Source organism: Gossypium raimondii, chromosome 10 (assembly GCF_025698545.1).
Source record: "Gossypium raimondii isolate GPD5lz chromosome 10, ASM2569854v1, whole genome shotgun sequence".
Classification (NCBI taxonomy): Eukaryota; Viridiplantae; Streptophyta; class Magnoliopsida; order Malvales; family Malvaceae; genus Gossypium; species Gossypium raimondii.
The window spans coordinates 1,003,147-1,141,847 of NC_068574.1; the positions used below are offsets into that span (position 1 = coordinate 1,003,147).

The 138,701-nt window shown below is 32.7% G+C and overlaps 22 protein-coding genes and 1 non-coding gene across 43 annotated transcripts in view; 7 read left to right on the plus strand and 16 right to left on the minus strand.

The window, feature by feature from the left end:
* Positions 1-5,206: 5,206 nt before the first annotated feature.
* LOC105775800 (uncharacterized) lies at positions 5,207-5,822 on the plus strand. The gene has a single exon (XM_012598308.2). The coding sequence runs from the start codon at positions 5,280-5,282 to the stop codon at positions 5,622-5,624; it is 345 nt and encodes a 114-aa protein (XP_012453762.1). The 5' UTR covers positions 5,207-5,279; the 3' UTR covers positions 5,625-5,822.
* Positions 5,823-7,279: 1,457 nt separating this feature from the next.
* On the plus strand, positions 7,280-12,176 carry LOC105776551 (uncharacterized GPI-anchored protein At1g61900). Its single transcript, XM_012599267.2, has 8 exons — positions 7,280-7,551; positions 8,988-9,167; positions 9,619-10,224; positions 10,672-10,917; positions 11,062-11,073; positions 11,426-11,569; positions 11,667-11,711; positions 11,799-12,176. Exons 1-8 carry the CDS (start codon positions 7,482-7,484, stop codon positions 11,867-11,869), a joined length of 1,374 nt encoding a protein of 457 aa, XP_012454721.1. The 5' UTR covers positions 7,280-7,481; the 3' UTR covers positions 11,870-12,176.
* Positions 12,177-14,997: 2,821 nt separating this feature from the next.
* On the plus strand, positions 14,998-21,006 carry LOC105776550 (protein DETOXIFICATION 40). The gene is made up of 7 exons (XM_012599265.2): positions 14,998-15,406; positions 15,696-16,327; positions 18,603-18,659; positions 18,831-19,069; positions 19,216-19,334; positions 20,102-20,188; positions 20,664-21,006. The coding sequence occupies exons 1-7, from the start codon at positions 15,038-15,040 to the stop codon at positions 20,727-20,729; spliced, it is 1,569 nt and encodes a 522-aa protein (XP_012454719.1). The 5' UTR covers positions 14,998-15,037; the 3' UTR covers positions 20,730-21,006.
* LOC105776549 (heat shock 70 kDa protein 16) lies at positions 20,686-26,552 on the minus strand. 3 transcript variants are annotated; one of them, XR_008189989.1, is made up of 12 exons: positions 26,305-26,552; positions 24,725-26,057; positions 23,798-24,010; positions 23,542-23,634; positions 23,289-23,441; positions 22,734-22,934; positions 22,039-22,185; positions 21,830-21,958; positions 21,614-21,744; positions 21,301-21,529; positions 20,887-20,962; positions 20,686-20,756 (listed from the first exon to the last, which is right to left on the minus strand). XR_008189989.1 is itself a non-coding variant. In XM_012599264.2 (10 exons), exons 2-10 carry the CDS (start codon positions 25,892-25,894, stop codon positions 21,442-21,444), a joined length of 2,325 nt encoding a protein of 774 aa, XP_012454718.1. In that variant the 5' UTR covers positions 25,895-25,903; positions 26,305-26,552; the 3' UTR covers positions 21,046-21,441. The 3 variants fall into 3 exon arrangements, 2 of the variants coding, with proteins under 2 accessions (XP_012454718.1, XP_012454717.1); XM_012599264.2 differs by lacking the exons at positions 20,686-20,756; positions 20,887-20,962 and having other exon boundaries at positions 21,046-21,529; positions 24,725-25,903; XM_012599263.2 differs by lacking the exons at positions 20,686-20,756; positions 20,887-20,962 and having other exon boundaries at positions 21,046-21,529.
* Positions 26,553-30,679: 4,127 nt separating this feature from the next.
* LOC105775116 (hypothetical protein) lies at positions 30,680-31,024 on the minus strand. The gene has a single exon (XM_012597647.1). It carries the CDS (start codon positions 31,022-31,024, stop codon positions 30,680-30,682), a length of 345 nt encoding a protein of 114 aa, XP_012453101.1.
* Positions 31,025-41,478: 10,454 nt separating this feature from the next.
* LOC105776419 (polyadenylate-binding protein RBP45B) lies at positions 41,479-44,927 on the minus strand. Of its 7 annotated transcripts, XM_012599052.2 has the most exons (6): positions 44,476-44,924; positions 43,572-44,043; positions 42,315-42,361; positions 42,107-42,237; positions 41,917-42,013; positions 41,479-41,826 (listed from the first exon to the last, which is right to left on the minus strand). In XM_012599052.2, the coding sequence occupies exons 1-6, from the start codon at positions 44,818-44,820 to the stop codon at positions 41,659-41,661; spliced, it is 1,260 nt and encodes a 419-aa protein (XP_012454506.1). In that variant the 5' UTR covers positions 44,821-44,924; the 3' UTR covers positions 41,479-41,658. The 7 variants fall into 7 exon arrangements, 5 of the variants coding, with proteins under 5 accessions (XP_012454506.1, XP_012454507.1, XP_012454508.1 ...); XR_001127980.2 differs by lacking the exons at positions 41,479-41,826; positions 41,917-42,013 and adding an exon at positions 43,077-43,164 and having other exon boundaries at positions 42,135-42,237; positions 44,476-44,926; XM_012599054.2 differs by lacking the exons at positions 41,479-41,826; positions 41,917-42,013 and adding an exon at positions 43,077-43,159 and having other exon boundaries at positions 42,135-42,237; positions 44,476-44,927.
* An 845-nt stretch (positions 44,928-45,772) lies between these two features.
* On the minus strand, positions 45,773-53,943 carry LOC105776417 (uncharacterized). Its single transcript, XM_012599050.2, is given in 17 exon segments — positions 45,773-46,126; positions 46,129-46,181; positions 46,753-46,908; positions 47,003-47,228; positions 47,522-47,711; positions 49,846-50,087; positions 50,202-50,370; positions 50,550-50,780; positions 50,864-50,980; positions 51,147-51,203; positions 51,419-51,484; positions 51,586-51,611; positions 51,614-51,764; positions 51,874-51,987; positions 52,166-52,251; positions 52,358-52,829; positions 53,180-53,943. Coding segments are annotated over 17 exon segments (3,033 nt in total). The 5' UTR covers positions 53,786-53,943; the 3' UTR covers positions 45,773-46,055.
* A 1,397-nt stretch (positions 53,944-55,340) lies between these two features.
* LOC105775876 (cytochrome P450 716B1) lies at positions 55,341-58,484 on the minus strand. Its single transcript, XM_012598373.2, has 4 exons — positions 57,951-58,484; positions 56,920-57,361; positions 56,116-56,300; positions 55,341-55,776 (listed from the first exon to the last, which is right to left on the minus strand). Exons 1-4 carry the CDS (start codon positions 58,443-58,445, stop codon positions 55,474-55,476), a joined length of 1,425 nt encoding a protein of 474 aa, XP_012453827.1. The 5' UTR covers positions 58,446-58,484; the 3' UTR covers positions 55,341-55,473.
* A 1,877-nt stretch (positions 58,485-60,361) lies between these two features.
* LOC105778165 (tobamovirus multiplication protein 1) lies at positions 60,362-63,941 on the minus strand. The gene is made up of 11 exons (XM_012601796.2): positions 63,528-63,941; positions 63,155-63,245; positions 63,008-63,060; positions 62,732-62,824; positions 62,525-62,596; positions 62,362-62,434; positions 62,202-62,247; positions 62,045-62,108; positions 61,901-61,954; positions 61,264-61,341; positions 60,362-60,892 (listed from the first exon to the last, which is right to left on the minus strand). The coding sequence occupies exons 1-11, from the start codon at positions 63,684-63,686 to the stop codon at positions 60,800-60,802; spliced, it is 876 nt and encodes a 291-aa protein (XP_012457250.1). The 5' UTR covers positions 63,687-63,941; the 3' UTR covers positions 60,362-60,799.
* Positions 63,942-65,251: 1,310 nt separating this feature from the next.
* On the plus strand, positions 65,252-65,323 carry TRNAW-CCA (transfer RNA tryptophan (anticodon CCA)). Its single transcript has one exon. It is a non-coding gene; the product is annotated as a tRNA-Trp (tRNA).
* A 56-nt stretch (positions 65,324-65,379) lies between these two features.
* Positions 65,380-66,949, plus strand: LOC105777161 (pentatricopeptide repeat-containing protein At1g61870, mitochondrial). Its single transcript, XM_012600258.2, has one exon. It carries the CDS (start codon positions 65,454-65,456, stop codon positions 66,642-66,644), a length of 1,191 nt encoding a protein of 396 aa, XP_012455712.1. The 5' UTR covers positions 65,380-65,453; the 3' UTR covers positions 66,645-66,949.
* A 1,858-nt stretch (positions 66,950-68,807) lies between these two features.
* Positions 68,808-71,695, plus strand: LOC105777162 (probable serine/threonine-protein kinase PBL23). Its single transcript, XM_012600259.2, has 5 exons — positions 68,808-69,157; positions 69,978-70,156; positions 70,271-70,460; positions 70,541-70,932; positions 71,025-71,695. The coding sequence occupies exons 1-5, from the start codon at positions 69,037-69,039 to the stop codon at positions 71,307-71,309; spliced, it is 1,167 nt and encodes a 388-aa protein (XP_012455713.1). The 5' UTR covers positions 68,808-69,036; the 3' UTR covers positions 71,310-71,695.
* A 1,059-nt stretch (positions 71,696-72,754) lies between these two features.
* LOC105777160 (phospholipase A I) lies at positions 72,755-79,064 on the minus strand. The gene is made up of 18 exons (XM_012600256.2): positions 78,499-79,064; positions 78,205-78,352; positions 77,999-78,077; positions 77,755-77,908; positions 77,445-77,657; positions 77,101-77,346; positions 76,875-77,037; positions 76,526-76,786; positions 76,327-76,445; positions 75,896-76,057; positions 75,555-75,732; positions 75,328-75,464; positions 74,936-75,074; positions 74,560-74,766; positions 73,994-74,471; positions 73,694-73,910; positions 73,523-73,612; positions 72,755-73,371 (listed from the first exon to the last, which is right to left on the minus strand). The coding sequence occupies exons 1-18, from the start codon at positions 79,021-79,023 to the stop codon at positions 72,898-72,900; spliced, it is 3,990 nt and encodes a 1,329-aa protein (XP_012455710.1). The 5' UTR covers positions 79,024-79,064; the 3' UTR covers positions 72,755-72,897.
* A 5,704-nt stretch (positions 79,065-84,768) lies between these two features.
* Positions 84,769-86,570, minus strand: LOC105778321 (cytochrome P450 77A4). The gene has a single exon (XM_012602008.2). It carries the CDS (start codon positions 86,526-86,528, stop codon positions 85,002-85,004), a length of 1,527 nt encoding a protein of 508 aa, XP_012457462.1. The 5' UTR covers positions 86,529-86,570; the 3' UTR covers positions 84,769-85,001.
* Positions 86,571-88,839: 2,269 nt separating this feature from the next.
* On the minus strand, positions 88,840-104,428 carry LOC105777659 (beta-glucosidase 46-like). Of its 10 annotated transcripts, none has more exons than XM_052622229.1 (13): positions 98,899-99,108; positions 98,633-98,719; positions 98,481-98,547; positions 98,252-98,306; positions 98,080-98,155; positions 97,919-97,993; positions 97,754-97,841; positions 97,411-97,663; positions 97,225-97,340; positions 96,875-97,130; positions 96,691-96,793; positions 96,509-96,617; positions 96,057-96,421 (listed from the first exon to the last, which is right to left on the minus strand). In XM_052622229.1, exons 5-13 carry the CDS (start codon positions 98,138-98,140, stop codon positions 96,223-96,225), a joined length of 1,260 nt encoding a protein of 419 aa, XP_052478189.1. In that variant the 5' UTR covers positions 98,141-98,155; positions 98,252-98,306; positions 98,481-98,547; positions 98,633-98,719; positions 98,899-99,108; the 3' UTR covers positions 96,057-96,222. The 10 variants fall into 10 exon arrangements, with proteins under 10 accessions (XP_052478183.1, XP_052478184.1, XP_052478182.1 ...); XM_052622228.1 differs by having other exon boundaries at positions 98,245-98,306; XM_052622223.1 differs by lacking the exons at positions 96,057-96,421; positions 96,509-96,617; positions 96,691-96,793; ... (8 more) ...; positions 98,633-98,719; positions 98,899-99,108 and adding exons at positions 88,840-89,355; positions 89,431-89,539; positions 89,615-89,717; ... (7 more) ...; positions 104,112-104,178; positions 104,294-104,428.
* A 2,331-nt stretch (positions 104,429-106,759) lies between these two features.
* LOC105778024 (homeobox-leucine zipper protein PROTODERMAL FACTOR 2) lies at positions 106,760-111,242 on the minus strand. Of its 3 annotated transcripts, XM_012601575.2 has the most exons (12): positions 110,906-111,242; positions 110,658-110,802; positions 110,242-110,532; positions 110,031-110,148; positions 109,772-109,960; positions 109,208-109,651; positions 109,007-109,108; positions 108,287-108,487; positions 108,017-108,191; positions 107,654-107,919; positions 107,479-107,574; positions 106,760-107,402 (listed from the first exon to the last, which is right to left on the minus strand). In XM_012601575.2, the coding sequence occupies exons 3-12, from the start codon at positions 110,484-110,486 to the stop codon at positions 107,034-107,036; spliced, it is 2,205 nt and encodes a 734-aa protein (XP_012457029.1). In that variant the 5' UTR covers positions 110,487-110,532; positions 110,658-110,802; positions 110,906-111,242; the 3' UTR covers positions 106,760-107,033. The 3 variants fall into 3 exon arrangements, with proteins under 3 accessions (XP_012457029.1, XP_012457027.1, XP_012457028.1); XM_012601573.2 differs by having other exon boundaries at positions 110,658-111,242; XM_012601574.2 differs by having other exon boundaries at positions 110,242-110,537; positions 110,658-111,242.
* Positions 111,243-114,736: 3,494 nt separating this feature from the next.
* LOC105776392 (CRIB domain-containing protein RIC10) lies at positions 114,737-117,022 on the minus strand. The gene is made up of 5 exons (XM_012599017.2): positions 116,664-117,022; positions 116,362-116,492; positions 116,139-116,242; positions 115,955-116,000; positions 114,737-115,104 (listed from the first exon to the last, which is right to left on the minus strand). Exons 2-5 carry the CDS (start codon positions 116,423-116,425, stop codon positions 114,929-114,931), a joined length of 390 nt encoding a protein of 129 aa, XP_012454471.1. The 5' UTR covers positions 116,426-116,492; positions 116,664-117,022; the 3' UTR covers positions 114,737-114,928.
* Positions 117,023-119,164: 2,142 nt separating this feature from the next.
* Positions 119,165-120,586, minus strand: LOC105776393 (nuclear transport factor 2B). The gene is made up of 2 exons (XM_012599019.2): positions 120,124-120,586; positions 119,165-119,322 (listed from the first exon to the last, which is right to left on the minus strand). Exons 1-2 carry the CDS (start codon positions 120,424-120,426, stop codon positions 119,251-119,253), a joined length of 375 nt encoding a protein of 124 aa, XP_012454473.1. The 5' UTR covers positions 120,427-120,586; the 3' UTR covers positions 119,165-119,250.
* Positions 120,587-123,071: 2,485 nt separating this feature from the next.
* Positions 123,072-125,237, plus strand: LOC105776394 (probable xyloglucan endotransglucosylase/hydrolase protein 8). Its single transcript, XM_012599021.2, has 4 exons — positions 123,072-123,338; positions 123,417-123,517; positions 123,600-123,802; positions 124,706-125,237. The coding sequence occupies exons 1-4, from the start codon at positions 123,143-123,145 to the stop codon at positions 125,106-125,108; spliced, it is 903 nt and encodes a 300-aa protein (XP_012454475.1). The 5' UTR covers positions 123,072-123,142; the 3' UTR covers positions 125,109-125,237.
* A 2,182-nt stretch (positions 125,238-127,419) lies between these two features.
* LOC105776395 (polyubiquitin) lies at positions 127,420-128,559 on the minus strand. The gene has a single exon (XM_012599022.2). It carries the CDS (start codon positions 128,480-128,482, stop codon positions 127,565-127,567), a length of 918 nt encoding a protein of 305 aa, XP_012454476.1. The 5' UTR covers positions 128,483-128,559; the 3' UTR covers positions 127,420-127,564.
* A 1,657-nt stretch (positions 128,560-130,216) lies between these two features.
* Positions 130,217-131,026, minus strand: LOC105775949 (ubiquitin domain-containing protein 7SL RNA1). 2 transcript variants are annotated; one of them, XM_052621660.1, is made up of 2 exons: positions 130,685-131,026; positions 130,217-130,474 (listed from the first exon to the last, which is right to left on the minus strand). In XM_052621660.1, exons 1-2 carry the CDS (start codon positions 131,024-131,026, stop codon positions 130,217-130,219), a joined length of 600 nt encoding a protein of 199 aa, XP_052477620.1. The 2 variants fall into 2 exon arrangements, with proteins under 2 accessions (XP_052477620.1, XP_012453886.1); XM_012598432.2 differs by having other exon boundaries at positions 130,217-131,026.
* Positions 131,027-131,817: 791 nt separating this feature from the next.
* Positions 131,818-135,806, minus strand: LOC105777908 (tyrosyl-DNA phosphodiesterase 1). Its single transcript, XM_012601419.2, has 16 exons — positions 135,666-135,806; positions 135,395-135,574; positions 135,050-135,310; positions 134,812-134,973; positions 134,668-134,728; positions 134,490-134,566; positions 134,149-134,406; positions 133,929-134,018; positions 133,692-133,826; positions 133,370-133,519; positions 133,054-133,157; positions 132,909-132,962; positions 132,648-132,738; positions 132,457-132,543; positions 132,231-132,375; positions 131,818-132,138 (listed from the first exon to the last, which is right to left on the minus strand). Exons 1-16 carry the CDS (start codon positions 135,678-135,680, stop codon positions 132,071-132,073), a joined length of 1,938 nt encoding a protein of 645 aa, XP_012456873.1. The 5' UTR covers positions 135,681-135,806; the 3' UTR covers positions 131,818-132,070.
* A 1,318-nt stretch (positions 135,807-137,124) lies between these two features.
* Positions 137,125-138,701, minus strand: part of LOC105778057 (chaperone protein dnaJ 50) — a 2,672-nt gene continuing 1,095 nt past the window's right edge. Inside the window, exons 7-10 of the mRNA XM_012601637.2 lie at positions 138,408-138,520; positions 138,135-138,252; positions 137,826-137,952; positions 137,125-137,569 (exon numbers count right to left, since the gene is read on the minus strand). Of these exons, the coding sequence (XP_012457091.1) occupies positions 137,466-137,569; positions 137,826-137,952; positions 138,135-138,252; positions 138,408-138,520 (462 nt within the window). The 3' untranslated portion in view covers positions 137,125-137,465. The remainder of the gene's footprint in view (positions 137,570-137,825; positions 137,953-138,134; positions 138,253-138,407; positions 138,521-138,701) is intronic.

Genomic DNA, 138,701 nt, shown 5'->3' on the forward strand with positions numbered 1-138,701 from the left:
TATGTGATGCAGACATAAATGTTTCAATGCACCTTAGCTACGAAAAATTGCATTGATTTAGTTCCCAACTGTGTGCTTTTAGGGTTTTGTAACTTCGATTTGATTTGCCACCAAAATGTTAAAACACTTAATTTGATGCACAGAACCACGTACGCAGACATAATTATTTCCATGTTTTATGGAGCACAATTGACCACGCAACACAATCAATGTTTTAGCGACCAAATTTTCATGGTTTTAGTTTTGGAGCAGTTGCTCACTTTTATTGTTTTTTTTTTTTCCAAAAATGCTATTCATTGTTATTTTTGTTATAAATAGAGTTGTTATAACGTTAAAAATACACGAAACGAAATGTGGAGATTTTGTAATGAAGATGATTCACATTTTAGGGAGTGTAAAAAATCGTTATAACAAAAGTAGCTTATATCAAATGAAGTGCGTAGAATCACTGAACCTTAGAAGTCTAAGGGTCAGTTATTCATTGCTTAAAAAAAACGCTTCTAACTCCAAAAGTATTTTTGAAAGAAAAGCTGCAGAAAACAAGTTGTTTTTTGCTGAAATTTTTAACTTTTCAAAAATACTTTTCAAAAGCACTCCTGAAAAGGAGAAGCTAAAAATTTTAGTTTTTTCTCTCCTAAAAATATTTTTGGTGCTTAATTATTTTTTTACCCCTCCAATAACATAGTATTTTTCTTTTTTTTCTTGGTGTTTAATTACAATTGTGTTAAAATCATTAATTAAACATAAAAATATTTTTAAAATACTAATTACAAATATTTAAATATTTAGAATATAGTTTATATATTCTAATTAATTTTATAAATAATTAATATTTATTGCTTAAAAATATGTACAATTTATATTTTATATATTAAAATATTAACAACAAGTTATAATATTTTTTTATATTATTACTAAAATATAATAATATTAACTAATTTAAATATTATTTAAATGCATATTTGTTACTTGATAATAACATGTCTAAAATAGATATTTTATTTCTCAAAAGTACTTTTTGATAGAAATGCTAAACACTCAAATTTTAAACCAAACTTTTCAAAAGCACTTCTCAAAAATAACGAAGAACTGGCCCTAAATGCGCGTGGGATGGATTATTGAGAAAAGACTATGTCTCATTCTTTCTTCTATTTACCCCAATGTTGAGGGTTATCTATAAGTGTGGAGGCAAGGCTTAGGTCTAAGTTATTAACTTTTGCTCTTTCAGAGTACAATAATAGAGCAACATATGCCAACTCCAGACATTGATGGAGCTAACTCGAAAAGATTAAATGAATATTTTGTCAAATGCTATGAATGGATAGATGATGCCCCAAACCTCAATATATATCTTATAAATTGTTGTTGGGCTCGCTAAACATGATATTTAAGCAAGACTATAAAATTGAGCTTTTTTAAGAAAGTTGCGGCAAAGTTGTGCGTCATCGGGTCTTTATAGTGGCCAACTATTTTAACCAACATAATGCGCCTAAATTTACTCATAGCCTATCACAACTCATAAATAAGAGGATAATGCACTTTAATGCACTCGAACTCATATCTTCCTGCATTAGTCCATACCAATCGAGCTAAAAATTTTTGAAACATTAAAAACAAGTAAATTAATTAATTTTTTATTAAATGATCAAATGCCGTGAGAATGGCCCATTGCACTAGAGGTGCTCATGGGCCGGGCGGCCCATCCGAAATATGGGAGGATTTGGGTAAAAATATAGGCCCGAAATATGGGCTTGGGCAAAAAAATAAACAGGTCGGGCCTCGAGAACTACTTTTTGGCCCGGGCCCAGCCCGGCCCGGCTCGAATATAATAAATATATATTTTTATTTTTTAAATTTTAAAATATTTTTAAAATACTTTTTTTAATTTTTTTTTATTTTTAAAATAAATTTTTAGTGTTTTATTTAAAAATAGACCGGGTCGGGCCAGACTCGGGCTTAAGAATTTTTTCCCTGGCCGGCCTGGACAAAATCTTAGGCCCATATTTCAGGCCGGGCCTGGGCCTAGGATGCGGGCTGGAATTTTTTCTGGGCCCTGCCCGGCCCATGAGCACCTCTACATTGCACAAACAAAATATTAGACCCATGAAAATAAGAACAAACATGGGCTAGTCTTCCATGCTCTAGCTTCGGCCTATTCCATCCCATTTTTAATTTTATAATTTTTTTATGAAATGAATAAATATTAATATTGTAGATCAATTTTGATTTACAATATATATACATTTTATTTTATGTAATTTTATATATTAAATTTTGATTTGATTCAAATTTCAAAATGATTAATAATAGTATCAAATTAGAACAATTTTACGTTGATATATTACATCTCAAAACTATTATCTTAATCCAATGTGTATTATTGAATTAAAATCAAAATTTCATGTATGCATATGAACCGCAATTTAAGTTTCATTTATATAAACCACAATTTAAGTTTCATGTGTATAATCGTACCAAATCAAAGTTCATGTATAATTTTTTTATATTCAACCCTATTTTTATAAGTTATGTAATGTATATAATATTTAATATAAATATTAAAATTATTTATGTTTAAAAATTCAATAACAATATAAAATTAGTAAATAATTAAAGGATATATATTCTTTTATGAAACATGTATAAAAATATATAAACAAATATTGTAGATTAATTATTACAAATATAAGTGAATTGAATAAAATTTAAAGCTTATATTTTAAATTTAACTGAGTTTAAACAACTATTTATAATGTTGAATATGAATCGACTCAAATCCGATTTAATCCAATTCAGTCAAGTATATATTTTTCCAGACATTGATTTCTTTTATCAATATAGACATTTTGTCTACCTTGATCTATGCTATTATTTTTTCATATTTAATTGGTTCAATTTTATTTAGGTTTAATATAACATTTGGTATTTAAACTTAACATTTTTTCTAATTTGGTACCTAAAATCTTTCTGGGTCCAATTTGGTACTCAAATTTGACACTTTTTCTTAAGTTGGTACTTAATCTTTTTTGGATTCAATTTGTTACCTGAACTTAATTATTTTTCCTAATTCGGTACCTAATCCTTTTTTTTTGTTTGATTTGGTACTTGAACTTGTCAAACGCTTTACAAAATACTCCAATATACTAATAATGTTATTTTTTACGAGGTAATAAAATAATCAATGTATAACCGACATGTGATGAGATGATATGATGTTTTTTTGTATTTTATATTTTCAAATTCTTTTAGTTTTATTTAGTTAATTATTTTATTAATTGAAAATAATGAATTTCTTTTAATTTGGGTTTTAAAACTTTATTTTCCTTATTTAATCTTAATTCATTAAGTATAGCTCAATACCTATTTTTTAACATGAATTTTCTCTAATATTGACAATATTTTTATAGCATAACAAAAAAAAATTAAAATTTGTATAACATTTAATAAATATAGGTACTAAATTGAACCTAAAAAGAAGCTTAGGTACCAAATTAGAAAAAATATGTCAAGTTCAGGTACCAAATTGGGCACAAAAAAAGTTTAGGTATCAAATTAGAAAAATGTGTCAAGTTCAAGTACCAAATTGAGCCAAAAAAAAGTTTAGGTACCAAATTAGAAAAAAATGTCAAATTTAAGTATCAAATATTATATTAAACCTTTTATTTACTAATATTTAAAGGTGGTTAATATGAATAGAATATTAGCCCTTCTTTTCCAGTTTCTTTCATTATACTTTTGTCACACTTTTTTTCTTTTAAATTTTTTTTAAGTCTAAAGATGCGTCTCTCAATCCATTTCACACTCCGAAATATTACTTAAATCCAACATTAGTTTTGGTTTCCCAACACAACACTGTTTGACTTTGTTTCTTGCTTCCTACCTTTGCTTGTTTATCAACCGATGCTTAAACCATAAGTTGAGCCGTCCTTAGCGTCTTTCTTGGGCCCACCTTCACCGCCCAACCTGGCTCGAACCTGTTTCGGTTGGTTCGTTGAGATCCACCGTGTTATATGGGTCCCTTTTTCACAGCCTGTTAATTTTAGGTTAAATTGTGGTTTTAATCCCTCTATTTTTCTCAAATTTGGAATTTAATCTTTATATTTTAATTTGATATCATTCGATTTTCCTGCTTTTATAATTTTGATAATAAGTCTAATTAGCTAACATTGTTAGCTATTCTTGTTGAGGAGAGGTTGGACTTCCTCTAGAAAAAGTCTTCAAAGTGTTGCCTAGGAAGCTAAAGGACCCCTTAATGGTGGAAGTATTACGTTTGGAGTGTCTATACTCGATTTTATTCTCGAGTTTTGTTTTTCACTTTGCAGAGAGCTCCAACAAGTCCAGTGGTGGAGATATTGTTGAGGAAATATAAGCATTTAGAAAATATAATTCAATAAAATGGATCAAGCCAAAATGATCTGAATTGAAAATTATAAACTCAAACCCGACCCGAAATGGACAAGGTTAATTAAGTCACGAGTACCTCTAGTCAGCCTATATTTGTCCTCATTTTTCCTATGCAAAGGGGGATCCTTACGGGAGCTTGGCCTCAATTTTGATTCTGATTTTTCCCTTGAAATATTTAAAAAATTTTAACTAGGCCCTCAATTTTTAGAAATTTTCATTTCTCTCTTGAAATTTTTAGAAATTTTAGTTAGCCACCCTCAAATTCTTGAAAAATTCTCATTATACATTTTTTTCTTTGAAAATTTTAATTAAGCTCTCCTAAAATTTTTGAAAATTCTCATTAATCTTACAAAATTTTAATTAGACCCCAATTTTTTTTAAAAAATCATTAAACTCTTAAGATTTTGAAAATTTTACTTGGACCCCAAAAACTTAGTCTCAGAATCTGCCATTGTTATTATGCCTTACTTCCAACACAAAATAACACAAAAATATGTAAGCATGATGGTTTGATAATGATGTTTTAAGACATAATTTCTATTAGCATTTTACTTATAATAGTTAACTATTTGGACTAACTAATAACATTACTTGGACTAACTAATAACATCATAAAATAGGATGAAATTATGTCAAATTAAAATATAAGGATTAAATCCCGAATTTAAACACAATAGAGACATCAAAACCACAAATTTACCTTAATTTTGATATTAGGCTTGTAGTTGACCTCTCGTATGTTTTCTCTATAAATTCTTCGTTCCTTACAGCTTAAAATCTCTTCTCTTTTATACTACGCACGTAAAAATACATTAGAAAATTTCTTCTTCCCTTAAAAATCCATATTAAGAAACACCTGCAAAAAAACCCAGAAAATGGGGAATTGTTTTACACACGAAAACTCATATTGGGCTGATGAAGATTGGGGTTCTTTGGTGTCAACCCATAGCTGGCATAGATATGATGACGAGATTAACAATACGGAGGAGAAGGTGAAGTTGCTTGGTCATGGTGAAAAGATAGCTGGAAACACCAGTGAGGTGAAGCTAACCATTTCAAAGAAGGAGCTGGAGCAATTGGTACATATGATGGAGGTGCAAGGTTCAACCCTAGAACAAGCCTTGGCCAGGATGTTGGTCGATGGTGGCGGAGATGTCTATGAGGTGGAGCAGCGTCGGCCTTGGAAGCCGGTGCTGCAAAGTATTCCGGAGGTGAACTAGTTCTATGAGTCTCACAGATGGTGCTGGATATTGATAAAATTACTGTGGAGACTACTCTAATAAGATTCGGATTACAAATTCATGGTAGCTGTTAATATGTGTATTGTGGTAAAGAATTAGGTGATTATATATTTGTTGATGATGTATATATATGATCAATATATTCTGATATATGAAAATGAAACATTTTCTGCTTGATTTTTTTTTTTTGTTCTTTATTGAGAGTAAGGCCACAAGATTATGTCACTGCCCATGGCTACAGAGTCCCCACTCTAGGTTTGGATTGTAGTCACTAATGTGAAAGCCTCTTCATATGTGGGCCACCAATGGCCCAAAGAGGCCCATTCATAACTTGGAGTTTTTACCAGAATTTGAATTTTTTTAATAATTAAGGTATTTTATTACGTCAATTTTACGGCTTATAAAGATAATTTTTTTTTGTGAAGTTCATAATTATTCGTCCCAATAACATTATTTTTAAGGTTTGAATTTACATTCTTTCATTAAGTGCAAAGTATTTTATAATTGCACCAAATACTTATTGCTAGATTTTTTGAACGGACGTTATTTTTAATGTTTGAACTTTCAACCTGAGTTCTTCGTAGAAAGACACGAATTTTAATAATATTAATAGTTGAACTTGAATCTTAAAATATAAAAAGTAGAATGATTGAATTTCTGAAAGTAAAAGTAGATTGACTAAATTACAATTTTACGAATAGTATAAGAACTTATGACATATTTTAACCTCAATGTATTTTCCATATTCGTTTTACTGTTTATGAAGATCAATCCCTTTGGAGTTTGTGGTTGCTCCTCCTAATAACATTGTTTCTAAGGTTTGAATATGTATTCTTCCATTGGAAGTGAAATATATCTTATCACTGTATCCAACATTGGTTGGTAAGTTCGTATCTCCCCCAATCTAGGTGTTACTTTTCATGAATTGTACACGACTCTCCGTGAAGGCCAATGACAAAATCACGACACAGGGACAATATCTTTCATTGAAGAGTCCATCGACTCTCAAACAAATGACACTTCAAAGACTTTTCCTAAAAGAAAATCTGATTTCTCCTCAACAAAACTCTTTTAATATAAACTTATTAAATTTAAATCTCAAAATTTACAATTTTATATCAGCAGAATTCAAATGGATTATATCTAAATTATCCAAATTTAAAATAAACTTGAAATTTTAAAATTAAAATTGATTATAAATTTAAATTAATTATTTAATTAAAATATTCTACAATCCCTATATTTTTAAAATTAAAATTTAATCCTTATACTTATATTTTAAGGAATTTAGTCTCTTTACTTTTCAGATTTTAAAATTCAGCTCCAACTGTTAACAGATAGATTTAGATTTTGAAATATGAAAAGTAGATGAACTAAATTCCTAGAAATTCCAAGTATATGGACTAAATTCCTAACTTTTGAAAAGTACAAGGACTGTAAGCATATTTTAACCTAATTAGTTCTATCTATAATTAGGAAAGGTCACACATGTGAAAGATGACTTGTAAACTAAGTGTAAAAAAAAAAAAAACATTGATGGCCTTAAATGTTTGATGCAGTGGGTGTGTGTTTATATATGAGCATTTAATTCGATGGTAGGGTCTACTAAAGATGACAGCTATTTTCATTACTCTTCTTCAGTGCTTTCTTTTCTTATTATTTTCATCTCTCTTTTGAAGCACATTCATGGCTTCTCTGTGCTCTCTTCTCTCTCTTTCTCTAATGTCTTCCAACTTATCCCCTTCCTTAATCACATTCTCTCACTTTTAATCCCTTAACTCTTAAACATCTATTTTCTAGTTACAACTGTTTATCTTCATTAGAGGAAAGAAAGAGATGAATGCTGGCGTGTCTCTTGAGCACAATTTCAGCATGTTGCTGCTTAAGCTGTTTGTGGTTCTTGCCTGTGAGTGATTTTTAAACATCATGTTTCTCATTTCTCATTTCTGGGTTTTGCTTATATTGGTATCATCTATTTGTTTTAACTGTTGGGTCATTATTAAAATTGCGGGAAATGTTAGCCTGGAATTCTTAATTTTTTTTTCTTGTAAATTTGAGCTTAAAGAAATAGATTATTCTTGAATTTCACTAAATAAGTCTGGTAAAGTTTTTACTTTATGTGTAGGAAGATTCTTAATTGAAAATAGTATTCAATTTTCAGTGATTTGGTGCATTAACTTATTGAACTTGTACTTTCTTGCATTATTTGCGCTGATACATTTTAGGTTCTTTGTGTTTGCCAGCTTGAACTTTTCTTTATTATATTAGCTTTGTAATTTATGTTAAATACAATGTGATGGGTAGAAGTATCATGCAGGCCCTGTATCTCTGGTTAAATTTAGTTGTTGCAGAGTAAACTGGTCTTTTTTTTTGTTAAAAGCTTATCTATTTCTACTGTTTAAAAGTTAATGTGGCTGGCAAAATTACCTGACAGTTACAAGTGATTACAAGTGATGTGCCATCTGTACCTCATTCTAACCTAGACGGATCAGTTTTTAGTAGTAGAATTGATGAAATTTTTAACAGAATGAACAGTTTGCTCTTTGATCTAATTTACATGGACTAATTTGTGTACTTTTTTTGAGTAGAGGTGGCAAAATGCAATTCGGCTCTTAGTACAAGGGTGTCCATGGTACTTTTACCCAATGTGATGATATTAGCTTTGGACCTCTCTTATGTCCATTAGCTTGAAAAAATTATTAGAAAAGAAGTTAATGTAATTGGAATGTTTGATTCTTGTGAATAGTTGATATTAATTTTAGTTTGCTTGTGTTTTATTGTAGTTTTAGAAATCTGTCTGCTAACAAATACTTGAAATTTTAGTCTTTATAACTATTTATCTCAAATAGGTCTTATAATTGTTTACTTATATATGTACTTTTTAATCTGTTTAAGCTTTTCGAGTGACCGTGAGGATCATAAAAATACCATGGAGAATTAGTTTAGGTATTTTCTGTGCTTAAAAATGTATGATCTTGATTTTGGAACATTTACAAAGAGGTTGATTTTGACAATGGCTTATCCTGCCTGGGACAGTGCCTGTTAGACCACGATAAATGTGGTTGAAACTTGATGTACGAGGAACAAACATAAGCTATGTTGGTTTGACTTTTCATTTCTCTTGTAATCCTTGTGTTCAATGCATGTCTTATCAATAACATTGTCATTTTGAACCATGCTAAGCAACACTTTAATGTTTAAGCACTAGATGAGTATAAGATTTTTGCGGTTTTATTATCAGTTGCCTTTGTGTAGCATAAGTGGAAAATTTTAAATTTCACATCTTACTTAATTGGTTATGTGTGATATTTTCAATCTTTGTGATTCATCCCTTCATTTCAGGCTTCCATGAATGCTTATCCGATCTTCAAGTTCATCATAAAGGTTATATGTTAACCGGTAGAGCAACTGGTGATTTTGTACCTAAAATTACTCCAACGGCATCTCCTCAACCATTTCTTCCTCTACTTGCACCTTCTCCTCTATCAACCTTCACAAATAGCACTTCTCCTAAATTATCAGGTATGTTTTACATAAGGGATAAATATCAAGTTTATACATGAACTTCGTTTCAATTTGAAAAATGAACTTTGATTTGGTGCAATTATACGAATGAAACTTAAATTGTGGTTCATATGTATACATGAAACTTTGATTTTGATTCAATTGTACACATTTAAAGAAATGAATATACATTTATTTTCATATTGGATTTGTATAATAGTCTGTGTATGCAATATATCAACATAAAATGATGCTAATTTGATAATATTGTTAGTGATTTCTGAAAATTGAATCAGTCAATTTCATTTATAAAATCGCACAAAGTTAAAGGTCATGTATAGCATTGCACATTGGATCAAAGTTCATGTACAATTTTGATATTTATCGCTTTACATAATAGTTTAAAAGCTTAATCTATTTGGATTTTAGTGTATAATTACATTTTTGTGTTGTCTTTGGTCTTCTGTAGGACTCTGTATGTTAAATTTCACTGCTGCTCAAAGCTTGATAAGCATTACGTCAATTGATTGTTGGGCTGCATTTGCTCCACTATTGGCAAATGTAATATGTTGTCCACAACTACATGCTACTCTTGTGATTCTTGTTGGTCAATTGAGTAAAGAAACTGGTGTGCTCGCTCTAAACAGAACCCTTGCCAAGCCTTGTTTATCAGATATTGAGCAAGTCTTGGCTGGCCAGGGTGCTGGTGACGGTCTCAATCAAGTTTGTTCGATTCATTCATCAAACCTTACTGAAGCATCTTGTCCCGTAAAAGATGTTGATGAATTTGAGAACATGGTAAACTCTTCTGAGCTTCTTGCTTCATGTGAAAAGATTGATCCTGTTAAAGAATGTTGTGACCAAGTTTGTCAAGGTGCAATATCTGATGCTGCAACAAGACTTGCATTGAAAGCTTCTGATCCTCTAAGCATGGATGGACCTCATGTTTTACCTCAGCACACAACAAGGATAAATGATTGTAAAACCGTTGTGCTTCGATGGTTGGCAAGTAAACTTGACCCTTATCATGCAAAGGAAGTTCTTAGAGGATTAACCAATTGCAATGTTAACAAAGGTATCAATGCCCCCTCTATCTTATCGTCTTAGGTATTATCATTCTGGTTACATCTTTGGCTTTGTTGTGGGGAGGTCGCTCTCTGGGCTGGTCTTGGACCCTCAACGGTGGACGTATTGTGCCTGGGATGTCTATGGCTCTATGCTTGGCTAGTCTAGCTAAGTGGTAGTGTTCTTACCCACCAATGCCATATAAAGGCATGGGTTTGAACCCCACCAAGGCCAAATGATAAAACATTTCCTTGGTGGTGAAGTGCTCCCCAAGCTCCGTGAACCCGTTTGGGCTCTCCTTGGAGTCGGGGGACAAAATGTAGGGCTAAAACTGAGTATAGACACCCCGGGAACAATACCTCCACCATTTAGGGTCTGAGACCGGCCCAGTCGACCTCCCTTCAACAGGCTTCATATTTAAACTATTTTCTTTGTTTTTGGTTTTCTTCGATTTCAGTTTGCCCTCTCGTTTTTCCCAACATGAAGCATGTGGCAAATAGCTGTGGAAACGGAATAAGTGACCAAACAGCTTGTTGTGATGCTATGAATAGCTATGTCTCTCACTTACAAAAGCAGACCCTAATCACCAACTTACAAGCTTTGGACTGTGCTACCTCGTTAGGGTTGAAGCTCCAAAAATACAATATCACCAAAGATGTTTATAGCCTATGTCACATAAGCCTTAAGGATTTCTCTCTTCAAGGTTGGTTTCCTTGCTTGATGCCACTGCGATGAGCAACCTGAATTGATCCTTACATAAAAATAATGAATTAGTACTAACACTTTATTCTTTTTTCTCTGTCATGATCGGATTTGATACTAATTATCAACAACTTCTATGCATCAGTCGGAAGTCAAGGTAAGATTCTTCTCCACTCAAAAATGGCAACATAAATTTGCTTTTACATATTGGGAATTTGTTCCTATGTGCATCTGTATCTTATACTAATTCTTTAGTTGGTACTTGAATCATGTTGAAAGCATTCTTCTCCCGTCTTTTTGTTGCTTTCTTCTCCCGTCTTTTTGTTTTTTACCCGTCATAGTTTAGGAAAGACGAGGTGGGAGTTGTTACAATTGAAAGAGTCATGCCTGTTTCGAAACTAGCAAATTCTTTAAGTACTTGTACCCTTCATTTGCGAGATTAGCATATTCAATTATCTATTTACATTATTAACATGTCCAACTTGTTTGTTTCTTTTCACTTTTGTTAGAATCTGGATGTCTCTTACCAAGCTTACCTTCTGATGCAACATTGGACAAGTTTTCCGGGATCAGTTTCATTTGCGATCTAAATGATAATATTCCAGCTCAATGGCCGTCTCTGTCACTACTGCCAGCTTCATCATGCAATAAGAGTATGTACTCTCATTGGTGGTTCACATTGATTTTAAATTACTTTAATGCTATTTCCCTCATCATTTCCTTATTTTCACTTGTATTCATGTCATACAGCTATCAGAATTCCTGCACTACCTGCCGCCACAAATGCTCAAAGTGGTAGGAAATCGCCCTGTTTACTCAAGCGATTGTAATCTCTTGGAAACCCTCGAAACTTTAATGAAAGTCTCACCCTCTCTTTTGCAGGTCTTAACACAGAATATATCGTAGTTTATCTCCTCGTTGCATATTCAACGGCCATAATGATGCTCTTATAGGTCTAGTTTGAGGCTAATTCAAGAATCCTGTCATTAATTGAAGCTGAAGATAACTAGAAGAAGGTTATACGCAATCATATAAGCATAACTCCTGGTTCAAAGGCTCGTGTTAAAAGCTTGATTCAAGTTCATCTATATGATCATATTAATTCAATATTCTTGCAGGTTTTATATAATAATATTTTGTAAAGTAAATAACATGGGAGAAAGACAAATATATGTTGTATTGTATCTATACAAGTATCTTGAGTACAAAATGTAAATTTTGATTGGTAGGTTGAAAGGTTTTACCTTATTTTATTGAAAATTTGTTTCTATTTTGTGTAATATTTTCACCTAAGGTTGCTTGTGAATGAATGAAACATTTGATCCTATGTAACAAAATTGGTTTGTTTTTTTAATAATCTCATTATAGGTTCGATCATATTTTTTTTTGATACAATGCGTAGAACTAGTCATAGTCTCTTTTCAATTCATTTTAATCAATTGAATTGATTGCAAATAAAATATGTAATTTATTTATATTTATGAATAAGTTTATATATGAATTATTATTTAAAGTTGATTTTAATTTTATTTATTTATTTGGTATAATTTCAAATTTTGCTGTTTTATTTTTTTAGCTATATTGTCAAATTTGATGATCTTTTAAAAAGAATTGAGAGAATCAAATGATGTTTTTCTAACGAGAATACTAATTTAAATTTTTAAATATTTGTACTCCATGTTAATTTAATTAAAATTAAAATTATGAACTTTTATTTTTAAATTTTTATAAATTGTGAATTATTTGATGATATGACATATAATGCAAATGATATATTAAGTTAACATGATGCGTATATAGATTGCCATTTGAGTTACCATGTCAACAACATTAAAAATTAATGTTTTAGTCATCATTTCACTTAAAAAAAATATTAAGAGCTAAATTTATCATTATGTCTTCTTTTTTACAACAATGATTTGATCTAAAGTTATTTCGAAAAAAATCATCGACCAATAAATCATAATTTAGGTTGTTTTAATTTCGCTTTATTGATGTATCAAAATCTTATTATAGCGTGTTCCAATCACTCTAAAGGATTAAGACGTGTTATTATTTTGTTACTTAAAGTAAGGTTTTGAATTAGATTAGTAGTTAAATCAATCAGTTCATCGATTTATCGGTTTAATAGACTGATTAATCTGTATCGAATTTTGAATTAATCAGTTCAATATCCTTTGAATTGATACCCAATCAATTCCTAATCCAATCAATTTAACCACCCAATTTAATCCAATTTAACCTTGGTAATAAGCAATCAACGTAGTAGAGTGTTCTAACCACACTAGGGAATTTATTTTTCACAGGAGGGTGAAGATTCTCTGGACCTTGGTTTTTTTTTTTTTTTATTTAAAAAATAACAGTTTTTAAATTTTTAAATAATTAATAATTTTATTATATGATAAATTAATTAAAAGTATAGTTTTTTATTATACTTAATATGATTAATTAAATTAAGTAATCACATAAATAATAAATAATATAAAATAATATTTTATTAATTCATAATTTTATATAAATATAAGTTTAATTATATATTATCTAAATTTTAATATAAATATTAATATGATAAAATGATTTTAATGTACATTTTCGCTCTAATTTCATCACCATCATTGTTTCTAATCTCACCGCTCATCTAAATGGAATCTAAAAGTGATATTTATATATCACTTACCAAATCAGTACTTAATCGACTCAACCAACCCATGCTAGCATCATATAAAAATAGGTAAACTACACCTAAAGTCACAAAACAATTAGGAAGTTTACTTTTGGTCACTCAACTTTAAAAAATTATAAAATGATCACTGAATTATTCAAAAGTTTTCATTTTCAAATACAAGTACCACATTAAATATTTTGTGAAAATACATATACCAAATGTGATATTATCCTCAAAATATCTTCTAGATTCGATTCCATTTGAATCTAAATTTAATTGACACCCAATTTAGATACTTTATAAAAGGGAAAAAAATAGGTGCTAAAATAATGGCTATCCCCTTATAAGATAAAAGGCATAATGATTTATTTGGCCCTCTAACTTTATAAAAAAATTATTTTAGCTCTACATTTAATTTTGTCTCTTTTAGCCATTGAACTTACATTATTTGTCAAATCACCCCAAAATGAATAGAAAAATTAACATTTGTTAACTTTACTAACATGACATCCATGTGTATTAGACCTGCCCATGGGCCGGGCGGCCCGGCCCGGCGGCCCAGCCCAAAATATGGGAGGGTTCGGGTAAAAATATAGGCCCAAAATATGGGCTTGGGCAAAAAAACGAGGCCCGTTTAAAAAATGGGCCGGGCTCGGGCTCAACTTTTTTGGCCCGGGCCCGGCCCGGCCCGAATATAATAAATATATATTTTTTATTTTTTAATTTTAAAATACTTTAAAAATATTTTTATTTTTATTTTTAAAATATTTTTTTGTGTTTATTAAAAATCGGGCCGGGTCGGGCTCGAGCTTACTATTTTTTTCCTGGGCCAAACCTGGGCAAAATTTCAGGCCCATATTTCGGGCCGAGCCAGGCCCGGGCCTAAGAGTTGGGCCGAAAATTTTTTCTGGGCCGGGCCTATGGACAGGTCTAATGTGTATGTCACATTGGCAATTAGTTAATTTTTAAAATTTAAAATATTAAAAAATATTTTAAATATATTTTATGCTTTTTTAATAACTTAAAAAAATTAATTAATCGTTGACGTGACATCCACATGAGCAAAGGTAATAAATGTTAACTAGTTCATCCATTTTAGGATGATTTGACAAATATTACAAGTTTAAGAACTAAAAAACGAAAAATTAAATAGAAAATTAAAATGATTTTTGCAAAGTTAGAGGGCTAAAAAATGATTATACTAAATTTAATTGAGACCAAATTTAGATACTTCATAAAAAAGGGGAAAAAAAAAAGAAAGAATAGGTGCTAAAATAATGTCTATGCTCCTTGTCCTTACAAGTTGAAAGGTAAAAAGCACAAAGAATCACTTTATGTAATTTACAAAAAGATCCCTGAAAGAATATAAAGGCTGCTATTTTCCCTTACTAGGCTGGCTAGCTTAATTAGTATCAACCATCTGAAACCATACTTACTGAAAAAAATAAAACACACCATGGATTCTCAACAGGAGCAGCTGCACCAGCCATTACAAAACTCCATGCATGGCCACCGGCAGCCACCGCAGACACCCGAGCTGTCTTCTTCAGAATCCAGTGATGCTGGCAGTGTCTATGATGTGGACTCTAAGCTTGAAAAAGTCTTGTTAGACAACGAGCTCCCATATTTCAAGCGTCTCCGACTGGCTTCATGGATCGAGCTCCGGCTGCTCTTCCACCTTGCCGGACCGGCGGTTTTCGTTTACTTGATCAACAATTTCATGTCTTTATCCACTCGTATCTATTGTGGTCACTTAGGCAACCTTGAGCTTGCGGCAGCTTCTCTTGGTAACAGTGGCATACAGCTCCTCGCTTATGGCCTCATGGTATATTATATATAATGTAAAATTATCATGGATGCTCTTGCACATCAATACACTAAGAATCAGATTACATTTTTTTCATTTACAAAAAAAATATCAAATTAGTCCTTATACGTTATTTCATGTATGTTAGATTAAAGAACATACTAATCTTTTCTGTTAAAAGTTTTATCCATTTTTATTGTTAAAAACTGACGTGATCAACAAAATAACAAGAAAGTTAGAATTTTACTTATATTCTTCTCTTGTTTATTTTACTAGGGTTTTTATAATTTTAATCAACTTTTTGCAGCTAGGTATGGGGAGTGCTGTAGAGACACTATGTGGGCAAGCATACGGTGCTCACAGGTACTCCATGTTAGGGGTTTATCTTCAAAGATCAACCATTGTACTTACCCTAACGGGGATCCCATTAGTGTTAGTCTATGTGTTTTCAAAACCAATCATGATCGTACTAGGCGAATCCACGGCGGTGGCATCGGGGACAGCGGTTTTCGTTTACGGTTTAATCCCACAAATATTTGCTTATGCCTTCAACTTTCCCATACAAAAATTCCTTCAATCTCAAAGCATAGTGAACCCAAGTGCTTATATCTCAGCTACTACACTCGTGGTGCACCTTGTTTTGAGTTGGTTAGCTGTGTATAAGCTCGGTTTGGGGTTAATAGGTGCATCAATGGTGTTAAGCTTATCATGGTGGATCATTGTGGTGGCTCAAATAGTGTATATATTGAGAAGTGAAAAGTGTAAGCTAACATGGGATGGTTTGAGCTTACAAGCCTTTTATGGGTTATGGGATTTTTTCAAATTTTCAGTTGGTTCAGCTGTGATGTTGTGTTTGGAGATTTGGTACTTGCAGATATTGGTTTTGGTTGCTGGTTTGTTGGAGAACCCTGAGGTTACATTGGATTCTCTTTCTGTATGGTAAGTAAGTTTATTTTTTCCATAAAATTCCTCCCCTAAAACTAAGATCGAGAAATTATATTAGGATTCAGATTATATTTTGTTTCCTTTACTTGGAAAATAAGTAAATTAATCTTTGTATGTTAGATCAAAAAATAAATTGATTCTTTCCATTAAAAAAAATTCATTAAGTTCTACTAGTAAAAACTGACATTGCTAAGAAAAAAAATCAGATAATTACATATGATGTGCCACGTATACATCATGTTAACATATAGGAACTAATTTTTAACAATAAAAATGGACGAAATTTTAAATAAAAGGGCCAGTTTGCTTTTTGATCATATAGTGATTATTTTACCCATTTTTTGAGTAGTGGAGACAAAATACAATCCTACTTCTAGTTTAAGAGCCTCAATTATACTTTTACCAATTCGTACTACTACTCATAATCTCACTAAAATCCTTGAATCAAAAGATAATATGTGCTTAAATAGTTTAATCTCACGTTCTATTGCATATTATGACAACAACGATATTAACCAAGTTAAAACTCAATTGAAAAATAGTATCTATATCAAAATTTACCTAATTTTTTTAGGGGCAAGTTTCTACTTTCATTTTTATGCTTTTCACTTAAGCGGAATAATATATCTCATACATTATATAGATTATAATATTTGGTATCGAGTCGGCTTTGGATAGTTGATACTAGTAATATATCATTTAATATGGTGGACTCTCGTTCAAATAAAAAAAATTATCATGGTTATAGAAAAGAGTCATAAATCTCAACTCGGTTACTGAGAAAAAAAATCTCATTAGTTATGTACTTAAGTTGTTTTGAGATATAGTTAGGGATGACAAAAAAAAAAAACCTCAAACCCGACTTAATTCGATAGGGGCAATTTTAAAAAATTGACTTTTGAGATGGGTCTAATTTTTCAATAGGTTGATCGGGTTTAGGAAAAACTTACCTAGAGATATTACCAAAATACCCCTTATATGTAATATTAGTTTAAATATATATAATAATGAAATTTATATTAAGATTTGTTCTAACATAAAAATACTTACGGATTTAGAATTTTTTTTTTCTTGAAAAAGCTTTGGAATAGTTGTATGCCTCGTATTTCAATATTGGTCCATGCAATTCATGCAAATTTTAGATTAATTTATTATTATTACTACTACCATGTGGTCTTAATTAATTAATATTAGGGTTAGAAGCATAAAGTAGATGAAATGTAGTGTATCAACATCCCAAGGGAAAAAGGTGAAATATTAAAGGGAATAAATGCTTGCAAAGTGCATGTAGTTGGGGGTCATTCGTGAAACACGCCATAATCCTTTTTGCTTAGTTATTCTTCTTAATTTTAGCTTTTGCTTTTACTTTTTTTTAATGCTTCCTCTAATTAAATCTAATTTATTTTATTTTAATTTTAAGGGTAAACTATTAAAATAGTCACTTATGTTTGAAATATTATGTTTTAGTCACTTACATTGATGTGTTATAACATTTTAGTCATTGAGCCGTTTAATTGCCGTTAACGGTGTAACGGTAAGCTGACGTGGCACGTTAAATCATCATTTCAAACAAAAATTTTAGGTTAAATTATACAATTGGTCTCTATATATTTTTTTGTTTTGAGCAAAAAACAAATTCTTTTATGTTCTTTTAACTTTCCCTTTTCTTTTTCTTTTTTCTTTTTTTTTCATTCTCTTCTGCTTCTCCCTCTCCTCTATTTTTCTCCTTTCTTTATCTCTTTTAACGTAAAAGAAAAAATTAAATTGCTCAAAACAAAAAAATATATATATATAGGGACCAATTGTATAATTTAACCTAAAATTTTTATTTGAAATGATTATTTAATGTTCCACATCAGCTTATCGTTACACCGTTAATGACAATTACCACTCAGTGACTAAAATGTTAAAATACGATAACGTAAGTGACTAAAATGTAACCTGAGAGAAACAAAAGTGACTATTTTGATAGTTTACCCTAACTTTAACTCAAACTTAAAGTTGATTGTAACGAATAAATGATTTAATTCTTAAAATAATTCACATTCGAATTTATCCTAATACTCAGAGTTTCAAACATAGAATAATTATAAACCCAAAATAACTCAAAAATTTTAAAACAAAAATTAATATCCGATGCAAAACTAGCCCATTCCACCATAACATCCTGATTAAATTCTACTTATTTTCTCGAAAGATGCCCTTTTTTTGTACTTTCTAGCAAATATATATTACCATGAATTTATTGATGTTGGTTGAAATGGTGCAGCATGGGTATATCCAGCTTGTTGATGATGGTTTCGATTGGGTTCAATGCAGCTGCAAGGTTCGTCACTTTCACTAGTTTTACTCCGGTTAAATTGCAGTTTTGGTCCTTCTACTATATTCAAATTTAGAATTTAACCTTTATAATATCATTAGTGATCGAAATAATTAAGATTATTATCCATTCGAGTTAAAATGCTAATTTGAATTTTTATGTTTTTCCCTAAATCAGTGTTAGGGTGAGCAATGAGCTTGGAGCTGGGAACCCCAAATCGGCAGCATTTACAGTTAAAATTGTCACTTTGGTTTCGTTAACCATTGCTGTAGCGGAAGCTGTCGTTGTTTTAGCTTTACGCCATGTAATAAGCTATGTATTTACGGAAGGTGAGACTGTGGCTGAGGCAGTGTCGGAACTATGCCCATTCTTGGCCGTCACTCTTATTCTTAATGGGGTTCAACCTGTCTTGTCTGGTAAGCAACTTTTTTTTGGGTAAAGTAGCGCTGTTAATTACTCTAATTTGGCTTAAGTAGCGCTGTTATTTGTTGCAATTAAAGTAATGGTATGAAGTTTTTTAAAGCCAAATTATGTTTATGATTTGATTGAATTGCATTTACAGGGGTGGCTGTTGGGTGTGGATGGCAAACATTTGTAGCGTATGTAAATGTGGGATGCTACTACGTTGTAGGGATCCCACTGGGCTGTCTTTTAGGCTTTATATACCACCTTGGTGCAAAGGTAAAAATCGCGTTAACATCTAAATTGGCCCCTAAATTTTACCCTTTCTCTTATGTTGGCACATCTTTTCAGAAATAGTACATAAACTATCGATATTGTCTTATTTTGCCTCAAAGGTGTCTAGCATCCAAGAAGAACATGCCACGTTCTTATTGGTTGACATTGGCTGGGACAAAATTGATAGCTTAATTACCACTTCTGACCAATATCGAGAAAAAGTTTAAGTTTAGGGACCATTTTATTAATTATAAAAAGATTAACCACAAAACTAATATTAATTTGTGGATTAAATCACTTTTTAGGATTTGAACTTCACAACTATTCCCACATTGGAGCCTGAACTTTTTTTTTGTCCAAGTTCGCCTTTGAACTTGACAATTGTTCCCACGTGATGGCTTGAACTTTTATTTGTCCAAGTTAATCCCTGTATTTAATAATTGTTCTCATATTGGGATCTGAAATTTTTTTTCCAAGTTAGTCTCTCATATTTTCTTCAAAACCCTAAAATTCAAACCCTAGTATGAGAACAATTCTCAAGTTCAATGACTAGCTTGGACAAAAAAAAATTCAAGCCCCATTGTGAAAACAATTGCCTAATTCAAGCCCTATTATGGGAACAATTACCTAGTTTGGGGACTACCTTGGACAAAAAAAATTCAAGCCCCAATGTAGAAATTGTTACCAAGTTCAAACCCCAAATAGTGATTTAACCCATAATTTGTGAAAAGGACTTGCCCTAAACCTAAGGTATTTGACTCCTCGAGCAGGGAATATGGTCTGGGATGATTGGAGGAACATTAATGCAAACCCTCATTCTATTGTGGGTGACATTTAGAACAGATTGGAACAAAGAGGTAAGTAGTCCCTTTCAAACCTTTGTTCAATTTTTGCAGCTAAATTATAATTATTCATCCCTCAACTATATTCAAATTTGAAATTTAGTCATTTAATTATATAATCAAAATAAATAACACCTCTAACTATTCTGGTTAAAATGTAAATGTCAATTTTTCTTACAAACATTCTTTCCAACAAAAACTTATAGACGTCAGTTAGCATGACAAGTTGAAATGACAGTTTTCAAGGAGAAAAAATCAACATCAGTATTTTAACCGGAATACTGAACTTAGTTAACTATTTAGACCAACTAAATCTCAAATTTAAGCATAGTGGAGGAACCAAAATCATAATTTGACATAATTTTTGCAACCTAGAGGGCATTCAATGAAGTTTTCATCTATATTAAGTTCGTAATTAACACCCTATATGGGGCATTAATTCTCAAAGCGGAAAAGATGGAAGCATTGATGAGCTTACTGAAATTTTCAGGTGGAGACAGCAAAGAAGCGGTTAGACAAATGGGAAGACAAGAGGGAGACTCTTCTCAAGAACTAATTATTGAAGGGATTATTAAGCTTTTGCCTGCATATGCATCAAAACAATGAAGAAATTAAGGAATCGATTGACCCACCACAATAAGCTAAAATGCTAATGCAATTGCATTTTGCTGCATTAGCATTTTTCTCATACTACTATCAAATGGTTTGCTTACTCGTAAGATGTTCAAATGGCTACATAAGCCTTGAAATATGGTTGTCGCTTGAACTCACAGCTGAGAGTGTAGAACCCTAGAGTTTGATTGATTACATAAAGTATAAAATAAGCTTCCCAATGTGCTCTAATTGTGCTTATTGCTCAAGAAAACAATATATAAAGTAATGCTAATCCAAGTTGAAGCTCATACTACTAAGTTAAAATTGTGTCTGAGAGAAAGCGGAGAGACATTAAGATTTCTGTTCACTATAGTAGTTAGCTCCTTTAAATGACGAAAACAACCGAAAGGTTTAGAACTAAGAGGGGATAATGTGAAATGTAAGGTACGGCTAGTAACGAAAATCATAAGTGTTAATCAAACAAACATCAAGTATTAAAATGAAAAAAAAAAAAAGAAACAATCTGTGCTCACCTTGAGCAATGATGATCTAAAAGCCCAAACAATTTTGTATCAGTCAGTATAAATCTTCATATTTCGAACGACAGTTGATTTGGTTGATTTTGAGTTTGTTGGTATTTGGTGTGATAAATTATATGCGTATCAGCATCGATCTTACTGCATGCCATCTGATTTGTCTCCTTGATCTGTTACATTCATATCATCCCGAGAAGGATTGGATCTTATCATATATTTGCATGTCCTGAACATAAATGACTCAAAATCATCAGATATTTAAAAAGATGCTACAAGAAAAAGAAAAATATTAGTAGCATTAGATTATTACGCTTCAAGAGCCTCCGCTTTTCTCTTGATCTCACATGACCAAACCATTGGATCAACATCTTTGGGCAAGGAGTCTTGTTGTTGGGATTTCTCTTGTAACCACCTCTCTGCTTTATTACACTCATCAGTAACCTGCAAAAGGAGAAGACACAAGTGTTTAACCAATGGACTAGCAATATCAATGAATTGAGCCAATTGAACATCAACAATCATATACCGCATCTTTCTTAATGGATGAAAGTGATGCTGCAGCCTTCCGATAATCTTCAATACACTTTAGCAGATCCTTTGCTGCTTGTACTCGAGCTTCTTCATCTTTATAACGATTTTCGATAGGGTCAACAAGCTTTAAAATTCAAATCAATTAGTTGGTTTTATTACAGAGCTGAACTGGGGTAAATAGATAATTAGTCAAGTTATAGCTACCTTTTTTAAATCCTCAAGCTTCTCTACATAAACATTTTCAGTTTCATCCATCCCGTCCTCATAAAGCCAATCTTCTGTCTCCTGAAGTTTTCTAGATATCTCTTCCCTATCTGACTCATTTGCAAAGCTTCGATATGCATTTAAAATCTATGCACACAATTGTGTTACTCTAATATGTAGCAGAACTTAAGAAACGGAAAATGAACATAATCCACTACACCTCAGAATATGTCAGAAATTAAGATTATTTTATAAGAATATGCAGATTAAGATTAGATGGCAATCACCAAAAGGTTCTTGCTAGGCCTATTAGATGACATGAATATATCATATTCTGCAATTACTATTCATGATAAATCATCCAATCATATGATGTTGCAATTCCCAATGCATTGAAAATCATCAAATTAACTACCAAATACTGCATTTAATATAAAAGCATTACCATCTATAGTAACTTAACTAATCTTAAAAGGCAGGAGGGCGCATCAATCTTTTAACAAAAAGCAAACTTATTCTTAAGACTGACTTAAAAGTTAAAAGCACAGGCTGCGCTTATACTTCTAGACACTGGGTTTGAATTACAGAGACATTAAATTTCCCTCTTATAAAATCATTATGAGAAAGGAACCATGTGAAGTTCTTTACTTGTAAGTGGAAAATAAAGCTATTATCATTTTAAGCCAAAGCAATACCTTATCGCGCATCTCATAAACGTAAGACTCGAGGGCATTTTTCTTATCTTTGGTTTGCTCCATCTTCAAGTCCTGTTGCATCAACCAACGTTCTTTCTCTTCAGCTTTAGCAATCTCGTCCCTTTTCATTCCATCACAGACACTCTCACTAATAGGGATTTCCAACCTTTTTACAGCTTTTCCTCTTCTTGCTACACCAGCCTGCACAAGAATACTGAATTTAACATCAACGCTCTTCAAAGTGATATATTTGAATTTTCGTCCAAATATCCTCAATGACATTGTCAAGAGTCAAGACACAATAGATATAGGCATTGGCAGAACATCTTACTAAGGCACTCCACAAGAGGATAACTGCAAACAAATTAGTCTAAGGTTTCCTAACCATTTGTTATTTATTTCAATTCTGAATTGAAAGCAAACAGTAAAAGCAAGGATTTCACTGCTCTCCTCGTTCTTCTGGTTTATATCTATTTTTCCTGAAATGTGATAACAACAACTAAAATGCAGATGGAGGAAGAAGTCAAAGTGGGCAGTACTTCAACTGAAACTTACACCAGGACAAGATGGAGGTTCTGATTGTGAATTATCACTGACTTGAGCAATATTTTCTACAGAAGATATCCGATCAGATTTGTCCTCTACCTCTTCTGAAGTCAAATGAGGATCATTGATTGTCACAGAGTTATCCAGTTGATCCTCTATTAGCTGATGCAATAAAATTTGGAGTTCACCACAGTTAATTTACTTGGGAAATGACTAAAGGCCAATATGATACAACATTAATAGAAAAAAAAATCATATTTACCACAGCTGAATCCAATTTGACAATCCCATGAAGATTTAGCTGAACTCTGACCTTCACTTTAGCCATATTTATGTGGCATTGGATAGGTCCAATCTACAGAAACATTAAATCATAATTCCAAGAGTGTTTTAACAATGAAAAGAAAACCAAATATTCATAACACTAAATCAAAAGTTAAAATAGAAAAACCGTTAACAAAAAAATTACAAATTGCGACATGTCTAAAAGAAGAAGCATGCAAATATAGTTATCATACCGTGAAAGTATTAATTTGAGGAGATAATTTGGAAGGTAACTCATTTGAATTGACATAGCATGCTTCCATATTGAACATATTAGTTCTATGCAAAGTAAGAATCTTAACACTTGGAAATGGGTGCCCTTTTGGGAAAAGCACACCATTCGAAAGAGTGCAAACTGGACCTTTGTCAGATGAGAATCCAATAGATAAAGGAAGAGAATCTTGAACCTACAAGAGAAAACATATGACAAATGTTATAGCTTCGTACAGGAAATAACCCAATTAAGCACCAGCATGCATACAGATGCAAGCATCTAAATGGAACTCCTCCTTTTTGTTCATTGGTACCCACAAAACACTGGACAAGGAAAAACCTCAGTGATAACTGAACTTACTATTCCTTTTCTTTCTAATACTGAGGCTAAGAGGTTAGAGATGACCTCCTATAGATATTCAATTAGTAAAGTAGCTCATCTTTCAAAAACAAAATAGTGAAGTTACCCCTAGAAAGCTCCAACCTCCTGGACAGGCTTGAAGAGCAGGGAAATGGAACCAATAGTAATCACTCCTATAACAGTACAGCCAGAAGAAATCCAGCACAATGGAAAATAGTGCAAAGCAAACAGAAATTGAGGTTTGCATAAACATTAATAGAAATAAATGGTATTCATCTACATAACACATTTCATTCTCACCCACATCAAAGAATTTCACCCAAAAGATGAAAAAGGAAGAAATTTAAGCATGAAGACATAATTGCTTAAATAAGAAAAATGAGTGCGCTTAAATAAGAAAAATGTGACAGAACTTGGAAAAGGATTTTTCTTTCCCAGATCAAGAGAAAACCAGTTTATTTTATAATACAAAATAAATGGATTTGATTCAGAAGTAATAGCTCAATCTAACAGTGTGTCAAAAGCAACAATGTGTGGAAACACAAACCTCATACTCTCTGACACGGAATATTGGACTGAGCATTGCACACTGAAGAGCACAACCATGAGCCACACACTCACTAGCGTTTATTGTCCGGCTGGGCTCCCGGTTAAATATAGAAGCTAAAATCCGTGTAATAGCCGGAATTCGAGACCCTGATCCAACAAGCTCAACTGAATTGATTTTATCCAGAGTCAAACCAGAATCAGCCAAAACCTTGCGACAAGGAACAGTAATCCTTTCCAACAAATCAGAAGACAACTTCTCAAACTCCTCCCTCTTGATTAAACCCCTAACATCTTTCTCATCCATCAAGCACTCTATATTAAGTGGTGCTTCCGCATTAGCACTCAAGACCTTCTTCAGCTTCTCACATGATGCCCTCAACCTAACAGATGCCTTTATATTTGTAAAAACATCAATGTTATACCGCTCCTTAAATTGGGATGCAAAGTGATTGAAAAGAACTTCATCAAAGTCTCTTCCTCCCAAGCTACAATCAAAAGCATGAGAAATGATTTTCATTTGTCCAGTCTCAAATAATGCAATACAGATCTGTGTGTCACAGTGACCAATATCCACAAAGACAGTATAAACTGGATTAGAGTTAGAGATATCAGTCTTGTAAATTCCGTATCCAAGGGCAGTGGCAGTACAATCATGCAACAATCTCAACGGTTTCAACCCAGCAATCGCCGCAGCATCCAAATAAGCACGCCTCTGTAAATCAGTGAAGTAGGATGGAATTCCAATTACACATTCCGAAACAGGCATTTCCAAATTTTTCTCAGCTATCTGCTTTAAATGTGAAAACAACATCCCCAAAATCTGTACAGGTGTAAATTCATGAACCTCTCCCATAAACTGTAACCGGATCAAAATTCCGCCATCAGGGCTTTCAAATGTTTCAAAAGGGAACAACTTAAGTTCTTTCTCCAAACCAGGTTCATTAAACTTCCTACCAATCAATCTCTTAACCTGCAAAATAGTGGACCTAGGATTCATTGTTGCAGAAGCAGCTCCAGCTGAGCCAATGAACCTTTGTTTCTCACCAAACGAAACAGCAGCAGGTGTCTCACGCTTCGATTCATCATTCAACAACACATCAATGCCACGTTGCTTAGCAACTGCAATAATGCAGTTCTCGTTCCCGATATCTAATCCCACCACACTCATTCTTTCCTACTAAATTCAAACAATAAGACAAAATTTTCCAGCAATTATACCCGCATTTATCAAAATTTTCAAAATTTCTTATCCCTAAACAACTACTTCAACTTTTCTCTAGCTCAAAAAGTAACCAAAAAAGCTTCAAGTCTCCAGAACCAAATCAAAACACCTAAAAATAATTAAAATTAAGTCAATCAACCTAATATTCGAATCAACTCTTATCATAGCTAAATGCACTTAACTTTTAAAAAATGAAACTAAAATACCAATTTTTGTTAGTAAAGTATAAACGTGAGCTTAAATGAGGTTAAGCTTCTATACTTATATAAATTCAAAGCTCCATTATTATTATTTCTTTCTTTCTTCCTGCATTTGTGTTGAGAATCAAATGGATAATAGAAGAAATCGAGAGATACCTGCTGAAAATTGAAATGTAAGGAAGCAAACGAAGATTGGGGGGACTGTTTGGCCTTTGGGAATCGAAAGTTTGCGATGATCGATCTCTTTTCTCTGTTTTATGAACAAAGTAAATGAAATTTTAAGAACATATTTACAAGTAAAAGCTTTTCCGATTGAACGGGAAAATGTTTGGCTGTTTGAATTGAAAAAACGTGTGTTTTTCTTTTTCTCCCTAATGTGGTTGCAAATAAGGGCGTGACGAACAGTACTAATAAGAAGTAAGCATTCACCCAAACTCTTGATTTGATTTATAAAAATTTAATAGCCTAAATTTGTTTTATTTAAGTATAGATTAATTAAAAAAAATTTCTTTTAGCGAAATCTTAAATTTTTTTGTTTTTTTTCTCGGTACTCCGCTCTGAGTAGTATTACCGTTGTTATCTTCACAAATTATGATGGAGATATGTCGATGCCTATTATTTCTGAAACACCTCTGATCACCATCAGTTTCTTTAAACTAGGTTGCTCTTCGTTGGCATCTTCATCTGTCATGTTGTTTTATTTTTCTATTATTTAATAAGCTTTCACTTTTAAAAATTTTTGTCTACTCTTTTAGTATATTTTTTAATTTTTCTTTTGCGAATGATTTTAGGGCTAGTTTTATCATCGTCCTCTCTAGTTTGGTGAACAATTTATAGCCACCTTTTTGGACCATTCGGGGTTAATTTCTTTATTATGTTAAGTGCTTGCAATTATTTCAGATATGTTGTGCTTGAGTTATGACCCTCGAGTTATATGGTCTCATTCATTTAATGAATTAATAAAATTTCCTTTCAACTTTTTAATTCAAAATTATAATTAAAATAATCTAAATTTGAAATAATTATAATTCAACATCGATGCAAAACTTTAAATTCTAAATTTGAATAATTTAAACTCAAAATAATTTAAATCCAAAACTATTCTAATAGAAAATTAACTTTAAAGTTTAAACTCGAATTGACTTGATTTATATGGTTCTTATATTATTAAAAGAATCAAATGAGGACTAATTTGATCCCTTCCTATAATAAAGAGAACTCTCAAGTACATTCATCAATTTTCTAACCCTAAAGTTGAAAATTATTAAGTCCACTTTAGTACACAAACTAAGTAACTATACATAACCCTCGTAACCTTTATTATTATTATTATTATTTGGTAAAGAAAATAATAAACTAACGGATTACAAAATAAACTTAAGCATAAAAATTACTTGTCTGCCTATCCCTATCAATAAAGGAACTAGTAATTTCGGGTGGAACATCAAACACCTGCAGGTTAGGTTTTTCCATCAAAGCTTGCCTAGCTAAGCAATCCGCAACCTGATTATACTCCCTTGGAATATATCTCAGAATCTAATGATTTTCTTGAGACAAAATATTACAGATTTGCCTAATCAAAGCTGAGTTGGATTCAGTAAAAGAGCTGCCGAGGATGCTTTTAACAACTTCCAAGCTATCAGTTTGAATAGTGACATGAATATGTCCTCTGCATTGGATAATTTTAAGACCGTCGAGAATGCCCCAGAGCTCCGCATCAAAAACTGAACATTTGTCCAAGAAGCGATGATGTCCAACGATCCAAATTCCTTCCTTATCACGAACAACTCCCCCTGCAGCAACAAGACCATATCCCAATTGCAATGCTCCATCGGTCCGAAACATATTTAAATGCATTCAAATTCACGAACTCCTACTTTGACAATAATTTTGATGCTAATTGAGCAAATACTCAATTGACATTTTAATATTCAACTTAAATATTACAAAACTTTAATAAAATGACACTTAAAAATTATGTGTCGAAGTAAATGTAGTAACACGACACACTCTCGATCGTATTAACTTAAAACAAATTTCATCTAATTTGTTGATTGAAAACATTTCTTCTTTTTTTTCTTTCTTAATTATAATTAAAAAGTCCATATCATCAACCAGAGAGTAGACCCAGCAGTGAAGCCATGCTCACCTTCGGCTCAAAAACAAAGCCTTCAGAATTTTGGGCAATAGCCTATTGCCCATAACCTAGAATTAGCCCAACCATCTTGAAATTTATATCAGAATTCTGGGCTTATTGTTGCCCACTAATATATATACCTTTCAAATTTATGGAAAAAATACGGTTAAGATTAAAAATTAAAAATTTTATTACTGTGTAAAAATTATATATTTAAAATATATAAATTAATTTAAAATAATATATAATAAATAATAAAATTTATGATTTAAAACTAATAATAATACTTGAAATATATATATGATGTTAAAATAAAAAATAAATTGTGAGTAAAATAAAATTTAAACACACAAATACATCATATTAAAAATGCAGTTATTAATATATATAATTGATGTAAATAATAATGTGTGCATTATAAAATTAAAATATATTAAAATATTAAAATATTAAAATAAAATTTTGATTAAGTGATAAATTTAAAACATTACTAATACATTTGACATATTTCAAATACTATTAAATGTTTTTTTAATTAAAAAGACTAAAATACTTTTAAAGTTAATTTATTTTAAATAAGAAAGGATATGAAAAGTAATTTTCCTAATCAAATTAATATTCAAATAATAATAATATAAATAGATGAACATAGACTCGCTACTAAAGTTGAAAAATAGAAGCTATTTTGCTTATTTTATAGACTTCTTTTAGAACTAACACAATGGACTTGACCAAATTGCCCACACTTGGAGATTAACCATTTATTAGAGTGAGGTTGGTACCGGAATGAATTTTAATTTTTTATATTTTATATATTTATAATTTTTAAAAAAATTTAGAGGGTTAAAGTGTAATTTTACCTTTATTAATTTAAAATTTTAAAAAATTAAGAGCCTAAATAGTAATTCTTTTATTTTAGGGAGGCCGAGGGAGGCCCTGCCAGCCCCTTAAATTCGCCTCTAGTTGGTACTCAATTAAATTTAAAATTATCTCAATAGTATTTTTTTTAATTATAAAATTTGAATGCTTATTTTTTTTTATTGTGAGGTTATGGATAATAATTTAAATTGCAGATTTGAATATTCGATCCATATATATATTTACGGATTCAAATATATATTATTGTTTTAGATATTATGAATTTTGATTTTAAAATTATTATTCGTTATGGATTTACAGCAGACCCGAATAAATATTCAAATCTTATTATCTAAACGGATGTGGACTTCGATTTAGATATCTAAACCTATTACTTGCATAATGCTTGTATATATATATATATATACAAAATTGGGAAATATCATACGTGAACACTTATATTAATGATGATTATGCCTAACGTGGTCCCACTCCCAAGTCCCAGCCAAGTTCCTGATAGGTGTGGGGTGCATGAATATGACGATAGAGTAAGTGATAATTTTATTGCTACTTTGAATTTATAAACCATAGAATTAGACTATCTAATGATCTTTTCCATAACCTATTCTGATTTAATATTATTTTTATTATAAAAGTAATTCCGATTTTAAATATAAAGTTATTATCACTTAAAAAAATTCAAACCCGTAATTATTTGAGTCTCAAACCTAAATAATTCGAACTCAAAATAATTTCAACTCAAATGACTTGAAATTTATTTACTTTGTGAGACAAATGTCGACATACTAATTGATATTCGAGTTTGGTTTTAATGTTTAATTTAGAATTTAAATTTTTAAGTATCTCAAGTTTTTCAATTTGATACTTGAGTTTGTTTGGTCTCAATGAAGTACCTATAGAGCGCACGCAAAATATTCATTGAATCGCATAATATTGTTTGATTTATATACTAAATTAAACAGTAAAACTAAATTCAAGGATTAAATTAAGATAACAAAAATTAGTTGAACATTAAAACCAAATTCAGGTATCAAATGATATATTAGCGTTGTTATAAAAATCTTTCTACCATTATTATTATTAACAAGTGATTGGGTGTAATGGTAAGACACGGTACACTCTTAAAGGAAAAACATAAATTTGAATATTGAGACAATATTATTTGGAGGAATAGACGTCAAACTCGAATATTTAAAAATGAATTCACTCTCTTTAGACATCCCATTAGTCCAGGCTTCAAGGCTGTTAAATCTTTTGTTCAATTTTAAACATAATACAAAGCTATACCTGCTGGAAAATTGCACAAATGAAAAAAAAAAAAAAAGAAGAAGAAGAAGAAGAAGAAAAGAAAAAGCTTATTATTCCAAAATCACAACAAGTACAGCATCACTTTCCTTTTTTTTTTCTTTTTCTTTTAGCAGAACTCTCCTATTTTTAACCAAAACAAAATCATAAAATCTTATATATGCATATACATATATAAGTATATGCATGTATATACATACATATAATGTTTTAAGTGAGCAAAGGACGATGAATGGCGGCAGCAATGGTTCCATGATCATTACCACCACGGTTAAACAATCGTCTCCAAGTTTTCAACTGATTAAAAACCTGTCTGTAAACATCAACTCTTAAACCAGAAATACTGACCATCGCAGTTTTCTTCAATTTCTTCAATTTTCTACCAATCTTCAGCTTCAGCCTACATAATTTGATTCGAAAGAACGATGGTTTTCTTCTAGAATCAGCTTGTTCTAGCACTTTGTAAATCAAGAACTGAGCTCGTCTATGGATTATCTCATCTGGGTCTTCTTTATTCACCTTTGAATAACTATATGATCTGTTCAAAACAGACATGTTCTGTTTGTATCTGGGGAAAATTTTATGGCTGGGAAAAAGTTTTGAGAGAAAACGTTGAAGGTGGAAGCAATATTTATAGGAGAAAAGATAATAGGGTGATGGAGTTGTGTATGTGAACTAACATTGATTTGGAAGGGGAATAATAATAAGGGTAAACTGTACAAATGGTCACCCTACTATGTCCAAGTTTCTGCTTTGGTCACTCATTTTTATTTTATTTTTTAAAATTTAAGCACTAACGTTTGAATTCATTGCTGTTTTGGTCACTCGCCCTTGAATTGATGACGAGAAGCTTTTTCTAATCGATATAATAACACATTTAACCCTTAATATTTGCTTAATCTATTAATTTGATCCTAATTCTAAATAATTAAATAAATTTAACCTTCACATTTACAAATTCTATCAATTTAATCCTCAAACTTCCTAACAAATGCTTTCCGCTTTTAAAACAGGGGCATTCTACATCTATTAATTGTTTTATATATGGTTGAAATTATCTAATTTGACACATAACCCTTTTATTTATATTTTTAAGAAGTGTTAAAAATTAACTAAATACCATTAAAAATAATATAAACTACAATAAATAATATATAATATATAATAAAATTATATAAATAATATTTTTTTAGAAGGAATATAAATAAGTTAGTATTCTTAAAAATAAATTTTCACTTTGACTAGCATAATTTTAGCTTTTAATTAATTTGGTAAATAATTTGACACTAAATCAGATTATTAGTGATACATACCGCTTATTATGGATTTAAAATTAAAATAAATAGAACACATAATAATCTCTTAATCAAATTATAAAAATTAAAAAATCATTATCAATGTAACAAAAGGAAATTCAATTAATTCTTTCACTTTTTTTTCTTATGAAAATTTTAATGTTCATAATTTTTCTTATATAATTATTGATTGAACAATTGGATTTTTCAAAGTCATACTTTTTAACTCGGATTTAATTTCCAATTTCAAGGACCAACTTCAAGACTATTTCTATGTTCTTTGAAGAAAATATCATATTGTTAATAAGAGTAAATCTAAAGTGCTTTTCTTAAGGTTTTTCTAATTTCTTTAGCCAGAATTTTATCAGCCAAATGATTATAAAATATCATATTTAGAAAAAACTACTGAAAGAAAGTTTCAAGATGAACTCATTGATATCGTGAATTGACTCGGAAAATGACTCATTAATCAAGAGAATTTTTTCTATTTTATGTTTTACAAATTTATAGATGTAGAAAACCTCTGTATTAAAAGCTAAAAGCTTTGATTAAGAAGTTTGAGGTCAAATTGATAGAATTTTTAAATAAGAAGGGTTAAATTTATTAAACTATTTAGAATTAAGATGAAATTGATAGAATATGTAAGTGTTGAAGATTAAATATGTTATTATAGCAGTTAGAAAAAGGCTTTTAATTATCAATTTAACTGTTGGATGACCAAAACAAAAACGAATTCAAATGTTAGTGTCTAAATGTGACCAAAACAAGAATAATGGTATAATTGGAGGACCATTTGTATAGTTTATCCTAATAATAATAATAATAATAATATAAAAAGAGAAAAGAAAGAAAATAGCTGGCCTGGCCTTTCATCAGCTTGAAAACTGACCTGCTTTGTTTAAAAACAGCACGCTTATACACAACCACTGAATTTTCCTTCATATTAATATTTATTCAGGTTTTTATCAAATTAAATTTGTCCTTTTTAATGAATAAATAAAATGAATGCAGCAGGCTAGCATGAAGTAGGTCGAAGGTACTGACGTAACCCATACATGCTTATATATATATATATATTATGTCAAAGTCAGCAATCAATTAAACACCATCTCATTGACAAATATATATTTATTTTATATTATTTTAAAGGTCTATTTTATTATTTATATTTTTATATAAAGAATATATACACAAAATAATAATTCAACTTAAATCTGTAGTTTTAAATATTTATATTTTTCTATTTTAATTAAAGCCTAATTTCTCACTTATATCTATTTTTATAAATCTATTTGTTTTTCACTTACATCGTGGTTGTGTTTTAATTTAGTTTTTTTTAAATTTTAAAATTCAGATCTAATTATTAGTACTATTAAATTTATTAGTCTGACATTATAACTACAAAAAAATTATAACGAATCTGAATTTAACAAAATAGTTTAAATGATGCTAATAGTTAGACCTGAATTTTAAAATATAAAAGTAAATAGATCAGGTATTGTGTTTATTGGTTGTCACCTGATTATCATCAAGTATCGATACTGAATTTTGATAATTATCTATTACTTCATCGTTCCATTCTATTTATAAAAAGTTTCGTTGTTCTTGACAAAGCGTTCTCATCTCACTAGACTCATCATTTCAAGTATTCAAACTCTTATTAGAATTGAGATCGAAAATGATACCGACTCGTTGAAAGTTTATAAGTTTTCGATAAACGATACTTCAAAGATTTTTAATGACAAAGTCGGCCTCTCTCGTTGTGGTTGAATTGAGCATACGTCACTGCATATGATCCAACAAATTGTGAGGTATGAGAATGAGAGCAGAGCATGGAAGTAAAAAGCAGAGCATCGGAGTGTAAGAAAGACAGCATTAATTAAAAGGGAGCCAAAGACACAATGAGGTTAGCTATTAAAGTCAATGGGGCAGCTATTTATAAGATACGTAGAGGGACCAAATTTCCACCGGCATGCGGCATAGTTGAAAAGGAAACATATTACTAATTTAAGCAGGATATGTTTGGCCGGGACAGGGGAGGCTGGGAGTCTCAGGCGAAAAATTTTTCATTTGAGTATTTTATAATTTATAAAATTTTTAATTAATGATATTTTAATTCCAAAAATGATAAAAAAAATTTAAATTTTAAAATATAAAATATAAAGATATAAATTATTAAAATTATAAAATTATGTTTTTACGATATTTAATTCCGCTACTTTCGACATTGAAAATAGTGGAGGCCATTGCCTAACTGCCAAACCGCCATATACTGGAGCGGTTAAACAATTGCTTTCTTAATAAAAAAAAGAAGCCTATCAATGATGGAATGTATTGTGGAATAGGTTTTGAAAATTTTCAAAATTCTAAATTTTACGCTAAATAAATATATAGATTTTGATTGTAGAATTGCATTAAATGAAACGTAAATATTAAATTATTAGAAGAAGAAAAGAAAATTCTTCCTATGGTTTTTGAGAAACTGTAAGTGACAAGAATGGGAAAGAAAAAAAATTGGTGGTTTTTTTTGAATTTTAACCAGAATTTAATACGATTTAAATTTGAAATTACTTGAAAATATAATTTAAACTTGAGTTGATTGGAATCTAAAATAATTGAACTTAAATTGATTTGAACTTGAAAATAATTAAACAATCAAAATTCAAAATAACTTGATTAAGTAACCAAAATAATATGAACCTATAATGGTCCAAACTCGAAGTGATTAGAAACCTAAATTGGACTGAACAGAACCCGAAATAACCCCAACCTTTAACAACCAGAATACAAAATAACTTGAATAAGCAACTTAAAATGGTCTAAGACTGAAGTGATTAAAACCAGAAATAATCTGAATTTGTAATTGTCGGAACCCGAAGCAGCCAAAACTTAAAATCATTTGAACTTCAACTTAAAACTAATCTAAACCCAAAACAAAAAACAAGTGAATCCAAAATATTCAAACTTAAAAGAATCAAAACTCAAAAAAAAACTTAAAACAAATAATCCAAAATAATTTAAATACGAAATAATTAAAACCTGAAAAATCCAAATGGATAACTTAAACAAAATATAAAAAATAAATTTGATTATTTTTCATTATTTGAAATTTTCTTTTTCTTGGCTAGAGGTTGTCACGTGGGTAACACGTGCACTTATCGGCCCATATGGCCCAATGTCTTACGCCCAATTAATAAGCAGCCCATATAATTTACACTGTTTCCTGGTTTCCTCGCGTTTCGGTTAATTACACTGTCCCGCGAACAACACAGCAACTTCAAAAAATAAAACAATTAATAAACCAAAAACTAAAAATAATAAATAAATAATCAGATAGAAAAAAAAGGGAAAAATAATATAATTATGACTAATTAAATCTGGAAATTTTGGATTTGTTTATTGATTATCTCACCCCCACCCCCATTTTTTTTTTCACTCAGGTGATTTTGGAATCTCTCCTACAAGACGAAGACAGGTATGTAATTGTTTAAAAAAATTAAAACTGTAGTTTATGTACTTTTTATGTTATCATCACGTTAATATTTTTCTTTGTTTAATGGAAAACCTGAAAATAAACAAGAACTGATTAGTAAGTTATATATATATATATATATATATATATATTATTTTGGATAAAGGAATCAGTAAGAGATTTTGTTTGGGATTGTGGGTAGTTCAAAAAGGTGGTAACTTTAAAAAAAAAGGAAAAAGAAATTGTACCCATTGTGACTTTTTCCACTTTTAAATCTATGAAATATTTTGAAAATGTGTTAAAAAGGGTGTTTATGGTTTAATCTTTGGTTGAATTGGGGTTATAATTAAAAAGGGTTAAATTTTGTTTATATTTTTAGGGTGTAATTTTGATCCAATATCAATTTAGTCCCACATTGTTTTCATTGAATGGTGTTTTCAGGGTTTTTTTTTTATGTTTGTTGGTGTACGTGTATTTGAACTGTCTCTTTCATCTTCTGTTGCTGTTTGTAATTTTCCCCCCATAATTTTTTTTGTCTCTGAAATGTTTTTTTTTTTTACCTTTATTTAGTTGATAATGTGAGATTTGGGGCGAAAATATCAAGGTTTGAAATGGGGATTTACTTATCATTTCAATGGCAGATAGGCTAAGCCAGTACATTGCTGTATATTGTCACTTTATTCATTGAAACATAGCAACATACTGTTATGAATGTATATTGTTTGCATAGGTTCCGAAATTTCGGGAATTATGAATGTAAAGACATCACAATGGCTTGTTCTTGAATCTGGTTATTACATACATAACCATCTAGGCATGCATTTCGTAGTTTCATCATTGATAGCTCCTTCATTCATTAGGTGATATTAGCTGTTCAAAATTTGAGTACTTATCTATATCTTTATGGCTTTGAGCACTTATCGATATCAAAGTTCAAGACCAGAGCTATAGGCAATCTTATGGTAATAATCATCCAGAGGATTTCCTTATGTTATATAGTCTAGTATACTCCTATCGGTGAAAGTAGTATTAGTGTGTCATTGAATGAATACGGTTTTGTACCGCTTTTCTAATTCACTCGGTTCCAAAATTTCAGGAAGTATGAATGCAAAGACATCACAATGGCTTGTTCTTGAGTCTGATTATTACTTACATAACCATCTTGGCATGTATTCCATAGCTCATCATCGATAGCTCTTTCATTCATTAGGTGATATTAGCTGTTCAAAATTTGAGCACTTATCGATATCAAAATTTGAAACCAGAATCTGAGCCTACTCATCCAGCGGATTTCCCGATGTTATATAGTTTGGTATACTCCGTTGTGAAATATGGTTTACTAGCATGGTGAAAGTAGTATTAGTATATTGTTGATTGAATACAGTTTTGTACCACATTTCTAATTCGCCTGGTTATTTTATGGTCATATTAATGACAAAAGTTTTAATTGCTTACCGATTGCAGGTAAACTTGGGAAAACTATTGCAAAAACAAGTTGTAAAAAGATAGTAGGAAGGTGGTTGTGCATCTATTTCGTGCAGGATGAGCAGCCAGAACCAAGGGGTTAGTTTATCTTCACCGGCAGACCCTCCTATGAGGCGGAAACGTGGGCGTCCACGGAAGGACGAGACTGTTCAAGGGGACAACTCGCCTGTGACACCTGTTTGTGACAATCTGAATAAAAACAAGCAGAGTGTGGACATGAGTGACCCTGCATCTGAAGACATGGTAGGTCAGATGGTGTCTGGTGTTATCGAAGGTTCATTTGATGCTGGATATCTTCTTAACGTTAAAGTAGGTGATACCAACACGCATCTTAGAGGTGTTGTATTTCTACCGGGCCGATTCACTCCGATTACTGCTGCAAATGATGTGGCTCCAAATGCTAAGATGTACAAAAGAAAAGAGATTCCTTTCCCGTTTGTTAGCCCTCAGGGTCATCTTGATGCTACGAGTCCATCGGGGAAAAGTGAGAAGCCCATTGAGCATAAAAACGACACACCTAAAGTTCTAGACCAAGGTCTACATATAGGGATTCAGTCTGGTGCTACGCCTGTTAGTGAGAGCCAATCTGCCTCTATTCTAATTCCTCCGGCTAGTAACTTGCCGATGAATGACACTGGTCTTCCCCTGGGACAAAAGGTCCTACAAGACCTAATTGCAGATATCGGATTGCAGAACAATAAAGCTGTTGGTGTTGGACAAGATCAGTCATTGCAGGGATTTGAAGCGTTCAAACTGATGAAAGGACCGAATATTAACGCAGAGGCACCTAAAGCATCTGCACCAATGTCGGCAACATTTACCGGTACGTTGCCAGTTTCCGAGACTGTAAATTTGAAGCCTCAAGTTGAACACCAGGCTGTGAGTTTTGATCTTAAGCCACAAGAATTGTTCGGTGATGGTAAGAGCCTTGACCTTGTTAACAACCAAACACCTAAATTTCCCGAACCTGAACCCCGAGCTATATCTTGTGAACCCACTGCAATTGACGTTTTTGGTAAACAGGCTTCTAAATTTCCCGAGCCTGAACCTCAAGTGATGCCTTGTGAACCTGGTGGAATCAACATGTTTGGTAAGCGGCCTTCTAAATTTCCTGAACCTGAAACTCAACCGATGACTTGTGAACCTACTGGAATCAACATGTTTGGGAAACAGGCTTCTAAATTTGCTGAACCTGAACCTCAAGGCATGCCTTGTGAACCTGCTGAAATCCACATGTTCGGGAAGCAGGCTTCTAAATTTGCTGAACCTGAACCACAAGGCATGCCTTGTGAACCTGCTGAAATCCACATGTTCGGGAAGCAGGCTTCTAAATTTGCTGAACCTGAACCTCGAGCCATACCTTGTGAACCCATTGGAATCGATGTGTTTGGAAAACAGGCTTCTAAATTTCCCGAACCTGAACCTCTAGCCATGCACTGTGAACCTGCTGGAATCAACATGTTTGGAAAGCATGCTTCTAAATTTCCTGAACCTGAAACTCAACCCATGCACTGTGAACCAACTGGAATCAACATGTTTGGAAAGCAGGCTTCTAAATTTCCTGAACCTGAAACTCAACCCATGCACTGTGAACCAACTGGAATCAACATTTTCGGGAAACAGGCTACTAAATTTCCTGAACCCGAACCTCAAGCTATGCCTTGTGGACCAACAGGAATCAACATGTTCGGAAAGCAGCCATCTAAATTTCCTGACCCTCAAGCCATGCCTTGTGAATCCACTGGAATCAACAATTTCGGGAAGCAGGCTTCTAAATTTCCCGAACCTGAACTTCGAACCATGTCTTGTGAACCTACCAGAATCAACATTTTCGGGAAACAAGCTTCTAAATTTCCTGAACCTGAACCTCAAACTATACCTTGTGAACCCACTGGACTCAACATGTTCGGGAAACAAGCTTCTAAGTTTCTTGAACCAGAACACCAAGCCATACCATGTGAACCTACTGGACTCAACATTTTCGGTAAACAGGCTTCATCTAGGCAAGATATAGATATTTCTGAAGATACTCAATTGGAGCTTGCTAGGAAGATTATGACCGGAACCAACACGGCTCACATGGATGGACTTTTTGTAAGTGATGCTACTACAACTACTACTGTGACACCTCCATGTTCTGTATCAATGACCAGCCTACCAATAATGATATTCGGGGCCGAAACTATCCCGTCTGCCCACAAGCCCGCCGCCGAAGAATCTGTTCTTCCAAGAATGGTAGTTCCTGAAGTTGGTAGTTCTTCAATGGCCATTAACACCAACAGCGTGGAATCTAATGCTAAAGATGCCATTCCACCAGCACAGTCTTAGTTTTCTAGTTTCGCCAGAATAGAAACGAGTCTTACAAGTCGAGGCTTGAACGAAGGTAAATGCTTAAGATAGGTAATTTGTCTCCAATTTGAATTGTTTGTAATGGGTACTCTTTGAAGTGTACCTTTACATTCTGACTTCATTTCAAGTGCATCCCCATGCTTTTGCATTATGCTGAAGATTTATTGCAGTCTCTTTTACAGCATTATGTGCCTGTTTTCAAGCATTTCATTGAAATTTGTATGGATCTATGTCAATGGATTATTATGGTCATACATTTAGGGTTTACATATACCATTGTCATTGCATGATATAATAGAAAAGTGTAGAGATCTTTATGAAATTTTTATGAAATTTTACATTTTGATCCACACAACTTCAGTGAGTTACACGGCCTGAACACGCAATCGTGTGATTCTTGTTTTACGTGATTATCTTCAACTTTTAAAAATGTTACAATTTAATCCTTGTTTGTTCTTGGGTCAACTCTCATATAAGACTTTGAGAAAAATTTTAAATTATATTTTTATAATTAAATTGATTAAAGAAATTAATTGTTTATAACTATTCTATTTTATACCGTAACATCTCGGGTACGAGTGTCACATAGACAATAGTAAATAGGGGTGAGCAAAACTCGATTCGACTCGAAAAAATCGAAAAAAAATTCGAATTTCGAGTTAAACGAATCGAGTTATTCGAGTTAATCGAGTTATTCGAATCAACTCGAATTTTTTTTTTCGAATTTCGAGTTCGAATCGAGTTGAGTTTTCGAATTCGAATAACTCGAATAATTCGAATAATTCGAATATCAAACTATAATATTTGACAGTTTTACCCTAAACTCCCAAACCTTTTTACTTTTCCCTCAAAACTTTTACTCCTTCCCACTTTCCCCCCAAAACTTTTACTCCCCTCCCCTCCCAACCCCCCAATCTACCCAAAATCCATTTTCTACCAAAATTTTACTCTCCCATTTACTTTTTCTCAAAATTTTACTCCCAAAAACCCTCAAAACCTTTTATTTTCTCTCAAAATTTTTACTCCTTCCCACTTTTCCACTAAAACTTTTATTCTCTTTCCATCCCACCTCCCATCTACCCCAAACCTTCCCCCCTCAAATTTTTTTTTTAATATTTTCCCTCCAAAAATTTACTCTCCCCTATTTACTTTCCCTCAAACTTTTATTCTCCAAAACTTTTTATTTTCCCCCTAAACTTTTACTTCTCACCCTTTACTTTCAAATAAAAATCAAAATTATCCAAAAAAAATCACTAAACATAAATAGTAATAATTTTATTTATATTTACTATTTATATTATTAAATTAAATTTCACATTTTATATTATTTATATTATTGAATTGATTAGTTATATTGAATATTTATATTAAAATTGAATTATTAATTATGCCATAAAATATTCGTGTTAAAATTTTATATTGCTATCAATTTCACATTTTATTTTTAAAATAAATTTTATTAAAAAATCATATTTTTATATTTAATATATTTTTAATTCCAAAATACATAGTGACAAGAATCAAGATAATTGAAACAACTAAGCAAGTAAAGAAGCTAACCAGTATATAAAAAATTAATAAATAAATTATGAGGTGATGAAAGTTAATAAAAAATTTGATTAAGGTAGACAAATTTTATTACGATGGGTGACAACGGTTACAAGGACCCAAAATTATTTTTTAAAATTTAACTCGAACAAATATATTCGATTCGATTCGATTCGAATTCCATCTCACTCAACTCAATTCAAGAAAACTTCAAATAAAGTTAGGATGATAAAATGAGATTCGAAAACTCAATTAACTCGAAAATTTTTGATTCGATTCGATCGAATGCTCACTTAGTAAAAACGTCAACATGAGAATTACACTCTAATATAAGGGGCCTATTGTCAGAAGGCAAACACAAAAGAAAACGAAAACGGCCAAGAGACTAACGTGATAATGGAATAAAAACAAAACAAGTGACAGGTTGTGTTTGTTTTCAAAAGTAGTTACATATTTTACCCTCTAGCTGATAACTAAATTATGTTTTGGACTTAATCGAAAAATATTAAACAATTTCAAAAAAGTACCATCTTTTCAATTTTAGTAAATATCAAATTAATAATTATACCTAAAAAATATTATTATGGATACACATTTTATTTTTATACTAAATCACCAATTGTTAAAACAAAACACAAAAGAGAGCTATGGTGCAGATAAAATGAAAGAAAAACCAAAGGTCCAAAATCCCTTGACTTGGATCCGACTCCTTCGACAATTGGCCCGGCCCGAACCATCCAGGATTGCTATTGGATTACAAGGTCCAAGTTTTTACACCTGAGTCTATAGGCGCATTATGATTTCATCATTTGCATGCATCACAAAAAGCAAACCATATGATAAAATCTGAACACCAAGAATAGTACAAAATTTTTGTAATAAAAGGAGGTTTATACAGTGCATATGCTATTTAACAAGTGAATAACACAGCCTTAAGTTTATATCCCCCTATAGCGAAACAAAGGAGAAATCAAGTAGCACAAGTTCATAATACTAGTAAAGAGAGAACAGCAGCCACGAAAGACAGTTAATATCAGCACTTAGCTATATCCGACTTGTTGCTGTTGCTGCGGCTGTTGATAATTTCCGTACCCAGGATACCCTCCATAGTACATGTTGGGGTCTTGTGGGGCAGCGCCATAGCCGTAACCATATCCTTGGCTGTATCCATAATATCCAGCGTTCCACTGGTTTGGATCTGCTTGGGCCTGAAATGCAAAACATGCCAAAGGCTTTCAGAGTCTATATGTTGAATACCAAGAAAAAGCAACCTGTTTGTCATCGAAATCCTAACTAACCTGCTTGTTTGATGTGCTACGACCCCATGAAAGCCGAATACTTTGTCCACCCAACTGAGTCCCGTTCAATATTCGGAGAGCTTCTTCGGCACAACTCCTGATGCATTGCACAAGCACAACAGAAAAATTAACATGAAATATATCCCTCTTAAATAGATCTATTCAGAAATACTGAGCAATGTATCTTTACCTATCAGCAAATTGAACAAATCCACAACGCTTGTTTTGTGGAATCTTCACATGCACCAACTGACCATATGGGCTGAATACCTCTCTCAAATGGTCTTCAGTCACGTTAGAATCCAAATTACCAACAAATATCTGCATGGAAATATGTGAATCAAAAACAAATAACAAGAAACCACCATGTTTCTCAGTTAAAGTGACAAAGTACCCACAGTTGTATTATTTGGATCATTCTCGTTCTGAGTCCCTTGAGATGAAGCTGCATACAAAAAATAAATGTGTAACAAAAGGAAAATAAAAAGGAAATAGCATTTCCATAAAGAAACAATGAGAAAACATGGACAATGCATAGACAAGATTCTTTCCATGGAACTTTTACTTCACACCTCCAGGGGCTGTCACTTGAAAGTTAAGAAATATATAGCCTGGAAAAAGTGTGATCTGTTCGAATAATATGTAAAAGACCAACGTCCCTCGATTCACAGAAATATGATTGGAGAAGCACATAAAGCACAAAACCAATGTAAGATCAACAACTCCCATGGGGTAAAAGGAAACACAACAAGAAAAAAAAGATACAAAGTGCCGAGCAAGCACAAACGGAAGTAAAATAAATATTGATATTCATGCTTTTGACGGAGATACAGCACGCACTCTGAGCTCTCACTTGACTGGAATCTTGAAGAACCATGACCTAAAACTCTAGGGAAAGTGACCAGAAATAGACATCAGGAGCAGCAGGACTAAGCAATAACATCAAGATGAAAAGTAAAAGGCAAAAGGAAAAAGCACATAACAAATCACCAATGTCATTATGTAAAACTGAAATGAAGGCTCTAATGGTAAACTGAAATATAACCCGACTGAAAGCGCTTACTAACCAGAGAAGAGTAAGTTGACTGACAGCTCAATCAATAGAACTGAAATGAACTTCGTAAATGTAGTAAGCTGACCGACATAAACACAAAACTGACCTAAGCGAGGGCACGGACTAAGGGGGTAACCATTTCAGCTGAAATCAGTTCCAGGCCCCAAGATGATAGAGCCTCCTGGCGCCCTGCTCTGATACAACAGGAGTTCATAAGTTTTTGCAAGTTTCAAGATTTGATTAGAATTACGGTGCCCAAATGTTAAAGGAAAGTACAGGCAGGAAATGACTAGTGGAAACTGCTGCTCAACTTCTAGAATTAACTGAAAGAAACGGAACTTTAAAATGATATTAAGCACTTCACAGCAAGTAATAATTGGAAACTTGCCTAACCTGCCTTACCCTTCAAAAAGGGAAATAAAAAATATAACTATCAATTTTGAAGGACACCAACATTCACATTACGTGCACTGAAAGAAATGAAAAACAGACATCAAAGAGCACCAGAAGATACAATGTAGTCAAATTCAAATATGCAGCTAAGATGAATCAAAGTATCCCAAAGGACTTGGGTAAAACAAACAACCACCAGCAAGCATACCTGCTGGATATTGCTGTGCAGCACCAGTCTTCTTGTTAGTAGCCGGCCCTATGCGCATAGGCCTAGTTGAACAAAAAGCACCATTCATCTCAGTCATGGCACGATTATATTCAGTTTCATCGCCAAACCTGACAAACCCATAACCTTTTGTGCGCCCAGTGATCCTATCAATCACAACCTTTGCACCCTTCACCGAAGGAAAGTGTGCCCTGAAGGTCTCTTGAAGCATGTAATCTGTAACATCAGCAGCCAAGTCTCCAACAAAGATTGTGAACTCAGGGGTCTCATCTCGCCTATCGCCTGAACTAAAGGATGCCCAGTTCAACCTATAGTTGCTCTCACCATTTGGCATAGGTGTACCATTGTATGTTTGTAAAACTCTCTCAGCAGCAGCTCTTGAAACAAACTCAATAAACCCATAGCCCTCCACTTGACCGGTTTGCTTGTTGCGGATAACTTTTACAGAAGCAACCTGTAAGATAACCAACAATTGAATCACTCACACATACATCAAAAAGAGATGAAATTTACACATCCTCTAACATAAACAAATTAAAAGCTTTAGTAACAATGACACATCTCAAATCACAATGCTTGATAGTCTTAGCACAGAACAGTACTCTAATTAGGCCCTTATACGCAATAAAAAACAGAACTTGACATCTTAGACCCAGAACATGTCACATCTACATCAAAACACTTGTAAAAATAATAATATAAAACCTTGTAAGAAAAGCAAATCCACTACCAATATCTTATTTTTTATGCATACAATATATCAATCTGAAAAAACAAAACAAAAAAGCAATCAGAGATTAAATCATTACATCAAAATAAACCCCGCCAAATAAAACATCGCATAAAAAAAATCTCAAAATAATATCAAATTAAAACCGTTGAATACCTCTCCAGTTTGTGCAAAACAGCTCAAGAGATAATTCTCATCCATATAATACTGCAAATCTCCGATCCACAAAGTCCGAACCTCATCTGCGTTAGCCGGTTGACCCGCTGGCTGTTGTTGAGCCGGTACCCCAGCCGAACCTTGTTGTGGGGGCCACATAGGTGGAGGATGACTCTGAGGCGGCTGCATCATGTTCATCATCATGTAAGGTTGTTGTGTCTGAGGAACCGGAGCCGGAGGTGGTTGCTGATATTGGTACTGTTGTTGGGTCTGTGGAGCACCCGCCATAGAAGGTGGTGGAGCCATTGGTGGTGGTACCATAGCTTGTGCTGGTTGTTGCATCATCTTCAATTTGAGGATATTTTTGGTATTGAGAGAGAAACTCAGAATGAGCAAAACCCTAACCCTAGATAAGGTAAGGTTTGGGAAATATGAAAGAGGGGAAGCAATTGTTGGGAAAAGGAAAAGCTCTTAAAGCAATGGGCTTGAAAGCTGGTTTGTTGAAATGACTAAAATGGGCCTCGCTCTTAGCTGTTTGAACAAGTAAAGGTAAGGGATATTTTGATGATTTTGTCGAGCTAAAAAAAGAGTTAATTCGGTTTTGGACAAAACGAGTTTCAAAATTTCATGGAAAAAAACAAATATATTTTATAAAATGTTAAATTATGGTTTTGGTCTCTTTATTATGTTAATATTTAGATTTAGTCCCTCACTTTTGTGGCAAAAAATCCCCATATTTGGTATAATTTGATTTATGGTTAAAAAAATTATATTTAACAAATATATTTATCATATAAAATAAATGAAACTTTGGTTTAAATGATACAATTAAAATATTAAATTATATTACTTTAAATCCAATTTCTATCACGACTATATATATTTTTATATTTTATATAAAAACAACAAGTTAATAACATACATATAATAATATTTATTACTTTATAAAAGATAATTTTTTAATAATTTCCTAATTGAATTGAGATCCAATTGTTAAGTAATACCAACCCATCCTAACACTTATAATACTAACATGATTTTTTTTTTTGTATTAGGAGTATTTTATAAAAAAATTACATTGACATTTTAACCTAAATAATTAAAAATATTAACTATTTAAATTTAATAATAATAGTATTCACTCTTTAGCAATAACCTGAGTTTGAATCATCATTGTATCAAAAACTTATCTCAAATTAAAATATAAAACCTAAATTTCAAAATTGAACTAAAATAAAGGGACTAAAACCATAACTTGACCTTTACAAAATAGAGTAATATTTTTAACCGAGTCAAATTAGTTTTAACCTTCTATCTTTTAAGTTGGGGATAGTTAAATGATTTCTGTTTCTAATATTCAACTACAGATTGACACTACATTTTCATCTCTACAGTTGCTTAAACTAAAAAGATCAAACTGGCAAAATGACAGGCAACAAAATTGCCTATGTTAAAACATGCACAATTGAGCACGGATCATGCACCACCAATTTAAACGCATCAATGGCAGTCTGGCACACTATATATGGAAAATCTAGGGAGTTAGTTAGATCCTTACTAAAGCGTAAATAAAACTTCTTTCACATCGCAAAAGCGATTGGCAATTTGCTGGATTTATAACCATTTGTTATTAGTTTAAGAAGTTCCACGGCTCCTTCAGTCTTCTTCTATCTGTGTTGTCTCTTACAGCAACAGCACGGGGATTCCTGAAAGGCAACATAATTTGTGGGGTAACAAAATTACGATGATGAGAGTGAGTAAAAGTCAATTAAAATTGATTTAACAGTTGATTTTTGGTTCAGTCAAATCAGTTGTGAGTGATTAGAGCGGTTTTGTAAGGATTAAAATTAGGTTATCTTCTTTATTTATCGGTTATGAATTTTCATAATTAAATTTATTAAGTTAATTAACTTTTAATATTTGTATTTTTTTCTGTGAAGTTCATTTTAATCCTTGAACTTGATTTACATGATGTGACATTCTGAAATTGTATCACGTCATCAAACTTTTACATTTGTCTAATTCAAGGACCAAAATAAACCTAATTATCAAATTCAATACTAAAATAAACTAAAATATATATAGATAACAAAATAGACCTAATTGCCAGCTTGAAGACTAAATTAATTAAATTATATTGATTAAGGCCTACCTTAACCTATTAGTTGATTAAATTATGAAATTGGTCAGTTAAATCAATTTTTTTAAAATATTTTTTAATTGCACCAACCGAACCGACCGATTGGTCTCCCCAAGATTTAGTAACCGAAGCCTAACCTTTTTTCATTGTATGCTTTCCTTGTGAGTTCTTCAACAAGATTGTATAGTCTCTTCAAAAGAGCAGGAAACTTGTGTACAGTTATCACACCATTCTCATTTGAACATATCTTCTTCAGGATTTGTGAAGCAATAAAATATCCTTCTTCCTTGTTCCTGGAATGAGTTATTGACAAAATATGAAACAAGTAAGAAATAACATATGATGTGCCATTTATCTTGACTGTAATACAGTAGAAAATGTTAAAACCTGTGCAACTCCCATAAGATTGTCTCTACAGATGCAGGACTGTCGATTAACACTTGTGTCAAATGCGGATAACGTGCGAGGTTTCGAAGTGTTGAGAGTGCATGCTTTAGAACCTGTTGGTCGGGTATGCTACGACTGGCGGCACGAATCAGCTTTAGTAGAATGGTGATTGCACCGGCAGCCACAAGTTCTTCGCAGCATTTCAGAGAATGAGCTGTAGCCATATCTGCAATCGAAGTGTTTTTTACAAGCTTGTAATGTAGATTCATTGTCATTTTAGCTCATCAAATTAGACTATGCTCAGTACTTAGGTTTCCTTTTTATGGGGACCATATTATGCCAATGCACTATTCCCTAACACAAGTAAGGTTACCCAAACATTTTAATTTCATTAACTAAATAGACAGACAAAAGAAAATCAGAAAATATAAGATTAGTAATAAATAAAGCAAGGGTCAATTTTTCTGAGGCATGAGAATACGAAGAAAGTATGACTGATGTAGAACATAGCATGCTCACCTAAGGTCTCACAGTTGTGAAGAATGCCACGGATGCTTTTCATGCTCAGTAGTTCCGAAAGTGCTGACAAAAGGCGGTTAATAAGACGTCTGCTATCATCAACATTCATAGCAGACTTTTGCATTCTCAAGCGCAAATTCAATAGCTGCTCTCTTGATTCTTTCCGAGCAACATAACCTTTCCAATATGACTACCAAATCCATAAGAAAAAGGAAATTAGGACAAAATACTTGGAATTTAAAATTGAGTTGGATAGGCAAGTTCGTCATTCAAAATATGTATTAAGACAACTAGCAAAAGGATAAGGACTGATCAGTGAGCAATATTAACCAAATGTGGTATAGGTCGGACCCTCAACACTTCAGGTATTGTCTTCACTAGGGTTTTTGTCTCCTAAGAGCTCAAATGTCTGAAGAGACAACGAGTTCACATCGCGGGAGTATCTCGTCAAGTGCATGAGAAGGTGAACAATGCGCAACTAGAATCTGTGATGCCCTATAGCTTATAGCGCTAGCCCAAGCGATAGCATTCTCACCCATAAATGAGTTCAATGCGCATGATTTTCCTGTTCAGTTACCTGACAAAGCACTCCAACCCTGAACTTGTAGCCTCTTTAGATGCTCATTGGGGTCGTTGAGAGTTAGAAATCCTCAACAAAAAAACTGCTAGCTCAAGTGGTAGTATTCTCACCCATTAACGCCCTAGCCCTATAAGCTATTGGCATTATGTGTTCTAAAAGTCAGAAGGGGAAGGGTTCAAAGTGGGAGCATCTCATCAGGTGCCTAAGAAAGGCAAACCATGCTTGTTACGCATGGTTAGTCTTAAACCAGTGCTCTGTAACTTATAGGACATTAATGGGTAAAACTACTACCATTTCAGCTAACTTTATTGAGGATTTTGGACCCTCAACAGTCATGATTAGGGATGAGCAAAACTCGATTCGACTCAAAAAAATTAAAAAAATTCGAATTTCGAGTTAAACGAATCGAGTTAATCGAGTTATTCGAATCAACGCGAATTTTTTTTTCGAATTTCGAGTTCGAATCGAGTTGAGTTTTCAAATTCGAATAACTCGAATAATTCGAATAATTCAAATATCAAACTATAATATTTTACATTTTTACCCCAAACACCCAAACTTTTTTACTTTTCCCTCAAAACATTTACTCCTTCCCACTTTCCCCTCAACTTTTACTCCCCTCCCCTCCCCTCCCCTCCCAACCCCCCAATCTACCCAAAATTCATTTCCTACCAAAATTTTACTCTCTCATTTACTTTTTCTCAAAATTTTACTCCCAATAACCCTCAAAACATTTTATTTTCCTCCAAAATTTTTACTCCTTTCCACTTTTCCCCTAAAACTTATATTTGCTTCCCATCCCATCTCACCTCCCATCCATCCCAAACTCTCCCCCCTCCAATTTTTTTTTAATATTTTCCCTCCAAAATTTTACTCCCCCAATTTACTTTCCCTCAAACTTTTATTCCCCAAAACTTTTTATTTTTCCCCTACCCTTTACTCTCAAATAAAAATCAAAATTATCTAAAAAATCACTAAACATAAATAGTAATAATTTTATTTATATCTACTATTTATATTATTAAATTAAATTTCACATTTTATATTATTTATATTATTAAATTGTTTAGTTATATTGAATATTTATATTAAAATTGAATTATTAATTATGCCATAAAATATTCGTGTTAAAATTTTATATTGGTATCAATTTCACATTTTATTTTTAAAATAACTTTTATTAAAAATCATATTTTTACATTTAATATATTTTTAATTCCAAAATATATAGTGACAAGAATCTGAAGATAATTGAAACAACTAAGCAAGTAAAGAAGCTAACCAGTATATAAAAAATTAATAAATAAATTATAAAGTGATGAAAGTTAATAAAAAATTTGATTAAGGTGGACAAATTTTATTACGATGGGTGCGACAATGGTTACAATGACCCAAAATTATTTTTTAAAATTTAACTCGAACAAATATATTCGATTCGATTCGATTCGAATTCCATCTCACTCAACTCGATTCGAGAAAACTTCAAATAAAGTTAGGATGGTAAAATGAGATTCGAAAATTCGATTAACTCGAAAATTTTTTATTCGATTCGATTGGATCGAATGCTCACCCCTAATCATGATTCCAATTCAAAATTAAGTTGATATTAGTGTAAGCAGATTCTATGAAGCAAAAAAAATTGTAACTCTAGATGTTTGTAAAAGGCGTCATCAAATGCAATCATGTAAATTGAACAAAAAAAATGCAATTATATAAAGCATAGCTCAATGTGGAGACATCTTACTTGTACTACAACAATACAAGTCCTCTTTCTATACGCTTTTTGCCTAGCAATCCACCCCCGTGCGTGAGTCTGGATAATGATAACTGACCTTGCTGTTGATTTAAGTAACAGAACACCTCTCCACCACCTTTGCAGTTTCAGAACTGAAATAATCACTAATGTTAATTCAAAACGCCGGACGAAGCCTCCTGACATGTTACAATTGCAGGCACCACCACCAGCTGCCTGAGCAGAAGTTGCCCCTGCAATTGCTCAAAGCCATATATTTTTGTAAATTCTCAGATGGAACCACAACTGAAGCAAACAAATAACTTCTAGAAATAAAATAAGTGGATATTCAAGGGAAAACTAAGTACCTAAAAGCCTACTTCGAGCAATTTGGCCCATTTGAATATCTATAGCTGCCAGTTTCTGTAAATGAAAGGCCTTCTGACATATTAGGCTCCTTATTGCTCTTTGGATCTTTATTACAGCATCCCTTCTCAACAAAACATCCTTCCTTACAAGCCAACCACGGCTCTGTCTCTGATTTGTAAGAAAAAAGGGTCAATGATCTATGTATTGCTGCAAGTACACACCTTATGGAAATACATGCTGAAGAATGCCAACGGGTATGACTTATAAGGCCAAGTGGATACTAAGAATCAGAAAGGCATCATTTAATGCAACTATATAAAGCATAGCTCAATATGGAGATATCTTACTTGTATTACAACAATACAATGCTTCTGTCTGTAAGTTTCTCGCTTAGCAATCCATCCCCGTGCATGACTCTGAATAATTATTGCTGATTTTGTTCTTAATTCAAGTAGCATTACCTCAGGAAACTTTCCCAATATTGCTGTTAGTTTCTGTGATAATACAAAATTGTGAACTGCATCTGTGTAATCAGTAGTGGACATGATTGATTTCTCATCTCTTGTTTCATGAGAGTCCTGTTAAGACAACAATAAGAGATTAATACAAATCACAACAGAAAAAGAAGCAAAACATTGGGACAGGAAAAAATGTGTACCACCTTGTTAGAACAAGAAAGCTCTCTGCGGAAGTAATAATCAAGCAAGCACCATATGGCTTTTCTATTAACCAGTGAAGAAAAGCTGTCAACCTTAAGACCATAATTTTCACAAATTGCCTACAAATATTCATTCAACTTATTAACAGCAGTAAAATCATAAAGATGCAAATTTAAGAGTGAACATGCATAAAATGTAAGAAAAACACAAACAAATATACCAGACAAAAGTTATCTAAAAGTGGAGAAGAGGAAAAACTAGGGTGGTGATGATATAACAGAATACCTGGATCCAGTTTAAAAGCATTCCCAAATTCGTGGAATTAATTACATTCAACTTATCCTGTCATAATTGGTAAAAATGAAAATTTTTTTATGAACATCAGGAAATCTTAATAAACAACAGAAAGGAATATAAAAAGAACTTAGCTAAGTTTTCTAGTATTTAAATATATAACTGGTTGCTAAAACTTCATGCACTTCTTTATTCTGTAATGAATAGAAAAACTAAACAGCTATCCATCGTTCACAAGAACTCGAGGAAAATATGAAGCATACCATATTAAAGCCACGTATTTTGGATATTTCACTAGCAATGGTTGTCCTGTCAATCAGAAGTGGCAACTGCAAGATCAATGAAAACATAAGTCACAGCTAAAGGACTAACAATGGAAAGAACTCTTATAAACATCTGAAAAATTCAAACAAAGAGGAGATTAGCAGACCTGTAAACGAACAAATATATTCCAGAGGTGAGTTCCGTATCTCTGTCAGCAACATCATCTCTTGTAATCTTCAATCCATCTTCATCACATAGCATGACACCAGCCTCTCTCAAATATTGCAGGGCAACACCACAATTGGCCAAATTCTTTTTATGGGTGTCTGAAGGAACTACTATTTTCTGCTCATGCAACAAGCTATTAGGTTAAAACTACATTCCATGCACTGCTTAATTGTTATCAGTTGATCCTGTTGTGTAAACTTCAAGACGATAAGAGAAAAATAGCAACCATGAGGATAGAGGAATCATGTCGCAGAAGCTGAATAACTCTACAGAGCCGCACACCATCTTGAAAATCCAAGAATAAATCTGATACTTGGAAATCAAACTCCACAAGGGCAGACTGTACCAAGTAAATATTTGGACGGTAAAAAGAAGAAAAAAGAAATTTTAAATTTCATACTTCAGGGAAGGTAAATAAATTTGATGTCTAACCATAGGAACAATGCCAAAAAATTAAGTTGCTAGCATATAAGATTAGTGTTAAGCACTGTACATGGATTAAAATGTAACCAACATACCTGCTGATGAGAAACTTTATACCCTACAATCACTAGATGTGCAAGAAGATCACCTTCTCCTTGCATAACATCAGATGATAAGAAATCTAGTTTCATATCATAAAAAGATGACAACGTTAGCCCATACAAACACAGCACGTGTAGGTGAAAACTAAGCAATAAAAACATTGAAGTAAGAAGTTGGAGAATTACTATGAAGGACCTGACGACTTGATTTTATACCAGACGAAACTGTGAACAGAAGAGGAGAACCTCCATCCACTCCATCAATACCGTAATTAAGAGGAAGACTGGTCTGAGATTTAGCTCGGTCAAGGATAAGAACAAGCAATAAAGTTCTCTTCAATATAATATTCCCCAGATTCTCGTAGTATCCTGGTCTGTACAAACCTTCCACCTTCTTGTTATAGGCATAAGCCTTTGCAAGTCCAGTGTGCGAGAAGAATTGCTTTTCTATTATCATCTTCAAAAATGAAATATCTTTCACAGAACTAAAATCTCCCTCGGGTGATATCAGGGAATCACCACCAAAAATAATATACAACCCAATTCGAAGCCAAATTGGGTTGTAGGACATTAGAATTTTAGTAGCCTTTTCCTTAACTCCAACATCTGTAACTATAGGACAATTTGCTTTCATCTTTAACCTCCCTCCATCTATATTCTGCCAATTAACCAGAAACAAAAATAAACTTCAATGTTATACCATTAACAAATTATAACCAACAAGAATACTTAAAATCTGTAGCAAAAGCCATCATCCCTACAGACAAAAAGTTAAAAAGGTAGTGTTTGGGTACTTGAATTTCAGATTTTGGATTTGAATTTTAAAAATACATACAAATATGATACTCATAATTATTTCTCAAATCCATAATTTTTTTGGATGCCTACTTATTATTGAATTTGAAATTCCTACGGAATTTAAGAATTTGACAAAACACGCATTTCATTCTCATAATTTATACAGCAAATGAAATCAATTCGCGTTCCCAAAAATTTAGAGAATTCAACCTTAGCTGCTTGAGTCATGACATTGAAAACCTCTTTGCAGCTCACCAAACTCAAATAAACCTGCATCCGCTGCTTCAATTCATCAAAACTACATACTTCCTTCAACGAAGACCTCAAACTCGAGTACTTCAAACTTGAAACATCCGCAACAACATTTTCAGATTCCTCCCCTCTCCACCACAACTCTCTCATCCTTTTCGGGCTTCTCCAGGCACTGTCCACTCGCACAACATTACTCTCATTGCATCCATTAATTGACAAATCACAGCCGCAAAGCTCCGGATTCTGAAAGAGGAAATTGAGCCAAGCAGTGAGAGATTTAGCCAAAGACTTTAGCGATCGGTCCTTCTTGAGTTGCTCTTTGCAAGCGGACTGAGATCGCTCCAACTGGAAGGCTTTGAGCTTGGCTTTGGCTTTGGAGCGGGAAGAGGAAGGGACAAGGGAAGGCTGAGAACGGTAACGAAATGACGAGGATGACCTCGGAGTTTCATTACAAGCGGTGAAGAATTGAGGATTCTTAGGAATGCGTTTTGGGGTTTTGAAATTGGAGATGTCTTTAAGAACGAAAGAAGAAGATAATGGAGGAAAACGCTCTTCTTCCTCCATTTTTTTCCTCTTTTTTTTTTTGGTTTAATTTGATCTGTGACTTACATACAGTTCAGCTGGTGCTGGTATCTTTGATGGAGTTTTCTTTTTTTTCTTTTTTTTTTTTGAGCAAATTAGAGAAGAAAGTAAATTGAGAGGGAGAAGAAGGGGAAATTTAGTACTTGTTATTTTGAATTTGAAATTTGGAGCGCGAAGTGATACGATTGACATGATGAAGCCGGGTGCTCAGGCACGTGATGGAGTCCGATAAAAGATTTCACACGTGTTTACATGTCTTTAAAAAATTTTTAAAAAAAATTACATTCTAAAATAGGTTTCCGATTCATTTTTCACTAAAAGATTTGTGACATTCCTTATTGTTTTTTACTAAACTTAAGGACTTTTCTATAATTAGACTTATGCATCTTTTTTTTCTCTTTTCACATTTGTTCATCACATCTAGAATCCCCCTTCCTTTCGTGACGTAGTAGTTAAATACAAAGTCACTTGAGCCACATCTTCTTCTAGTCATGGTAGCCGGTACCATTCTAGTATCGCTCGTACCGATGTTCTAGTGGTAAATCGGAACAATAAACCTTAAGTTACGTTTTAATGCAAATTTCGATCGTATTAATGCTTATTGGTTGTTTTTACCCGTATCAATCAGAATATGGTGTTTCAGTTGGAACCAAAAAATTAAATTTTAAATATATTTTAAATTTAAGTTTTTTTATTATTTATTTGTAACAATAATAATTTTAAAACATTTTAAAATTTATTTTAATTTTTAGTATTTATTTTAATTTATTGAATTATGAATTGTTATATGCATAGTATGAGATGATCTTATTGTTTAATTTATGAAATAATATTTTTGTTTGTTTTGTGTAGCTTACTAAACAATATTTTATATAATTGATGAGTGTTTTTTTATATATCTTAAATTTTACACGTGGTGAGATTTGAACTTATATCATCGACATTTTTAAAATATTTTCCTTACCACTTCAACAAAAATTTTATTTTTATAAGTATTTTGTATTTGAGATTTATTTAATTTCATTATTTGATATTTGTAAATAACTTTTATATACATATATCAAATGTTTTTCAAAAATAGCAATAAATCTAAAATGGTACACCCAAATGAATCGATGCCACTATGTATAAGTACCGGTAGAAAAATGATACATCCATTAATACAATACTGACTATTTTGCTTCTAGCATCACCCATTTTAGGTTTGATCCCATAGTTATCAACTCCTTCACTTTCTCTTTCTCCAAGTTAATGAATGATCTAGTTAGCATCGGAGCTGCAACACTGTGCAGCAGGTCCCTCAAATGGAATTTGTTATTTAAGTTCCTTATAAAATAATTAAATTATTATTCAATTCCGCCCCAAAAAGATTTTAGATTCATCCCTGGCTTTAATTCTACGAACACATATGGGCCACAATTAATAATGTAATTCTAACCATTTTTTCCTGAGTCAAAGTTACACCTATTATTATCAATTAAGTTTTAACTCGGTTAAAACTATAGTTATTGCAGCAATCAATAATATATTAGCTCGAGTGTGACTAAGCTTGTATTTCATCCGATTTAGAAGTCGAAAGAGATTACATATAAAGATAGGTATTATACATCAATTATTCAGCAACACAATTACATTATAATGCTACAAGGTGCTTTAAGTTTTAATGGATTCTAACAGTCCTTAGGCTCAATTTCTATCAGCATTCCATCACTGAAAACTGGAAAAGGGTTTCTCGAAAATGAATTGTCCAAGCAACAAAGCTTCCATTTAAATCGAGTCACCAAGTAATGAATTGTAACCAACGTTTCGATCCTCGCAAACTCGTTCCCGGGGCAAATCCGCGCTCCACCTCCAAATGCCACAAAGCAATATGGCGGGATCGACGCTTGTTTCTCGAACCGCGCTGGATCAAACTTCGACGGGTCCGAGAAAATTCTCCCATCCATGTGTGTCATGTTTGCGGCCCAAATCACCTAAAATTCTCAAAAGATTGCATATTCGGTTTAGAGATAATTATGATACTAAACCAAACTATTAAACTAAGGACCAACATAAAAGGGAGCCAAAGGGCCTTTAGCATCCAAAATTTTTGAAATTTTTACTTAAAATTTCTCCAAATTTTTTTAAAATTCTAATCAAGCTCTACAAAAAGTTTTAAAATTTTAAATTAAACCCTCTAAAACTTTCTCAATTTTTTTATTATTTTTTTCAAAATTTTTAAAATTTTAATTAGACCCTTCAAAAATTTTAATTAAACTCCTTAGAACTTAATGCTACGTGCCACTATTGTATTAAACGATATAAATTCTTACTTGCCATCCTTTGGGGATAGTGTATCCTTCATATTCAAAGTCTTTGAGGACTTTCCTAAGAGAACCTAACAATGGAGGGTTCATCCTTAAAGTCTCCATTGCTACTCTCCATGTGTATTTCATCTTGGCAAGGTCATCCCACGATAAAAGCTCCGAAGTTTTGGTCTTGGCTATCTTTTCTTGTTCTATAATTTCAAGCTTAATTAGAAATACTATAAACATGGTTAATAGAATCAGTTGGTTGAATTAAAAATAGATGATACAATCAATTCAATCGGTACCATAAAATTGAAAGAAAATTAAATTGGTCAAAAAAAATCAAATCAGATAAAATTTAATTAAAAACTGTTTGAATCAGATTTAAGTTAATTTAAATATTTAATTTTATTTTTTATAATTTATAAAATGATGTTTATGTTTCTAGCATTATTTATTTGTGTTTTTTAATTTTAATGATTTTTTAGATTTTTTTTACAATGGTTGAACCAGGGATTAGTGGTCTAACAAATTCGATCACGGTTTCTTTAATTTGGTCCCTCTACTATGCTCAATTTTGGGATTAATACTTGTAATTTTTGGCATAATTTAATCTCACTGTTTTTATAAAGTTATTAGTTAACTCAAATAATTAACACCATTAATTAATCCAATTAAAATGTGAATGTGAATTTTTCTTAAAAAGCATCCCTCCCACAAAAAAGAACCATATCAAATCCCAGATTTGAGCATAGTAGAAGGGCCAAAATCACAATTCGCCCATCTTCGTGTAATCAAACATGTTTCGAACTTGAATCATTCGCTTACCTTGCACGATTTTATCATAAACGGATCGATCCATACCCAAAAGCCTGACCAAGAAAGTAATGAGAACGGAGGATGTATCATACCCCGCTATCATCACACCTATTACGTTGTCCACGATTTCTTCATCGGACATACGGATCGAAGGCTCAGTTTTTCCGATACCGAGCAAGCAAGCGATGAGATCTTTTCGAGTATCAGCAACCCTTTGCTCCAATGCAGCCTTCCTTTCACTAATAAGATTCTTGATGAATGCTCTGAGTTGTGCACTAGCTTTAAGGCTACGGTTGAACCGTGTGAAGAGAAGGTTTATTGGTAATGACATTAAGCCGTTCATCATATGTTGAAGAAGCTCTATAAGATTGTTTCTTGTTTCTCCTTTTCCAATGCCAAATATGAGTGAGCTCATTATGTTGAAAGTGAGAGTCTTCATCAATGGCATTACCTATCAGGAACACCAAGCCACAAAATTGCTTTAAGGGAGCAAAAGATGAATTATAAATTTTTTGGAAGGCAAAGTGAAATTCTACTGTTATACTAATTTGTAATTCCATAAATTCTAAAAGGATTAAATCATAAATTCTACTGTTATCAATTTGTAATTCCACTACCTACCCTTTTATCTACGCCCCTTTACGTAGGTAGTTATAGGAAAGGGAAAAATGTCTGAATTTAATCTCCCTAATTTCATTTTGAATATTTTAATCTCTCTACTTTTATAATGATTAGTAAATTTAAATTGATAAGAGGGTTACCGATTGAGTCTCAGTTTGATTGGCATTGTTATTGCTACGAATTCGAGTGTGTTGAAGCGTATTATCTTCTTACATGCCATTAATTAATTTAAATAGCTAATACCATTATTATTTTGATTAAAATATCGATATAAATCTATTAATAATACCCATTCCAACACACACACACACACACAAAAATAACCCATATCAGTATCATGAGTCGAAATCTATCTCAATAAATTAAAGTTCAAATTTAAGGAGAAAAACTAAAATTTGACCAATTGTATCAGACCTTACCATAACCTTTTGATTCCCATGCCAATGCATCTCTACATGATTTCTAACTTCTTCATCCATCTTCCCAACATATTGTTTCAACATTTCAGGCTTCAAAAACGAAACAAGGGCTCCCCTCACACGCTTGTGATCATCGCCGATCAACGCGGTCATATTTCTCTCTCCACAGATCCTTTTAAACGACGGCGGTTGGTGGTTTCCGAGTACGTTACCGTCGCAAGTGAAGATGAACTTGTTAGCACTCTGCCCGTGTACGAAAACCGTCGGGGTACCGAAGAGGCTGAGCTTAGAAACGGGACCGTATTTACTTGTTCTTTGTAGAAGCCATTGCTCGATGCTGTTGGTTCGCATTGCATGTAGGAAACTAAGGGTTTGGCCTATGAGGGGAAACCCCATGGAACCTGGTGGATGCTTTTTGGGTGGTGTTTTTCTTGTTAAGGCAAAGTAAAGAGAAGTGAGTAAAAGGAAGAAGATGAAACAGTTTGTAAGATCCATTGTAATTGAAAGTTGAAACCGAAAGTGTGATGTGAGGGGATTGAAGATGGTTGTTCTATTTTTAGGAAAAAGTTGTGGTATCTTTGTCAAGAATAAATTCATATGGTCCCTTTGGTAACTTTTTTTATCTTGATCCCTAAATTTTTTATTAGTCCATATTAATTCCGAAACTTGACAACTAGTTTTTCCCATTTGGTCTTCAAATTTAGATAAAATATGATAACCTGATATTTTAATATAATATTGTGTCATGTCATGTCATCACTTGAATTTTTTTTATAATTTCTTTATTTTTTTAAATAATTTAGGTGATGACTATTTTAAGGAGATACAAGTTTGAGACTAATATGAATTAATAAAAAGTTTGGAGACTAGTGTGGGAAAAGTTATCAAAATCAGGGACTAAATGTTACTTTATCCATTTTTGTTAGTCACTATATATATATATGATTGATAGTTATTCGCAATGTTATTTGAATCGGATCAGACCAGTCGGCCGGGTCGAGAACTGATTGAATATTAGTCTAGAGAGTGATTTTGAACTGGTTAAGTTGAAAACTGGTATGAACCAGTTAAATCGGGTTTTTAATTTTTTTAATTGAACTGGTCTGAGTGATTTGACCGTCCGTTTTAAAAAGCATTGGTTTCTTCGATCTAATTCTAATTTTAGTCCTTATTTTGTTGGAATTTGAGATATTAGGTCTTTTAACATGTAAGTTTTATATTCTTAAAAGGAAGAACATTAACAGTGTTATTAGTTTAGGTTTATTATAAAAGTAGAATGAATAAATTATGATAAATTAAATTAAAAAAATTGAATCTCAAATTTTAACAAAGTAAAAGGACTAAAACTGCAATTAAACTCTAAAAATAGAGAGTTTTTATAATTAATTTTTCTGGGTGGTGTTATTCTATTTCTTGTTTTAAACCTACTGTTTATTGTCCTTCTGCATTTGGGTGCCTTTCCAACATGAACATTAGTGAATGCCATTTTTCTTTGATGCATTTTCGATAAGTTGCTTCACGCTACATATAAGTTTATTTTATATCGTCAAATTAGAGGCTCTTGCTAATTGAATTTTATAAAAATGTCAAATTAATAGCTCCAAAAGCTACATAGTATTTGACATCTAAACATATATGAAGAACATCATTCCAAAAATACAAAGATTAATACCAGAAGATTCTTTCCTAGCAGAAAAGTAAATGTAATGAAATTCATATTAAAACTTTCTTACGAGGTAGTCTTGTTGATATAATATTTTGTGTCAACAATTTGGACAAAGTTTAATTAAAAGAGTCTAGAAAGTTGTGAGGATATTCGGGGTAAAGTTGTGAGCTTTACAAAAGTCCTTTTGGATAGTTGTTTTGTCGTGTGCATGAAGTGCTATCAATAGAATTATAGAGTGCTTTACTGAGATGTAATAAGATGTGATGTAATTATGATTTATAGAATCAACATAAAGTATTAGAATAAAAAATATGATAAGAAAAGTCTCTAAGTGAACTCTGATGTGATGTGTTGATGACCCACGTAAGAAAACATGAGAATTCTCATTATGTTGTTATACCATACAAGGTGATTAAGTATAATAAGTCGGAAAACAAAAGAAAACCTTGAGTTTTTTTGTAATATTGAACTAGTTTGAATTTACAATAGTATTAAATGCCATCTCAAATGGAAAGTGAATTATATTTAAAACACGTTTTATATGTAAACATATACATACATACTGCATACACAACTTGAATATGATGTGTTAAAAAATTCCTTAAATTTTATTTTTATTTTTTAACACATCAAATCTAAACTATCGATATTGTAAGCATACACATATTTATAATTTAATGCCCGTGTTTTAAATACACTCTACATCAAATCTAAACCTCATTTATCGCCTAAATTGATAATTACATTGATGGAAGAACCTAATAGATAAAATATTGATACTTTAAAGGCTCGATTACAATGTTTTGAAGTCTACTTGAAGGACCAATTTAAGAATATAAACAATAACTTAAAGCGAAGTTATCCCTTAGTAATATTATCAAATGCATGGGTTAAGAAAACTGATATCAGTTGGACCAAGTATTTGTAAGAACAAACTGATGCAAACAAGTACAAAATTGAATCTACAAGGAAGATATTTTCCTTCTACTTATTGTCGACCAATAATGAGGAGAGTGTCGATAAACCGACTATTCGATCACGTAACCGATGAAGAAATCAACAATGGCTTCCCTTAAAGATTTTGTCGGCATCTTGACTAGGCTGAGTTCTACGTCTGGATGGTTTTCGAGGTTTGCTTCCCTCACTCGACTGGAACAATCCAATGAACAAAGACGCATCCCGACTAAAGGATCGGGTGATATTGGGCGGATATTCTCTTCGGAGGCAACTTACGAAGGATGTACAATACTAGAGCTGAAGGTAGGATCTCAACAAGCTGTAATTTGATGAAATATAGAAATTTACATGCTTAGGAACATATAAATAGGATGCTGCAAATAAAAAAGAAGCAAAATACACCAAAAGCCACTAAATTATTAGTAAATTCACATTTGATCAATTAACTTGAAAAAGTTCTAAAATAGTCATTGAATTGTTTGAAAGTTTTCATTTAAGTCATTCATTTGAAGCTTGTTAGCCATACTTAAAAAAAAACCATTAACAATGTAGTGACTTAAATAAAAAGTGTTGAATAATTCAATGACCATTTTGTAACTTTTTAAAATTGAGTGACCAAAACATAAATTTATCAGTAGTTTAGTGACCTTAGTTGTAGTTTACCTATAAAAAAAGGGGTTCTTAAAATACCATGTAATAGATCAAGTTCAAAACTGGATGGTCTAAAACATCAAGCGATGCATCTGAATCAAAGGCCGATAAAACTACCTGCACATCGAGAAATCGGAAGATTTCGCAACCAAATGAAGAAAGCAGCATCAAAATGTATGATTGTTATAACGCATTTTACGAGGGTAAAAGTACTATAGAAGCCCTTGTACTAAGAGTCATTTACCTCTTTTACTAAAAAATAGCAATTTTTTCATTTACCTAAGATAAAAAAGTAAACTAACTATTTTTATTAAAATTTTTATTTATTTCTACTATTAAAAACTAGCGTAATTGACAGTAACAAACAATTACACGTGGCTTGCCACATGTGCCTCATTCTAAGACAGAATTAATTTTTAACAGTAAAAATAGATAAAATTTTTAATAGAATAATCAGTGCTCTTTGATCTAATATACAGGGAACTTTCTTATTTTTTAAGTACAAGGGCAAAATGCAATTTAATTCTTAGTATAAGGGAATTTGTGTACTTTTACCATTTTAAAGCGCCGGATAATCTTAACCAAAATGTCTTTGCGAAGATAATCTTAAACCCAACCTAGGAAGAGGACTCGAAAGAAGATACACTTGGGTTTGGTCGGAAAAAGAAAAACTTACCACAGAGCATCTAATAAGGAAGCAGGTGAAACAAATGGCAGTAACTGATCCAACCTACAAGAAGGACATCAAGTATGAAATAGTCACGCCAAGAATGATTAACTATGCAGTGTAGCTAGGTGAACTATATAGGGACGAAAATACCTCGTTAAGCTTCTTCCTTCTTCCTTTTGACTCGATGGGGAAACGTTTTAGCATGAAAAATAATCTGAGAGGATTTGAGTTTGTGGAACTGGTATCATTAGAAATTTTAACTCTAAGCACAATAGCCATTAAAATCGCGTTAACAAACAACGATTACCTTCCTCCATACAACAAGAATCCTAATGCAGCTATAAATGAGATCGCTGGAGAAAAGAATATGGAAAATACGCGGCACAGTTAAACAGAAGAAGCAACATTTAACGTGCATAATATCCCGAGATAAATAACTTGTTTTGATGGTTCATTATTATGCTTACCGGCAATAAATACTTTTCCGATGAATTCCACCACGCTGTTGTCGTCTATCCAAAGATACAACCAAATGCAGACCTGAAGTCAAATGTCAAAACTTCATTTTAACTTCACTTCAGTATCATGTATCAAAGCTAGTTGTAGTAGGAAACTCAGTAAACGGCTCACCTGTATGACGTAAATAACACCATTGATTGCCGCATAAGAAATTCTGAGTTTATCCGTTGGTAAGCTTCTTGCCTGTTCATAATGACAAGGTAAAACGTCAAAGTTTCTCGCAACATTACAAGAAAGAACTGAGTGCACAAGGTTCTAACTCGGTTTATTGATCAAGGACAAGGCATACATCGTTTAACAGAACGAGAAATCACTTGCCTGGTGATAAATCTCTGCCCAAAATAGGGCTAGTAACGTATACGTGGAGAAAAACAGAAGGCTTGGAAGATCCAAGAGTACGAATATAAGTACCTAGTTAAAGAAGAAACGGCTCGTGTCAATATAAAACCCTTGTTGTTAAGGCTAGTTTTAGTATTGTTGCTGCAATTGAAAAGTGTTCTTGAAGAACCTATTGCATACATAAGCCAATGCAAACTTAAGAACTTTTCGTATACGAAACCGAACAGATATCTCCGAATTACATAGGAGACTAACCTTGGGATGCAATAAAAATACTTGTTTGTGAAACCCGAACACGATGGCACGCACTGCAACAACGAGAAAACTCGTATTCAGATACTGAAAGTTACATCCTCAATCCTCATTACAATGCAATACAGGACATAGGATATCATATATCACCTCCATTCACAATGACATTCATAAGATGGAAAACCTTTTGCGTAGTCCAACCGTATTCGGGTACTCTCAATTCGATCCTTATTAATTGTATCTGCAAAATCATAAACCCCTAATTGTTACAAGCAAACTAATATAGCTTCTGGAAGTTGAAATCATTAACAATGATATTGACAGTTTAAAGCTTTAATTTCACACAGACGTTTATGCTTCAATCGTACTAATATAACTCAGTAAATAAGCAAACCAAATCAGTTGGATTCCTAAAATACTGGAAATCATTAAAATAACAACTCTGATCCGAGCAAAACGAAATAGAACAGTCGAGTGAATGAAATAAAAACGCACAAACAGTGGAAAAATTGAGAAAATTGACCAGAGCAATGGAGGAAACTAAGGCATAAGCGGCGCAAAGTGTGTAAAAGATGCCATCTTGCCAGTGAGTCGATTCATTGACTTCGTCCCACCAGCTAGAAACCAGAGCTGGAAACTCAGTAAGCGTTAAGTCCAGTGGTATTTTCCTTATTCTAACCATCTCTCTTATTTTTCCCGAACTTTCCCGGGAAAGTCAAAATCCCCAGAACCCAAACAGAATACCCAGAAAGACTACAACTTGGAAAGAGAAAAAAGAAGAAGAAAGGGTTTTGTATTTAAGTCTAACAATGGGTCCAAGCCGAAAGGGATGATGATGAAGTGATGAAGCCTTTATTATGCGCTTTTCCTTATGTTGGGTTCACTAAAGTCCAACCTAAGCTTCAACAGAGTTCATCGATGAAATGTGGTGGTTGGTTGCAATTTGCAACATTGTTTTGGTTATAGAATGTGTCAAAAGTAAGGATTTTTTTTTTTAAATTTTAGATTTTGGTTGGTGGCATTAATTGTAGGATCAATCAATCAATTCAATCAATCTTTTTAATCCTTATCTAATGTTTAAGTGTATTTTGTCCCCATTTTCCAGCTCAAAATGCAAACAAAAATTTTTGTCTTCCATATGGGATTCTCTGTTCCGGCCATGAAATGATGAAGTAGCAGTAGCAGAAGCAGATGCAACTGTTACGATGGCTACCACCACAACTGCCGTCAATTTTCAGTTTTTTCTTTCCTAAGATTATTTCGATTTGAAATTAAGATTTCAGTCATTACAAGTTTGGTTTTTTTAATTAAATCGAGTAATCGAAAAATATGTGGAATCCATGGGTACACCTCGCGGTAATTTTATATTTTTATAATCACCTTAGATTAATGTCACACCGTTGACTATGGTAATGATTTAGTGATCAATAACCTAATAAATCAGCAGTATTAGTGATTATATTGTAAATTTTAAAATTTTATAATTAAAATGTAATTTAAATTATACATAATTACTAAATTATTTTAAAGTTTCATAATAAAAATATTATATAAAATTTATTAACTATTTTTGTTTATATAAAAATAATTTTTAGAAATGTTTATTTAAAAACTTTGAATCTTTAATAAATAATATTTAAAACCATAAAATAAAATTTATATGGTTAAAATAAGTTCAAAAATTCAAATATCAAAATTAGTATGGAAAATACAACATCTGAATTGAATTATAATGATTAGTTTATCTAACCAAACTCACCCCTAGAAGAGGACTTTATGGGATTGTTTGCTTCGGCCATGTAAAGGTGGAGTAATGTTAGCAAAAGAATTAGACGGATTAGATTTGATTAATTTGAATTAGATAATTGAAAGTTTAAAATTTTGAAGTAATTTCAAGTTAAATAAGCTTGATTTTCAGGTTTGGATAAAAACTGAACTTATATAATTTAGTATTTGTTCCATTTTGATTTTGAATCATCTTGAGTTCGATTGTTTTGGTTAACTCATTATGAATTTAAATTATTTTCAGATTCTTATAATTTCGAATATAAGTTTACTTCTACATGAATATAAACTTTTAGGCCTTGCTTGGTACAGTGGGAAGAAAATGGTAGGATGAAAAATATAAATTTTCTTTGTGCATATAAAAAATTAATTTATTTCCTCCTTTTCATTTTCATTTCATCCCTCCACTTTTCAACATTCTTACGTCTTTTAGCATTTTTCTGATTAGAAAATATCACCAACGGATCCGTGGCGCAATGGTAGCGCGTCTGACTCCAGATCAGAAGGTTGCGTGTTCGATTCACGTCGGGTTCAAAATCCCGGTCCAATTGGATCCATTTTTGGTCCCTATAATTTTAATGCTTCCTTCCCTCGCTTTTTTTTTTTTTGAGTAAAATAACACTCCTTTCTCAGTGATCACTAATCTACTCTGCGAAAAAAAAAAATGGCCTTATTCTCCCGCATCCGTACACCGGCCACCACAGCTTTCCGCTTCCGCCACTTTTCAACTGTCTCCCCAAACTCCTCCACCTCTCTCACCACCCACCAAAACTCACGCGCCGCCCTCTCCCGCCTAAAATCCGAGCGAGACCCCGATAGCATCCTCGAAATCTGCCGCGCCGCCCGCCTCACCCCATCCTCCCATATCGACCGAATCGCTTTATCCGTTGCTATCTCCAAACTCTCCGAAGGCAATCATTTCCAATCCATCGACACTTTCCTCCAAGAACTCCGTTCCCGTCCCGACTTACAAAATAATCGTTTCGCTTCCCATTCTTTAATCCTCTACGGTCAAGCCAAGATGCTAAACCGCGCCGTGACGGTCTTTGACGAATTCTATAACAAGGGGTTTTGCCGTTCAACGAAATCATTAAACGCTTTGCTCGTTGCAGGGTTGATAGCAAAGGATTATGAAGAAGTGAAGAGAATTTTCATGGAGTTTCCACAAAGGTATAAGATTGATCCCGATTTAGAAACTTATAATAATGCTATTAAAGCTTTTTGTGAATCTGGGTCTTCGAATTCAGTGTATTCAATTTTGGTTGATATGAAAAAAGGAGGGGTTAAACCCAATGCGACAACGTTTGGGACTTTGTTAGCTGGGTTTTATGTAGAAGAAAAGTATGAAGATGTTGGGAAAGTGTTGAATTTGATGAAGGAATATGGGATTCCTGTTGGGGTTAATACATATAACATAAGGATTCAAACCTTGTGTATATTGAAGAAATCTAATGAGGCTAAGACCTTACTTCATGGGATGCTATCGAAAGGGATAAACCCGAACTCGGTTACCTATAACCATTTGATTCATGGGTTTTGTAAGGAAGGGAATTTGGAGGAAGCTAAGAGCTTGTTTAATAGCATGGTGAATAGAGGCTTGGAGCCTGATAGTAATTGTTATTTCAATATGGTTCATTTCTTGTGTCAAGGTGGGGATTTTGAGGCTGCCTTGAAAATTTGTAAGGACAGTATGGAGAAAAAATGGGTTCCGAAATTTTCGACTATGAAATCACTCGTGAATGGACTCGTTAGCATATCTAAGGTTGAGGAAGCTAAAGAACTTATCAAGAATGTTAAGAAGAAGTTCTCGAAAAATGCGGATTTGTGGGATGAAATCGAGAAGGGTTTGTTGTAACTAGGGTGACAATGGCATAGACTGTTCTTTAAATAATGATTATGAACTATTAGAGCTACTTAGGTCTGGTCTTAGCCATTTTATATGGAAATGAAAATGAATTGGACAGTTTTTCATTATAGGGACGGATCTTTTTTCCTTCTGTTTGTTAATTAGTGAAAAGCTTGTCTTTTCTGAACTTGGGTTATCTAGCAGTGGAATCCACCACTTTTAAACGGTAATGTCTTTCTGAATGAAATCCTGTTATCAAGTTGATATTTATAATAGAATTGAAGCTGCTGGTTCGGCTCTGCTTACTGATAAAACTTTACATTGATTTCAGTCTAGTGAAAGTTCTTCATATTTGAGACAATATATCGAACTTTTGTGTCATGCCTTGGAAGCTACTCTATCGTATTCAGTTATGTGTATTTGTAGAATTAGCTAAACACCATGTGTTACCTCACATTCTCACGCTATTAGGTAAAATTGTGGTGCATATACCGGTACATAACCTTAAAGGTTTATAAACGAACCGAGTGCCGCATGCTTTTTGCCTATTGTAGCCCTAAGTCCCAACTGAAAATTCTTGCATGTTCAGGTTGTGCTTTGATTTACTAAGGCAATGAGATTAGAAATCTCGCATGAATTAAGTTTTTATCCAATTAGGTGATGCTTTGTGAATGATATATCTCCTGATATGAATGAACCTTTGTTTCTAGACTTGATTATTGGAACCGAAAGTTATGGATTTCTGTTTGAAGTCACTCTTGGCAATAAGTGTTCAAAACATTGCTAGATTGAGAGACATGACATAAATCAAAAGAATTTCTTAAAAACAAAGGTTATACAATTTTGTTAGAAGATGGGTACAGGGAATTCACCAAGCAACCAATATGCTCCTTTGATTCTACATCCAGTTTGTACTCTGCAGCCTTTCCAAGCTGCAGCATTTGGGATCTTTTTGCATTCTGTAGTTGTCTTTTGCCAATGGAATGCCATAAATTGAGTTCAATGATGTTGAAACCCGACAGGACTAGCCGATTGGTTCAAGAACCAGCTGGTACATGGTACGGACTACGGAGTAAGGGAAAGAACTGGTTGACTCATGAACTGATACGAACAGATTGAACCAGATTTTATATTTTAAATATTTTTTAATAATTTATTTAATTGAAACCAGATTGATAATCAAACTGAAAACCGATGATTTGATCGGCTTGACTACCGATTTGGTTCCAAAAACCATGATCGAGCTCAATTTAATTTTTTTCACAACACTTTTCAATTTGAAAGTTAAACCAGTCTTACGGTGTCATCCATACCCAGCACCAGATATAGATAATCCCAGAAATGCAAAACCATACATTTTATTTACAGTCACCTTGCATCTTTCATTTAACTTAATTAATCACTGCAAAAACCAATAAATCTAAAACTTGGATTTTAGTCCCTCTATTATGTTGAAATTTTGGATTTAGTCTTTTATTTTGATTTTACATAATTTGATTCATCTCCTTTTATCAAGTTTAGTTTATTCAAATTATAATAATATTAGTTTCTCATGTTAAAGTGACGACTTGGTTTTATATACTATTAATCAAATATGGTTAAAATCACATGAATATCCAATTAATAATGTACAACCAATACTGAATTTACATGTTACAATAACTTTAATGTCTTGAATTAATTTTATCAGTTAAGACCTATTAATAATATTATAAAAGTGTTGATTGAGTATTAGTTCGATTAGTATCGGTATTATTGTCGTGATAGAAGAACGTAAGTTTGAGTATGTAATTTTAGGTATTGTATCGAAAAGATAAATTTTCCGTCTTTAACTTCTCTCAAAATATAAATCATTCAAGTATTTTAGTTTTGAATAAATGAAAATTTTAATTTCCGGTTCCTTTAAAATATGAATAATGTAATTTAAGCATTGTAACGAAAATTTTATGTTTTTATCTAGGTTTTCTTATATAAAATTTTTAACTTCCCTGTGAATTGGAATAGCTTACTTTATATAAACACGTATCATCATCTTCCTATGTACTGCATGCCATGAATACCCAAGTTACATAATGGGAAAAAAGAGAAGTTGTTGGGAAACTTATTCAAATTTGTTTAAATGGAATTTAAAGTGAAACGCGTTTCGTTCTTCTGTTCTACCAAACTTTATTCAAACGATTTTAACTCATTTTTTTTCTTCTTTATAGTTTCTCAGTGTTGATCTCATCTTCTTTCCATCCACAATCTAATTGAAAAGCTCCTATATTTAGAAAATTAATATAAATGGAGTTAACTTTATAGTTAATCCTTACTTTTAATGAATAAAAGACGAAGTTATTAGTTCTTTTTTCTAATATTTCAAAACACACCCATTGTTTCTTTGCTCCCCATTTTTCAAAAAATGAGCTGCTTCTCTTGTTGTGGAGTGGAGGTGCAGCACCGTACTGGTGGCCTTGGTGGCAATAGCAACAACAATGGCAAATCATTGAGGTCTTTGGTGAATAATTTGTCAAGAAAAGCAGGTATTAATCTATTGTTTATTTTTTTATGTAAATGAAATTCAGATAAAAGATTGGAAGTGTAGTGCTTGTCTATGTTAAAATGCCTCATTGGGGCTTGTTCCAGAGGTAAATGAAAGGACCATATTTATCCTTGTTTATGTTTTTTTTTTATTGGTTGATATTTTTCGAGAAAGGTGAAATGGGTTCGGATAATTTCGGGTTTTTATAAGAAGAACAAAAGCTTAGGTGTTTTTGAGGGGAGTTCGGTCTCGGATCTTCAAACGGTGGAGAAATTTTGACCGGAGTGTCTAAGTTCAATTTTAGTTCTAGGTTGTCTCTTGATTCTGAGGAAAGCCCAACGGGTTTACAGAGTTTGGGGAGTACCTCATGACTAAGGAAATATGAGCATTCGGCCTTGCTGGAGTTTGAACCCATGTTTTTTATATGGCATTAGTGGGTAAGAACTCCACTAAAGGCATGGGTTGGAATCTTATCAAGGCCAAAATTTTTAACATTTCTCCCCAAACTTTGTGAATCTGTTAGGCTTGAGAGACAAAACTTGAGGCTAAAATCAAATATAGATGCCTCGAGCACAATACTTCCACTGTTTGAGGGTCCAAGACTGACCTCCCCTCAACAGGGGTAGATAAAACTTGTGCTTCGAGACGCTTTCAAATACATACAACATCATTGTAATGGAGAAAAAATAGCTTAAAGTCGTAAGCAAGCATCCGAGTTGATTTCACCATCCTTGAAGGACATCTCTCGATCCGATCTATAAACGATACTTACGTTCCTAATTCTGGGTACCTTTTATTTGACCATTTGAATCAATGTGCAGGTGCCAACAAGCAAAAAATAGCTGAAGAAATACAAAAAGTTGGCAAAGTAAAAGTTTCAGCTCATATTTTCACATTTAGAGAACTAGCAGTTGCTACAGACAACTTCAATCCTGATTGTCTGATAGGGGAAGGTGGCTTTGGCAGGGTCTATAAAGGATACATTGAGAACCTTGATCAAGTATATATAAATATGTTTACATACAGATATATATCTTTTTTCTCTAGAATTGTTTCATGCATGTAACTTGTATGACCCTGAAAGTTGATAACTTTTGTGCTTGGTTTACCTTAGATTGTGGCCGTAAAGCGGCTTGATCGGAATGGAACTCAAGGAAGTCGAGAATTCTTCTCAGAGGTATTGATGCTAAGTCTGGTTAACCATCAGAACCTCGTGAATCTAATCGGCTATTGTGCAGATGGGGATCAAAGGATTTTAGTTTATGAATACATGGCAAATGGATCTTTGGAACATCATCTTCTTGGTGTGTTAAAAATGACACATTGAAACTTGTTTAGTACCAATTTATATACTATTAATTCATTTTGTTTGATGTGTATTTAGATTTGCCCCCTGGTAAGGAGCCATTGGATTGGAATACCAGGATGAAAGTAGCTGAAGGAGCGGCTAAAGGACTAGAATATTTACACGATTTTGCTGATCCGCCGATAATTTATCGCGACTTTAAAGCTTCAAACATATTACTAGATGAGAACTTCAATCCCAAACTCTCGGATTTCGGACTTGCAAAGTTAGGTCCTACTGAAGGGAAAGACCATGTATCAACTAGGGTCATGGGGACCTATGGTTATTGTGCTCCTGAATATGCAATGACAGGCCAGCTGACGACAAAATCCGATGTTTACAGCTTCGGTGTAGTGTTTCTGGAGCTTATCTCGGGGAGGAGAGCTATTGATCTCGAAAGACCGGCTGAAGAACAGAATCTGGTTCTTTGGGTATGTTCATGGAATCCAAAATCACTTGTTTTAAGCTCTGTTTTAAGTTTGTAAATTTAAGTTTATCATCGATTATCGTCCACATATTGCAGGCAGAGCCATTACTCAAAGACAGGCAGAAGTTCACGAAGATCATAGATCCGTTGCTCGAAGAGAATTACCCCGTAAAGGGTCTTTATCAAGCTCTTGCTATAGCAGCAATGTGTCTTCAAGAGGATGCTAATAGCCGGCCATTGATCGGTGATGTTTTAACTGCGGTTGAGTTTCTTGCTAGGCCAAAAGTTGACGGCCAAGTTACAGCAGAGTCACAAAGAAACAGCAGCTTCCATGTTAAGTCCGTGAAAGAACGAAGTTCGAAACGAGACCGTGATTTGTAGCTACTGTAGCTGAGGTTAACAATCTTGAAACTTGAAGAAATTGCAGAACTGAAAACCAACTGAAACTGGTACTTGGTTTTCAAGCTACAAGTTGCTCACACTATGTTAGCATGTTGTTTGTGTAGATAATTGTGAGTTCTTTTATGTGTGTAATTGTTTAAGTAGCTTATCTTTAAGTGCAAAATACAAGTATGTGTTTAGATATAAGTATGCATAATCTTTTTTAAGGTTTTCATATATTTTGGATGATCGTATTGTTATTCTCGTGTTCAAATACATGGGAGAGACAATAGTGTCAAACATAGAACTAAATTGTAATATTTGAGATTTGGTATGTAAGCATGTGCAACTCAGATTTAGTACATAATGAAACCTTGTGAGGAAAATCTTCATGGTTGTATGTCACTGTTCAACATGAATGTGTCTCTAAGAAAAAAACACAATGGATTGTGATTTTATGGAGAGAAGTCTATGTAACATCCAAAAACACGGTTGGCTGTAAATAATATGTGATAGATTTTTAGTGGAATAAGATATAAGATCGATAAAACTGAAGGTTGTTGGACGCCAAAGTGAGTTGAATCAAGAAGTATGACATGGCGGATAATTTAAGGTAGGAACTAAATTATAAAAATGTGAAAAGTGTTGTGGTTTTACTGTAAATATTCAAAAATCATAGGTCAAGATAAAAATTATAAGGGAAATATGGTTATTTCTCAATCAGGATAATCATAATGATAATAATTAGTGAAAATAGTGTCAAAATATGATTGGTTAGAATATTTTATTATTTAATTAATAAGTATGTTTTTATAGAAAATGAAGGATTTTCTTCATGTTTCTTTATCCAAACATCACCGCCAAAGAAAACTTTGCTTTTCTTACAATTTGGTCCCTTATTATGTAATTCCACTATTTCTTCTAAATTTCTTAGAAATTTTCATAGGCACCAAAGGGAAAAAAGATTAAGTAGAGACTCTAAAGTATGTTCATCAATTTAAAAGTAAGAAATTAGTAGATGGAAGTGAAGAAAATTAGAAGACAAGAAGAGGATAAATTGATAGTCATGAAGTTGAAGAAGAAAAGGGAAGAGAAGCAAATGGGAGGAAAGTTTTCTTATTAACTTTATTTGTATTTCAAAGAATTGAGTTAAATATGTTGTGATTGAAATGTATGATATGTTAATTTAATCAAAATAGTAGAATTAGAAAGTCTCTAATTCACATCAAATCGAATGTTAGTAATCTATGTAATTGAATTCACAACCTCACACAGAAAGGAGAGCATTCTGGGTTCAAACAAAAAAGACAATCCCGAAATCTGACACATGACTTGACAGATCGGGTCATGAAACAAATTATGATGTACTGAGCTTGAAAGGTTGGAAAAAGCACTGTTTGTTCCACAATATATAAACTAGGAATGACCAAAACTAGAGGCTGCTAATACATGCAACATTATAAAAATTTAAATTCCCATATATTTACTTATAAAGCTAAAAAAATGAATGATTGGAAACAAATATTTACTTATAAAGCTACAAAAATGAATGCTGCCTCTTATTCATGCACTTAATATATTTTACTAGCTATTTAAGATAGGGAAGATGACATGTATACCTCAGCTTCCTATGGCAAGCAAGAGAATTTTTTAGGGCAACATCCACTGTTGCACCTTCACGAAATATTGAGTCATATAATTTGCAGACAAACCTTGATAGTTCATCTTCTTCTTTATCCCAAAAGCTGGTACCATGGTCCGTGTTCTTCTCCATGTCATGATCATCCCAGTCGCTTGACGGACTGATAGTTTCTAGTTCGGATTCAGTTTCGGTTTCGGTTTCGGTTTCGGAGTCTTCGTCTTCTGGATCTTCGTCACCAATCTCGAACCTTCCCTTTCCCAAAACGTTGTACTCTCCTAAGTCATTGATCAACACATCCTGAGGCTCAGCTGTGGGGCATAAAACAGCTTTAGCACCAGAGTCTAGGAAGGCTTTAATTAAATTTGCAGAGGGGCCATAAGTTCCAGTGAAGATTATGATCCTGTCCCTCCAAGCTCCAACCTAGCATTGTTCAACAAAGTATCAGACGCATAAAATGCTAAATTCGGGGCACTACAGTTCATGATCTATGGAGAACACGAATCATTGGATTACAGCATCAGGTATACTGAGCATTGATGGGAAAAAAATCAAATGAGAGTAATATGCTTACCATCCAACGAACATCATCAGGTTTTATGTGCAAAGAAGGGACCGTGCGGCGGAACATGTATGCCCCGATTTCTTGATCATCTTCCGTAACCTTCAAGAAAAGGTTCATTAGTTTTGATAACATTAAACTAACAATTTTAAAAGAATGAAATCATTTGAAAAGCATGCACACTTGGGTTTGGCGTCCAATATATCTATGCCCAATGTTTCCAACTTGGAAGTATGGTCTACAACGAATCAAATCAGCAATAGTTGTTACTTGTGCAAAAGGTGATGCACCCTTACGGTTCCGGCTCCGCATCATTGACAACATGCTAACCTTGACACTTTGTAGAAACCTATCAGCCAGTTCTCCAGGTTCAGCTACAACAAACACCTCGTTTTGCCAACTAGAGAAAATAAGCAGTTAGCATGTAAGGGTTGGGGCAAAGCTACGGTAAAAGTAATGCCTCGAAAAGCAAGGATTTTGTACCTTAATATTGAGCCAACTGAGTCATTTTGAAGGGCTAAATGTATAATGCCAACTTGTGGTAGATTCTGTAACTTTTCATGTAATGACTGTACAGGTAAAGATAGTTCCCTGGGTCCAGTAGGAGACTTTGGCTGAGATGTTGTTTTCTTTCCAGATAGTAATCCATCTAAGCTAAAAGGTGAGATCTTGTCAATTTGGCCAAGCCTTTGCAGGTCAATAGGAATGAAGGAAAGAGAGTTTGAGGGGAAACTTCCAGCGAGAAGAGGAGAGGTAAATGGTGTCGGAAATGTTGTTGTCGGTACTGTCTTTGAAACTCCAGATATGTCATGCAAAAGAGTTAATCTGATTCCATTTTGTACACAAAATGACTCGAGTGCCTGAGCATGGTGCACTATTCTTCCTGAATCAGGACTAGACAAAGCTTCAACAAGTAGTACATTTCGCCTCCAACCTAATGAAGGGGTATTCTCATCTAGTACTACCCAAGAGAAAAGAATATAAAAGGTTCAGCAGAGCATCCTGAAAGTTATAACATATGACAACTATCAAAAACGAGGATCAAATACCTGCATTTGATGCTTTAGCCCTAGCAAAATGTTGAGATTTAAATTTTTCTGTCCACTTCTCATCACGTGCAAAGGGTACAAGAAGTCTTTCACATGCATTCTTGAAGGCATCTGAATTGTTTTGGATGTAGTCCTTTACAGAAGCTTCCAACTTGAGCCAAACTGTTGGATCAGTCTCATCTAGCTCCATGTCACAACGTTCATCAACTGCAAGGCAACCATATAAATTGAGTTATTTTGCTAAGCAGCTACTGCACAAGGATTAAATTTGGATATCACAATAAAAACTGGTTGGATGCTAATTATGGAGACATCAGCCAAGGTAAAAAGGACATAAAACTCTCATCTACGATAGCCACAAGGAACCAAGTAATACCTGGATTAAACCGAAAGTATTGGATCTCAGGGAGCATGGTTAACATTGCACTCAATGCTTCCTCAGCTCGCTCCACAGAGCATGAACTCTCAATCAGCACTTGTCCAGTATCCAGGTAACGCCAACCTCCTTTTCGTGCCTAGAACAAAAGAGATGCACATGAATGCAGGGAATGAAGTGATGAATATTAAATCTCAATATGATCAGTAACGAAAAGGTAGATAGAGATTTAAATCTCTTGATTTTTTATTCTCCAATCAGTCAAAATATCAAAACTGCTTAAAACGGTATTTTGGAATATAAATAAAAGCACATATATGTAGTTTCCTGTTATTCTGCATGAATATCCTTATAAAAGGGTGATTGCAACTACACAAAAACAAAGCAGTTACCTTCGTAGGCACAGAACCACTGCCAATTGAAACTAAACAGTCAATTTTTGTATCAGGCCATAAAAGTTGTGCTTCTCGTATGGAAAATAAAGTTGGATTATTTGCCACTATAGCACCATCTTGCCAGCGGTTTACATCTATATAAGGTAAAATAAAATATAATAAAGGTTAAGAAGTTCAAACATCCTTTAAAAAAGAGTTAATTTAAGCAAGCTGAAGAAAAATACCATCCGAGAAGTCATCAAGATAATATGGGGCAGCAGAAGATGCTCTTATAGCTTTCCATACATGGTGTTTACAACTTCCAATAAAAGCATTTCGCTTGTAGCCAAATTGAGCACCTTGAATAGTGGTTACTGAACCTTCGAGTATTGCAAGAGGCACCTCTGGTGTTCCAACAGAGTACTGCACATTAAGAAATAGATTTATAAACAAACTCATTGAGGTGCCAAGAAATTACCATAATGGATAATAAAACAGTCCACATATATCTATATGAACAACGTAATACTTGAATCCAATTAGAGTTCAGATAACATTATAGAAAAAGAAACTCTTGACCTCAAACCTGATAATTGCGGAATAAAAAAGGCTGAGCTGGCATAACGCTCACCAATGTCGACACAACAAAAACTTTTGGAATGTTTTTTACAGCAGAATCGATTAGTAGGTCACCATCCTCATCAGCACACATTTCCTTCAGCAACCTTTCAAACTGATCTGCACTGTGCTGCAACACTACATGTTATTGCGTCTTGTTGAAAGCAAAACTCTGGAAATATCCTTTAGAACCACAAAAAGGTTCTTATTAGTCTGAGTTATGCTTTCACGATGTTCAACGCCTCTTCATGCATTCAAGACATGCGACATGCATTCAAGGAAAGCAAGAGAAATTCATGCAAATTCATAGACACATTTTCAAGGAAAACAAGAGAAAGCAATTTTAGAAGCAATGAAGAATGAAACATAAATTCATCTACATACAAAAGAAATCCATACTTTAGATCCATGTACAGCAACTCTGATACTCTGTGATGAACTTTTATAAAGCTGATCAAACTTTTCTCTCCATGTTGCAGCTTCATCCTTTGGCACAGGTTCAGTGAAAACAAGTTTTCCTACAACGCCAATATAGGGCAAGAATAAACAAATTGGACTACAAGTGTTGTCAAACAGAATCTTTATGCAGCATACTGACCAAGTTTTTTGTATATTTCTTCACATTGATCCAAGGTCATCAACTTAATGCCAAGGGCAACAGCGAGCATGCCACCGGTTGATGTTCCGCATACAAGGTCAAATAACTCATGTATTCGCTTTCCAGTTCCCTTCTCAATTTCTTTAAGCATCTGCACAGTTGCAAGACCTTTCATGCCACCTCCATCCATTGAGAGTATGCGCAGGCCTCGTTTTGGTACCTGTCTCCCTCTAATAGCACGTCGAAGGTTCTCATTCTCTCCTACGAAAGAACATTATCTGATGACTCTATGATCCAAATTCCAAAAGTTCTTAAAGAAAGTCAAAAGGATCAAATGGGAGAAAGATACCAAGAATTGCCAAAGCACGAGCTGCAGCTTTATTCACACGTGGTTCAGATGTAAAAGTCAGCCGCATGAGAAGTTCCCTCAAGCTTTCCGAGGTGACAAGAATGAAGCGATTCTCCAGACAGAAGGCCAAATTTCCAACAGCTAGCAAAGCAAGCCTTTGCACCTAATTATATGTAAGGGTTTAAATACAGTTCAATATAAGAATAATTTAAAATCAGAAAGTTACCTCTGGATTTTTATTGGCGCACAGTATTTTTAATGATCTCAAAACATCCCTTGATAGCATCTTCTGAGCTACAATATCAGATCCAAAGGCCAAAGTGCCCACAACTTGTAGCACAGAAACCTGTTCTTCTGGGGCAATAGACTTCATAACAAATTCAATGGGTTTCATGATGTCACATTTCATCAATTCCATGGCCACAGAAACATCTCCAGCAAGAGTTGATAGAGCAGAGCAGGCTTGACTGACCTGACACAAACCAGAACAATAGTGCACAATAGGAAGGGGAACTAAAAAGACAACATGTCTGATGTCACTGCATAAAAAGGAAAGTATATCCAGTGTACCACATGGCGGTTGTCACTACTTATCATGCTAATGAGCTGCCGCAGTGCATTCTCATCTTTACCAATAAGTACACAGTTCCCTTGGTCTTGCATTATTATCTTCGTCAGTGCAGACGCTATCAACGGGTGATGACAAGAGGAAAAACGGAATATGAGAGAGAAAAAGGCACTCAGCTTGTGTTTAGATGTGCCAAAATAAGAACTGTTCTCCATCTGTAAAATCAACAAAGTGAAAACAATTTCATTCATAGATGCTCATGTAAACTCATGAGCATGAGCATACAAACAGCCAATATCTGTCGACCTGTACCTCTATTTGCACGGTCACCGATCTTAGATTTTCATCAGCCACAATCCTGATATTTGCAAGGGACAACTGACTTAGCTTGCGTAAAGGCAAGATCTCAGGAAGGAATTCAAGTGGATTACCAAACAATCTAAGAATTTCTAACTCAATCGTAGCCCTGCCATCCAACTGGAGAAAAACATTAGACAAGAGAAAAGTACCATACATTTTAAAGCTTAAACATTGATTTCATTGTCAATAAAGTGACCTGAAGTCGAGAAGAAGCCGAACAATTTTATTATGCTCTAATGATAATTCCACCAACCCAATACACTGTTTCAGTTCCACTGCTCATAAATTACCAACAAAAAATGCAGTCAATAGGCAAATGGGAAGTAACACCAATGGTCTGACCTTCAAAATCACTCGACATATGAACAAAAATTTAGATGTAAAAAACAAGATCATTCTTACCAGGCACTGAAAGAAGCATGTTGCAATCAGCCCTAAGTACTTTTAAGTTTTTTACATCACCAAGCTCAGGTGGTAACTGTGATAGCTTGTTGTAATCAAGGTATAATTTCTCAAGAATTGGCAACTGAGTTAACTCAACAGGCAGTGTCTGTATCAAAATGTAAACAACGAGTGCCTAAGTTTCTTCATTGAGCTCAGTTCAGAAATTCAAAACATTTGTTTTGAAAATTTTCATTCTCTAACTAAAAAAAAGAATCAGTTACTGGTTAAAAATTAGGTTAAGCTAAGCCTTACCGTTAAACCGCAACCGCAAAGGCTAAGCGAAGTGATGCCTTTCCAATGATCATCATTCGCAACCGGATCCGCGTCAACAGAAGGAACCAAATTCGACCGTAACAACCGAAGCAAAACTCCGACTCCATCACTCTGCTGACTCGACCCGGTTGCCTTAACCACCGTAACCGCCCGTAACGGTTCCCTCCTCTTCTCAACATACATCTCCACCCGCACCACATTCTCTTCCGTCTCTTTCAATTCAATCGCCACCGTATCCTGTGACGAAGGGAGTGCCAACATTAACTGAGATTGAAGCCGGAGCGCTACCTGGTCCACGTCATCTCCCGATACCCAATCCAGATCAATCTTAAACCCCGGTTCTTGCTGATCTTGTGGAGGAGTTAACGATGCCGACGAGGAAGAACATGAACCTATCAATTGCGATGATGTACGGTCAAGATCTTCCCGGGATTCTTCGTACCCGTAATATAGCGATAAACGGAAGATCTCCGACGGTCGTTTCCATCCTAATCCCCAAGACATAGTGACCCGACGGTTAAAATGCGCGGGAGAAGGTTGTTTATCACGATCCAACGGTTGATAATACTATTATATTTTACATTTGATTTTCTTCCCTCCAAATTTAATCGAGGTTCAATCCCATTATCATATAGCAGCTGGAATACAATCTGATTATCATCCAATGATTATGTGAAATCTACGAACTCTGTCTCTGATATTTTTTTTTTTCATTTTGTTATTTCCCGCTGTCGGGGTCGTTATTATAGTTAAGGGAAATACACCGAACGACGTCGTTTTACTTGGTTGAACAATTCCAAACGCAGCTCAACTAGCTTGGTTCGTTGGAATTTGGATGCAACAACCCCGTTTCAAAGCTCAGTTTTCTTTTCCATGGTGAGTGACAATGGTGATTGTAAGGGCTAGATTAGCAATGCTTTTGAAAAATGCCGTAGAAAAGTACTTTTCAGAAGTGCTTTTGAAAAATTTAAGTATTTGGTATTGCTGTCAAAAATTACTTTTGAGAAATAAAAAATTCATTTTAGACATGATATTATAATGTAACAAATATGTAGTTAAATAATGTTCAAATTAGTTAATATTACGATATTTTAGCAAAAATATAAAAATAATTTATTATAACTTATTGTTAATATTTTAATATATAATATTAATTTTAAATATTTTAAGTAATTAATAATTATTATTTATTAAATTTAATTAGAATATATAAATCATATTTAAATATAATAATTAAATATTTGTAATTAGATATTGACACAATTGTATTATTTTAAAAATTATTTTTTATTTTTAATTAATGATTTTAACACATTTGTATTATTTTATTTTTAAAAAGTCTTCTAATGTCTATTTGGAAGAAGAAATAGTAAGGTTAAAAAAGTAAAATACCAGCCAAAAGCACTTTTGGGCTGAAAATAGCTAAAAATTTATGCTTTTTCATCTGTGAAAAAGCAAAAGTAAGTTAAAAATTTTTCTACACTGAGGTCTGTTCTTTATTGCTTTTTAGGGAAAAACATTTTTTAATGGAAAAGCTCATCTGAGAAACATTGAAGAACACAACCTAAGTAGGGGTGAGCAAAATCCGATTTGATTCAAAATACTTGATAAAAAATTCAAAATTTGAATTAACTAGTTCGAGTTATTTGAGTTAATTAAGTTATTCGGATCAACTCAAATAAAAAATTAAGTTTTTCGGTTTAACTCGAATATGAATTACACAATTCGAGTTATCCAAAAATCTAAATAAGAAAAGGCAAAATTATGTCATTTTGATAAATGTTTACTCATTAAGTTAAAAGGTAAAGTAATTATATTGTTTATGTAGTTAAATAATCTTGTTCTTCGTCTACTAGTTAAATAATCAATCCATGTAAACGCAACATTGAGTATAAATAATATGATTCGTTAACTCGATTCAACTTGACTCAAAATTTTTTGACTCGATTCGATTCAAAAAAAATTCAAATCCAGTTCGGTTGCTAAAATAGGATTCGTCAACTCATCAACTCGACTAACTCAAAATTTTTTGACTTGATTTAACTCGACTCGATCGAATACTCACCCTTAATTGTAAGGTACACATTTGTCAATTAAGATCAATTCAACTTTTTAATTTTAGGGTTTATTTTAGTTGAAGCCAATTCCATTGTTTCGGGTTTAATGTTTAGATTTTTTAATTAGATCATTATAAATTTTGAATCACTTCGAGTTTTAATCACTTTGAACTTAGTTCATTTAAGATGATTTCAAGTTTGAATCATTTAAATTCAAGTACGTTTAAAATATAAGTAATTTGAATTTATCGTAAAGTTGAGTTTTCGAGTTCAAAAGAGGGTGAATATAAAATTGTAAAATTGCATTACTTTACTATAATAGTATTGACATGCCAAAGGCCCAAAATAGTGTCACCAAACCAACCATAACATGAACTAGTGGGGGCAACGCCCAATAGCTTGAATTTTAGATATGGCCAGCTAGAAAAAAAAAGCCCTATACTTGAGAGGCTCATACGTGCTTTAAAAATGGATTTATCACATTATTTATAGTTCCTAGTAATTAAAAATAAATATATTATATTTTTTTCACAGCATTCATGATTTTTCGTTGTCAACTGTACATATGATATGGAAAAAAAATATATAATGTGTTTATTTTAATTGGTAAGGATCATGGATAATATGATAAGTAGGGTTTCATAAAATAATTTCTCTTAAAAATGGGCGACGTTAATTTGATCCTTAATCTTTTTTCTAGATAAATTTTGTTATCAACCTTTCAAAAAGAATTAAATCGTTTTTCAAATGGAAATATTGATTAAAATATTAATTTTAATGATACCGGAGTGAAAATTCACATTGCAATATACATGTACTTCATACTAATACAATACTATTTCTCTTCCATGTCACGTCAACAAATAATTTAAAATTTATAAAAATATTTAAAATTCAAAATTCAAAAATATTATAAAAAATTCATAAAAATTAAAAATATAATATGAAATACATGTGAATTACCATGTAGGCGCTACCATATTTAAAATTTTAACGCTCTAATCATTATTTTCATTACAAAAAATCAATTCAACTCTGTTTGAAATGTTGATTGTTAAATTTAACCATTTTTAAAAAGTTGAGAACAAATTTAACTCAAGAAAAGAATAAGAGCCAAATTCAAAAAGAATGTAAACATAAAAGGCTAAATTTAGGTAAAGTACCATGGAGGTCCTTATAGTAAGAGTCAGATTGCATTTTACTTCATCTACTCAAAACATAGGCAAATTAGTCATTATACGTTAGATTAATGAGCAAATTGGTCCTGTTAAAAATTTCATTCATTTTTACAATTAAAAACTAGTTATTGTATGCCAACATAAGGTACACGTGATACGCCACATGTAACTTTTTGATTATTTTGTCAGCCATGCTAGTTTTTAATAACAGAAATGGATAATATTTTTGACACAAATAACCAATTTGCTCTTTAATCCAACAAATATTAATTTACTCATTTTCGAGGTAAGTGGATAAAATGCAACTTAACTTCTAATACAAAGATCTCTATAGTATATTAAAATATGAGTAAACTAAATAAATGATCATTTGACTATCGAATTTTTCTTATTAAGTCACCCGATTTTAAAAAGTTAAAAATGATGAAAATAATGTGTATTAAAATAAATGTTAAAAAGTCATTAATTTAACAGTCACATTGACCAACTGTTAAATATTTAACGATTTTGAACTTAAAAATCAAATGTAAATTGAATAATTATTTTATAATTTTTAAAGTTAAGTAACAACAGTGAGTGCCCATTTATTTAGTTTACCCTTAAAATATTCGAATTAAGTTTAACATTAAAAAAAAGGTTTAATATCACATGTTTTAAGCTAGTTGGACTGAGTTTTAGACACTGCAAAAAAAAAAAAAAGGAAGTGTGAAGCTCCACTCTTGGTCAAGAAACAATGTACATATTTGCTTTGATTTAGTGGCTGGAACAGACCAGCTGGGAGTTAACAGTTGGCTGTTGAATTTTACAATGGCATTCATTGATAGGTAACTTGTAATTGTCACATTTTCGTTTCGGATTCTGTGCCAACATTAACTGCCAACATCTACCCTCATCATTTCAGAAACAGAATGAGGTCACTAAATTATAGGTAAATTTATGTTTTGGTCACTTAATTTTAAAAAGTTACAAAATGATCGTTAAACTATTTGAAAGTTTTCATTTAAGTCACTAAGTTTGTTAAATTGTTGTTGTATGCCTTAATCTATTTACACTATTTGAACCAATCAAAAGCTCTCATTTTCCTATTATTCTACAATTTAATTTTTTTATGAAATAACTCTACGAGTAAAAATTCAAGTAACTTTATTTTCTGATCTTTGACACAAACTATCTGATTGATTTGGATCTAAAGCAGGCATGTTCTTGACATTTTTGGGGCCCTAAACGAAATAATAAATTAGGTCCTTTTTAAAGAAAATTATAAAATGTAATACAATAAAAGTTAAAAAGTTTTTGTTTCCCTAAGAGATGAAGCATTTATGGTGAAAAATTGAAAGCATTAAGCATTTAGTTAATTTATTTTAGTTTGATTTTTTTTTTCCACATTAAAAGCTGAAAAAAAAAAATTTGGGCCCTGGGTGGCTACACTCTCAAACAACCTCAAAGCTAGGTCTGATCTAAGGTATATTATTCTACTCGTTGATGGGTATTGATCCACCGTAACGGTTGTCGAACCTCGCTTGAACTCGCTAGCCGGATTAAAAAAAAAACTTAACAACCCGGTGACTTAAATGATGAAAACTTTCAAATAGTATATTGGCTAGTTTGTAACTTTTTAAAATTAAATGACCAAAATGTAAACTTATTAATAATTTAATGTGTCTAGGTATAGTATATCCAAGAGAATATTAATAGATCTGAATATTTTCATCATATCATTGAAAAATTTTGAACCTTCCACTTAAGCTCAACAAAAGTTTTTTAGCTTTTAAATTTTGAAAATTTTAGTTAGATACTCTTTTTTTTTTAATCATTAAACCTCTTAAAATTTTAATTACCCAAAACATAATGCTAAAACAGGCTGCTGCATAACAGCACTTGTGAAATACCTGTGCATAGAATAATTATTCATACAAAGAATACACATACACATGATGAATGACTTGCATCATTTAGTGAAGCAAAATCGTTGTGTTATGGCCAATAAATCTCGGCCAGTTTGCCCAATGCCGATGCCATAAATGTTCACCTACTACTAGCATTTAAGAGAAAGTGAAGTTGCTTGGTAGCGATTTTATTGGCCCTGAAACAGGTGGGCGCTGTCTTTAAGTTCCAAATTGAACGAAACAGATAGAGACAAACTCCATTACACTATCTCTTTCCCTTTTGTTTGTGGAATGAGAAACATGGCGAGATAAACTTCCCATCAATTAGGTTCAATGAACCAATGACACTGTAACAGCAATGCTAAGGCTAAAAGGTTCACCCTTTTCCGCATTCTAAAGGCATCGGAATGGAGAATATTGTATTAGAAGTAGAGTTATATTTTATCATTTTACTTAAAAATAATAAATTAGTTCTTATACATTAGATTAAAGAGTAATAGTTTGGTCTTTTATTAAATTTTTATCTGTTTCTATTGTTAAAATTGATCCTAGTACATCAAAATAAGATAGACATAACACGTTACATGTAGTTATTTAATTATTTTGTTAGTCACCCTAATTTTAACAATAAAATATATGATTATTTTTAATCCAAGTTCCTTCGTAATACTTTTACTAAAAAACTTAGATACAAGTTCAACTAACTTAAAACCATCCTTATCCTCCAAATGGCAGGTCTGGTCAAAGTGAAAGGATTTGAGGATAAAATATTCTATGTTACATTATGTATTGCAAAATTAAAGTAATGTGATGTCTGGTCGTTTATAAGTAAGTTTAAAAGCATCATTAGTCAAAAGATAGTCTGTACTTTTTACCTCCTTTTGGTCTCTTTATTAAATGAAAATTTTGTATTTCGATTCCTCTTAAAAGTTAAAATTTCAATTTAATCCATTTAATACAAGCAAAAAACAAAAGTACTAAAGCTTCTTCTATGTTTTTAGCTATATTGATGGTGGATCTCTCCTTTTGGGAACCCATTTGGACTGGCACTTAAATATTCCAATTAAGAAAAAAGCTAAAGACTTTATCTGCAAATCATTCACAGTCCATGAAAGTGAAAGCAGCTCATGAAATTAAGTGGTTAACCATTAATACCATACATATAAAATTATAACAAAAAAGGAAAGATGAAAAGAGCATTGAAGAGGATTTAAATCAACCAAAAATTACATCTTTTCATGACGCTACATCAAATCAAATGATCTATAATTTCAGGGGCCAAAAGGAAATTTTATTATTAGACTAATTTTTAATTTTTAATTTTTAAAAGGACTTAAATGCCATTTCGCCATTTAAGGGATTTATACTCGGGGCAAGATGACGGCCTTGAGAGGGTTCTTCATCACGACGGTGAATGCATAAGTCTCGGCAGGGTCCGGCGGAGCATCCGGTACCGGCAACCACTTGAAAGCTTGAACCATCTTTGCAATCAACAAATTTATGTGCAAAATGCCCAAGTTCCAAGCTGGACAAATCCGTCTCCCCGCTCCGAACGGCAGCATCTTCACCGCCCGAGTACCAGTCACGTCCACGCCGACCCCATCGCCGTGCAAGAACCTCTCGGGGCGGAACTCGCTCGGGTCCGACCAAATATCCGGATCCTCAGTAATCCATGCAGTGTAAATCTCCACGTAAACACCTGCCGGAATCGTGTAACCGGCGAGCTCAGTATCTTTTGTAGCTGCATGAGATAGAAGGAAATGACCCGGTGGGTGTCGCCGGAAAGTTTCTTTAACGATAGCTTCGAGATACGGCATTTTCTCCACGTCTTCTTCTTTGATTTCTCCATCTTTACCTACGCAATCAATGATTTCTTGGTACAGTTTTTCCTGAATTTCTTGATTCATTACCAAGTGAAGCATAGCCCATTCAACGGTCGTGGCGCTAGTATCGGTACCGGCACTGATCGCCTCCGAACAAAGAGTCACGTACTCTTCATCACCTAACGGACCTCGGGTCGGTGGCTCGAGTCCAAAGAGTGAGTCTACATATGCAGCACCGATTGGACTCACCATTTCTTGGTTAGGGTTTTCACCTTTCTCCACAAAAGCTCTTCGGTTCTTTATCAATGGAACCAAGCACTCTAATTGTTTCTTCCTTAAAGCTTTAGCTTCTTTCATTTGCCGGCGAAACAACGGTGTAAGTACCGGCAAGAAATCCGGCAACTGTGGCGATGTTATCATCATTACATCTTTGAGTATACTTTCAATTGTTTTAATCCTTTCTTCAGAGATTTTAGCACCAAAACATAAACAAATTAAAATACTACATACAGTGAGTCTGCAATTACTCATCACTTCCAAAAACCCATTCTCAAACGCTTCTCTTTTGATCCTTTTCATATGATTTTCAATCGCCCATTTTCGTATCCAACTGCACTGTTTTACCCTCGTCGGTGTTATCAGCTCAGTGACGAAGTTCTTCCTCAAGGTTCGCCAGAGCGGTCCGTACTCAGCCGAGTTGATGGCACATTTCCCGACGCTGAACAAGAGCCGAATCGGAGAGTCCGGCGGCCGGGAAGCGAAGTCCGGCCCTCTTTGAACTAACGCTTCATGAATGAGCTTGGAATCCGTGACGATCACCATCGTGCGTTGCCCCATTTGCATGGTGAAAATCGGACCATATTTTTTACGTAACTCACGTATTATGAAGATGAAATGTCGACGTTGGAGGATGACTTGGATTAAGTTTCCGACAAGTGGCCAACCAGGTGGTCCAGGTGGGAGGTTCTTTGGTCCGCCGCCGGTGACTGACCAGTAGCGCCACCAGAAACGGATGAAGATAAGTGCTAAACCAATAATGAAAATGTCAATCAACTCCATTTTCATTTGTTTTGAGAGGATACCACAATGTAGTGAAAATTTTTGTGGTAGGCTTTATAGAAGGTGAAGAAGAGGGAATTAAATGAATTTGATCCACCAGCTATCCGTATCTGTTAATTTCTTTCACCAGATACATTGACTCTATGTGTACAGATCATACGAGTAGTAGCCATTGGCAGATAATGTCTGGGTCAGTTTATGAAAAATAATCCTATATAGTTTTTTTTTATAAATAATTTAGAAAAAAAAAAGTATGAGTACTTTTTTTCTGATAAAAGTTAATTATTAAAAAAAACAGATTTTGAGGGTCACAAATAACATTAAACCAAGTATCTTTTATAAAATTAGAAATTTTATCGATGAGTATGTACGAGAAATTTATTTATTTAGAATATAGATTTGTACTTTTAAAATAATATATAATAAATAATAAAATATATAATTTGAAACTAAATAATAATCACACAATTGACATGGATTCAAGCAAAATACATTCTTGCCCCATCAAAAGTGTCTTTTTCACGCACTCCATAATGATAGTTAGCTGGCAAGTCCAACACGTTAACACCGTATTATACAAGACCCCTACCCATAAATACCCAAAAAGCTAGGGAGAGGAGATCCACTCTTGAGAATGTTAAGCCTATATTCTGCCAATATTCTTCGAAGCTCTTATCTTCGGCATTCTCTCCACCCTAGTTCTCCTTAGCCTCTGACTTTTCACCCCTACTGGGTGAATTGAATTCCATAGCATCTACCAATCTCTTCTCTATACTCCCTCCTTACTGTATTGTTGTATCGACAACATAATTTGTTAAAATAATATTAATTATTTTTAACCTACATAATTCTTTTAAAAATATTATCATTAACAATTAAATGTTTATGTTATTTTATATTATTACTTTAACAAATTTTTATATAATGAATTATTAGTCAATTATTAAGAATTTTATCATTTAAATACCTTATATTTTTATAATTTTTAAAAGACTTAATCAAATTTTTATCATTTTTAAGGGGCCAAAGTGTAATTTTAATTTTATTAATTTAAAATTTTAAAAAACTTAAATGAAAAATTTTCCATTTTAGGAGGATCCGGTTTGAGTCTCTCCATTTCCAATATTACTTCATCATCAAAGGCGAATCTAGAGGAGCTGGCGACCATCCCTAAAATAAAAAATTACTATTTAGACTCTTTAAAAAATTCTAAAATTTTAAATTAATAAAGATAAAAATTACATTTTAACCCCTCTACAATTATAAAATTTAATTTAATATTTTAAAAATTATTCACTATAAAAAAGTAAAATTTCATTATCCCCTAAAAAATTATTCTTCCAATTTTACCCTGTTCATCATTAATGAGTTGCCAATTTGATTTGATTTTTAAATTATTTTCAGGAAAATTTATGAGTTGCGTTGAAATTCACGAATTTCATGTCTCCAATAAAAAAACAAACACTTTTATAGCTTCGCAAATGCCAGTCGTTTTAAATTTTCCTACTCTTATTTAATGCAAGGCTTACATCACTTTTATGCGTACATTATCGTGATTAATGCAGTAATGAAACATGTTTTATATTTACGAGTAGAAATTAAATTTTCAATTTTATAATTAAGAGATAAGATGAACAATATTCTCTCTTATAATTATTTGTAAAATACTTTAAGTTTATTATCATGTATTTTAAAAAAGTTTGGCAATGGGATTCTTGCTTACATAAATCCTACATCATGTAACCTTTTAGGTTAAAATATTTTGGAGGTCCTTATATTATAAAGATTAGATTAAATTAGTCTTTTATTATTAAATAAATTAATTTAATTCTTATACTATTAAAAAGAATTAAATAAGTCCAAATAGTAATAGGATTAACATTTATTGTTTAAAAATGTCTTAAATTTTTTCCAATTGCAATTAAAAGATTTTATTTACGAATCATAAAACTTGAAAATATTAATTACATTAGACCATAAATGATATTTTTACAAATAGTAACTATTAAGTTTATCCCGTTTTGAATTTATTTGATTCTTTTAATAGTAGATGAACTTGGGCCTAAATTGATTTGGCCCAAAACAATACAAACTTGAAAATAATAATCTAAACCAAAATAACTTAAATAACTTTTTAAAAAATACTCAAAATGACTTGAAGTTAAGCTAAAACTAAATTTGAAAAACTTGAGTCTCAAACTTAAATGTTCAAACATAAAATAACTCGAACCAAAACTATTCAAATCTAAAATTGACTCAAATTTAAAATAACTTAAATTGAAATTATTGAAAGCTTTTGAAATTTGAACAAAATCAATGCAGATTAACTTGACCCAAGGCAAATCTAATAAAAGGAGGGTAATAAATGATTAACATGAAAGAGAGATATGTGGAATTGGGCCTAAAATATCCAGATTGATTATAGATAAATGGACCCAATTTCCAACCCAAGTTTTATCCTCATAATCTTAAACCCTCAAAACCCAAAGCTGAAAACTTTGCAAACTATATGAATATGGGTTCATCAAATAACTCTGGATATGGTTTTTGCCTACACGGCTACACCCAATAATTCGTTGGAGCAAATATATAGGACCAAACTTAATAGTAGAAAGGGCTGTCGTTAGCATCTTCTAGTTGCTGCTGGTCTGGTCCTTTCCATTTTCGATGCTCTGCAATGAAGTTTTTGTACCAAGTTGCTGACATTTTTGGTCTTCTCATCAGTGTCTTGTTATCAACATGGTGAAGACCGAACCTAGCTGTATAACCAGAGTTCCATTCAAAGTTGTCTAGCAATGACCAGGCAAAGTAACCCTTTACATTTGCTCCTTTCCTAATAGCATTCAACAGAACAACATTAATCCCTTGTCTTCAATAAACCAGACAGGTTTTTAGTGTGTGTTCTTACTTGATTGCTGTTGACAGTGCATCTAAGTGTCTATCCATGAAGTCTATTCGTTTTTCATCGTGTAAAAGTTCATCAATGGTGGAATCTGCTTTGATTACATCACCGTATCCTATATAGAAACAGGAAACATTATGAGTGTATAGGTAAGTTTCTTTGTGCATGAGAGCTTCGGTTTTTCGCCTACCGTTTTCGGTAATGATCATTGGTATGTTATGGTATTTGTGTTTAAGATATGTTACGATCTTGTCCATTCCTTGGGGATATACGTTCAGCCAACTTATCTCGGTCTGCATAATTGAAAAGCTTCGGTTGTTAGCTTAACCTGCTATGCAGCCTAGTTGTGATTTCGAAAATTCAGGTTACTTACAGGTTCTCCTATAGGGATGCCATTTTTCTGTGAGCTTTGAGCCCAAAATCCTTCGGTTTTCGAGGTCCCTGGTCCTGGTTCACACGCGGAGAACATGCAATCCTTGACATAGAAACTTGTATAGTGGTTGACTCCGATGAAATCAAGCCCTTGGTTTAGTTTCTGCTTCTCGGTTGTTGTGAATTCGGGTAAAATGGCTCCGAGAATGTTTTGCATTTCGCGAGGATATCGTCCGTATATGATTGGCTCTAGAAACCTATATGCAATTTTCGTATTAGACACTTAAAAACTCGAATCTCCACACCTGCATTACCTTCCTAATCTGAAAACGGAGCGGCCTTACTGGTGAAGGAACCTACCAATTGATAGAGAAGGATTGAGCTCGTTCGGCTGCTAGCTTGTCGGCTACAGAGTTGCTGATCGGTTCATACCACATGCAATGCAACACGATTCCGATGCTACCTCTTTGTGATTCCTAGAGTTCTTGTTGGAAATGTTCTTTCGATTAAGCTTATAATGCATCGATTCGAAATTGGATGTTTAGTTCATTGATTGGTACCTGGTATTTGGTTCTATAAACATGAACAGCTGCTATATGTGCTAAGATAATATTATGGGCTGCTATAAACGGCTCCTTCTCCGAATCACCATAGGTACAATTTCCGAACGGCCTAGAACATCGCAACGGTGGGAATATACCTAAACGGTAACCAAACTTGACTTGGAAATCGGGCTCGTTGAACGTAACCCAATACTTCACCCTGTCTCCAAAGGACTTAAAACAGATATCTGCAAAGTATGCAAAATCCTCCCTGTGATTGAAAACAAGAAATAGAACCATTAGTGTCAAATGGCCATTTTAATCCCCATGAAAGAGCTAAAAACTCAAACTAGATAGTTTACTGCGACTCCGGACTTAGCCAACTTCCGTATCTGTCTTCGAGTTCTTGAGGAAAATCGACGTGGGTCAATGTTACAAATGGTTCAATCCCTACAGATAGTGTAAAAAAAACATCATAGGACCAATATGTAGAAAGCTTAAAAACAGTGATTCAAGAAAGGCAAATAAACCTTTAAGTAGGAGACCATCAATAAGGTTGTTGTAGAACTTGATACCAGCTTCATTGATTTCTCCAAATCTCCCTTCTGTTAAGAAATTGAATTACATACATACATACATACATACATACATACATACATACATACATACATACATACATACATACAGATCATAAATGGGTGTTTTCAAAGGGACTTACTAGGTAAAATTCTGGCCCAAGAAATGGAGAACCTATAGCTATTAACACCAAGGGAATGCATGAGATCAATGTCTTCCTATATCACAAAACATCATATGCTTATGATTTTGGATCGGATGGTGAAAATCATGAGGGAATATGGTAAGGAAGTAGGTAGGCACATACCAAATACCTATGATAATGGTCCACTGCTATGTCTGCATTGCTTCCATCAACAATCAAATTTCCTGCAAATACACCAATCTTATTATCATCATTTCCAATCTTATTACCAATCAGATTTAATTTTGATCTCTTTTAACATTTGATTAGATGAAAAAAAATATAATTTTAGTATTTTTAAAAATAATAATAATTCAATTTAAGCTTTTTTAATACAAAACTTTTAAGTTTGGTCTCCCAAATTTTATAATCTTATTAAACAAAATTTCTAGCTTCAACCTTGATTACGTCATACATGTGATAAAATATTTACAACATAAAATTTAGGAAATAGCAAATTTTTACTGTTTGGGTCAAGACTAAAATTCAAAAACTTGAAAAATATGAAACTAAAAATATCAAATTAGAGCACAAGAACTAAATTCATAACTTATGCATACTATAGGGACTAATAATAGAATTTGACGTTAACAACAACAACAAAATAAAGTCAAGAACCAAACAGATAACATCAAAATAACTAAAAAAATAACCCAACTACCCCCTAAGAACAATAATTGAAAGAGCAAAGGTAACTTGGAAATGCAAGTTACCTGGTTTATGGGAATAAACATCCCAATTGTTCAATCCTTTACCATCAGCTAAGAAGCCACCTTCATACTGTCCAAAAACCCAGAATTAATACTACAACAACAACAACAGAAAACGGAAAGAAAAAGTGTTTTAATTTGAACCTGGTAAGCAGAAGAGGCTGTTCCAAAGAGAAAATTTGAAGGAAATGCGGACAGGTTGTTCTTCTTCAAGCTTTGTCTAATAACTAGCAGCTCACATGAAGTGAAGTTGAGTAAGAAGAAGAACAATATCTGTAAGAGAATGAAGAAACTAATGTAAAGCTTTTTCATGGAGATATCCATGGCTGATTCACAAACAAAGCCTGTTTATCGGCTCTTATTTTGACGTATATATATACATATTTAATTTTATAAAGGTCAGAGTATGGAAGAAATGGACCTACCATACTTATCTGCCTACCGTAATGATGTGACTGAAATTGTCACATTTTTGGTCATCCTATTATATTTTAATGCAATGGGATAATTAGAAAATAAAAAATAAAAAATAAAAAATTAATTCAATCTCTTTTTTTTTGTCCGTCTAAATTATGTTCAAATCAATTGGTTCAACCTCTTTCTTTGGATTGGTCCGTTCCTATTCCAATAATCTTGTCACTAATCTTTGATGATGAAAAATTGCTTGGTTGAGGTAAGGGTGTAATTGAATTGAGCTGAGTTTGAATACTAACAAACTCGAGCTCAAACTCAATCAAATATTTATTTTTAAGCTTGAGTTTAATCAAAATATAATTGAGCTACTCTCAATACCAGAGTTAAAAAATCTTTTTTTGGGGTAGAATTAAATTGTATACTTTACGATAATAAAAATGTAATTTTACCATTTTAATAATTTATATCTTTATAATTTTTAAAGGATTAAATCAAAATGATTATTTTTGGGTGCCCAAGTGCAATTTTATCATTATTAATTTAAAATTTTATAAATTATAAAGGGCCTAAATGAAAAATTTTCTATTTTAGGGGGGCCAGGGCCCCTGCCAGCCCCCCTTGGCTCCGTCACTAGCTACTCGTGTTTGAGCTCAATTAAGTTTGTGTATCAATTTTTATACTGAAGCTTGATTAAAATCATGTGTATTCAAGTTCAACTTGATAATTAAGGTTAGAGTTAATAAATATATATTAGGAGCAAAATGTAATTTAATAATAATAAATATATAATAAAATGAAAAACTCGATAAGTCTCACGAGTTTTTAATGTCAAGTATTATTAAGCTTGAATTTAGTTTAAGCTCTACTCAATAATTACTAAATTAAAATTTAATTTTATTCAATCAAACTCGAGTAATTTACTACTACAATCAAAAAGGATTATCCATATAGTTTGAAAACAACCAATAAGAGGAAAAAGACTTACTAAAAAAAGAAAAAAAGGATAAAAGATGAAAGGCAAGCTACCTTAGGTGGGGAGAGACTTGATAATGAAGATTTTATTAGTGATTAAGACTTGTTGTTTTAATTAATCCTGATAATGGAAACAAATGAGTTAACAAGTTGAACATTTCTTAATTAACAATCCAATCCTAGCTTGACTTCTATTCTCCAAAATTGCAAGAAAAGATTTGATGATTGATGACATAATCAATTATTTTAAATCTAACTTTTGTTGCACTTGAAAGAGAAAAAAAAATGTGTACAAGCAAATAGATTTATTTTTAAATTAGGTTTAAATGATAAAATGGTACTTAAATTATATTAGTTTTTTCAAATTGATACTTGAAAATGTTTTTGGTCAAATTTGGTACTTAACCTATTAAACCGTTACTCATTTTATCTTAACGGTTAGTTCCATTAAAAAAATAGCCAATCGTAACTTGCCACGTAGATATCTATTTTTTAAATATAAGTAAAATTTATAAATGCATTTAAAATAGTTAAAAAAATAAAATATTTTTAAACAATAAGTAAAATTTTACTCATTAAATATATCCTTAAAAAATTTCACAATCTTATTCAGTTCAAAAAATTTCAACAACTCTCTTTGCTGCAAAAAATTGATCAACCCATTCAATCATCTTCTTAGAACCTCCAATCCTTTGTAGAATTGATAGGAGGGTAAGTTTGAAGAACCATTTTTTTTTATTGAAACCCTTTTTTGACTGAAAAACTTTTTTTGGTGTAGAACAAAAATTTAGAGTTCTTTCTTTCTTACTTGGCTGGGTGTAGTAGATGTCGACTTCAAGCTCAAAAATTCATGGTGGGTTGAGGGTTGTTCATTGTTCCTCTGGATTAAAAGCAACGATTTGTACTTCAAATACCCCTTGGAGCAAAGGGAAGAAATTCTATGGTTGTTCAAAGTATAAGAAGTATTTTAATTTGTTTTGTTTTGTTTTGTTTTTGTTTTTGTTCCATACCATATTTGGTGTAAATAAATGTTGGGTAGTTGTATATATCTATGAGTTTTTATATTGAAGGCTTAATTTGACAGAAATTTAGTTTTGTTCTAGATTTGAGATGTACTAAAAATTGGTTAAGGAATGTTTACCGTCAATATTATAGGGTTGATTTTTTAAATGAATTTTGTTTGATATGAAGTTTAGTTTAATGATGTTATTTAGTTAAAATGAGATATTTGATTTTTGAATTAAATTGATTTGTATATTCGAATGGTGTAGAGTGGTTGTGGTTTCTTTGAATGGGTTGCAAAACATAATGGCAATGGGAATCTTGATGAATTGAAAGGGTAGATCCAAATGCTATTGATTGAAAATAGAGAAATTAGGATCAGGAATACCGAATTGAATAAAATGGTGAAGGTTGATGAAATAGAAAAGTTAGTGAGGAAGATTGCAAAGCAAAAGGAGAAATTAAGAGGGTATAAATTATTGGTTGCAAAAACTAAGAATAATGTGTACTTCTATAAGGTTGGTTTCATTGCATCATGGATAGATTTTGTTATCTTTAAATTTGTGGTCTAGTGAGTACAATAATTATTTGGAATGCTTTTGCATTATTTATTGACTTTGGAATGGAAGGTACCGGACTTATGAAATGTAATGAGATGGTTTAGCTTTTAAAAATATGTTTATGAGCATATTTATGTCGGATTATATAAATTTGGCATCCCCTTTTATTGGGAAACAATAAAAACAAGACTTTAGAATTGCACTTCCAATTATTGTTAGCTCGATTAAACAGCCCAAAATTTGCCAAGAGAGGGAGGGATTAAAATTGGCCTTTTAAAATTTTGGTGAAACAATAAAAATATGTTTCAATCGATTTAAAAAAGTTTAAACCATTTTCTAAGATGTTTGGAAGTTTTGAAATGATTTTTATGTTTTGAACTTCATAATTTCTTTGTTCAAAAATAAATTTTATTTAAAAATATTTTTATTTGTTATATCAAAATAATTTATCAAATAAAGCTAGTTTAGCAATTATTAACAATTGATGTAAAACCAATTGCAGATCATTCATTATCCATCACAAGTAGTGATCAAGTATGACTGATGTAGTTGCCAAAATATTTAACAGTAGCCTCTTGTAGATGTAAATAACATTCCATATAAAGATAATATAATATCAAAAATCTCAAAATTTGACACGTTTGATATTGATGTTTTTCAATAATACAAAGAGAACATAACACCAAAAATCTTCAAATTTGAGTAATTCACAACTGCAATCTAACTAACGGATTGTCTCTTTCAAGCAGGCCAATGACTTGACGAGCATGGTTGTGCAAGTCTTAATGAGACTATAAGCTAAGATGGTTCAGGTATGAAGGAAGTAGCAAAGGATGTAGATGTTGAGGAGACAACAGATTGAGGGGATGCTGGTGCAATTGATGAGGAGGCTGGCTTGATTGTTGGCCCCCTACATCATGCTGGTAATTTACAGAGTACTTAAAAGCAAAGTTATTTTAATTCAATTCTATACTTTTTGAATTTTGAAATTTTAGTCCTAATCCAAAATATAATGGTTAAATTTGTTTGATTAAAATCAATTACTAGTTATGTGTTATGCGTGCATTTGTAGATTTAGTATAGATTTTTCAACCAGATCATTCTTGATGCAAATGACAATCGTTAATCCATTAATTAGATTTTTAGTGAGTACTATGTGCAAATAAAAAGCTAACATGGCATTAGACATAAATAATATGTTTGCCCCATCAGATTTTGAAAATAATAGAACTTAATGAATTTAACAGTTATTGTTGATGAGGATTGAAATTTTAAATTTTAAAAATATAGGGACTAAAAATACCAAATTAAAGTATAGGGACTAATAGCGTAATTTCAAAAAATACAGCATAATGCACAAACCATAAAGGATCCATTTAACCCCTGGTTTTATCACAAATGACCCTATATACATAGTCTTGTGTACTCAAAATAGTATAACAGATAAGATTTAGTAAAGGGGGATTCTAAGAATGTTCTACTTTTGGTTCTTTTACTATGTGCTGTGATATGAAATTTTTGTACCAAGTTGCAGAAGATTTCGGAGTTCTCTTAAGCGTCTCGTAATCGACATGGTGAAGTCCATATCGAACCGTATATCCTTTGTTCCACTCGAAGTTATCAAGCAATGACCATATAAAGTAACCCCTTACATCTGCTCCTTTCCTAATGGCATTCAACAAAACAAACAATAATAGCTTATCTTCGATGTCACGGTAACTTAAATATCGAGCATTCAATAGAGAACCTTACCTGATTGCTGTTGACAGTGCATCCAAGTATCTGGCAAAATACTCAACTCGTTTTTCATCGTGTAGACGTGCTTCAGTGGTGGAGTTTGGCTTGTTCAGATCACCATATCCTACATAGGAACACTTACATGAGCATGTTACGTAAATGTATGCGTTTAAATGACATTGTTCGGTCTTGCCTACCATTTTCAGTAATGATCATCGGTATGTTATGGTATCTGTTCTTAAGATAAGTTACAATCTTCTCTATTCCTTCGGGATAAACATTCTTTCCGGCTAACTCGGTCTGTATAATTGAAAAGAATCAGCTGTTAGTGTTAAGATTCAGCATATATAGTTGTTGATATCATGTATTGATGTTACTCACAGGTTCTCCTATAGGTGTGCCGTTTTTCTGTGAGCTCTGTGCGCAATATCCTTCCATTTTCGAGGTTCCTGGTCCTGGTTCACACGCAGAGAACATGCAATCCTGGACGTAGTAACTTGTGTAGTGATTGATTCCGATGAAATCGAGCCCTTGTTTCAGCTTCTGCTTCTCGGTTGTTGAAAATTCGGGTAAAATGGATCCAAGAATGTTTTGCATTTGACGAGGATATCTTCCGTGTAAGATTGGCTCTAGGAACCTATATGTAAGTTCAGTAAGGTTCATATACCCCTGTAGGTTCATGTTGCCACCCTTACAAGGTAGCATTCGGTTTGAATGGTGAATAAAATTACCAATTGATAGTGAAGGATCGAGCTCGTTCGGCTGCTAGTTTGTCAACCAAAGAGTTGCTGATCGGTTCATACCAAGCGCCATTCAAGACAATTCCGATGCTACCACCTTGTGTTTCCTATAGTTTAAACCAGAAATGTTATTGATTAAAGCTTACATTGCATGATGTTTAGTGCATTGATTGGTACCTGGTATTTGGTTCTATAAACATGAACAGCTGCTATATGTGCTAGGATGATATTGTGGGCTGCTATAAAAGGTTCCTTCTCCGAGTCACCGTAGGTACAATTGCCGAATGGCTTGGAACAATGTGATGGTGGGAATATACCCGTAAGGTAACCGAATTTGACTTGGGAATCAGGCTGGTTGAAGGTGACCCAATAGTTTACCCTGTCTCCAAAGGACTTAAAACAGATATCTGCATAATATTCAAAATCCTCCCTGTGATTGAAAACGAGAAAATAAAGCCTTTAGTGTCAAATGGCCATTTAAAGCCCCATGGCAGAGCTAAAATTGAACAAGATAGTTAACTGCGACTCCGGACTTAGCCAACTTCCATATCGGTCTTCGAGTTCTTGAGGAAAATCGATGTGGGTCAATGTTATAAATGGTTCAATCCCTGCAGAAGTGTAAAAAAAAGCATAGGACCAATATGTAGAAAGCTTAAAAACAGTGATTCAAGAAAGGCAAATAAACCTTTAAGTAGGAGACCATCAATTAAGTTATTGTAGAACTTGATACCAGCTTCATTGATTTCACCAAATCTCCCTTCTGTTATACATATACATAAATACAATATTAGATACAAATACTTAAGCTTCAACAGATCATAAATGGGTGTTTTCAAAGGGACTTACTTGGTAAAATTCTGGCCCAAGAAATGGAGAACCTATAGCTATTGACACCAAGGGAATGCATGAGATCAATGTCTTCCTATATCACAAAACATCATATGCTTATGATTTTGGATCAGATGGTGAAAATCATGAGGGAGTATGGTATGGAAGTAGGTTGGCACATACCAAATACCTATGATAATAGTCCACTGCTATGTCTCCATTGCTTCCATCAACAATATTATTTCCTAAGATATCAACCAATCATTTATTATGGGAATCTCGCGGTACTCAAGAATATATTCTTTTTCCCTCTTGTCCAAAAACTTTTTCATGAAAAGTCAAAGGATTAGGAAGCTAAGAACAAATCAAGAGCGAAACAGATTCATACACCATAATCACAAAGCAAAAGCAACAAGTACCTGGTTTATGAGAATAAACATCCCAATTGTTCAACCCTTTACCATCAGCCAAGTACCCACCTTCGTACTGCCCCAAAACCCAGAATTAATATAATAAAAAAAAAGATAAAAAAAAAGGGTTTGCCGGGGTATTAACAGATTGAGACACAAACCTGGTAAGCAGAAGAGGCTGTTCCAAAGAGAAAGTTGGAAGGAAATGCAGACAGGTTCTTCCTCTTCAAGCTTTGTCTAAGAATTAGCTGGTCGGATGAAATAGAGTGAGGTAAGAAGAATATTTGTAAGAGAAAGAAGAAACCAATGTAAAGCTTGTTCATGAAGATATCCATGGCTATTCAGCACAAGCATTGATCAAAGCATGGACAGAGATATTTTAAACTAATTTACTTTTTATAGACCTAAGGGTAAGGATGAAACTTACCTACTACTTTTTTTTCCTGCCGCCCGCAACTTGTGACGGAAACAGTGACGTTTGGTTATTGTATTTATATTAATGGAAGGGATATATTCACCATTGATGTTTGTTGTTAGTTTTGGAAAATCAATAAGAAAACAGAGAGCAGGAGTTGAAAGGAGACTAGACGAGAAAAATATCAGAAAATGTTTTGAATTGGGAAAATGCTCGGCACTTTCGTTGTAGTTTTGGTGAAAGACTTGTCCTCGCCACGGATCAGCTGTCGGTTAGATTAAAAATTGATTAGGAAATTGATCCGAAAGATGGTTTTGAACCAGGTAGACTGAGAAGGTAAAAATCGGCTAAACGACTAAAATATCAATTGAATCAGTTATTAAATCAGTTAAAAATTGGTTGGATGTTCTTTTTTTAAAAGCATTGATCTAACTTAACTTAAAATTTTAAATGGGTATTTTTATCACTTGACTCAACTAGAGATGTGCATAGGCCGGGTCGGGCGCAACTAAAATTTTAGGGTCGTTTGTTATGCCTGGGCCTGGCCTAAAAAATGGACCTAAAATTTTACTCAAGTCTAATCGAGATAAAAATGTTAAAGCTCAGGCTCGACCCAGTCCGCCCATATTAATTTTTATATTATTTTTTATATAATTTTAAAAATATATATAATACATCAAAAATACTAAAAACATCTAAATTACACTAAGATAGATGCAACTTAACAAGCAAATGCCTCTAAAATAATAACAAAATTAACAAATGTCTTTAAAATAATAACAAAATTAACAATAAAATAAGTTTTATACAATATGCAAACAATAATAACAAAATAGTAGCAGCATAATAGTCAAATGGTAGTAAAATAGTGAGAAAACAATATTAAAAAAACAAAAAAAATAGTTTTTTGTCCTTTAGTGAATTCGGGTTGGGCCGGGCCCGGGCCAAAAATGCTTTACCCGAGGCCTGGCCTATTTTTTAAACAAGCCTTATTTTTTTGTCTAATCTCATTTTTCGAGCCTATATGTTTGTCCAAATCTTCTCACATTTCGAGTAGCCTTTCGGGCCGGACCTGATAACCCGACCCATAAATAAGTCTATAACTCAACCAAAGATTCCAATTTACATTTTCCTTTTTAAAATGTAACACCACTTACTATTACGTAACATTTTATTATATTACCAAGCTGCAAATTAATCAAAAATATTAGTCCTATCGTACATTCAATAAGCGTGGTGAATGAAATAAAAAATTAAAATAATAATTATTGATAAAGTAATAAAAAACATAAATAATTATGAATTAGATTTTGATTATATTGATAATGTTGAATTTTAAAACTTAAATCATTTAAATTTAAACCTTTTAGATTTTGACTTTTATTTTTAATTAAAATTTGTCATTAATCTTTTAAAAGAGTCGAATTTAACCATTAATATTTTAAAAGAGTTAAATTAATTTTTTAACTAAACTACTAACTAAAACGTTAAGTTTTTAGATATGGTAGCTTTGTATGACAATCTACGATACGCCATGCTAATTTTTGAATTTTTATGAGCTATTTATAATTTTTATATTTTATATTTTTTTGAATATTTTAAATTATTTATTGACATGACATATAAAACAAACCATGCCATGTTAACATAAAATACACATAGATTGCCTTGCCAATATCATTAAAAATTTAATATTTTAGTGAATATTTTCGTTAAAGAAAAGCAATTTTACTATTTTGAAAGGTTGATGGCCAAATTTAGTTTTAAAAAAGGGTCAAATTGATAAAAATAAAAAATATTGAAGACTAAATTTATCATTATACCGTTTTCTTAAATAGATTAAATTACTTATATAACCTTTTAGTATATAACTTTTCTTTTAAAAGTTTAATTATTCGATAATTTCTTAATAAATTAATATATAATTAACTCGAGACATCAATTTAATTAAAACATTAAAATAACAATATAAATATATATTATTCGTAAAACACTAGAAAAAACTTCACATATCAAACATTCCTCTTTGAGATTTTTCTTGGAGATTTCAAACAATTTTAGGACTTCAAATTTACGTCTTGAGATAGTCTTAATATCCTTTCAAATGGACAACAAGATTGATTATTACGAAATTAAAAATAACTATGAAGGTTTGATTAATTATCTGTAACGATAATTTTTAGTACGGTAACATTTAATATTAGTTATATTTATGTTATAAAAGTATAAAAAAGTTATAGCATATTAGTAAATCAAAATAATATAAAATTAATTCCTACTAAAATATTTTGAACTTCATTTTAAGCATTTTAATATCCCTAATTTTTATTATATTTTTAAGGAAGTTTTTCTTAAAAAAAAAGAAAGTTTATATTTAAGTAAATTACATCAATATCTTTAGCTGTATTTTTCTTTTTGTTTTTACCAATTGAGTTAGTGTTCGTTAATTTATGACACTTGCTCACTAGGAATTTAATATTAGTTAAAATAAAACTGCATGTTATTGAATATTTTAAGGATAAATTTTAAAATTATACATGAACTTTGATTTGTACAATTTTCATAAACAACTAACATCATTATCAATAAAACACCATTTTATGTTACATATTACACACACAAATTCTTATATTTATTCAATATAAAAATAAATTGATGCATTCATTTCTTTAAACGTGTACAATTGGATCGAATAAAAGTTTTATATATACATTTGAACCAAAATCAAAATTTAAGGTGTATAATTGCACAAAATCAAAGTTCATGTATCAAATTGCACATTATATCAAAGTTCATGTATAATTATGATATTTATCACATATTCTAATAATAATAAAGAAATATACAAGGACCAGGGATTAAATAACCTGATTTTATCTTTGACAGCTCAATCAGGAATCTGCTAGGATATACAGCAAGAAAGCAATAGGATTGAAATATATCCTTCTGATATACCAGAATTGAACCATATATCATAACCAGACAGGATCATTTAGTCCCTGGTTTTATTTATTACAATTAAACCTATAACATAATCTTGTCTAATCCACAACATTATTACAGAACATGTGATGTTTTTTACAGTCTTTTGCTATATGCTGCGAGATGAAGTTTCTGTACCAAGTTCCTGAAGATTTCGGAGTTCTCCGAAGCGTCTCGTAATCGACATGGTGAAGTCCGAATCGGATCGTATATCCACTATTCCATTCAAAGTTGTCTAGCAGAGACCAAACAAAGTAACCCCTTACATCTGCTCCTTTCCTGATAGTAACATTCAATGGAACAAAACAATAAGTTGTTCAGGTTCTTGTCATGAACCGGTTAATGGTTAATTATAGAATCTCACCTGATTGCTGTTGATAGTGCATCCAAATATCCGGCCAAGTACTTGATTCGTTCGACATCGTGTAAAAGTGATTCAGTGGTGGAATTTGGTTTATTCATATCACCATATCCTACATGAGAACACTTATATGAGCTTGTTATGTAAATGTATGTGTTTAAATGACATCGTTGGTCTCGCCTACCGTTTTCGGTAATGATCATCGGTACGTTATGGTATCGGTCCTTAAGATAAGTTACAATCTTCTCCATTCCTTGGGGATAAACATTCTTCCCGGCTAACTCGGTCTGTGTAATAAAAAATCGAAAAGATTCAGCTGTTAGTGTTAAGATTCAGCATATATAGTTGTTGATATCATGTATTGATGTTACTTACAGGTTCTCCTATAGGTGTGCCGTTTTTCTGTGAGCTCTGTGCGCAATATCCTTCCATTTTCGAGGTTCCTGGTCCCGGTTCACACGCAGAGAACATGCAATCCTGGACGTAGTAACTTGTGTAGTGATTGATTCCGATGAAATCGAGCCCTTTGTTCAGCTTCTGCTTCTCGGTTGTAGAAAATTCGGGTAAAATAGATCCTAATATGTCTTGCATTTCTTGAGGATATCTTCCGAATATGATCGGGTCTAGGAACCTGTAGTACTGTCTCTAATTCGTAAACTACGGCCTCGTTCGTATAGAAAATGAAGAAGAGAATGGTGAAAGGAACATACCAATTGATAGAGAAAGATTGTGCTCTTTCGGCTGCAAGCTTATCAGCTACCGAGTTGCTGATTGGTTCGTACCAAAAGCAATGCAAGACAATACCAATGCTACCGCCTTGCGTCGCCTACGGTTTAAAATGGTTTTAACTCCGATATGTTTTTAACTAGGCTTTAACATGAATGACAATGTGAATAATTAGTACCTGGTATTTGGTTCTATAAATATGAACAGCTGCTATATGTGCTAGGATGATATTGTGGGCTGTAATAAAAGGCTCCTTCTCCGAATCACCGTAGGTACAATTACCGAACGGCTTGGAGCAACGCGACGGTGGAAACGTACCGGCTTGGTACCCAAACTTGACTTGGAAACTGGGCTCATTGAACGTGACCCAATACTTTACCCTGTCTCCAAAGGACTTAAAACATATATCTGCATAGTATGCAAAATCCTCCCTGTGATTGGAAACAAGAAAATAAAGCCATTAGTGTCAAATGGCCATTTTAAGCCCCATGAAAGAGCTAAAACATGAACAAGATAGTTAACTGCGACTCTGGACTTAGCCAACTTCCGTATCGGTCTTCGAGTTCTTGAGGGAAATCCATGTGGGTCAATGTTACAAATGGTTCAATCCCTGCAGATAGTGTAAAAAAACATCATAGGACCGATCTGTAGAAAGCTTAAAAACAGTGATTCAAGAAAGGCAAATAAACCTTTAAGTAGGAGACCATCAATTAAGTTATTGTAGAACTTGATACCAGCTTCATTGATTTCACCAAATCTCCCTTCTGTTATATATATACATACATATATACAATATTAGATACAAATACTTAAAGCTTCAACAGATCACAAATGGGTGTTTTCAAAGGGACTTACTTGGTAAAATTCTGGCCCAAGAAATGGAGAACCTATAGCTATTGACACCAAGGGAATGCATGAGATCAATGTCTTCCTATATCACAATACATCATATGCTTATGATTTTGCATCAGACGGTGAAAATCATGAGGGAGTATGGTATGGAAGTAGGTAGGCACATACCAAATACCTATGATAATGGTCCACTGCTATGTCTGCATTGCTTCCATCAACAATCAAATTTCCTGCAAACACACCAATCTTATTATCATCATTTCCATTTTTTGTAGAACATTGAGGATCAATTTGGGAATTTGACCTGGTTTGTGGGAATAGACATCCCAATTGTTTAAACCTTTACCATTAGCCAAATAAGCACCTTCATACTATCAAAGTTCAAAGAAAAGCGTTTTGGTACTACATCTAACATTGGTTATTGTTTAAAACGAATTAAGGGTTTGTTTAGATAGCAAATGATGAAGTAGCTGATCCAATCGAAACCTGATAAGCAGAAGAGCTTGTTCCAAAGAGAAAATTGGAAGGAAATGAAGATGAATTATTAGCCAAGCTTTGTTCCAAAGACAACATGTGTAAGAGAAAGAAACCAACGTAGAGCTTCAATGACACATCCATGGCTCTATTACAAAGATGCTGTTTGTATGTTACTATTACTTAACATATTTATATAAATTCTATGCGGAATTGAAATAACCCGAAAATTTTAAAATTCGAATTGATTTAAATTGAAATTGACCTAATAAATTAGGTATATTATTATGGAAACAAAAGGTGAAAAAGAGTTTATCGATATTATGTTCTAAGAAGACAATAAGAGAAATAAAACGACATGAAAGAAAGATGAGAGAGCAAATCTCCTTAGCTAGGAGAATTTGTAAAAACTCTTTCATGGTTAGGACTGGTTTGGCACTTCCCACATGCTCTACTTGAAATTAAATATTAATTTATTCGTTTCGAATTTGATTCGAAATATCAACAGTATACTCGATTATGACTTGATTCAATATGCCGCAATTTTTAAATTTTTAAATATTTTTATAAAAATAGAATATTTTTTTATTTTTAATGATGTTATTAATTGGTTTTTAGGTATAATTATCTATAGAAAATGTTAATATAAACTTTGTTATCATATATTTTGAACCAATATTATATATAAAAGGGTATTTTGATAATTATATCAACTGAGATAGTCTTTTCCTAAATTGGACTCTAAACCAATTCAACTAATTGAAGAATTAAACCCACCCCAAAATTCGATTTCAAAAAAATCCCTAACCCTATAAAATCGAGTCGAGTTAGAACCTACCTTATCCAAATCTTTGACCATCCCTCTTACTAATTCAATGGTTTTTCTACATCATAAGTAAATCATGACTCAGATTTGTGCGAGTTTAAAGACTCCATTATCAGTGTACCGAATATTTTTCGAAACAAATCTAATTTCTTTTGCAATTTGCAAAATTCGGCAAAGAAAACAAGAAAAGAAGTAAAATCTACTAATTAATCGGAATGCCGTGCACTGCATCAAGGCTGTCCTCTTTCATCTTTTTAAGGTAAAATTTATTTTCAAGTCCCTTTCAATTACAATATTAAATAAATTGGTTATTCCTAAAATAATCGCTATCATTTTCGAAATTAAGCAAATGAGGACAATTAATTATGGTGTTAATATTTTCCACCGATTGTAAATAATTTTGATTGGTATAATAATAAATTTAGCCATTGATGTTTATATATTCTAAGTAAATATTAGCTGAATGTGTAAATATTGCAGATTAGATTTATTAAATCAAGACTAATTGACAGAATGTGTAAACTTTGAGAGCTAAATTTATTATTATACCAATAATAAATATATACATGACTAGACTTGTCCATGGAGTGAGAAGATTTGGATAAAAATATAGGCACAAAAAATAGGTTTAGATAAAAAAATAAGACTCGTTTAGAAAATGGGTCGGGGCATTTTTGGCCTGAGCCTAGCCCGAACATGCAAAAAGAAAAAATGTTGTTTTCTTTTACTACTTTGTTGTTGTTTTCTTTTTTCACTATTTTGCTACCATTTCACTATTATGTTACTATTATTTTGTTGTTATCGTTTGAATATTGCATAACTCTTGTTTTATTATTAATCTTGCTACTATTTTATCTTAACGTTATTTAAGTATACATAATTGTTTTTAATTTATTTTAATTTGTTGGAAAAATTTTATTTTAACGTTTTTAGTATTTTTAGATGTATTATATATATTTTAAAATTTTAAAAAGATAAATATGTTGATTTGATTTTTTAAAAATTATAAATATATAGACTATTAAAATTTAAAATTTAATGCCCAGGTTTTGAAAAGTTAACACCAAGCATGAACTGGTGCACCATAGCACGAGATCCAAACTCGGCGGCTACTCAGGCCTCCATCTTCTCAAACCAACGTGTGTACTTAATTTGTTTTTCTTTCATAGCAATATCCTTCTTAGCTGTTTAATTAAGGCAGTGCTATATAAGTTTATTACTGTAAAATAAAAACGTTAACATACAAATAATAAAGGAAATATAAATAAATAAATAGTGCGTCACGGAGATTTATTATCTTAAAAATAATTTCGCCTTATTGATATAATCGGAAATGAATGTTGTCTTCTAAAATTAACACAATACTCCCAAATTCGTACACTCTTCCTTTTTTATTAAATCGGATTGGAGGATAGATTAAATTAGTTTTTCGCATTCCTTGTACCCCACAAAAATCATAGCAGCCACTATTTCATGTTAGCAAAATTCAGTGATACAACTGCTAAAGCCATCAAATTCCCAATAATATTTTACCAATTATATACTTCATGCCCCCATGATTGATTCTAGGCAAGAAAATTCCTACTTGATTTTCATGCATTATTGTTTGGATAGATAGAAACTTTTTCTAACTGGGGAAGAAAAAGAAAATATAAGCAAAAAAGCTATTCATTAATTTTCAAAGATACCAAAAACATAAAACCAGAAACCAAATGTTTGCCGATGGCTACTGTGGACTGTGAGTCCCAATAATACTTCAAAACACAAAAACATAAAAGAAAAGAAACGATGAAAGCTCTCATTGTCTTTTTCCCCCGAGAAAGTCAATACCCGAACCAAACTAATTCTCCTTGCAAGGAACATGGAAGGTGCGTTCTTGACTTTCATTATTACTGTTGAGCTAGTCACCATTTTTTGTTTGCTCGGTCAAGCGTCATTACACATGACCGCAGTTCTGATCCTTTCAAGAGTGCATTTGATTAGGCTATTCACAGTAGCCACTGATCCCACAGAGATTTTCGAATTCGGAGCCGAATCAACTAAGATTTGGAACGCAAGGGTAACGAGTGACCCGCCGGAGCCGATTTCCGTGATCTTTATTCCTCTGTTAGGTCCTTCACAGTCGGGAAGTATCGCGAAACCAGAAGGTAAAAGCGCGACGTAATCAGGGTCTCCGCCGGTTAAGACTATGTTCATAGCGGCGAAATCGACCGGGGCATAAATCACGTAGGACCCTGTAGCATCATTGCTGCTCTCTTGTAGGATTAACATGTTGCTTTGGCTTGCGTTTGCACTCTACAAAATTGGAAATGTTAGAATATTGATATCGAAATTAAATAAAAAAATGTGACTTCGTTGTATTAGAACGTACATTAACCCTAAGTAAGGAGACACAGTTGCCTGGATCACGTCCATTAGCTATATGAGCCATTTCATCAACAACACCACCATTTGAAAGGATATCCCACTGTAAAACTCAAAGTGTTAATAAAAAAGTTACTGTATATTTAGGGTTTTGGATTTAGGTTTATCTTCTTTTTAACTACCTCGCTTCGAAATTTCTCGGACCTAAGGATATTGAATGCTTTCCTTGGCGGAACAGCGACCCAGAAGGAAGTTGCAGCACTTAGAACAATACCAGGAGGTCTGCCCGGATCGTCAATACTCTTCCTGGTCATGACCCTAATTTCATCGGATCCCGTTAAAGTCGTCCAAGCATGAGCGGTCGAAGCTCCGACTCCGGTACAAAAGCTATTCACCATCCTTTCAGCCAATTTCAGGATACTTTTCCTTCCATCAGAGCTATTTAAAACTGGCAGAACAATAATTGAAATGGTAATACATAATAACAATTAACAAAGAACATGAAGTATGCTACTACAATGGCATTAATTTTATTTATATATTACCGCCTAGATCCCCAGCTGGAATGCTATTAGCCATTGCACTTGCAAGACGTTCACATTGTCGATCTAATGTAGCCACCCATCGTTTAGCCCCAAAAGCTAAACTAGTATTCACTAATGTTTTGTATATGTCACTGACACCTCTATCATCCACTTCAACATTTTCCACCCATATAACCTGTAAGTATATACATATATATATCATTGAATGAATAGATTTTGTTTGGTGTATACAGGGATTAATGTGAAATTAAAGAGTTAAACTTATTATACCTTCGAGTATCCATTTGGTAATTCTTGGATCAAACAACCCGAGGGTCGTCTTCTACATCTGGTGAATGGAGCATGGCGTAAATTATCCAATGAAACATCGACCACCGCCCAAATTCCGTCATGGTGTCGCTTACAGTACCTAGCGAAATAGTTCTCCCGAGTAGGTACGAGTGGTGAAGGGAGTTGAAACTCAGCTGTCATCTGAAAAATGTACGGTGTTAGACCTTATATGTGAAGACTTACGTCATCATACACAAATATATGTGCTTAGAGTAAATATTAATTGACTAAGGGTGGATTTGGATAGGCGATTGGGTGCGGTGCGGTGCGTTTAGCTTATTTTTTGTCTCACGCTACAGTATAATCTCACCACTACCGCTGTTTTTACACTAACTGCAGGTAAACGCACTGCCCGTCTAAACCCACCCTAAGTATTTTATGTCACAACGCGACATAACAGGATCGATGTATGTGAGGACTTATGCCGTCACACACAAATTAATACACGTAGAATAAATATTAATTTACTAATCATTTTATATCATAACACGATACAATAGGATCGATATATGTGAAGACTTATATTGTCGCACACAAATAAATGTGCGTAGAATAAAAATGAACTGATTAATCATTTTATGTCATGACACGAGATGACAAGATAGAGTTGAATTGGTACAATTATTATCATTGAATGTGTAGTATATAATTAAGAGTTACCACTTGCAAGGCTCCATTGTAGTTTCCTGCAATACCAGTTGATAGAACATCTAAAGTCATAGCCCTTGAAACAATACCACAAAACACCCTAGACCATTGATTCTGGAAAAGGAAAACCAAAAAATCAGAAAAATAATTATGGGGGTGATCAAAATTAGCTAAATATTTTGTATCAATAAAGAAAAAAAGAAAAAACCATACCACATCCATGAGAATCTCAACTAGGTTAACAGGGTTCATAATAATAAGAGCAGCTTCCCTTGAAGCTTCAGATCTGAACCCCAAATTCGCAAATGGTTTTGATCCAATACCCCTAGGGAAAATTCTCAAGTATTCATTTTCATTCAACACATCAATTGAATTCTCATCAGTAACCCACAATGGTTCACCAGATTGAGCCATTCTAATTAGTTCCTCCATTGCTGTAACTGCGAGCTCAACAATCAAAGGCTTATCAGCTTCATTAGTCACAGAGACTGGCCTTAAAACCTCACCAAGACCACCACCACCACCAGGACCACCATACTCTCCTAGAAACTCTGGTTGGGTTCCAAAACTGATAGGCGCTCTATCAGCAAAGCGAGAAAACGAAGGGCCTATAGGCTTGCCAACATATTTTGCTGTCACTCCAGATATCCTTTCAATCTGAAACAAAACAAAAAAAAAAAATATATATATATATATATATCGAGCATCAAAGTAATAACAATAGATTACAATTACAAGTGTTATTTAATTTTAACGTTTTTTTTTTTTTTCAAGAACCTCTTCTCTTAACCGAGCATTTTCGAGTCTCAAATGTTGTTCTTCAAATGACATCTCTCCGAGAGCAGCAGGTCCACCACAGGTGGGGCATGAAGTATTGTTAAGAGCTTCCTTGTACCTATGGTTCTCAGCACGAAGCTTTTCATTCTCAGCCTTTAACAAACCATTTTCATGGCGTTCAGTTTGGGCCTGTCATTTTGCATATAAACATATGTAAGCACATATGTATGAGAAATCTATCTTATATATGTATATATACCTTGAGTTGGGTACGCTTGTTTTGGAACCAAAACTTGACTTGCAGTGGGTCTAACCCTAACTCACGACTGAGTTGTTTCCTTTGCTTATCATCTGGATGAGGACACTCTTTGAACAATCTGACAAAAAAAAACATAAGAATCTTATCACTTTCATGTCCAATTAAACAACAAGGCATAAAAAAAAAGAAAAAAAAAGAAGAAGAGACATACGCTTCCATTTCTTGGATTTGTCGCTGAGTATGACGGTGGTAACGCTTCCTTTTTGCACGACGACGGCTAGGTCCACTAGAAGCAGGACCTTGATTATCATCATCAGCAGATGGTGCATCTACTTCAGTACCTGATTTTGTATCGTTATTATCATCGTCCCCGTTCCTTTCCGTCTGGTCACTATCAGACGGCCTTTGGAACATATCGAACATGTTGAGATTTTCATATAAGTCCGAGTTGAACATGGCTACAAATATAGCCAACCACCAAAGCTATCGGTTTCTTTCTTTTCTGTTCTACAAGAGAAACATAAACTTAAACACCATGGATATATATATATATATATAATCAAATCTTAAGTCAAAGATAAAGAGAAAAGCAGTGAAAAATGAGTGAAAAACAGTAAAGAACATTACCTTTAGACAAAGGAGATGACTGAAAAGAACATTTAGCAAATGGAATTCTCTTGCTTTGCTTGTGAAGTGCCCATCAATTTATAAGCGAGTAAAGCCAATGGGATTGTTACAAGTTGCAACAGAAATGAAAGGACCGTGGAGGTTTCTGTGTAACCAAAAACAAATCTTTGGATTTTACTACGTGCAGATATGACTCGACTAAAGCAACTGAGTTCACACAGTGTTGAAAGCACGAATTTTGAGAATACCTACGATACTCCAACTTTGTAACGCTCAACTAAAGCTTATGCCAATATGTACTGTATCGAAACCCCATTTTTGTACTAGAATAACGGATAAATTTCTTTGAAAAAAGACAAAAAAAAAAAACAAGTTGCTGGCATATCTGGAGAAGATGCATCAATATTGGTGTTTTTTGAGGTTTGCTTAGAATGGCGGGTTTTTAAGTTTAGGATCACCTGAGAAACCAGCTATTGGAGGGTTAAGTATGGAGGAGATGAACTAAAAAGGTAAAGAAAAAGAAAGGCAAAAACAAAGGAAGGGTAAGAAAGGGGGGAAATGCAGGGAAGAGGAGAGAAAAGGGTGTATGCGGTAGCTATTAGAGTTATTGCAGAGGGTGCAATGGCATTTATGGAGGGTGAGAGTGAAGTGTAATTGCGAGAGAGAGAGAAGGGGGGCAGCTTTTTCCCCCCTTTCTTTGTTTAAATTTCACTTGTAAGAGTGTTATCGGATTAAATAAATTATTAAAAATTAAAAATTCGATTTAATTTCTTTTTTCAAAACAGTATTTAATCAATACGAGGGTGTAATTCGATTATTTTTTTCAACTCCAACTAAAACTAAATCGAATATAAAATTATATATATTCTTTTGATATGGTTATCAAAATAAGATCGAATTAATCGGTTGAATCGAAAAGAAATTATTTAACTAATTTAGTCGATTTCATAAAATAAAATAAAATAATTGATGGAAGTGATTAAAAGCCGTTAGAATTAAAATTAATTTAAATATTTAATTTTGTTTTTTAATTTATAAAATAAATGTTGATGTTTCTATTATTATTTGTTTTATTTTCTTTTAAGAAAACCAGATTAGTCCAACCATTTGTCTATTTCTTACAACATAATATTTCCACTAATCTAAGTATAAAATATATGTAATAACTAAATAAAATTAAGTTTTATTTTTTTAATTTGTGAAAAAAAAGACTGAACCAAAATTAATTTTTTTATTGGGCCCTGTGAATGATGGTTCTTTCACTCCATGGCTTTCACCTACTTTCACTGTCAATTCTTCAACATTGATAGTTTTTCTTTTCATAATTAGCAGAATAAATATATTAGATTGGCAATTTAATAATCTAAAATTGTAGGTCCACTTGCTTTTTTTTCATTAATAAATGCATAAATGTTTCACAAAATTAAATATATTTACCAAAAGAATTAATTAGGTAAAATTAATTACTTCTGCATATCCATAATAATTAATCACTTGTTTCTTTAATTATCTAAAGGCCCCATACACATATAGAAAGCAAATCCTATATCTAAACAAGACGTCTTAAATAAAAAAACTTACCAAATTTGCATAAATTTAATGATTTCCTTACCAAAATAATGAGATTATTAGAAATATAAACTTAGATTATTATAACTGCTTACCAAATTAAGACCAATATTAGTCATTCTGTGGGCGAAAATAAAAATATTAAGATAAATCTTACACTCGAACTTTAATTTTGTGCAGTTTTATATATTAAATTTTGATATGGTTCGATTTTTATAAATTACTAACACTGTTTTAAGTTTACATATTGGGTACACGAATAATTTTATTTATATATTATAAAAGTAAATAGATGTATTTATTTGACTGTATACAAGTGATTCAAAATTAATATTTCATGTTTACTTTTGAACTGCAATCAAAGTTTTATGTGTGTAATTGCTCTAAATCAAAGTTTATATATCAAATTGCATATTAGAACAAAGCACATGTATGATTTTGAGATTTATTTAAAAGTATTTGATAAAAGTTAATGAAGTGATTTTTTTCTTAAAAGAATTGCATGATAAATGATGGATAAGGTTATTTTTCAAAAATAAAAAATCTTATGAAATATGGAAATAAATAAATAAGTTACATATATGTGAATTACTATAGCAATATCTTACCAGACTCAAATTTTAAATAGATTTTTTTTTGTAAAATTTATGTTTCAGATTTAATATTTTATTCAAACCTCGTAATTATTAAATCCTTCAAATTTTGACGAATAATCCAACCCTTTAACATGACATCATATTTTAAAATATGTTTTCTTAAGTAGTCTCGATGAAATATTTTAAAAAAATTAAATTATAAAATTTTGGAGCATTTTGTATTTAATTTTTTAAATACACTTAATTGATTTTTTTGGAACATTAATCTCATTATTAGTTCTTATTATATTTTTTCTTTTTGATACAATGTCTAAAACTACCCATAGCCACTCATTAACTCTTAAATAAGAGGATAATGCGCTTTAGCACAGTTGAAACCACGTCTTTCTACACTGATAACAATATCAATGCCAGTCGAACTAAAACTCAACCGACTATAATAAATACACTTTATTGCTTTTAATATGTGACTAACTTTATGTTATTATGTAACCCACCAACTTATGTACAATATGGCTAAATATTATCCTCTTTCATGTATATATTTTCCTAAGTGACCTTAACTACATTTTCTCTTAGCCATTCCTAACAAATCATCTATTTAATGTAGTGTACATGAAGTTGTCCAAAATAAAAATGATGTGTCAAGTTCAAGTCGGAGTCGAGTTTAGTCTAAAAATTATTAAAATATATATATCCTTTTAAGTTGTTTTTTTTATTTTAAAAGATTTGATAATACTTTTAACTAAAGAAAATTAATAGTATCATTAAAATAATAAATGATGACACATCGAGTCAGAATCTAATCGAGTATAATTATAATTTCTCGGATTAAATTCAAATAGATAAAACTAGAATTTAATTTTAAATCGAGCTATCAATCTTTTCAAACAAAGAAATGTTGATGAAAATATATTAATTATACAAAATGAATATTGGTTGTAAAAGGAGAAAGAGATGCACATAATAGGGAGATGTAGAAGAGAGCAAATAAAGAGGGTGTTTGGTTATAATATTGTTAATCATCATTAATGATAGGTTTAAAACATTTCAACCAAATTATTACCTAAAATGTCCTTTCATTTCTTCAATATTCTAATATATACTAACTTTTTCTTTTCTTCTTTTGTTTTTTAGTTGAGATTTTTTTGTTTATTTTGGGAAAAAATGGAAACAGGATTTGTAATTATTTAACATTCATTTTGGGCATGCAAGAAGTGACATTACATAACAATTATAGAACACAATAGACTTTTTGGCCAGTAGTTTTTCTTTCTTTCTTTTTAATTATAGGTTACTCGTTTTAGGGAAATTTTTGTTTTAAATTTCAAGTTAAATGAATAGAGTTATTTTGGATTAATTTAAATAAATAGTTTAGCTATTCGAATTGAGTTAAATTGAATTTTTACAATACGTATGTCCGAAAAATTAAGTAATAAATTGATATAAATAGTATCTTTGGGTCCTAATCAATTTTAGAAATGAGTAAATTGATCCATTTAAAAAATCAAAAATAATGAAAACTCAAAAAAATTAATCATATAATATTTAAAAATATTAATAATTTAATCGAATCCCAATAATACTTATTTATTAAATAAATAAGCTTAAATGTCCAAAACTTTTATTTGATCTCGGGTTTCATCACACTCTTCCTAACTTCACTTCAGGACAAATTCTCTCAACAATATTTGCTCAATTCACAAACTTTACTTAAAAAATCATGGACTTTCATAAAAATTTCACTCATTTTATTAGTCATGAATGCATGCCACCAAATAAAATGGGCTTTAAAAAGCCTCTTTTATTATTGGGTTTCCATCAGGAGCTGGCTCTAGGCCCAAACTCTTCTCTGCTATTATCAGCTGAGGAATAACAAACAAAAAATTTTGATATTAATAAAATTTTATTCCCTAAGCCAAAACATCTTCATACCCTTTTTGGACCGTAATCATTCCTTATGTTCATAAAATTAACATATGAAAATCTAATTTACACAAGCATTTGCTTTTTAAGTTCCTACAACTTACTTTGTTATCTCCATGAATATACCTTGAATCAGTTGTTTGAAAATCAAAATCCACAATGTTGCATGATGTTGATTTTCTAAGCTTCAAAGTCTGTTGATGAACCCAGTTGAGTGTATGTAGCCTTTAGTGAAGATTTTGATGAACTGCTCTTCTTTTTCCATTTTTGTTTCTTGGGAACATTTGGCATGTCCTTGGCTGACAGGTTCCTTATGATCTCTGTTGCAGGTTGGGATCCCATGGATTGTCCAAAATCTGTCACGACATATTGAGATCATAGTTAAAAGAAGAGGAATTTGACAAAAAAGGGTCAACTTATGGTTTTGATCTCTCTACTATGCTCAAATTTGGATTTAGTCATCATGCTGACATGAATTTCTTTTGTATTGGAAAGGGTGTTTTTAAGAAATATCCAAGTGACTATTGTAACTGGAATAGTTAAATTAAAGTATAAGGACTCAATCCCACATTTGATCATAGTAAAGGGATCAAAACCAAAATTCGACTTATGGAAAACAAGAGTGAAGTTATTGCAAGGGACTAGAGAAATGATCTATGATTAGGACAAGGTAAACCTATATAGATTCCCCTTGAGATGAAAGTTTTGTCTCGTGACAAAAGAGCCAAAACTCTTCCTGTTGGGAGCAAATAATCTAAAAAACGTTCTTCATATCATTCAAACTTAGCATCAACAAATGGAGACATTAAAAAAAATCCCATGATATTTGAAAAAAGGTCTTTGTTTTTACCATTGTCTCATTATGAAACTACGCACATGATATAACCTTGACCTTTTGCCTACTATTCTCTGTATTTTAATATTCTTTTCTATTATTTATTTACATCTAAACGTGCATGCATATATATATATATTAATTATATTTGAGTGTAGGGTGAAAGACCTTTACCTCTTAAGTTTACTACAAATTTCACTTTTCGTTTTCGTTTCAAGGGGAAAGAGATTAGGCACAGAAAACAAACACAAACTTGAACACACTTAAATTATTGTAACTGGACCAATATCTTGTTAGCAACGTGCACACATATAACTCTACACACAAAAAAATAAGGCAAATTGAACCATGTTGAAACAGGAAACTTATACCTATTGATGTTGTTGTGAAATCAGGGACTGTCTTGAATTCATTCATCTGCAATGAAGGGATCCAGGCCAAGGCAATAAATTAAGAGATAAAACACAACTCACACCACTTTGGCCTACAATGATAGTAGCATTTGAATATCCAAACGTATGTAAAAGTAATGCAAAATATTTAGAAAAAACATACCCAACTTGGTGCAGTGCCACTGCCAGGAGGGCCATCCCAGCCAATATGTGCTACATGTTTAACATCTGTGGGGTACCCAATTTCCATCTCTCTCTCCTTCACAACTACAGCAAAAAAGAAAAAAGAAAAAAAAAACCCTTTTCCTACCTTAGTTGCAAAGCAATAATACCAGAAAACATGCTCAAATATATGCATACAGAAGTGTAAATGAAAAGGGAGTTACCAAAGAGTTGAGAAATGTATTTGAAACTTTTGTAGATCCCTTTGATCTTGGACTTGGTAGACATGATAATGGACTAAGAACACAATGGAACAGCCGTTTTCAAATAAATGTGAGAGAGATTATGTTTTTGCCTGGTGGAAAAATAGTTGTAATTTAGATCACCAAAAACACTTAAAAAACAATAGAAAAAGGACACAAAGTTGCTGCATATCAAAGGAGTAAAATACATGTGACTGAGGGAACTATATTATTATTGCCCGTGAAACAAAGCTTGGTATTTATCGAGTGATATAAGAATTTACCTATAGAGCACGTTGATGATAGCTATAAGATTCAAGAGAGAAGCAACTATTCCTTAATCTCCTCCAAGCATTGATGCAAGGTTCCATTGTTCATGTTGTTTACTAATGGTATTGATGAATGGGCAAAAAGATGCAAAGAAGGGAAGGTCTAAGAGGAAAAAAAATCAAACAGATAGAGACCAATGATGCTTTTTTAAAAGAAAATGGAAGGAAATGAATGATGACCATGAAATGAAGAAGAATGAGAAGGTGTGAAAGGTGAGATAATTGGGATTTGAAAGACGAGATTAGAAACAACAGAGAATCGAGTAAAATGCGGAACTCAGGTTTTTGATTATGTGTTTTTAAGGCAACAATGAAAAGACAAATGCAAAATACTACCTTGTTAAATGCAGGCAAAAATAGCTGCAGATATCGGAGAGAGATAAAAAAGAAGTATATTTGACCACAGTTCATACACAACTGTTGCAGTTTTGAATATTTCTTGTTAACTATGACGTATTTTTGTGAATTAATTATACATTTTAAATTCATCTCTAAATTTAAAAATATATTGTTTTAATTAAATCATCAAAATATTAGTGTTATATTAATTACGTGTTTTTGTCAGTTTAGGATCGAATCCTACATACAAAGGTAGGCACGGGATTAGGTATAAGGGTATAATCGAGCCGAACTCGAATATTGGCAAGCTCGAGTTTGGTCTCAACTCGAATTTTTGGAGCTTGATACTTAACTCAAGCCCAATCATACATCTATTTTTAAGCTCAAGATGGGCTTGAGATATAATTGAGCTATAAGTTTGTATGTATTCAAGCTTCAAACTTGAGAATAATAAAGTATATTAAGGTAAATAGCGTAATTTAATAATATAAAAATATTTAAAATATATATATAAATTAAAACAAAAAATTTGATAAGGTTCACGAATCATTTGAATTAAGTACTATTAAATTTAAATTCGACTTGATTAATATCTCAAACTGCTCAAGCTTAGCTTAATAATTACTAATCGAGTTTGAGTATTTTCGAGTTGAATTTGAGTAGCTTGCAAGCACCAGTTTATCCCTACTTTGGTCCTCCCTTGGTTGATGGTATAATTCCAACCTTAACCCCTCCCAAGTATTAATAATTCAATTTAAATCTAGTTTCTTTGTGAAATGAAAATTTATATTTTTGCCCTTACAATTTTTTTACTTCTATCTTGACCCCTCATCACACAATTCTTGTCTTTCGCCCCTATTGATATGGAACATTTTTTAAATACGTGCGTTAAATTGTAAATACATGTGTACCTACTATATGGAAAACTCAAATCTAATTTATTTTTAAAAAGAAAATACAATGTCATTAAAATATAATAGTATTAGTTATTTAGTATATTAAATCCAAATCATTTATGTAGTAGGTGGATATATATTTACAGTTTGACCAAAGTGTTTTTAAGTATACTTCAAATCAAATAATTTGACCTCACATTTAATGTGACAAAGAAAACCTAATTATACAAATAATCATGCTTTGAGGATTAATTTAAAATCCATCCTACAAAATATATATAAAAAAAAGGAGTAAAGATAGAAATGTGTTGGTTTTTCACCTAACACAAATATGGTAAAATTTCAAGGATGGTCCCTATAGAGGAAAGAAAGTATCAAAAAGTCAAGAATCATTTCATATTATTTGGTAATTAACATATATATATATATAATTTTCATCAACTATGGACCAATTTGAAGTTGTATATTGCTTATGAAATTCTTTTGGGGTTTATTTTTATAATATCATAAATTGATTGTGACCAAATCATATTGCAATCCACTACAGCTATTTGGAAATTAATAGCTGATTAGGTTAGTTATGGTGAGAATTGTTGATTGTTGCAGCCACGTTAAGGGCAGCTGTCTCTTTCAATCAAACACAACTTTTATTATTATTCAAGTTTAAGTTTGAGCTTGGCTTGAGATTTAATCGAACTACCCGAATATAAACTCAATTAGTTCGGTCATACTTAAGATTTTCTTTTGCATAATAAGGGTAAAATGGTAGCTTATAATATAAAAATACATAAAAATGAAGAGTTTATTAGGCTCGCGTTATGGTGCTCCAATTCAACTTAGTAAATGGTTTGAGCTCAACTTAATAATTACCAAATTGAATTTGAGTTTTCTTTGAGTCGAACTCGAATAGTTTGTGAACATTAATATCTCATTTACAATTCTATCAACGTCTTCGATGTCCAACTAAAAATTTCAAAATAATATATCTTTAATAATAAAAAAATCACTCCCGATTTAAGAGTCCATTTCACTTGCCTATTGACTACGGGTCCAAATATGAGTTTACTACAATTGTGGCCCATCTGTCTTGGGCCATATGTCCACCAGGGAGCCAGTAAAGAGCAAGTAAAGCAATAAAGGGGATAAAATATGAGCCATGAATGAAGATTATGAGAGTTCGCTACACAACAAATGTATCAAAATTTATATAAATAAAGGAAATGCAAGGCAAGGCAACTTCAGCTTTTATTTTATTCAAGAAATAAAAACAAACATAAGTTTACATTGATCCATATGTAATATCAACATTAATAATTAAGGCGGAATATATCATTCAGCACGAAGAAGTTCCCTTGAGGAGTGGGGCTTAAATGAAACATCTGCAATACATATACTTGAAATTAAGTAACATCTCGTTTTTCATTGCTACTTTTCTATAGCAGAAGCAATGAAGAATAACTGACTTTTGGGGTCAAAATTACAGTGGATTTCAGTGTTTTTTTTATTTTTGCCTTTTTAAGCAAAAATTATCAAAACACTCTTATTTATATTAACTATTTAAAAGTATATGGAAATTAGATTAATTTATAATTTATGTATTATTATATTTAATCTTTTAAAATATTTTATGTACAATATCTTATCGCTTACCTGAATGTGCAAAGTAAAACATTTGGGTGTAATTGTGCTTCCAGTCCTTGTACTCTTTGTACATTTGAGTTATTTTAATCAATGATTTTAGTTCCTCTACTATTTAATTATGTGATATTTTTAAAATAAAAGAAATTTACTAGTACATCGCTAATATTATACATGTGGAAGGCCAAATAAGTAAATAAAAATGTTGGATATAGATTTCGAAGGTTTTCAATTTTGAATTTGAGATTGTAAGGTTCTTCAACACTATTTCAGAAAAATAGAGTAAAATCGATATATATATATATATATATATATATATATATGCTTCTATGGCTTTCATTTGGTTTTAAATCCGTCGTGACAACAATTTTTTAAATTTTAAAATGATACATAATCCAATTTAATCAAAATACTTTTACAACCCAATCAATTAGATTTTTATTATTAAATCAAAATTAAATTGCTGAAATTAAAAGAAGAAGGAAACAGGGACTGTAAACATGATTACACCAAAACATTTGAGCAAAGAAATAGCAACGTACCTGGCTGAACTGTAGAGGATGGTTTTCGCCGGGCAATTGTAGACTACCACTGACGAAAACAACAATGCCACCGGTAACCGAAGCCGGTTGCGAATCGACGGTGCTGATCACATGTCGGCATTGATCCAACGGCAACTGCGTAAGCTTAGTAATGATGTCCTCAACCCCTTGTAATTTCTGTCCCTCGAACGTCAACATGGAAGTCGGCTGGTAGAGGGAAGACATCGCCGGCCGATCGTTATCGAAAAGATGGTAGTAATGATCGACGAAAGCTTTCCCCACGGAATCGATCTGTTCTTCCATATTACCTATATCACTCAATACGCAAGCAAGAAGGGTTCCTCACCATGGCATATTGAAAATATAAGGAAAATGAATCTGCCATAAAAGAACATAGCTTGTAGGTAAAGCAAAGCTAAAGGGTAATTTGGAAGATGGGGGAATCGACGCTGCTGCATTGATACGCAATGTTTGCGAGGTGGATTGAAATTATAGTATAAAGAGTTCACTATAATTCGTAGCCCTTTTTGTGATGAATGTTTAAAAGCCATATCAGCTCAGTTGTCACATACGAAAAAGTGAGGAAAAAAAAGGTAAAATATGCCATAAGTCACTATATTCTTTGTAAATTTAAAATTTAGTCTTTATATTTTTATTTTTCATATTTCAAAATTCAGGTCCAATTGTTAATATTTTTATATTTATTTTTGTTAAATTCAAGTTCTTTATAAAATTATTTTTTTATTTGCATAGCAACAAAATATTTTTTAATTTAAAATGTCATACCAACTAATTTAATAAAAATTTTAACAATGTTAATATTTGGACTTAAATATTAAAAATTAAAAATAAAAGAATTAAATTCTAAAATAAAAATATAAAACATATTAAAAGCCAAAAGGTTAAAAAGTGAGGAACTTGTAGGTGGGACGAAAGTAAGGAATATATCCTTTTCACCTAATCCACTTTAGATGGATGCTATTATCATGATGAAAGAGGGTCATCAGATTAATCATATTTAAATAAAACCCTTCTAATAATAACGATTTCATGACTCAATTTAGTTTAAATGTTTAGAAAAGAAATTTATTTACATTTTTTCCGATCATTTCGGATTATTATTAAATACTAAGTTTCCGCTTAACAAATAGTCTTATCATGGAGTTGGTTTTAGTTAAGAAGTTAATTTAAGTTTTAAATTTTTTAATTTATTTTAATTTAAAATTTAAGTCATTTTGGGTTCAATTTGAGTTTTTTGAATTAAATCATTAAAGATTTAGATTGACGAATTATGATGAAATTGAATTGAATCTGGATACGAAGATATGTTTCCTTTACCTACCTAGTCCTCTTTGAACCAAAACCAAATGAAGGCAGACAACAAGAACCAAGCAATATGCATCAATAAGTCTAGTTGAATGTGTGTATGTATATGTATTACAAACTCGGACATGGACTAAAGGGTATGTTTGACAGTTAACAACCCATGTTTCTGATTACATTATTGCATGTGATCCCCAAGGATTATAAATATGGTGCATGTGAGTGCCACATTATGAGCATGTGTCAATTCCCTATCATGTGAAGAAGTGTTTTAACTTTTATTAATCTCTCAAGTTGCAATAAAATATTTTGAGTAGTTTCTATGAGATGAAAAAAAGAGAGAGACTAAAAAAAAGACTAAATTTTAATACAAAATGAGTGTCATGCATTTGAGAGGTTATTGGGGGATAAAATATATCAATGAGAAAAAAAATTATATTTTTTAATGTGTTGAGTAATTTATTTCGTATCTTATTAATGAAATATTTAGATATTTATACATGTTATCACAGTTCACGATAAGACCCCACTGTTTTGCCTTGACTCTGCCGTTCTTAACACTGACATTCTATGCGGACTTCAAGTCTACTAAACATATGTTTTACTCTGAGTTGCTTATGAGCATCTTTGTCCTTTTGTTCCTAAGATCGACATTTCATGCGTGCTTGTGTCCGATGAACACATATTTTTATCTGGGTTGCTTGCGGAGCATACGGTCCCCTTTCTGTGAGCACTTTTGACACATGCAAGTTAAGATTGTGACCTTCTCTTGATTCGTGCGAGTTAAATGTACAAGCCTACTATGCAAGCTGGGTCCACGAACACCCCTTACTGTCCTCTCACAATTCGCATCTCACTCAATCAATTGGTACGACCTATCTAAATCTTGAGTAGGCGACCCGAATTCTATCCAGGACACAGGTTGATGGTCACTTACGTACACCAGAGTGCCATTTTTCCTACTTCATTATAGAGTTTAATTTTTATAAACATATAAAAAATATATTAAAAGAAAAATGGGAAAAAGATTAATTTTGAATCTAATGTATTGATATATTCTATTTTCAGACAAGTCGATAACGATTGAAGGAATCAATTAAAGTGGTCTGCTCCGGTGACAGTAAACAGCGATGTAAGCAGTGTCGGTCTCACCCAAATCCAGTTGTCAAATCCAAGAACTTTCTGATTATTTATTTATTTATGAAGACAAAATAAAAACACAGTCATGTTATGACATGTAAGAAATGGACCCCACTCTCCATTTCTATAACTTGTAAATTCCAATCGGACTGCAGCCTGGCTTTTCATTTTTCTGTAAATTCCTAAAATACCCTCATCCCTTCTAAATTTAATTACAAATAATATTCTAATATTGTCTATTAAATCATCTTTGAGTCAAATTTAATATGTTCGATAATTTTGATATTTAAAATATATAAAAAAGACTTTTCATCTCTCTAATTTCAATATTGAAAAAATTATTTCATCTTTTTATTAATAGACACATTGTTAAATAAGAAGCATCATTCCTCATTGCAGGGCAATTTTGAACATTCAAATCATTATCAAAATCATTAATAGACACAAATACCATTCTACCCCTTTCATACATGAACTCGCCCATCGTCAAATACTCAGCATTCAATCCCCATTCCGGCCCCCTCAGAGATCCATCAATCTCATTAAATCTAACAAAATGAAGAAAAGGGTCTCTCCAATGGCTTCTCTCTTCTTCATTTCAGCTTTAGCAGCCGCTTTTCATTCATCATCTGAAGCAGCAGCTAGTTCACAATCTCCATTTGAAGACAACTTCAGTATAATGTGGTCCGAAAATCATTTCAAAACCTCTGAAGATGGTAACACCTGGTTCCTCTCCTTAGACAAAGAAACAGGTATGTCATTAAACTTCGTCTCTTCATAGAATTTGGTTCCATTATTGAATTTGATTGATTGATTTACCAATTTTTCAGGGTGTGGATTTCAAACCAAGCAAAGATATAGATTTGGGTGGTTCAGTATGAAACTGAAGTTAGTCGGAGGTGATTCTGCTGGCGTTGTTACAGCTTACTATGTATGTGTTTTTTTATGATAATTTTTTATATTATGATTTTTTTTTCCATCAGTGAAGTTCTAAAAGGGTGGTGGTGTTACAGATGTGTTCTGAAAATGGGGCAGGACCAGAACGAGATGAACTGGATTTTGAGTTCTTGGGGAATAGGACAGGACAGCCGTATTTAATTCAGACAAACGTGTATAAAAATGGGGTCGGTGGTCGTGAAATGAGGCATATGCTTTGGTTTGATCCTACTGAAGAGTTTCATTCTTATTCCATTTTGTGGAATGACCACCAAATTGTGTAAGTCCCTAAATTGGTCAAATTTTCATTTGGTCCCTCTATTATTATGCTTGAATTTGGAAAATATCTTACTACTTCAATTTGGTCTAATGAGAAAAGTACCAAGTCTAATGAGAAAAGTACCATAGAGTTGGTTTTAGATTGCATTTATTTTTTAATTAAAAATTAGTAAATTAATCTCTATATATTAGATCAAAGAACAAATTGGTCATTCTTTTAAAATTTTATCTATTTTTATTATTAAAATTGGTCTTTGTATCTCAACATAAGGTATATATGGCACAACAATTTTGTTTAAGTTTTTAATAAAATGACTGATTTATTCTTTGATCTAGCGTATAAAGATTAGCTTACACATTTTATGAGTAAACAGACAAAATGCAATCTAATTCCTATTCCAATAGCGCTTATAATAATTTTACCTAATCTAAATATGACAGTTAATTATGTCACTATGATGAATTGGATATTTTAAGAAAAATTTAGGTCATAATTTAGGGGATGGTTAAACACTGATATTAGGATTAATTATACTTTCATTCCTTGTATTCTTCAAATTTTAGAAATTTAGTCTCTTTATTTTTAATTTTAGAGATTTAATTCCTTTATTTGTTTGATTTGAAAATTAAAATTCAATTGATAAAACGGAATATGTGACATTTTGATGTTCAATTATTAACATTTGATTATATATTATCAATTAAATTTTAACTTCTAGAGAATATAGAAACAGAGAGCATAAATAAACCAAGAAAATAATAGTGACTAAATTGCATTTTTTTGCATAGTAAAAGGACCAAAACCAAAATTCGACCAAATAAAATCAGTCATTTTCAAATAAGTACTACCCAAGTACATTGTTATTCAAATCTGAAAGTGAAAATTCAATCATTGAAAACACAGATTCTTCGTAGATAGAGTTCCGATCAGAGTATTCAAAAACAACGGCGAGAAAAACTATTTCTTCCCCAACGAGAAGCCGATGTACTTATTCTCCAGTATATGGAACGCTGATGACTGGGCGACTAGAGGTGGGCTCGAGAAAACCGACTGGAAAAAAGCTCCGTTCGTTTCATCTTACAAGGATTTTAGCGTCGATGGGTGCCAATGGGAAGACCCGTACCCTGCTTGTGTATCGGCTACTACTAAGAAATGGTGGGATCAATATCAGGCTTGGCATTTAACTGATTCTCAAAAGATGGATTTTGCTTGGGTACAAAGAAACCTTGTGATTTATGATTATTGTAAGGATACTGATCGGTACCCTAAATTGCCTGTGGAGTGTTCGTTGAGTCCTTGGGGTTAGGATTTTTAAGGAGCTATCATCAGGTGAGATTTTTTTTTGGTATTTTATTTATTTATTTTCGAAATGGAGTTAAATAATGTAATTATTATTTATTTACTCTTATGAAATTAGAACTGAGAGGTTTGCATATTTGGGCTGCTTGATTTTTATATATTACATTTAATTTTAACGAATATCAATCCATTTTTAACAGTAAAAATGATAGAATTTTTAAATAATAATTAATTAATTAATAAACTTAAATATTAACCAAAGGTGAATTGAGCCTTAAGTTAGTTGATACTTCTTTATTATAGCAACAAAGAAGACATAAAGTTTAAGTCTTTCAATTTAAAAGAGGTAGGAGTACAAGTTTACTTTGTTTGATTAGTTAAATTAATGGATAAATTACATTCAAAATCACTAAATTATTGGTAAATTTATATTTTGGTCACTTAACTTCAAAAAGTTACAAAATAGTTATTGAATTATTTGAAAATTTTTATTTAAGTCATTAAGTTGTTAAAATCACTATTGTATAACCTATATTCGAACTGTCTATACCAATCAAAAGCTCTTCTTTCGCTTCTCTTCTATAGTTTAGTTTTCTTTTATATGAAGCAATTTTGAACGTCATGAATCTGCGAACCAAAATCTAAATAGTTTTCTTTTTTTTTATCTCGGACATTGACCAATAGATCAACTTGGATATAAGATATATTCTTCTACTTGTAGATAAATACTGAATCATCGTACCGAAAGTCGAATTGTTGTTTGAAGCTCACTAATTAGACTATTTAAAAGAATTTAATAGTCCAATGACTTAAATAAAAATTTTCGCTTTTAAATAGTTCAATGATCATTTTACAATTTTTGAAGTTAAGTAGCGAAATGTAAACTTATTAATAGTTTAGTGACCTTGAATATAATTTATTCTAAATTAATTAATTAATCATTTTTTATAATTAATAATATATATATTAGTCAATTTTTTTGGTAGTAATACATTACCAACCGTCATTAACTTTAATAAAATAACAAACAGTCATTAAACTTTAAAAAAATAACAAAACAGATACTAACATTACCGAAAAGTGAAAAATTAGTCACTCATTAGCATTTTCTGTTACAGGCTTAACGGGACAGGTGACGGGTAAGAGACAAGTAGAAAGAAAAAGTAAGGGAATATTGATATTTGGGAAAAGGGTTCTAAAAGATTTTTCAAGCTGTTGAAAACATCATCCATGGCAGCAACGGTCATCTTTCCTCTGCTTTTGTTTCCATTGAAGCACCAAAGGGTTGTCTCAAGTTCTTGCTCTTTCATTGTTCTTATCATTCTTCCCCTACTGCTATTGCCTATTAAAATTGAGATGAGGAAAGGGAGGAGTTTAGCTCCTTGCGGCGGCGGAGGAGGAGAAGGTGTCATTTGAGGTGGTGGGTTGTTGTCGTTTTGAGAAGTAACACGAGTAAGGAAAAGTAAAGGGTTTCTTTGCTTGAGAAGAGGGGGAAAAGAGAGAGAATTGAAAGGGAATCAAAGGACAATGAATGAGAAAGATGACAGGAAAATAGACTACGTGAACAATTTGGATATAGGTTTATAGCGGAAATGGAGAGAAACATTGGGATTAAGTTAGGTGATGAAAAAGCAATGGAGGGCTAAACTCTCTATTGATTGAATGCCGGAAAAATCAACCGAGAAAATGAAAGAGAAAATTTAAATCAATAGTGGGTATCTCCATTTCTTCTCTTATGTTTCTTCCAACATCTAGGATTCTTAAATTAAGTTTCTACTATGGCTAGTTAACATCTAACTTGGGTTAACGTGATCTCTAACAAAAAATAATTACTAATAATATATTAGAGCCAATTGATGCAGTTATAAAAATTCATTAACATAACACGTACGTCACATAATCAATTTTGGATTAATCAATTGATTGCCATTTTAAGTATAATTGATAATAAATTTATATTTCTTAATTTCTAAGTTGAAATAATTTCAAGATTAATTTTACTCTAGTTATTTTGAATTAGTTATTCAAAACTTGTGATCTGGCTTTTTTGAGGCCTAATTGATTCGGATACTAGGCACCAGTCAAGAGCAGAAGCTTCGATTTGATTTGAATCCGTGTTAGAACTGTTCCCACGCACATTTATTCCAAGGATTTGGCGATTTTCTTGAAATAGCTTATATTTCTCTGATTTTCTCGATGACAAGTGTTTATACTGTATTCTCTGATTTATTTTTCTTTGAGCTTGAAAACTTTCTTAATTACAGATTATTGGAAAACTTTCACTTCCAAGAAAAATAGTTTACGAAGAACAGAGAATATAGGTAAATATGCAAATTCCATTCAAAGAGAAACCATACATAGATGCAACCGGTAAACAAAGACTAGAAATTATTTAAAAGGCCACCAAAGGGCACAATCCTTCACGTAAAACCAGAAAACCCACATTAAGGAAGACCTTAAGGCTTAGAACCCACCACGAAGACGAAGAACAAGGTGAAGAGTGGACTCCTTTTGAATATTGTAATCAGCCAAAGTCCTTCCATCTTCCAGCTGTTTCCCAGCAAAAATCAACCTTTGCTGATCTGGTGGAATTCCTTCTTTGTCCTGAATCTTCGCTTTCACGTTATCAATCGTATCCGAGCTCTCCACTTCTAAAGTAATCGTCTTACCGGTCAAAGTCTTGACGAAGATCTGCATCCCACCTCGAAGACGTAGAACCAGATGAAGAGTCGATTCCTTCTGGATATTGTAATCGGCTAAAGTCCGCCCGTCCTCGAGTTGCTTTCCGGCGAAGATGAGACGTTGCTGGTCTGGCGGGATGCCTTCCTTGTCTTGGATTTTGGCTTTCACGTTGTCGATCGTGTCAGAGCTCTCGACCTCGAGAGTGATCGTCTTTCCGGTAAGCGTCTTAACGAAGATTTGCATCCCGCCGCGCAAACGAAGGACAAGGTGGAGAGTTGACTCCTTCTGGATGTTGTAGTCGGCCAAGGTACGGCCGTCTTCGAGTTGTTTTCCGGCGAAGATGAGACGTTGCTGGTCTGGGGGGATGCCTTCCTTGTCTTGGATCTTCGCCTTAACGTTGTCGATCGTGTCGGAGCTCTCGACCTCGAGAGTGATTGTCTTGCCGGTCAAGGTTTTCACGAAGATTTGCATCCCACCGCGCAAACGGAGGACGAGGTGGAGAGTTGACTCCTTTTGGATGTTGTAATCGGCCAAGGTCCGGCCGTCTTCGAGCTGTTTTCCGGCGAAGATCAGACGCTGCTGGTCTGGAGGGATGCCTTCCTTATCTTGGATTTTGGCCTTCACGTTGTCGATCGTGTCGGAGCTCTCGACCTCGAGTGTGATCGTCTTGCCGGTTAGAGTCTTAACGAAGATCTGCATCTTGTTTGGCTAAATAGAAAATCGAGAAAGAAAACTTCAATATACAAAGCAAACAAATTGCTTGAGATGGAAAATTAAGCAAGCGGTGGGCTTCCTTTATAGGAAAACTTCGAAAATGACAAACGAATAAAAATTTGACACGTAAGGAGAGGTGACGTTTGATGTTATTGGACACGGTAACGGTTACTTAACCCATTGGGCATAGGGAATAGGAATCTAATAATGATAAGGTTAGGTGGTGGGTCTCACTGCCGTTAGTTATTCCGTTTAAAGGTGTTTGGTTTAAAAAAATTAAAGTGAAAGAAAGAAAAGGGAAGGAGACGTCGTCATTGACGGAAAGTTGCTCGTTAAAGTAAAGTGGGCCCACTTGTCTTTGTCATTCGGCCCACATGGATTTAATTTTCTCTGCAAGTTGCGGGGTTGGTGCTTGGTGGACTGACTTTACCATGCTTCCAAGAAGTTTTTTTATGGAAATAATAAATAAATTTTTAATATTTAAAATAATAAATGGTAATTTTGGGGCTTTTTCTTGAATGGGCTCATGAAGCTAATTGAAATGGGCGAATGGTGATTCTGAGGGAGACGATGCCCATTTCTTGTTGCTAATGGGTTGTGCTTTAAAATAAGATCAGGGGAGGATTGAAATGAACAAAATTAAATTTTATATGTTTTTTTGGGGATAAACATCAAATTTTATATTAATGTGTAATTTGATACATAAATTTTGATTTAGTGTAATCATACACATGATTTAGTGATTTCTGAAAATTGAGTAAAATCAAATTTTCATTTATAAAATCATTCATAAATTTTAGTTATCGTATATATGAGTATCCGACTATTCATAAGCGGAAGATGGTGTAGGATCATGTTTCCTAATTTGGTATCTAAATTTGACACTTTTTTTTCTAATATAATACTCGTGTTAGTTTTTGGACTAATGTGGTACCTATATTTGACAAAAGTTCTTCATGAATTTTGATACAGAAGATAGTATCGCTTAATTCGATTTTAGAGTTAATTTGATGAAAATTTATATTAATTAGCTAATAATATTAGCATTTGATTTTCATCAAATTTACCCTAAAACCTAAATTAATTCAGGTCTATCGAATTGTATTTGATAAATTAGACACAAAATTAAACAAATTTACAATTAGCACTAAATTTATTCTATTAACAAAATCATAAAAATTCAAACCTAATAGTATTGACAATCAATGTTTATCAAATCTTAAAACCCAACTATTAAACACTAAAAAGTTAACACCGTTACATTTGAATACCAAAATATATCACGATTGTCAAATACAAGTATCGATTGGACAAAAAATAACCTAAATACCGCATTAAAAAATGCGAAATTATATATTAATCCTATATAATATAATATTTAGATTCTATTCGTCCTTTCTTTAAAAGGTAAATTTATCTTTACCATTTCAATGTTAAACCTTTCTCATCATAATCCCAATTGGGTAAAACCTAATCATCCACCTTATATCTTTAATTTTGTATATATATTGCTTCATAACAAAAATCATATGGTTTCCTTTTACAAAATAAATAATAAAAAAACAAAGCCAAAATAAATGGGTAAAACTATTGATAACAAAAATATAAAATTTTGTAAAGAAAACCCAAGTATTATCATCTTTTCAAAATCATCCTAATTATCACTAAACTAGTTTAAAATTAACACTGGAAAAAGAAAAAGAAAGAAAAAAAAACATTTCATGATCCACCAGTAACACTACCATTAAAGATTTCAATGGTGTCACCTTGTCCAACTTGATGCCACCTAAACGACCGATCATCGTCCATAACATTTTGTTTATAAATAAAGAAATACCCTTCTTGTGGTAATTGAAAATGGAGTCTCTGGTGCAACTTTTGCAGTTCTTTTCTCAGTTCACTCACATTATCTGTCGCATTCACTTCCACCGGTATCTTCTTCGTCCCACACTTTGGCAAAACCAACAGCTTCAGTTTCTTCGCCGCCGTCGGAGTCCCCGCCGTTGTACCCGCAGACCCGGTACCGGACCCGGTCGGGGATGGCTTTATATTAACATCAACATCACTATTCTCCGCCAGTTCACATTCCCGTGACGATAGGCTGTCAACGGGAACCGGGTCCATTTGGCCATGGATCTTCTCTTTTAATCGTAAAGGGTTGTAGTTTACGTCCGTTTCTGAAGGAACAACGGTATTCGACGAAGGGGTATTGCTGTTAAGCTGTATCTTCTTGGCCGGCGAAGGAAGTTGATGGTCGGCGGCGGCGGCATTTGGTTGGGGTTGTTTAGTACTGTTACTTGTATCGGAATCAGAAGAAACCAAGAGTTGGATACGGGAATTTTGAAGGATTTCACAGTACTCAACGTCACGATCATCTTGAAGGACATGGCCATTAAAGATTAGGGTTTGGTGAGGGATAGGGATACCATGGTATTTATGAATCTTTTCTTTGATTTCAAGAACAGTATCAAAGAAACCAACTTCAATGGAAAATGGTTTGCCTTTTTGGGTTTCAAAGATGACATCCATTTGAAAAGATTGAAGAAAAGAATGGTTTGGCGGTGAGAGTGGATTTAGAGAGAAAGTTGATTGTAAAATGCGAGTAATGTGGTGTTTGTTAACAGCTAATATCCGATAAATTGCAACTGTGAGGCCGATTTTGCTGCAGATTTTTTGTTTTTATTTTCTTCTTCTGCTCTGGATTTCTTTCTTTTTTTGAAGATTTTGAGGGTGGAATTTATGTGATATAAATGCTCTTTAAAAGGTTCGGATTTTGTTCTTGTAAGTTCATGATGCATGCATGCATTTACAATTGGCGGATTTTTTTGTTTTTTATTCCTTTCACTGGTTTTGTAAGAGTTAGGGTTAATTCTGTTAAACGTCCTTAAACTATGCTTTATATTATAATTGGGTCCTCAACTTTAAAATCATTTAATTGAATCTTCAAATTTCCGCCAACTCATGGAGTATATTTGTGAATAAAATTGAAAAGAATGAGAAATTGGATTCTAAATTTTATTGATATATCTTTATTTTTAACTCAATTTATCAACATTTTTACCCTTTATTTATTTCTTTTATTAGAAAAAGGATGATCTATAATAATTTGTCATCGACCATAAATTTTACAAAATGAATTTTATTAGGAATACTATATATAATCATTTGTTTTACTTTAAAGAAAAGCATTTGCTTTCAAGAGAAATAATCAAGAAACTTTTAGGCCATATCTTACAAATTGTAAATTTTGATAAACAAGAATATTTTATATAATATTTTATGTTTTGAAATTTCATTTTTATATAATATTTTAAAGGTAATTTCACTAATTTAAACGTTATATGCTTTATATTATAAAAAATTTTAAAAATAAAATTCGACTTAATTAAATAATTACAATTTTTAATTTGTAAACAAAAACCCAACTAACCGAACCAAAACCAAATGAAACTACAGTTTTCAATTTTCTTGGTTTTTGTTTAGCCCTACACTATACAAAATCCATATGTGCAAAAATCTAAAAGAAATCAACAATGAAGATAATGATTCATTTGAACAGCACTACAGTTGAACTTATCGAGGCCAAACTTGACCATAAACATCCTTCTTACTGTATCGCCGGTCCCATGACCATGGAATATCTGCACAGTAAATGTACATATATATACAAGTTAAATAAACTACAAAACGCAGATTGAAGGTGATGGTGGCATGAGATAAAAGCTGTAGGAACCTTGGGATGAATATGGTTCAGGAGGGAGTTCGTATGGTACAGGCAATTGAATTACTTCGGATGTCTTGGTTCCTTGCCAAGCAAGTGTAACTAGCTTGGTCATTGCTGGTACGGGATTTCCGGGTGAGTTTGATTTACCGCTACCCTGATTTAGATAACAATGGTAATGGTTAAAAGCCATTTTGTTTATCGCATGATGTTCCTGGTGAAATTCAGGTATTTTTACCTTTGATGAACCTCCCTTATCAGTGCAGGAAAATTCACGACTGGGACCGTCTACTTTGATACGAGATGGTAAAAATAGCACACCCAGCTAGATGGATATTTACAGAAAACATAGTGTCAATACTGTCAGCACAAACGAGTGGAGGGTTCAAATTATGAGAAGATTATAGACATTCGGTCAGATGTATGCACCTCGTAAGAACGGATCATCAACTGAGAATTGTTCTTCTGTAAGGCTCCCCAGGCAGCTTTGCTAAGATTTGCTGAAGTTAGTAAGAACCAACTGCATGCATGAAGAAAGTTTCAGAAATCCGGATGAGAAAAGGGAGCTACATCCCAGTTTTCTTTTGTCTTCTTTTTTTTTGTGGTTAAAAGGTGTAGCAGAGGAAATACAAATCTTGAAAAATAAATGCTTTTACAAGCATGATAGGTAGGGCTTGAATGAATTCTTACACCAGATTTTGTCCCTTGTAGCGTGTATATGTCTTGATATGCGGCATTGCACGACTGAAACACCAAGAAAAATAGGATCTTAAGAATCAACTCTAAGAACTCGTATTTATAGCTTAATCTTTCGCAAAGGATGAAATAGGCATACCAGCGCCCGGTATGGCTTGCCTTCCACTTTGCCCAATACTTCTTCAAGAATCCTTTTTCGACATTCTTAAGTGGACTCGGAATTGCATTTCCAGCTGCATAGCCCTAGAAAACAAGGTAGAATAACAAAATATAACAGAAACCCGATGAGAAATAGTACCAAAATCAAGCCAGAGTGAATTGGTTCAACACCAAATTAATAATATGCTTTTAAAAAGCGAGTAGTTTTAGCTTATGTTTAGAACTAACAATAGTTGGTGGACGACCATGCACTTCCGTATATAAATGGCTAATAGGAAAAACAGACTTGATAGTACCTCTAAGGAGCATCTGACATCTTCAACGGTGGGCCATATTATTAATGACTCCCCTAAACCGAGGGGTGTTTTATCTTCTGAATAGCCTGATGACATTGACGATGCTAGCTCAGCCATCCATTTCTCGTCCAATGAACCGAGGGAGGAGAACTGCAGTATGTCGAACAAGAAAAAAATATTATCAACGAAAGCAAAATATATACGACTAGTTCTTCTCTTAATCTATATGGTGAAGAACCCACACACACGAGAGGACATATAGAAAATTAATTCACCCGAAACCACTGCATGACTCGACATAACAGAACTCCAACAACAATACCTGATAAACTAGAGGAGATCTCCGAAACTCTTTATCAAAAACACAGTCTTGGAGAACAGTTCGCAGCTTCATATGGCCCCATTTTTTCAGATTGGAACCCGTATGATATCCAGGGACAGATGCAATTAATCGAACCTAAAAAATTATAAAAGAGTTTATATGGTCCCATGTAATTATGAGATGGAAACAAAATTGGTTATATATGTAACGGAATTAGTTGAACAGACAAAATTATACCTTTGACTCACTGTAATCAAACTTCTTGAAGAAGGCGGAATTGATGTTGAAGTTTCCCAGAGATGGTAAATTAGCAGTGAACTCGGGCCACTATGAAAATTCGAGAAAAGAAAGGCATTATTATATGATAATACCCTGACAACTGCCTACCAATCTACTCAAACTTGATTAGTAACGCAAAATCGTATTTAGATCCACATATTGTACGAAAATTTGGTACCTTCAATGTGCTGAGATAGTCAACCAAGTCATTTTCAAATCCACATCCTTTCGTAGAGTTACTTTGATCTTTCCAAGGGAAATCTTGCATCCATAAACCTTGACTTTTATTATTCCAGTCAACGTATATTAAGTTCGCTGTATGAACAATAACTCTCACTCCTTGAGGATACACAAGGAGCATTGCCTTCGAATGGTGTGTCCCAAATGAAATAGGTAACGGGGGCTTGTGCAGAATCCAATTGGTAGGCTTGCTTCTCTATATAAGGGGCAGCAAATAACATGAAAATCCACAAGCCGTATAACTCGAGCTAAAATAATATATTTAGACCCTTAGCTGACCTTCATAAGATCCAGCCTGCTATCACCTTCTCCATGAATAACCAATACATTGGGAATTTTTGCAAGTTTCGGACATGCTACAAAAGGACGACATGAAAGCCGTATAAAACAGATAAGCTAAAAAAAAAAGAAAAAAAGGCTCATATTCAAACAAGAACTACACCAAAGTCGAATTCACCTGATATTAACCAATCAATATCTACCATATAATTTGAGAGGACCGCGAGTAGAACATCACCCTAACAATGTAATAAACAATCAAGCAGCAACATATGAAGTTAAAATAGGCTATGCATAACATGAATCACTAATATTACACAACCTCAATCGCATCCCCTATAGAAACAGAATTAGTATTTGCCCATGTTGGCAAGCCTTGAACTTTCAATAATCGAAATGTATGCGGTAACTTATCATTTGAAACGTGAAAACCCCGAATCGCCTCGACACAGTTTTGCTCTTTATTACTGTCTTTGTCCTCTGCCTGTCAAGTAAAAACCATAAAAATTAAAGCTTTTAAAGAAAAAAATAAGCAAAAAACTTTCAAATTTAATTAATACCTTCAATTTGTCAGCTGAAGTTTCTTCATTTTTGGGACCTTGATTTCGTATTTTCTTTCCAGAAAGTTTCGGGCTTTGTTCATTGCTATTAGCTTCACTAAAATTTCTTTTTTTTTCACCAGTTGAAGCTGATACATATTTGAACAAGTGATTACCTGGAATCAGCTCTATGATATCACCATTGTTAATAGCTGTTTTCTCGAGGGAAACGAGCTTCTTCCTCAGCTCGCCGGACCTAATGACCACTGGGTTAGTCCCTTCCTACAAAAATCCCACTAATTGATGAAAAACAGAGAGTGAGAAGGAAAAAGAGGAATAAATTAGTTAAGATAACGGAGTTTTTACGACGAGTAAATCGGCGGAGCCGTCAGGGAAGGTGGTTAAAGCAATGTGTTTGCGGCTGAGTCTCTTATCGGGAACGGAAACATCGTTCCGGCCGATGAAATTAGGGCCGTGAAAGAGGGGGAGCTTAGGGAGTGAAGCCACCTCTTCGAGATTCTTATTTACAGCAACCAAGTATCCAATCTGTTAAACAAAAAAAATTAACCATGAAATTTGAAAGAAAATTTTGAAAAAAAAAGAGGGAAAAGACAGAATCATTTCAAAGGGAATTGACCTGAGATCGAGGCATGGGTGAAGAAGTGGCGTTTGGTGCATGAAAGTGGAAAAGAAGGTAAACAGAGAAACAGACGCAGTATTTTGGAGAGGGAGGGTGGTATGGTTTCGCCTTTTGGGATTTATTTGAGTTTTAAATAAATTAAATTTTGAAGCAGGGACTGCGGTGCCGTGCATGTAAATTGATTAAGGGTGGATTTAGATGGTCCCCATCTAATATTTACATATTAATAATAATATATTTTTATGTTAAGAGTTAAATTATATTTTATTTAAAAAATATAAATTAATCTATTTACGATAGTAAAGAAAATATATTAGTATAGAAAGATCAAAATTTAATGGGAGAAATAGATAAAATTTTTAATGAAATAATTAATTTACTCTTTAATTTAACATGCATAAATTAATTTACTTATTTTAAATAAATAAAAAGACAAAATTTAACCAATTTCTAATACAGAAGCTGCAATCATACATTACACATCTACACTATATTCATTATGCTAAATAATATAAATAATCCACAATTATAATCGTGTATCGTGTATATTTGGATCACATATAGTATATAAAATGATGTAAATGATCTACAATCATATATTACCACGAACAATCCACAAATACAATAGCATACGGCAGGGGAGTTCTGGTTGATGGAGGGTTCCAATTCAGAAGATCGATGGTGTTTGAGATCAGCGATAGATCGATGATAATTTGAAATAATTTGAAAAAAAGAATTTCACGATTTAAGGTAAAACGGTGAATGAAAATCAATAGTGAACAATGATCTAACTTAATAACTTAAATTAACAACTTAAACCGAGTTAGGATTCGAAGAAAAAAATGTTTTTCCATTTCAATTGCTTTGCTCGATTGAGTTATTCACCAAATTAATTTGGATTTAAAAATAAAGTAAGTTGTACTTTTTCTTAGTATTTTTTTCATTTCTATTTTTTCATTTCGATTATAATTGTTAGTAACATTAAATATCGCATAAGTACATAATCTTAAATACAATTGAAGAAATCATATATGTGAAAAACTTTTATTTTCTTTTTACCTTTCATGTTTGTTTTATGGTTCATGGTTTATGTTTAAAGTTTGTGACTATCTCTTTCTAACAATGTTGTCTCTAACACTCAAAACTGTGTTCTTTCCTTATGAGTACAATGTGTTTTATTATTGCACCCAATATGCATGATTGGACAAACGCACATTTAGTTCTGTAACCTGCCACAACTGCCGAGCTGCAGTCCGACAATATAAATGGGCAGTGACAATGAATGATTAAGTTCAAATAAGTGATTAAAGACCTCGAGTCATTTACTAACTTAAGCATCTGAACATTCCCACTCTTCGAAGATCAAACTCGGATGTCCAAACATTTTTCAACTTTAGCATGAACGTGACAACTTTCTAAACTCATCGATTTTCATCTCTAGAAAAAGAAATCAGTATCACAAACGAGTAACTCAAACAATTTATCATCAGTGATACGAGTTAGCATGATTTCATATATGAATATAGCTGATCAGCAATTACTAGAACATCAACACAGCTATCTAAAACTATAACTTCGTATTTAGAAATATAAAAGATTATGCTAGAGTACCCTTGCTAGAAGAATTAGATTCGGATGCTTTCCTCATCAAAATTTGGTGATCAGCAATAACTGTCTTCTCTTCTTTCTAGTATAAATAAAATCAAAATCACCTTATGAGTAAAAAGGGGTTTTTTTTTTCCTTGAATGTAGAAGTTTCCGTGAACAATCTCGAGCAAGCAATGTGATAGAGCTTTCCTATCTTCTGCGTTTATGCTCTTTCCGCATTTCTGATAAGTAGCTATCTAAGTTGGACTTTATCCATAACCGTCTCTGGAGAAGGTCCTCCTTTGTTGATTCATCTAATAAACAAAAATAATAAGATTTGATTAAAATACGAGTTTAAGGGGAATGGATGAAACCCGCATTCATCTAATTAGTATAAGAGTAAAAAATTACTAATCACTATGTTGATCAGCACATATGACTGTACGAGTATATGACTACCTTGATAAGTCATTCACTAATTCTACGGTTCTATCATCTCTCAAACCTCGTTTAAATGCCTAAAAGGGTGTGTTGCCTTTATGGAAAATGGAGGAACTTAAGCATAATTACCAATGTTTAGCCACGCATCAAGAGGCACTCTGAGGGAGTTTCTCGTCAGGTAAGCTGCGTCTTCCCAAGAATATGGAGCTTGTTTGACTTTGTATCTCCAGAACCAACAGCCATACCACAACAATAGCTGGAGAGACAGAAATTTAGCCAGTAACCAATTTCAGTTTAAAAACTAGGGTTGAAGTTTTTAGCTAATATAAGAACAGCGAGACCAAACACTCAGCTATAACCAACATATTTGGTATTCACAAAATTACTAATCTTAACCCAAAATTGCAGCTATTTTAGCTTAATAGCCGTTATCCTAACCTTGCCTATAGTGTAAGGGAGGAGAATGAAACGGACACCAACTAATTCCCAGATGGATGGCTTTTCAGCTCCCTTAATGTCCAGCTCAAGTTCATTGCTGAGATCTTCCTCCTTTTTCCTACAATGGAAATATGGTAATTTCTATTAAAAAACAAAACAAAGTGTTATATGCCGTTGCTCAATGTGTTTTTAATGTAAACAAAGCCACATCACTCTATATATGATTAATGTAAACAAAACCACACTACTGTATATGTGCCTAATGATATATACTTGACAATTTGCCTGTTACTCTTCTTCTTATTTGTAGTTCCTCCACTGCGTTCAAGTTCTAACGCCCGCAGTCTGTTTTTGTAAGCAGGTGTCTTCTTCACCATATCTACAGCCTGAATCCAGAAAAGGGAAAGCAGGGGGAAAAAAAAAAAAGGGGGTCAAATGTGTAACATGTTAACTACTGAGACGTTACAGTGTGAAAAGTTCAATCTTATAAGTCTATCTACCAATATTAAGCACGTCCAAAGTCGACCAATTACGATTGACATTCAGAAATGCCAATATTTAGATAAT

Excerpts from the sequence above, each read along its gene's own strand:
- LOC105775800 (XM_012598308.2), top strand. The coding sequence starts at position 5,280 with ATGGGGAATTGTTTTACACACGAAAACTCATATTGGGCTGATGAAGAT.
- LOC105776551 (XM_012599267.2), top strand. The coding sequence starts at position 7,482 with ATGAATGCTGGCGTGTCTCTTGAGCACAATTTCAGCATGTTGCTGCTT. Across the intron at positions 7,552-8,987 it reads GCTGTTTGTGGTTCTTGCCT|GCTTCCATGAATGCTTATCC; the intron begins GTGAGTGATTTT and ends CCTTCATTTCAG. Across the intron at positions 9,168-9,618 it reads CACTTCTCCTAAATTATCAG|GACTCTGTATGTTAAATTTC; the intron begins GTATGTTTTACA and ends GGTCTTCTGTAG.
- LOC105776550 (XM_012599265.2), top strand. The coding sequence starts at position 15,038 with ATGGATTCTCAACAGGAGCAGCTGCACCAGCCATTACAAAACTCCATG. Across the intron at positions 16,328-18,602 it reads TTGGATTCTCTTTCTGTATG|CATGGGTATATCCAGCTTGT; the intron begins GTAAGTAAGTTT and ends GAAATGGTGCAG. Across the intron at positions 20,189-20,663 it reads GAACAGATTGGAACAAAGAG|GTGGAGACAGCAAAGAAGCG; the intron begins GTAAGTAGTCCC and ends TGAAATTTTCAG.
- LOC105776549 (XM_012599264.2), bottom strand. The coding sequence starts at position 25,894 with ATGAGTGTGGTGGGATTAGATATCGGGAACGAGAACTGCATTATTGCA. Across the intron at positions 21,959-22,038 it reads AGCTTGAGGATTTAAAAAAG|CTTGTTGACCCTATCGAAAA; the intron begins GTAGCTATAACT and ends TGAATTTTAAAG. Across the intron at positions 21,530-21,613 it reads AAAGCGGAGGCTCTTGAAGC|GACATGCAAATATATGATAA; the intron begins GTAATAATCTAA and ends ATTTATGTTCAG.
- LOC105775116 (XM_012597647.1), bottom strand. The coding sequence starts at position 31,024 with ATGTCTGTTTTGAACAGATCATATAGTTATTCAAAGGTGAATAAAGAA.
- LOC105776419 (XM_012599052.2), bottom strand. The coding sequence starts at position 44,820 with ATGATGCAACAACCAGCACAAGCTATGGTACCACCACCAATGGCTCCA. Across the intron at positions 42,362-43,571 it reads TGCACAGCAATATCCAGCAG|CTTCATCTCAAGGGACTCAG; the intron begins GTATGCTTGCTG and ends TTTTGTATGCAG. Across the intron at positions 42,238-42,314 it reads ATGATCCAAATAATACAACT|ATATTTGTTGGTAATTTGGA; the intron begins GTGGGTACTTTG and ends ATTTCCATGCAG.
- LOC105775876 (XM_012598373.2), bottom strand. The coding sequence starts at position 58,445 with ATGGATCTTACAAACTGTTTCATCTTCTTCCTTTTACTCACTTCTCTT. Across the intron at positions 56,301-56,919 it reads TTATGATAAAATCGTGCAAG|AACAAGAAAAGATAGCCAAG; the intron begins GTAAGCGAATGA and ends TTGAAATTATAG. Across the intron at positions 55,777-56,115 it reads CTATCCCCAAAGGATGGCAA|GTGATTTGGGCCGCAAACAT; the intron begins GTAAGAATTTAT and ends TGAGAATTTTAG.
- LOC105778165 (XM_012601796.2), bottom strand. The coding sequence starts at position 63,686 with ATGGTTAGAATAAGGAAAATACCACTGGACTTAACGCTTACTGAGTTT. Across the intron at positions 63,246-63,527 it reads TAGTTTCCTCCATTGCTCTG|ATACAATTAATAAGGATCGA; the intron begins GTCAATTTTCTC and ends ATGATTTTGCAG. Across the intron at positions 60,893-61,263 it reads TGAACTTGATCTATTACATG|CTTGTTGAGATCCTACCTTC; the intron begins GTATTTTAAGAA and ends ATCAAATTACAG.
- LOC105777161 (XM_012600258.2), top strand. The coding sequence starts at position 65,454 with ATGGCCTTATTCTCCCGCATCCGTACACCGGCCACCACAGCTTTCCGC.
- LOC105777162 (XM_012600259.2), top strand. The coding sequence starts at position 69,037 with ATGAGCTGCTTCTCTTGTTGTGGAGTGGAGGTGCAGCACCGTACTGGT. Across the intron at positions 70,461-70,540 it reads TTTGGAACATCATCTTCTTG|ATTTGCCCCCTGGTAAGGAG; the intron begins GTGTGTTAAAAA and ends ATGTGTATTTAG. Across the intron at positions 70,933-71,024 it reads AACAGAATCTGGTTCTTTGG|GCAGAGCCATTACTCAAAGA; the intron begins GTATGTTCATGG and ends CACATATTGCAG.
- LOC105777160 (XM_012600256.2), bottom strand. The coding sequence starts at position 79,023 with ATGTCTTGGGGATTAGGATGGAAACGACCGTCGGAGATCTTCCGTTTA. Across the intron at positions 77,909-77,998 it reads CGGCTTCTTCTCGACTTCAG|GGCTACGATTGAGTTAGAAA; the intron begins GTCACTTTATTG and ends GTTGGATGGCAG. Across the intron at positions 75,075-75,327 it reads GTGGTTCTGTGCCTACGAAG|GCACGAAAAGGAGGTTGGCG; the intron begins GTAACTGCTTTG and ends CTTTTGTTCTAG.
- LOC105778321 (XM_012602008.2), bottom strand. The coding sequence starts at position 86,528 with ATGAAAATGGAGTTGATTGACATTTTCATTATTGGTTTAGCACTTATC.
- LOC105777659 (XM_052622222.1), bottom strand. The coding sequence starts at position 92,132 with ATGGATATCTCCATGAAAAAGCTTTACATTAGTTTCTTCATTCTCTTA. Across the intron at positions 90,610-90,700 it reads TGGCTAAGTCCGGAGTCGCA|GGAGGATTTTGCATACTTTG; the intron begins GTAAACTATCTA and ends TTTCAATCACAG. Across the intron at positions 90,273-90,356 it reads TTTATAGAACCAAATACCAG|GAATCACAAAGAGGTAGCAT; the intron begins GTACCAATCAAT and ends CAAGAACTCTAG.
- LOC105778024 (XM_012601575.2), bottom strand. The coding sequence starts at position 110,486 with ATGTTCAACTCGGACTTATATGAAAATCTCAACATGTTCGATATGTTC. Across the intron at positions 110,149-110,241 it reads CAAATCCAAGAAATGGAAGC|ATTGTTCAAAGAGTGTCCTC; the intron begins GTATGTCTCTTC and ends TTTTTTTGTCAG. Across the intron at positions 109,109-109,207 it reads TTGAGATTCTCATGGATGTG|AATCAATGGTCTAGGGTGTT; the intron begins GTATGGTTTTTT and ends TTCCTTTTCCAG.
- LOC105776392 (XM_012599017.2), bottom strand. The coding sequence starts at position 116,425 with ATGTCTACCAAGTCCAAGATCAAAGGGATCTACAAAAGTTTCAAATAC. Across the intron at positions 116,243-116,361 it reads ATACATTTCTCAACTCTTTG|TTGTGAAGGAGAGAGAGATG; the intron begins GTAACTCCCTTT and ends TTTTTGCTGTAG. Across the intron at positions 115,105-115,954 it reads TTTCACAACAACATCAATAG|ATTTTGGACAATCCATGGGA; the intron begins GTATAAGTTTCC and ends ATGTCGTGACAG.
- LOC105776393 (XM_012599019.2), bottom strand. The coding sequence starts at position 120,426 with ATGGAAGAACAGATCGATTCCGTGGGGAAAGCTTTCGTCGATCATTAC. Across the intron at positions 119,323-120,123 it reads ATCCTCTACAGTTCAGCCAG|ATGTTTCATTTAAGCCCCAC; the intron begins GTACGTTGCTAT and ends TATGTATTGCAG.
- LOC105776394 (XM_012599021.2), top strand. The coding sequence starts at position 123,143 with ATGAAGAAAAGGGTCTCTCCAATGGCTTCTCTCTTCTTCATTTCAGCT. Across the intron at positions 123,339-123,416 it reads CTCCTTAGACAAAGAAACAG|GGTGTGGATTTCAAACCAAG; the intron begins GTATGTCATTAA and ends CCAATTTTTCAG. Across the intron at positions 123,518-123,599 it reads GCGTTGTTACAGCTTACTAT|ATGTGTTCTGAAAATGGGGC; the intron begins GTATGTGTTTTT and ends GTGGTGTTACAG.
- LOC105776395 (XM_012599022.2), bottom strand. The coding sequence starts at position 128,482 with ATGCAGATCTTCGTTAAGACTCTAACCGGCAAGACGATCACACTCGAG.
- LOC105775949 (XM_012598432.2), bottom strand. The coding sequence starts at position 131,026 with ATGGATGTCATCTTTGAAACCCAAAAAGGCAAACCATTTTCCATTGAA.
- LOC105777908 (XM_012601419.2), bottom strand. Across the intron at positions 134,019-134,148 it reads ACTATCTCAGCACATTGAAG|TGGCCCGAGTTCACTGCTAA; the intron begins GTACCAAATTTT and ends GAATTTTCATAG. Across the intron at positions 133,158-133,369 it reads ATGTCAGATGCTCCTTAGAG|GGCTATGCAGCTGGAAATGC; the intron begins GTACTATCAAGT and ends CTTGTTTTCTAG.